The following is a 129,744-nucleotide window of genomic DNA, read 5'->3' on the forward strand; positions in this document are numbered from 1 at the left end:
AACGTCATTACGTCTGCAGTTATTGCTTAGTTAGGATATATACCCTTGGGATATTTAGCGAGATTGCCGCACCAAAATCTCGAAGACTCTTGTACGTATTCAAGAAAGACAATCAGCATTTCTAGAAAATCTTTAGGGGAATTCGGCATAAATAGCACTGAAGAACAATATACACAAAAAAATAGTTAAATATTTTTTCACTAACTCGTCTCTCGCCTTGCAATGTTTTTGATTAAGAAAGAAATACTGAAAATAAAATTAAGCCATAACTGCATATTTGGAAATAAATATCAGGTTTACCAATTTAATTTCCAACATTTTTAAATAAATATGTACTCTTGTCAGTATGTACATCTGTCAGTATTTTCCAACACTATGAAGATATATGTGTGTGTGTGTATGATTTGGATTTTCGGATTTTTAACGTAGTTTTAAAATGTACACAACACAACTTTGAAGGTTCTGTCGTGTCGATACTAGTAGAGTAAACATCCATATTCAGTGAAGTAACACGATTGTTATCAGAGTTATGCGGTAGTGGGAATTGAACACTATAATCCTTTAGACACCGACACTCTAAATAACTTTAGAATAAATAACTAAACCTTTAAACCATCAAAACAAACAAAAATATTGAACATATAACGAACGGACAAAGTCTGAAACGCCTATAAATGTAATTAAATATAATATTTAGCATTCTCTCGCGATTTTCAGTGTACATTAGCTCATTTAGATATTATTTCTGAGATAGATAATATAGCTTATGACCGTTTATATTGCATTATGAAGTAATTTAATACTGGTAAAAGTCAGAAGTAAAAAGAATACTTAAGGTAAAACTTTGATCCTGAATTTTAGAACCAAGCAAGGGGTGGGGGTGGGGATTCATTGAATGTGTTTACACTAATGTTTCAATGAAGATCATTTTCATGCATTCTGCATATAAAGAAACACCTTGTCACTTAAATTGCAAGATCAACATAATTATCGATTCAAACTGGCAGTGAAATTTTGCGTATCGACAAATAGTGAAATCAAAAACTGATTAACAGACTCATCCAGCGGCTTTTTGTTCGAGGTCTCTTATACCACACTTCAATAATGCTTCACGAAGAATGTGGAAACTATACAAACATTTTACACTATACTAAACCGCATGACAGGACTTCACAGCCATTTTCCCACTATTCTTTTTTTTTTCCTGATTGGTAAAAGCAATCAACAACGTGCCTTAACAAATGTAGCAAGTAGTATAGAAACCCGACCTATATAAAACTTTCGTTGGTTTTGCGACAGTATGAATTCACCGTTCTTTTCAATAAAAAAGGCTCGGATTTTAGGTACAAATGAATATACTGAATACTTTCTTTCGAAAGTGTTGACTGAATAAAATTTTAAACAAAGATCAAAGGTTCAAAGCTACTTTAGATTTTAATTTTTACTAATGAAGATTACAGAAGGGTTAAATCATTGCTAATCATTTTAGGTGTAGTTTTATTATAAACCTTCACTTCTGAGTTTTAAGACATTTTCTGAGACTCATTAAACATTTTGTATAAAGTTTGTTTGTAATCTAACTTCTGCCAAAACATTATATAATTGAATCGTAGGATTACTTGCATGACAATAATCTTATTTAAAAATATCTTCGTCTAAGTTGCTCAATCGTGTAACATCTGATAGATATGTATCACGGTATTCGTGATGCTCTCGATCGTGGTGAATACGTGTGTAATATTTTATTATTTATATAAAGCATTTGAATATGTTTCATATAAAGGTCTTATTCATAAATTTTAAAAATTCTATGGAATATAATTGTATCTAATTGATTGTTTTACAAATTGTATCTTCGATAGATCACAACTGCTGTTGTGAAATAAACATACATGAATCAATAAGTCTGTTTCAGCTGCGTTGCCTCAGGGTTCTGTTCTTCGATTCTTATTGTCTCCAAAAATATGCAAGATATCTAATACATATTTAATGCTGACGCAGAAACTTTAAATAACTGGATAACTCAATGATTTATAATCTTTAATCCAGCAAAAGCCGAAATCATGTTTTTAGCAAAGAAATATAACCCACTCTTTATCAAATTCAAATTTCAAAAGGAATCATTAACTATTATGTCGATCGCAAACGTTAAAGCGTTAAATTGAATGTGTGTGTGTGTGTGAGAGAGAGAGAGAGAGAGAGAGAGAGATTTGGATTTTTAACGTAGCTTTAACAATTTTTCATTCACTAACCTTTTAATGCTGCTGCTAGTACGATTTTTATAAGACTTTGGTATAACTCGGCCGGGGATCGACCCCGCGACCTCCCGCATCCGAGGTGGACGCTCTAACCACTTAGCTACCGGAGCGGTCCTTAACTTTAGTAATACGTGCAGTTGAAGTATGCATACTGAAAATATACTTTAAAAATCATATAAATTGACAAATATTTTAAGATTCCTCAAATACAAGCTAAGAAGAAAATCCTGAGATATAATTTTCTTCTCATATATTAGGCTTATAATAGGATGTACAAATGTCGTTTGGGATAGATGTTCAAATGTTGGATTAGATAGACTATTTGATTTATCTGAACTCGAAAATGAACAGTTTTAAAATATTTAAGCTTTCTCAAACCTACCTTAAGGATACAAATTGTCTTAGCTAGTATTTCTGTCTAAGATTCTAGATATGAAAGAATAAGTTATTTCCGATAACTTAACGACCGATGGGTATTTGGTGTTGGTGCATTACGTAGTCAATTAAACTCTTTCCAAGGTTTGGTAACGTTATTGATTACTTTCTTTGGATATGGTGCTTCATTTTCTAACAGTATTTTATATTTTTCAGCACAACAATGATTTTTTAAAACGTTTATATCGCAGTTGCTCTCTGCGACAGACATAATACATTTATTTTATCCATCTGGTTTCATGAATTCAGCAAAATTGAAAGTAGAGTTTTACATTTACATTTATCGTTGAAAACTTTAGCTACATCAACAATAATGTTCAATGGGCCTTATCGGAAATTTGCAAAGCATCATGGAAAAAATAGTTGGAAGGCAAAGTATTGCTTTTTTGCCTACTTCAACATAGACATAGTCTTATTGTTACATGTTTAGGCTCTAATAAACAGTAACAAAGAAAGAGTGAAAACAACAAGCTTTGAAAAATTTAACATTTTATTTCCTAGGAAAAACAATAAAAAAATAAGAACTTACGGTTTTAAGAACCAAATCCAAAAATAATCCAAGACTAAACCACGAATTAAATGTTAGAAGTCCTAGTAATGAAATTTTCTAATGAACTGAAGTTCAAGTCCCGACGAAAAATCCAAAATGGAAGGCGATGACGTATGCTATAGCCTTTATAGAACAGATGTGTCTAAAGTTCTTTGCTGATTCACAAACAGTATTCCAGTGTTTGAATTTCCGAATAAAATTTAAAGAAATGTCCTTGTCCAATAATTCTGTATGAGCACTCAAATATTTCAAGGGGGAAGAATTAATCTTTAAAAATCCAAATAATTTGAATAAAAATTAAAATGTTACTCTAAGCTGGTCACAAACAAACACTTTACAGAGTCCAAGGTAAAAGCCCAAACCATTTCTCTATAGACAAAAGTTATACAGACAAATAATGCGCAAAACAGATACCTGTATGAGGGTCACGTGATCACATTCTAGAACAATTTAGAAAACTATTTACAAGTCTAAGGTCACGTATTCCAGTACAGTCTCGATCTCACTATTATCATTCACACATTAAGAATGAATTTTAAAACAAACAAGTTGTTTACTTGATTCTCAATCAAGGCCAGGAACTAGGTCAGCAAAAGATACAAAGTTCGGTGTTTACGACTAAACAAACAGGTCAAACTATTTTTTGTGGAAAGTATCAAATTCCTAGAAAACAAAATTACATTACTTTGACATGTTTTGAAATTAAAGATAAAAAGATTTTAAAACTTACAGTCAATTAAATTAAATCAGGTATAAATTAAATCGAATATATATAACAATAGATATAAATAGATATAAGTTTCCTGGTTGTATCCTCAGTTGCTATACCGATATTACCTTTATAAGGGCATATATGAGGTACTGTTTTGTTGTTTAAAAATACAAATTAAAAGATTTCAAACTTTGACTAGAGGAATTTTAAACAAGTAGAAATTATGTATGTCAACAACAGCACCTGCAATTTGTACCTGGAGGGAAGACATTCAGGCTCAGGTCAGTTTGTTTAATTTTTTGGCGTGCATGCGTGCGTGCATGAGAGAGAGAGAGAGAGAGAGAGAGAGAGAGAGAGAGAGAGAGAAATTTAATGAATTAGCAAAGAAGAGGCTTCATTTGGATCTGTCAAGCTTAATTTAATATTTTCCTAAATCTGCATAAGTATTCGTCGCTAGTCTTACAACCTGCACAATTCTTAATTTAAAATAACAATGGCCACGAAAAAAAAGTTGAATCTGTTGAATCTCATCTTCGATTTATCTTTTTCTCATTTCAAATCAAAGACATCAATGATGCCATCGCAAGTCGAAAAAGTATATGCACGACTGTATGTTTTAAATAAGTTGTTATTTTTCAAGCATAAATAGTTTTAAGCTACGCCATCTGCAAGGAGGAAAGTTACATATAATTACAGACAATTCTTACAAACATATCGTCTCAAACTAAGTAACAGAATAGAGCGAAAACCAAAAGGTTTTGTTAAATTAAAAAAATATTTATTTATTTTCACCTAATACAAAGCAAACATTTAAAAGAACGCACAGTTTCGTGAATTAAATTAGAAATAGTTCTAAAAGTTATATCACACGTCCAAAAGTATAGAGTATTCTGAATTAATTCCAGTGGCATTCCAAATGAATTCCAATCTTAGATGTGCTGATGTACCAATAGCCTGGAACAGTTTTGCTGTATCTCAATGATATAATCCAAAATGTCTTTAAATGAATTCACTATAATCCCAAAATAGCGATTTAGTCTGAAAGTAATAATGAACACTTTGTAATTCCAATGAATAATTTCAAAAACATGAATCCTCTCAAGTTAAGAGAGAATAAGAGGACTTACAAAAATTAAGTTGGGTGACTTTGCACATTTGTTGGGAAAGTCATATGTGCTGACTACTTCAGAAGAATTTATTTGCATGATATACCTGAAGAAGGCTAGGTATGCACCAATTACCAGGTCATGTAAGTCAAGCGACTGTATTGTCATTACATTGTTTTGGATTTGCAATTCCCTGCGCAGTCGTAACAATAAGAAAGCGTCGCTTCAGAACTCGCTTCCAGTTGTATAGTAAGCTTCTTTATGCTCTGAAACCTAATCTCGCTGAACTAATTACAGGTACTCCTTTGACCTTGAAACAAATTGATGTATTTCGTACAAAATGTTGGTGAGAAGATGCTCCGCCCCACCCACTCCCCTCACTTTCTTTCTCCCCGTGTGTTCGATTAAGCATGGTGTGAACTTTTATATCCGTTAATTTGGGGGTAAACATATTACAGTATTTTCGTGTCATTTTAGTAATTAAATGATATTTTATAATACTAATGAATAACGGATGTACTGGCTGCAAGGGCTGCCCATAGGAGTCGATAAAATAAAATGAAGTTAAAGCGCTTCCAGATTATTCTTCCCATCATCCTTTGTGAATATCAGAGAAGGTCTCTGCATTTCAGGAATAAAATTTAGGAAATTTGCTTCAAACTCGTTTAATTTATTATCTCACTTACCATTTAGCAGTCTAATATAACAATGCCAACAAATGTTGGTCTATTGCTACTTTTCTTTTTCTTGTAAACTCGCCTTTCTAACAGAAGCTTCATGGTAAAACAAACGCACGATGTGAAGAAAATTTTTGATGGCAGTGTAATAACATCTAACTTGAACTAAACATATCGAACATCGTGGCATAGTTTATTTCTTGCTTTAGTACCCAATGAAAATGTATGCCACAATTAGATTATTCGGTTTTGAAAATCTCGACGATTTAGTTCAAGCAGTGTAGGTAGAAACTTGTTTCGGTCTTTATTAGATTTTAATCCTTCAGTAAAGTATTAAAGGAGTAAACGCCTGGATTTGTGTGCAACTTCTTTTCGCCATATCTGTTTATGTCTTATCTTCAGTTCAAAAAACTCCCATGCAATAAACACATTTTATTCTTTAAAATACATTAAATAATAAATAGCTGTACTTGGTATTCACATCAAATAACTGCAAGTGCGATGACATGACAATCGGAAAAGGTGCACTTGGAAACTTAGGTTATGACCAGATTCTTATGTTCGAATCAGACATAGTCTGTTAGTAATAATTGAGGGACTGGAAACAAACTGACCCCTCTTTAAAAGCCGGCATATTTACTTTGTTTATGCATAATAAATCATGAACGACTGAAAACGTGAAAATCCTACGAACTTCCTGATGCAAATGTAAACCAGGGGTCGGTTTCACGAAAGTATGTGAGCAAAGAAGTCGTACATTATGTATGTATTATATAAATACTTCACGAAGGGTTTTTTAGCTAATAACCTTGTAACATTTTGTGGACGTTTACGACAAATAAATCCGTGTTTTAAGATAGTAATATCCATGTCCACAGACCAAATAATTTAAACAAACGGCTTCAAAGGATGAACAAATAAAATCGAACAAAAATGGGTGGCGACGTGTGCTTGTGATCGTAGTGGTGATTGTGGTTTATAAATATAACGTCCCCGTATTCACGATAAATTATGTCTAAGCTTACAGACGGTTTCAGTCAACCATGACAATTAATGTCATTAGATCTAGAACGGTTCATAAGACATCTCTCGGCAGATGCATCCACAACTTTCTCAAACAAACGTACAACGTATATTTGCAGAGACATTCCTAACACAGCTTTCTCAAACAAACTTAAAATGTATCTTTGCAGAGATATTAACACAGCTATTTGCAGCTTACAATATATCTTTGCAGAGAAATTCCTAAAATGGCTTTTTGCCAACTAACTTAAGAATTATCTTTGCAGAGGCTTTCCTAACACAGCTTTCTCAAATTTACAATTTATTTTTGTTAGACATTCCGCACACAACTTTCTCAAACAAACTTGCAATGTATATTTGCAAAGCACTTAAAATAACTTACGATTTATCTTTTCAGATATATCCTTAACACAGCTTTTTTTTAAAAACAAACCTACGATTTGTCTTTGCAGAGACATTCCCAACATAGCTTTTTGAAGCAACGCATAGTGTATCTTTGCAGAGACATTCCCAACATAGCTTTTTGAAGCAACGCATAGTGTATCTTTGCAGAGACATTCCCAACATTGCTTTCTGAAGCAACGAATAGTGTATCTTTGCAGAGACATTCCCAACATAGCTTTCTGAAGCAACGCATAGTGTATCTTTGCAGAGACATTCCCAACATTGCTTTCTGAAGCAATGCATAGTGTATCTTTGCAGAGACATTCCCAACATAGCTTTTTGAAGCAACGCATAGTGTATCTTTGCAGAGACATTCCCAACATAGCTTTTTGAAGCAACGCATAGTGTATCTTTGCAGAGACATTCCCAACATTGCTTTCTGAAGCAACGAATAGTGTATCTTTGCAGAGACATTCCCAACATAGCTTTCTGAAGCAACGCATAGTGTATCTTTGCAGAGACATTCCCAACATTGCTTTCTGAAGCAATGCATAGTGTATCTTTGCAGAGACATTCCCAACATAGCTTTTTGAAGCAACGCATAGTGTATCTTTGCAGAGACATTCCCAACATTGCTTTCTGAAGCAACGCATAGTGTATCTTTGCAGAGACATTCCCAACATTGCTTTTTGAAACAATGCATAGTGTATCTTTGCAGAGACATTCCCAACATAGCTTTTTGAAGCAATGCATAGTGTATCTTTGCAGAGACATTCCCAACATAGCTTTTTGAAGCAATGCATAGTGTATCTTTGCAGAGACATTCCCAACATAGCTTTTTGAAGCAATGCATAGTGTATCTTTGCAGAGACATTCCCAACATAGCTTTCTGAAGCAACGCATAGTGTATCTTTGCAGAGACATTCCCAACATAGCTTTCTGAAGCAACGCATAGTGTATCTTTGCAGAGACATTCCCAACATAGCTTTTTGAAGCAACGCATAGTGTATCTTTGCAGAGACGTTCCCAACATAGCTTTTTGAAGCAATGCATAGTGTATCTTTGCAGAGACATTCCCAACATAGCTTTTTTGAGCCAACTTAAGATTTTTCTTTGCAAAGACAACTCAGTAGTCTAGCGAGTTGACGTAGCCTCAGATGAACTCAGACCTCAGACAGGCATGCACTGAAGACGACATTGTTTTGTTGGGGATCCTTAATAGACATCGTATGACAACTGAAGTGCTGGCACATTATATTCTTTCAATAGCCACGGTGAAAATTTCAAACACAAAAGGAACTGATGTAAAATATATTTTTATTGTCTGCAAGACAGCCCTTTTTTGTATGTAAAAATAATCCATTCTTAGTGATAATCTATTTTTATTTAATTTCTGGTAATTGAGCAAGTAGTATAATAGTATAGGAACATTTCCTGACAAAGTAGTGCTTCTTATGTGTGAAGAAATGAAGAATATACACTTGACGTACACTTTGCCATCCTGTTCGCTATCGTATATGTTCAAGAAAGTGTCTGATTCCCAAATGACCATGAATTGTTGATGAAATATAATTAAATTATTTCTGATTATACCTGTTGTATAATAGTTGCCAAGAAGATGATACAGCTTATTATAGATAATAGAGTTACCTGATGTAGCTGAAAACATTGAATTTTTGGAAGTTATAGATTAGTCCATAAACTAGCATCTACAGATGACAATCATAGAGGAATATAATGTTAAGACATGTACCAATTGAAAACCTTTAAGACAGAATTTGCATCACCAGATGTTACCAATATATCCATTCTTAGGTCATGGCTCATGGCCTGTATCTGCTTAGATACAGTTCACAACTTGAAGATTTAAAAATTAAATCAGTTTTAAGGGCGATGAGGCGCCGCTTATACATAAATAAATTACTAAAACATCAGATTAATATCAATGAACTTATATGGTCTATTCATTAGACATAACTATTTATACTAGTACATTCATGGGCCCCTATATAGGAAAATTAACTTACCCAGTCTATTCCACAGACTTATAGCTATTTATACTAGTACGTCCATCGGTCCCTAAATAGGAAGACTATTCCTATGTTCTTATGCACGTATAATTTCCCTCACATAACCACACCATTTATGCATACATACATACACACATACATACCTACATACATACATACATACATACATACTCCCAAAGAATGCTTTTCGGCAACTAAGTTAAACAAACATATTTCCAGTGTAATGTTGATTTTGAAAGGAATTGTTTATTTAACAGAGGACAATGGAGAGTTCATCAAAAATTGGGGCCAAGTATTAACTCATGAATCTTGTGATGCAAAAATATTAAAACTATGGGAGATTCGCACTGCTAATTTATCGAAATTGTTTAATTTTCCTCCTATCATTCGTACAGAAATCAGAAAGTATGTTCGGTGAAAAGCAATCTTAACTGGTTTAGATACATGAGAAATTGTGTTCCCTGTCTTCTTAGATACATGAGCAAGTATGTTCCCTGTCTTAGATACATGAGAAAGTATGTTCCCTGTTTTAGATACACGAGAAAGTATGTTCCCTGCCTTAGATACACGAGAAAGTACGTTCATTGTCATTGATACACTAGAACATGTATTCCCTTTCTTCGATACATGAGACATTATGTTCCCTGTCTTAGATATACGAAAAGGTATGTTCCCTGTTTAGTTACTTGAAAAAGTATGTTCCCTGCCATAGCTACCCGAGACAGTATATTCCCTTCCTTAGATACATGAGAAAGTATGTTCCCAGTTAATAGTTACATGAAAACGTGCGTTCCATAGATACACGAGACAGAATATTCTGTCTTAGATAAATGAGAAAGTATGTTTCCTGTCTTAAATACACGATAAAGTATGTTGCCTGTTTTAGTTACATGAGAAATTATTCCCGTGTCTTAGATATATGAGAAAGTATTTCCGTGGCTTAGATACACGAGAAAGTATGTTCAGTGTCTTAGATACACGAGAAAGTATGTTCTTTGTTTTAGATACAGGAGAAAGCATGTTCCGTGAATAGTCCTAATCCAAGTTCATAATTTAAAAAAGTGTTTGATCTAATGGATGTGGATGGGAAAGAAAATTGCATTTATCTTTGTACGGTGCAAATTTGAAAAGGTTATACTTTGTGTCTGCCTGATACACAAATCATGCCAAGAAGAGTTTAATCTGAACGTGCCCATTATCTGTGTTTTGACAGAATATCCCTATCTTAGAGACATGAGAAAGTGGATGAGAAAGTATGTTCCGTGGATAGTCCTAATCTCAATTTCCAAATCTGTTAGATCAAATGGATGCAGATGGGAAAGAAAATTTGAAGAGGTTATACTTTGTGACTGCATGATACATAAATCGTGCCAGAAAGAATTTAGTCCTAAATGTGGGCATTATCTGTGTTTTGACAGAATATTCTTGACCTAGATAGCGTGTGTGTGTAATTAGGATTTTTAACGTAGCTTTAAAACAAAATTTCAGTCATATCTCTACAATGTCTGCATTGTGGCAGTTTATAGTGATGTTAGCACTAGGGCATAATGCCGCAGACATAAAACATGATGTCCCACCCAGTCACGTTATCCTGACACCAGGCCCACCAGCCTTAACATTAACCTCGTAATGTTGAATGCCTAGCGAGGCAGCTGTTAGTACCATTTTTGTAAGTCTTTGGTATGACTCGGGCGGGGTTTGAACCCACGACCTACCGCTTCCGAGGCGGACGCTCTAACCACTAAGCCACCGGAGCGGTCCCGTGTGTGTGTGTGTGTGTGTGTGTGTGTTCCATATTAACAAGTGCTCGCTGCCAGTCTAATGTAACCGTCGAGTCCTAGGAAGAGTAGAACGCTGCCTAAATTGAATATATGAACAAATTTAATACAGCGTTCAGACATTTGCACAATTTTGACAATTTGATTATCGCAGACATATCACGAAATGAGATGAGAAATATTAATTTACAGTTTCATCAGTCTTTGCATGACCCCAAAACATTTGCACAGACATTTTGCAGTTAAATTTGCATCGTATAAAGCCTCGATTGTCTCACCATTCTGTTGATCATCATTTTCCAACAAGAACTAATTTAATTAGATTTATGGAACGTGCAATGAATCATTAATCCTCTTCTTTCAAGTGAAAATTAAGGAAGAAATACGAAATAACAGCTCTATAACAGCTCCTTTGGATAGCAAAATGTCTGAGCAAATAAGATTTCTTTGATATTATAAAAAATTAAGTCATCATCAATTCGAATGAAGAAGACAACATTATATATATATATATATATATATATATATATATATATATATATATATATATATATATATATATATATATATGCTCATTTTTTTTTCTCCGTTAACTTTACATTATCAGAATCGTTCAATATTTTACGATATTGCACACCTTCATATTGCACCCACGCGCAGGACACATGTGCCCAATAGTGTATTAGGAACTACTTTGTAAACAAATCATGTACATTCGTATAGTAGGCGCATACATTTTGGTTGATTAAATTTGTTTCTGAATGAACTAAAGCAGATGTTTCGTGGACTTCAACATACCAACTGCTTCATTCCACGTTAACTTTTTGATACATTGTTTCAGAATTTGCGATAGACACCAGATTTCATAAAATTGCTTGGTACCAAAAAAATAACATGCAAGCTATAAAGGCGTAAACTGTCTCCTTTAGCTGGTGATAAGAATGGCAAAAAATATACTTACAGTTTTACATCCGGAATTTCCTCAAAATGTAATTTCTTAGTTATGCAAATCCGAATTACATGAGCCATGTCATTTCTCAAGCTTGATTACAAAATTTCGAAATGGTACTGTAATTTCGACTATATTCCAAGTGCAATTACATCTTCCTTACTGTACTCAAAATGAAATACACATTAAATTCCATAGCGTCTTTTTGATAGTTGCAATTGAAAGACTTCATATTTTCCCCACATTATGATTTCAAACGTTCAATGACAGAAACAGAAATACATTTGCAGAGGTAAACACGCTTCTCCCGCGCCACTTCAATACGATGTATTTCATGTATAATTTGCACAGATGAATATAGCTCAAAATCACAAACTTTCGTCGAATCGAAACAAAATACCAAAAATATATTCATTCCAGATCAAAATGGAACAGTTGTTGCAATGCGCATTCATTCACAATATGACTGCAAATTTCAACTTTAACTAGACACGCCATTTTCTTTCGAAAGTTATGTCGAGCGCGCGACTAAGTTCAAATTTATCTGGGCGGAGTTATGTGCGCATTAATAATGATTTCATTGTGTAATGACAAATCTGCGCTTGTGTATTTAGTTTGGAATACGACATTCATTCATTTACGTTGTTTCTTGTAGTGTATTTTGTTTATATAATTAAACCTTAGGTCGAATAAAAAAATGAGCATATAATAAAAAGGTTTCTGCATTTGTATGGGAAAATATGAACTCGTTTTGTCGGAAGGATACACTGCACTCCCAAGGTCGTGCAGTATTCCATCCCAAAACTCGTTCATATTTTCCCATACAAATGCAGCAACCTATAAATACGTAATACTTTTGTTTCACATTGATCTTTTTTCTAAACTTTTTTAATGCCCTAACTTGCATTAGTTATGGAATTATACAGTATTTAATCTGCCATTTTGTAATATCCACAATCTATCGTCTAGCATTCCTGCAAAACAATCTGTCAAAAACATTCAAAACGGGAATGAATACAAATTATCGGAAGTTTGATTAGCATGTCTCCGTTCTCTCAGTCTGGGAGTTTACACTAGGCCGACCGAATCGATGAAAATTTAGCCGCATAACTCTTACAAGTATCTGAATTAGAAAATAGAAAACAATAAGCGCATTATCGAAACTTGTTTTAATCATGATTTCCCAGACAGCAAATGTATTTTGAAATGACTCAATTTATAGGAATTCTATCTGTTACGAATGTGTCCATTTTTCTCTCTGGGATCGTTGACTCTATGTGCTTTACACATTTCGTGGCAATTAGTCTTGATATTGTGCAAATTCATAACGGTTAAACTTTGACACTGCATGATGTAAAAATTGTCTCAGGAGGGGTTTTAATTAGCGCTTTACCTGTTTTTGACAGATTATCCTTGATCCAGACAGCGTGCGAAAAATATGTTCCATGCACGTAAACAGGTGCACGCAGCCATTCTAATTTAACATCGAGTCCTAAGAAGAATCAAAAGCAGCACAAATCACATTTGAATGAAATTTAAATAGTTTTCAAAGATTTTCACAATTTCGGGCAATGTGATTACCACTGTGAAACGCGATTTGAAAAGTTGTCCAATTCACAATTGTTTTCAGTCGTTGTACACTCAATAAATAGCATTTGCCATGGCATTTTTTAAATAGCTTAATATGGCTAAAAGGACTCGATTGTTAATCTGTAATCCACTGGCTTATATCTACGAAAAATAGACAACATCTTTGGCAGCCAGTGATGGCATCGCCCGTGGTAGTCTGGTGCCTGGACCTTTGTTCTTTTCAACTCTTTTTTCATGGATGAAGAATGAATTAAATGTCGGTAACCAGATTTCATTGATAGCAATCAGTGCCGATATTGTGTAAACTCATCATCACAGTGACACTTAAATAAACAAAAACTTCGGAGATTTCAAAAGGTATAGTAGCTACAAATTGTGCTTTTCTGGCAAAACATTGTTGACCACAAATGTAATAAATAACATTCTCACGAAAAGGAATGGGATTTGTCATTTAGAAACTATTGGGAAGAATTAAGATACACTGAAAACAGAAGAATCTAAAGAAGAAAATATATCAGATGTTTGCTCGCTTTGAGTATCTGTTTACATGTATCATTTGAGAGAGAGAGAGAGAGAGAGTTCTTTTCTTGTTGTTGTTGTTAAATTGTGTTAAGTTCAGAAAAGATGTTTGTGAAACGTTGTTTGAGCGATTTTCTGCTTTCTTTAACGTGACTATATTGGAAAGCATGATTTGTATAAACTCAGAAGATTTTCAAGCCATAATACTTTCTGTCAACATCGGTCAATCTCTTCAGCGATGTTTGAAAAGAGCAGCAGAGGGGGCAAACAGACCTTTTGCTGAAACGTCATTTTGAAAACTAAGACCTTATACGGAAAGAAAAAAGTCACTAACGCTAAACCGAAGCCTCTAACTTTACTGAGAGTTTCTCTAATTGGGTAAGGTTTTTATTTGTTACTTTATCGTTGTCGTTAGAGTTTTTCTACGTTTGTATGTGTGTTGTCGTTTACCCAACAGAAGTTTCATTGAAGTCACGCTCTCTCTGCTGCTATAATTAGATCAACCAAATATTTTATCAAGACCTACACGATATCTTGTTCCATGATCGTGCAAATTTATCGTTATAAATCCGTGTGGAGTAGATTGTGCTTTGAAAAGAAGTTTTTGAACTTAATCATGTCCATATCCCCAATACACCAAGTCTGATGAATATTTCGTAGAGTATGTGTATCAACTCCATTAAACACAACTAAAGTATTACAGTTATCTCTGATCACTTTAGGTATTTGTTTATATCATTGAGTACCATAAATCACATCAGTATTTTTTATGCCTACCTCGAGAAAATATTCTTGTTTGTTTGTCCAGCATTACATCGTCATATACTAACAGACGGTGCTTCATCAATATCGGTTATAAAATTAATAATGTCATCACCATCTTCATTTAACAATTTTGCATTTTCATTAAAATCTTTAAGTACATCGTAGCATCTCTGATCATCAACTGATGGTGCAACTAAATATAACTTGTCCCACTTGAGCCACATCATTATCAAATTAAGTAATAATTGCGTTTTACTGGGCCCAGATGGTCCTATTATAATCATTCTGAAAGAATTCGGTAATGCAGAAATATGTTTTACTGGCTCTTGTTTTCGTGTCGCTGAGAAATCAATGACATCTATGTTGTAGAAATAGTATAAATATACATGAATCTATATTGCTTACGTTGTAGAGTCAAAACTCCAATCACTGATAAAAACAAATGGAAAAATAGCATATGGTGGAAAATGTGCAATATGTAACAGAATTTTGTTTTCGTTTTTACCTAAAATTCAACATAAGGATGGTGGTGATATTGCTACATTAATGTCAAAATTTCCAGGAACTCCTTGGGCTAAATACCCAGAACAAAAATATCTTCCTGGGTATAATTATTGCGGTCCTGGAACTCGACTTGATAACCAAAATCAACCAAGACCTGGAGAGTATCCTATAATTGATATTGATAAAGCGTGTCACGTTCATGATGATGCTTATAAAAGCAATGATTTACAAAAAAGACATTGCAGATGTGGAATTCATGCATTAAATTCCATAATAGATTTATCAACCAATTATTGAAATAATGGAATCGATTTATTATAACCCAAGAGGATATTGGAAAGGTAGAGCAGCAATTAGTAAACTCGCTGATGCTGCTGCACATGTTACACGTCCTGCCGCTGAAAAATGGCTAGCACGACAAGTAATATGGCAAATTTATCTTTAAAAAAAATCAGCATGAACATTTTGATGTCAGCACTCCTATTAAAGTTCATCAGACTGATATTTTATTTTTACCACCCGATACTATCAAAATTGGTAGACGTCAATTAACATACAAATACGCGTTCACTGTCGTTGACGTTGCAACTAGGTATAAGAAAGTATAGCCACTATCAACTAAAGCATCTGCTGAAGATGTATCTCCTTTTGAACGAATTTATCAACGAGGACCCTTGCGATCACCGCAACTATTACAGGTTGATCCTGGCATAGAATTTCTTGGTGTAGTATCATCTCTGCTGAAAAATTGTAATGTCGAAATCGGACGAGGACATGCCGCAATTCATCGTGATCAGGCAATTGTTGAACGATTCAATCGAACACTTGCTGAACGGTTATTTGGATATTAATATGCAAAGGCAATAATTCAGAAAGATACGAGATCTCGTGAATGGGTTGCAAGATTATCAAGTGTCATACCTGCATTAAATAATGAAATTACTTGTGCAACTTCTATGAAACCCGTTAATGCGATTACAAAAAAACATATACCAATACAACGACATGAATTTTCAAAACAACCAGTATTATGGAATGTTACGCGGTACAAAAGAGCGGCTGATCCTATTTGGAATGTAACGACACATAAAATATCTAGCGTGGTAAGATCCACGGGCAGACCTGCAATCTACAGACTTGATTCAACTGCTCCTCAACGTGGATTTGTACGTGAACAATTACAAGCAATTCCTGAAGACACACAATTACCACCTCATTCACATTTGTAAACTAGCACCTCAACGTCGTTTACATTCAAGACAGGTCAGCATCACATTTTCGCGTGTATGACCAAACTTACTATTAATTATGTCTACAGTAAATTGTCTTGGATCATTATTTGAATACTGCCACAACATTACTGTATTACAGCTCGCACAATAATTATTCTGTTGTGTTTCAGCGTCATGATAAATTCAGCATCAAGATCAAAGTAGTGCTTATTTTTTGTCACACTGTTTATAACTAATTTTTTCTCTTAATATATCATTGTCAATAACATCGCCAACAACAACTTTGTTGTTGTCGCCAGTGGTTTCTGTAAAGTCTATGACAATTCTCCGCAGCTGGGATATTCTTCTGACTCGAGACACTGCGAGATAAACCAAATTTGACCATTCGATACGATCATTGACGATCCAAACATTTGTATCAGAGATAGTTAATCCTTATGATGAACGAATCGTTATTGCGCATCCCAAGGTCCATGGAGTTTTGTCCATAGATAACGCGCTCTCAACAACACTGACATCAACTAAAACAATATCATTTAACACAAAATTTTGTTTTTCTGTCGATCCTTGTACATCAACGTCGATACTTTGTCGTCGCGTATCTGCTGGTCGATAACACAATGGTACGGGTAGATTTGAAAACTTTTCTTTATGTAACATGAATAATTGTTGTTGAAGTGTATCACGAACTATCTTTCTACTTGAACTATCAACTCATTTGGTCTCCATAAATTCCAAAAAATATTGATAGGAGTTTCTGAAATTATTTCACGCATAATTTCGCACTGAACTTTACTCGGTTGTAGTCTGATTAATTTCTTAAGCTCTCTTACTTCTGAATCAAGCGCTGTGGTTATTTCTTCATAATAATCCACAAAATTCCTCAGCCATTCGTGTGGAGACAATCCAACAAAAGGTGGCGGTTGACCATGATTGCCGCACATTATTACAACAGTATTTTTTGTCAATAACCAATCACGAAATGTTTGTAATGTTTCTAATGATACTGTATATATTTCATCCCAAACGATAATCTTTGGAATGTATTTTTCGCTCATGCGATCAGGAGTCCATTTATGTCCTTTCCATCGAAAGAATTTATGATAAGTACATGATTTAATATTTCTTTCTCTCATTTCTCTTGCGAGTCTCTGTTTGGGGGTTAAACGATCATATCAAAATTCCGAAATAGTTCAATCACACGTGTTGTTTTACCTGAAACTCCTGGTCCATTAAGAAAAATAATTTTATTTCTGGTCAGAGGATCATACACTGACGGTGCACAGACGATAGCTTTAATGTCTGATGTTTTCTGCAGTAAATATCTTTAATCGAAACATTAGCTGATTCAGAATAATCGAGTATATTTTCTTGTTTTATTTTCCATTCGCCCCATGATGCATAAGTGCCGATATTCAATTTTTCCAACAATGCTGAATATTATTTATTGATATGAAACGAATCTGTAGTGACTCTGACAGCAAACTTAGAAACTATATTTATCATTGATAATAGATTTATCGAAACGTACGCGAGTATTGAAGATCTTAAATGAGTAAACTGTGGTGACTTACCATCAATATAACCCACAATTGTACCTAATTTAGTTCCGCCAATAAGTTAGCATTACTTCGACTTATAAATGCATTATTTTTTTATTTTTTTTGTATCAGCAATTATAAAATCTAACTCAGCATCGTCTATAATCAATCTTGTACAATGTCGTTTATGATCATATGAAACTCATTGGGTAAATTTGCCAATTATTGTTCTGCCGAGATCTTTTGCGATTTTAATATCAAAATCAGTTATATCAGGATTTTCATCATCAGAATATTTCTTTTGTTGTGGTAACCAAACTTCTTTCTGCGGAACATATAATATTATTTCTTCATTTACTGTCAGAAATATCAGTATTTTAAACATCCAGCATAAACCGTAATAATACTGTTGTTACCCACATTTTTTCTGAAAAATGTTTTCCAAACCGGACATAACAAATTGGATGAAGATTTTCAGCAAACGTAAATAACTCGATACAAGCGAATCCAGTCAGGTGAAAATCCGGTAATGGTCCATTTATCGATACTTTGGTCATCTCGTGTGTGGGATGTCCAAATCGCTCAAAGTACTTAGAACACTCTCTCATTCCAAGAAAACTTCCGGGATAGCATACAACCATATCATCCGAGATAACATCTTTATGATCGTATTTACTATTCCATAATCCACCATGACCATATTCGACACAACTCGATATTATATCATTGAGAAAATGAAACAGTGTTGGTTTCCACGAATTTTTCTCTGTAGCAAAATGAGCCTCAACTGAAGGAATCGTAAAACAATTACTGAGTAATTGTTCAGCATCGACGGTGTATTTCAACGCAAGATTTTTCATTTCTTCGTGGAGAGATTCTGTGCAATAAATAACGCCATTAGGTCGTACAAACTGATCATAGTTTCCATCATCAGAACTCTGAAATAACCATACTGATACAGGATCGTTTTTACTTATTTTGTTAATAAAATCGAAAATTAAAAATAAAATCCTTGGTAAAATTTAACATTTCGATTTCGTGGAAATATTGTTACTGCATTAGTCCACGCATGCGCATTATGATCAATGATTTCAATCGAAGCTCCTTTTGATTTTTATTTTGATTCATACAAAATCTCTTCGGTTATCGTTTTTACTATTATTGGGAATTTTAGTTTCTTTCCTAGCTCAGCGACATCTTTGACAGACGCTCTAGTATCCATAACTATTTCTCCCCACTCATTTATTATTTTACGTCTTTTATCCGTTAGACGGTTTCCACGAGTCGAAACGGTAAAATGTTCCGTTACTCGTTCGGCTACATAATTTAGCCTTGAAAATTTAATTGGTTTTAAATTATTAATGCTGGGTTTATCATTTATCGGATATAACGCCTATGTAACTGCTGCTACAGGATAATACGGTTTGTCAATACCAGTCAACATTCCTGGTTTGGAATTTTCACTCATATGGCAGTTTGTTTCATTATGAAGGACATGCTTATATTTGTCACGGATGATCCAACTATTATTGTCTGTTTCTGCTAATACAGTAAATTTTACTTTTCAAAATATTTTCGATTGTCGAGATAATTAGTGATCATTACCGCTCGTTTTGTCATTCATGGTAGCATTGACACCGTTGGTGTTGAGCATGATTTTAAATGTTGACCACACATGAGATGCGCTATGTTTGCGAAATTCTTTCTTGACGTCATGAATTTTATTAATCAAGGTTTTATTTGTCGGATCAACCAGGGCTTTTATCGAACTCAGTGGATATTCTGTCAAGATTAGATTTATCTTTAGAAGGCTTAATGTTAGATAATCTCTCGAATTAATCCATTTATAATTAAGACAAATATTTAAACTGAAATATATATATATATATATATATATATATATATATATATATATATATATATATATATATATATATATATATATATATATATATTGATTCAAACAAAGGACAAACGCAAGTGGTTAACGATAGGTTCTGCGACTCCTTGTAACAAAGCTTCCGTAAACGAATTCTGCAGATATCATTTGCAAAGTGTGCGCAATGGAAGTCTAGGACCAAAGCCGTGTCTGAAATGCGGTGTTGTAGTTAGAGGAGAAACGTGGTTGTGCATGCAATGTTGTGGTAAAAAATACAGAGAGCTGAAAAGATAATATGACAAAAAATTAATGACAGTGATAAAGTTATAAAAGTGTTGAAGATTATATAGCAAGATTTTCAAAGTAATGGTTTAGACAAATAAACAATTAAACAAATGATATTTTATATAAATGGACCAAAAACGATCTGTAAAGTATCCAACCATTAAAAATGTCGAAGCATCTCGTGATGGTGTAATCAGGCACTGTCGACTACAAAAACCAGTCGGTCGTGTCACTAATACTGGTTATCTCATATTCAGTACCGGGAAAAATAAAACATATCTTTGTCATTGGTTCATATTCGAATGCTTCAGTTGAATAATCGAAGACGGTCTTGTGATCGATCATATCAACGTATGAAAATCGATAATAATTTATCTAATATGAGAGCTATCACACAAAGTCAGAGCAACAGATTTGAAAATACTGGCAAATATGCAAAAATTGCACTATCATCTGTATCTACAAATGTAGAGACTGGCGAAGAAATAATATTTCAATCAATGAGTGCAGTTGGTAAATATTTTAATATTGCACCGCGTTATATATATTTAGTCACAAACAATATTACAGAAAAAGTATTAACAAAAAAAAGCTTTTCGTTATTGTTTAAGGGCGATAACTGTCAGGCTAAGATATCTCGGGTAGAGTCAATTAAATAGTTATCTCGATTATATTATTAACTATTTAATTTCTTTTTCTTTTTGTACAATCACAGTCATTGTTAAAATAATTGATACAAGTTATTTCATCTTTCTGAGACTTCCATTGTTGGTGGCGAAACTTCGTTAATTACTATATATATATATATATATATATATATATATATATATATATATATATATATATATATATATATATATATATATATATATATATATATTTCCGTAAAATTTCCCATCGAGATAAATAATTATTTATTTATTCTGACACCTCTATAATATATGAATATTATTCAAGGGAGAAAACTCTCCTCTCCTTGACAGTAATTTAGCAGTTACCTCCCTTTCTTGATGTCACTGACCTGGGAAAAAAGATAACTCTGCAGGATATGTTTCTCCGTACATTGTAATTCATTTTTGTTATCGAAATTAATTAATTAACGATCTATGTCAAATTAATATCAGTGAAGTAACATAATTGTACAATAGTTCAAATTAGTAGAAGGATAAGTTATGGTTTCTAACTTACAAACAAAATCCAGGTAGAAAAACGCGGCTATATGTACAATATAGCAGATCTGTTACACAGAAATACATATCTTTTTTGACTTTGTCAAAGCAAATATATATATATATATATATATATATATATATATATATATATATATATATATATATATATATATATATATACACACACACACACACACACAAATATTTTATACTGTGTTCTGGAAAATAGAAAACAAATCCATGCTGTAATTTTACTCAGTAATGTATGTAGCAATCCAGCATAGGTAACTTTATATAATTTCTGAAACGTATATATGGAAGATGTCTCAGTGGCTCATTGCTAAAGCATAGAACTCTGATGGCGATCAAATCCCGTGACTCAATTGTCGACGATTGCGATGTTTCGCGATTTTTCTATATACGTTGGGGGTCCAAAAACCCAAGCTCAAACTTCAACAGACGAAAAACCCCACCCTCCCCACCATATCACCACGTGGTGGGTATTCTTTTGCTCTCTCCCGGGGTTGATTGTGGGGATGTGTGTGCAAAAATATGTTGAACCTAGAGAAGGCTCCTGTATATTTATTGTGCCGTCCTTAAACCAAAAATTATATGTATTTGTGCCGTCCTTAGAATTAAGTTATAGAATTAAGATTATATATTGTGCTGTCCTTAGAATCAAGATTTTATATATCTAAAAAGCTTACTAGACAAATCTCAATTTGGCTATTCTCACTAAAGTAAACGTCACTTTGACTATTCTTATTAGACAAACCTCACGTTGGCCATTCTCCTTGCCAGATCTTAAGTTGGTTATTCCTACTAGACAAACGTCAATTTGGCAAACTAGAAAAATATCAATTTGGCTATTCTCACAAGAAAAAGATTAATTTGGCAAACTAGAAAAATATCAATTTGGCTATTCTCACAAGACAAACGTCAATTTGACGTCCTTATAAATAAGTATATATCCACTATAAATATGCTTATACAATGCTGTAAATATATGTTTATATGCAATGCTGTAAATATGCTTCTACATGTATTTGTGCCGTCCTCAAAACAAAAATTATATGTTGCGCTGTCCTCATAACAAACATTATATGTTGTGCTGTCCTCAAAAACGGTCAATGATGGTCTAATATATTTTATTTTAGATATATATTTTATAATATATATATACAATAAAATGAACTTTGAAAATAATAATGCCATTATTTCTGCAATTAAAAACTTAAAACATTTCGGTATAAAAATTCAACTTGATCCAGAGAAAATTATTTCTGATTTTGAATCATTACAAAATCGTAAATTTGAAGGTGGATATGCACTATCAGCCGAATGTCAATTCATTGAAACCATTCATCAAATTATGTCACAATCTTTATCAAAAGTGAAAGATATAAAAGTGGAAAAATTCGTCCCACTTTCCATTGCAATTGAGAACATTAGATCAAAATTATCTAACGAATACGAAACAAAAAAGATTATAAATACACGCGTAAGACAACTGAAAAAGATTGTATCAGATCGTGAAAGCGAAAACGCCGTCACTTTATAAAAGAGCTTGTAGTAACGTCACTAGTGAGAGTGATTAGCGAGAATCAATAAAAAATATATATTCTGTTATAATATATTTTGTAATTTTTTATTTTTTTAGAATATACCAATCAATTTAATGGAATCAGATTTTTTATTCAGAAGTAGACAATATTTTTTAAGCTGATCAAATTTAATACAGGAATGTGCATAATTCAGAATCTGATCTCTATCAAACGTGATCATAATAATATGTTCTAGCCGCAGTTCGACTAATTGTGTTTGCTTCAACAAAAAGTCTTCACTGCCATATTCATCAATAAAATATATTAACACTAAATTGTTCTGTGTTGACTGGAGACTGTGTCATTATTGTTCTGATGGTGTTTTCAAGTACATCCTCGTTGTCGTGTATGAAAACTCTCACATGTTGGTACATTATATAATATACCTCCCGATTTTAATTAATTGTAAATCACTCTGCAAAAATATATTCATGATCAAATAATCTACGGACATAATTTTTATTTTGATAATTTTTTATTTTTTCTGAAATATTTTATTTTTTCTGAATTTTGTTAAAATTTCTTATTTTGTCATGAAAATTAGTCAAAATTCGTCTTTTTTCACCTATTTTAGTCATTTTTTGTCAAGGAAAATCTATCAGATTTTGTAACTCTTGAGGGTGAAAACCCGTTATTCTTTAATTGGTTTTGACCATTTTTCGATTAAAAAAAATTTTAACTTGAAAATCAGTCCCAAGCAAATGACAAAAAACACAAGAAAAACATCATTTTTGGGTGTGTTATACAAGAATTTATCAAAAAATATCGATTTATCGATAAATCAATTCGAGAATCGCTGGGGTTTTCACCCTCAAGAATTAAGAAATCTGAGATTTTTTCTTGACAATTTTATAGAAAAAATAATTTTGTCATCAGAATAAAAAAAATCAGATTTCATGCTGAGGTTGAAAATGGTTAAGATCTTACGTATACATTTATATTAAGAACTTCTACATGCAGGTCAATTAAGTGTCCAGGCTGGTAAGTAAGTTTGAAATGTATTCTTGATAATAAATTATTATGACAATGTAGATAAACAGGATTAATAGGTTCTTGTACGATTAAATATTCATGAAGTACTTGCGGAGTAAATGTAAACAGAATAGATCCTTGTTGAGCTTGATTTGAATTTTCAAGATCTATTTGATAACTGCCTTCAATTACATCGCATACAAGAATGACTGCAATCGTTGAAGTTATATTTACAGTTCCTAGTGAAATATGGCTGCCACCACCTTACAGATCATTGTTATGTCTTAGAATAGTTGTAGGAGGGGTTATTTTTCTCTATGACTCGAGTATTTCGGGAAAGTTTTCGTTGATAATATCATTAAGACTTCTTTTCAGATCATCGGTTTCAAATCCTGGTAGTGTAAAATTGGATAAGTGTTCTTCTCTGATCGATAGTGTCTTAGAAACAGCTGTTTAAGGGTTATCGTACCAGGTTTTCCATGGTAGTCAACAAGTTCAATGCCGAGGCGATTCATATTCCAAATGACAGCCTTATTAGATAAATTGTTCACGGACAATCGGATTTAATTTATCCTCGTGGGGATATAAATCACCTATCATTGTAGGAAACTTATCTCCCCAAAGACGATAAAAATTCCACGGATATTTTCTATGATATTCTGGTTCCGCTATGTATTTCTCCTGGTCGATGGAAAAATCAGCCCGCGGTGGTTCTGGCAGTCCATGATATTTAGGTGCAATTTCAGACCATCCTAACACAGACCTGATCGAACTCGAATAAATGTCAACGGCATAATCTGGCGAATATATTTAAATTGCAGCTGATAAAGTTGGTTCATGAAATGTTATAGCTATTTTTGCTTCTTTTCTGGTTATATATTTTATTCTGCACTGAAATTCGTCTTCTCCCCTAAACGCAATAACCAGATAATTTACCCCAACTTCTATATTCAAAACCAGTTAATCAAATATGCTAAGGCAGTACAATTCCTAGGTATGTTCTTCGATAATCATCTAACTTGGAAACACCAGACTGAACAACTAATTCAAAATTGCAATAAAGATATTAATCTCTTAAGAAATCTTAAAAGGACCACCTGGGGATCCAGTCAAGAAACCTTATTAAGCATCTATAGATCACTTATAAGGTTGAAGCTAGATTATGGATGCCAAGTTTACAACTCAGTGAAACAAACATTACTGAACAAACTGGATACCATCCAAAGGAAAGCATTATCTGTTTTCAATGGCACTCTACCTTCGATGTCAATGGACGAACTTCAAGTCCTCACCAGTGAAATGCCATTAAAAATAAGACAGGAAATGTTAATCTGATACTCTAATCAATTAACAAATCACCCCAACTCATATCCTACAAAAGTAACCATTAGCAAATGCAACAAACCATTTAGCTGCAAACTAGTTCCTAACCCACCAGGTGGCAAACAAATCCTTGAACTCAGGGACAAGCTGCCAACACTTGCTCTACAAGAAGAGTACGCTCACTCTCCTGCCCCTGCCCCTTGGACCAACCCTATCCCTAGGATCAACACTAGAGTCACCAATTATGGAAACAAATTAGAACAAGAATCTAAACTCAAAACCATTGCAGCAATGGAAATACAAGACACCTACTCTGGCTTTGTAAAAAATTTCACTGATGGGTCCAAAACAACCAAACCCTCCAGAACAGCAGCTGCAGTGGTTATTCCTGAATTCAACACATAATTGGATCCAGATTACCAGACCACTGCTCTACTTTCATCACAGAGTTCTGGGCAGTAATAGAATCATTAAAATGGATTAAAGACCAAAAAGTTCCAAAAGCGGTTATCATCAGCGACTCAGTGTAAAAAATCCGTCAAATCTCACAGCACCAAAATCAAGAGAGCAATTCTTGGCTAGAGCTTTCTATATGTTTAAGGAATTATCCACAGCAGATCAGATAGTTGAATTCATGTGGATACCCTCACATATAGGAATCCCCAGTAATGAGCTAACAGACAAAGTCGCAAAAAACATATTAGGAAACCCTAACCCTGCCCCACTCAGATATAGCATAACAGAAGCCCAAAGCATAACAAGAAACTATATTAACCAGAAATGGCAGGAGCACTGAAACTCTACTAGCAAAGGCAGAATACTCTACTCCATTATAAAAGAAACCAATAGGTCCATCAAACTACCCAAAGTGAACAGCCTGGACCAAAAAATTATCAATCGCATCATAACCGAAAAAACAAAATTAGCAGGAAGTTTTGGCAAACATCTAGGACCCAAGCCTGCTAATATCAATTGCTATCACTGCAAAACCACTGAAGACCTGCCACATATATTCAATAGCTGCACAAAATATCAGGTAGCTAGAATGGAATTTCAAAAAGCCCCCCCCCCCGAAAAAAAATTGGATCCCCTACCACTTACCCAGGTTTTCTTAAAAATAACAACCCCAACAAAAATCTGACCTACCAAAACATACTTAAATTCCTAGACACATCCAAGCTACAAGAAAAAATATAAAACACCCTAAAAACACAAAATAAACAACCCCACCTCTCTTAAAAATAAATTTCCACTAGCTACACACCTACCATTTCCCCAAAATTACCTGAGAGGAAAAAGGACTGCGGAGAAATGTAAAGAAGCAGAAGAAAAACTGGGAACTTTTGCTTAAAAAGCCCTTCTAAGGACTACCAATACTGTCTCTTATCCAGGGAACCATTTTGACTTGGTATCCCATTTTGATAAAACTATGATATACACTAACTTGATCCTTCAATCCACCGTTTCACAATTTTACAACTTGTTTTGATTTGACCCAATTGCACAGGTGGCTAACACATTATAGGCATTTTTATTGTCCATTAGTACAACTAAATCTAAGTACGGGCTGGCGTTCTTGAGAGTGCATGACAACCATGGCTGGCTTGCCAAGTTCCTTGCCATTTTGCCTCTCTCGGACATCGCATAACAGTGGAGATGTGGAACAATTTCCACCTGCCTAAAGCTAGGTGTCTCGATGTGACATCATCGTTGCGACCAATCACAAAGAGTGTTACATACTGCTTGGGTCAACACCTAGTACAGTCAATAACGGACTGAAATCAACTCTCTGTTAACATGAGTGCGTGTTGAGCCCATTCCCACTCATGAAAGTCTTTTATTCAGGTCATTAGGGACATATAGTCCTACGATCTGACAGCTAAATTAGCAGTGCTCCTTGAGCACATAAATGCCTGGGGGATGTGGCATTAATTCCTTCCCCCACAAACATTTAGCATCCCGCTCTGCAGGAATAAACCCATCGCACAAGCCCTTTTGAGCGCATGCAACATAAATTAAAGTAATCAATCAACCATTCAGCCCCTCTCTACAGCCAATTACAATTGATACGTCATCAATCAGTTGTCACGCTTGACCTGTCGATTAGATATTAACTAGAGACTTAGACCAGTTAGGGACAAGTTGTCTCTACATATGCCAAATTTTGGACTGAAGCATACCTGGTGCAAAACTATCCATGTCTGCCCACATTAGATAGATCTAATTTATATAAAAGTCAGTTAAATGGGATTTTATTTGATTGGGGATTTCTTAGAGTGTCCTTTATTGGCAGGTCTTTTTCATAGGGCTTTACCATATTTTACTGTCCCACTTAAGCCAAACATTGAATTTTTGTTATAATGATCGTATCCTTCAACTTCACTCCACAAACCCAGATTAAAAAACCCCAAAACACTGTTGAACACGATGATGATAGGTAGGGGTTGATACTTTTGCAGCGCTGTCTCATAAATTGGTGCAATCGGGAGGGGGGGAGGGAGATAGAGAGAGACAGCACAAAAACCCATTCAATTTCTAATAAGAAAGGCAAGGTATTCACATTAAATTATAATTAGAGTGTGATGCCTATAAAACAGATTTAGCTTCCTAGCGAATGAGTTCTTGTGTACATTGAGCCCTTATCTTCTTGCATGAGAGCTAGGCCATTACTCACTGCATGCATCAAATAAAAATGTAATCATGGCTCAAAAATCTAAGTTGTATACCCAATTAAATTAATCACATATATTACCATAAATAAAAAAATTGTCAACTTTATTGCAAACACAGATTTGTGTGTGTGTGTGTGTGATAAGAGTGACATGTTGAGTAAATGTCTTAAAGCACTTGTACAAATAAAACTGTGATGATTATACAATACATATATGTACTGATAAGACAATATGCATATTGGCAATTATAACTTGCTTGTTTCCCTTCAAATTAGTTGCCATTTCTAATAGCAAACATTTTAATGACAGATCTCATTTCTGTCACACTATTTATAAGTAAAATTAAATTCGCAATACACTTATTCTTATTGCAGAATGGAAGAGAATGTGCCATGTGGAATGATCCTGAGGGTCAATTATGAAATGTTTCAGGGATGACTTGAGATCATGTTCCCTATTTCAGCTTGCTGTAGACATTCTTTGGCAGTTACTTGTCTGCCAACCTGGTGACATGGCCTGCCCATCTCATTTATGATTTCATCAGACTGGATGCTTGGAACACCTACTCATGTGAGAACCTCAGCATCTGTGACTTTGTCCTGCCATCTTATTCTCATCAGTTTCCTCAGGCAGTCTATGTGATAATGATTCAGCTTCTTGACATGGAGTCTGCACACCATTCAGGTTTTTGATGAAGGGTGCATGCGCTATTGAAGTCACTGCTAAAGGACAGCTTTGGAGAACCAAACAAATGCTCAATTCTTATTGTGGCAGCAACATCAAATAATTGTACTGCATGATTGAGACTGGTATGTTTTCCATTTGCTGAGTATGTTTTCATAACAATCGGTGCTTCATAGGTAATCCGTTTCCTTTGAAATTTCAGCAAACTATTGTATCTGGGTACATTTTTAAAAAGGAATAGGCCATCGTTTGGACTATTCTAGTTACTGTCCCTCCATGCCTAATGAATAAACCAATAAGTAAGATGTATTTTTATTTTATTTAATTCTTTATACATTTGTGGTAGCAGCATGATGCTGCCTTCCACACATGCATCTGAAAATTAACAAAGGGTCAACGGACGATAGAGACGCAGGTGTTCTGATGACAGGGATTATTACAGAAAATGTGAGTGTTCTGAAGGATTTAATTCTGAGTGAAAAGAAGAGGAATTTTACTTACCATCCACATATAAATGTCAGTCTTTGTAAATACATTAATTACTAGCAAGCAGCCGAAAATCCAATAAAAGATAGATTACGAGACAATGCCTTGTCCGGTTGATATCCGTTACCAGAAATGTCAACAACAAAAAAGCGGATACTTCACAACAAACAGAACTCCTATTAGATGTCAAGATAGGTGGATTATGATATAACAATGCACTGTTTAGATGGTTTGCCAATATGGACAAAGAATTCGTTTATGTAACAACAGATAAATTTCAGTGCAATCCAACATTGGCAAAGACCTACACGATCCCAGAATAAACTTTTTATACATTATTTTTCGTACTTTTAAGAAGAAAAAAATACTTTTTCGTGTACGAGAAGAATACATATACAATTTCAGGAGCCAAGCCATGATTGTCTTGTATTATTCATACGTGATCTCTTCCCAAAATGATAATAAACTTTTGTTTTTTTTCTCAAACTTTTTTAAGAAAGATTTTTTTGGGTGCACAATAAAAATACATGTATATGAAATTTCAGGAGCCACACCACGACTGTGTTATATCTGAATTCGTGTTATAACGGAGCATGCTATAGCGGGGTCACACTGTGTATGTATATATATATATATATATATATATATATATATATATATATATATATATATACACACACACACACACTAAAAATTCATATAAAATTTGCATGTTAAGTCATTTCAATTTACAGAACATAAACATTAACTTTACTTGCTGAACTGCATTTTGATAGTATAGAATGAACTGAAATTAGTTTTGCTTTCAAATTTTTAATTTTAAAGAACTCAGAATAATCAGTTGAAAATCATGATAGCAATGTCCCAAGTAGAATATCTACTGACTGACATAGCATTCTCAAGTAGAATATCTACTGACTGACATAGCATTCTCAAGTAGAAAATCTACTGACTGACATAGCAATGTCCCAAGTATAATATCTACTGACTGACATAGCAATGTCCCAAGTATAATATCTACTGACTGACATAGCAATGTCCCAAGTATAATATCTACTGACTGACATAGCAATGTCCCAAGTATAATATCTACTGACTGACATAGCAATGTCCCAAGTATAATATCTACTGACTGACATAGCATTCCCAAGTAGAATATCTACTGACTGACATAGCATTCCCAAGTAGAATATCTACTGACTGACATAGCAATGTCCCAAGTAGAATATCTACTGACTGACATAGCCTTATGTAAAATACATGTTATTAATGTCAGCAAATTCAAAACTATATACAATGGTTTGAAGTTGTTCATCTTGAAATCTACAAGCACAATATACAATGTAACTAATCATTTCCTATCAAAGTTTTAACAAAAATGCATAGTATTAGAACACACTTCTCTTTTCCCCAGTGACCTATTTAAGTGACACCGAAATTTCAAGCTACATGTTACATAGCATATTACTTTAGCACCAATGTTTTGCTCTAGGAATCAACAGTTTAGACTACATCAAATTTGACTTATTACTCTGTATTAGGAATGGCAGATCTTTGTTAATCCCAGTTTCCTCAGACCCTTTCCATCCCAGTTTTTTATATTTGGTTATTTTTGTTAGTCTGTGGGGTCCGAGTCAAAGCCACCACTGTGCCGTGGTCACATAGGGTAGCCCCTTATAAGCAGGCCTAGAACATTTAAACGATGCTACACCTGCATGAAATTGATAGAAAACTGATTTTCTGAACAATTTTGAGTATTATAATCATTAGGTTTTTAATCAACTGACAGGTGTATAAAAAAAAAACAGCGTTGAAGAAATTCGACCTGGCACTTACCATCTGCATTTCTAGTCACTTGACTACACAACTCTTACAACCTACTTCACAGCTCTAATAGTCAGATGATAACAATGATCAACTCCATAAGAATTTAAAAATATTAAATGAAAGTCACATACCGTTTGTAACATTTACAAAGGACAATTCATTCTCAACACATTTTTTCTAAGAACAATGACCAGAAACCTGTCGCTGCAACCTGGACATTGTCTGATTTATAAATCAGAGTGCACATGTTCATGCAGTATTCACATGATACACAAAAACTATCATTAATATGTGCTCTGTTCTTGTTGAATCTTTCTCCAAGTTGTTACAACAGCAGAAGATTTCAAGTAGTTGTTCTCTGAATAAATATGAAAAAAAATGTCTCCTTCATTCTTTTACAAATAGTATGTGACTATCATTTAATATATTCAAATTCTTATAAAACGAAGTTAGGAAGTTTTTTGTGTTCATGTGATGTGACTACTGGACATCTGATGTCATGGGTATGTAGGTTGCATAGTCATGTGACTAGCAATGGAAATGGCAAGTACCAGGCCAAATATTATCAATGATGTAACTTCATCAGGTCGGTCAGTGGATTAAAGACTTGGCAGTTATAATACTCACAATTTCCTAAAAAATACACCATTTTCCTTTCAATTTCATGCAGGTGTGACTCGATGTAATATCATTTATGTTTGCTAGGCCCACTGGTAAGTGGCTACTTTATGCTGCTTCTGCACAGTGGTGGTGAATTCCAACTTTCCGATATGTGATTGACATGGACCCCACACCCCAATATAAATGTACAGATATCAAAAGTAGGGTGGGAAGAGTCAGAGGAAACTCAGATTACCTGCCTTCCTATGTTACCACTTGACTTGATCATGATCAAGCTAACACAAATCTACTTGACTGAGTGTTTAGACTGACTATACAAAAATGTTAATGGCAAGCACCTATATGATCTATACCATAATCTCAAAATAGTTTGGTCAGAACTCAATAAATTTAAGTTATGATTAGTTCAGTTATGACTCAATTACTTAACTGTTTCTGTCATCAAGTGGTGGCCAAACATTCCCAAGTTTTTCCCAACTTTCATCAATATTTGCAAAATTCAAAGACTTTTCACAGTTTGAAAAAATATACTAATTCTCCTGACTTTTTCCCATTTTCCTGGTAGTGGGAACCCTGGTAAATTAATTGGAAATTCTAGTACCAACTCCATGGTATAAAGATTCTGAATCGTCCTCATTGTGCTCAGCTTTACTGTTTTCTACATCTCTGTGTAATTACTGTTCATCAATAACACTTTAGCATTATTAACTTTTTATGCATTTAAAAAAATGCAGCATAACTATGAAATGCTTTTTGCAAATTCATGGATGACCAGAAGTATCTATACTGTACTTCATAGTTTATCATGAAAAATATTTCCCGAAATATCTGTTCATTTTACAAACATAAATTTTATTTAACTCATTCAATTATTGTTATTTACTGTTCATATTTATAAACATTTCATGGACAGATTATCTTTATCAAGTGGTGGACATACAATCGACTTTAAATGCTAGAACAAAGGCACTATTACAAGAAACACTGTATATAAAAAACCACAACATATGTAAGTTTATTTTTTAATGTTTTTAAGCTTTTATGACTTTCACAACTTGGTCAAAAAAACTGGAAAAGTTTTGTTAAAGAATATACGAGGATAAGTGCAAAAAATGAAATTTGCTAAAATTTGAGAGGGAGGTTTTTAGAACGGGGTAGTTATGGAACATGTGACAACTAAATAATATCTAAGATTATATTAAATTCCTTTACCCTTCATAAAGCCAATAAAAACTTACAAGTCCTATACACAGAACCCTTTAGAAAAGGGAACTAACTCCCTCCAGAACATAAATGAAAGACTGCCACCACCAAGTTAAAGATATGTAATAAACTATTTATCTCTACTTTTACTTTTCTCTTCCATGTGACTTGACATAGTTAAAACAAGCTGACCAGCACCATCAATGAATCCCACACACTTCCAAATTTTTGTAATTTACATACTAATGAAGAACAGTTATCTCCCTTGATTTCAAAATCTACAGGTGATATGGTATAGTTGATAAATTCAGCATTGATGTAATTCTGTCTAAATTGACCAGCAAATCTGTCTCTGAAAACCGAAGTAAAAAAAAATAAGTTACTTATCAAAAGATCTTTTTCAAGGACATAAGTTAATGATGCACAAATGTAATTTCTGCTAATCATTTCATATTATAAACTGTCATATTTTGTCACCCAGAGATATAAAATCCAATATCCATTCCATTAAACTTCTGCATTTTGCTTTTTGGGATGAACTAAACAATCAAAAATAAAATAGCAATAACACTACTACTGCATTAGGTACAGCAAAGATGGACGATTCTGAACTTAAATCCCAAGATCCAAAATTAGTTTTAGAAAAATTTATTCTGCACTTCAAGGGATGTAATTTCCTCTAACTCCATGTAAGAAGATGAGGCTGATTACCCAAACTTCACAACAGGTACATTTTAGTTAAAAGCTATGAACAAAATATAACACTCATAGCCAAGTGTATTTCATGGGAAACTAGTAAGGAAATTTCTTGAATATTATCAGAAAATAAAATAATTTGTTTTCTTTAGCTACAAAATGGACTGTTTCAACATTTTGAGGAAAGATGAAAACTTTGCACCATCCCCCTGTCCAAAACACATACCAGACCACCAGCCTGTCTTGATAATAAAAGTAATATTGCTTTGAACTTGTCTCTTTCTATCCAGTCCCTAATCACACTGCCAAAGAAGGCAGTAAAATTCATACACATTACTTTGCATCATACATGAACAAGGGAGCAAGTGTCTTTCAATCACCATCTGCTGCATGGACCTGAATATAATCCAAGCTTAACTGTGAACAATGAACACCCACAGACACACACACACAGACACACACACACACATCCAGGTCTGCTGATACACAAAGAGCTTTGAATTATCAGTAAAATAAACAGACTGTACCAAGATCTTCTGGTGCATTATTCAACAGAAGATCATGGTCTCACACTGTCTACAGTTAGGCTGGCAATACCTGTTCTTGTCAGTGATAAACCTACCCCAATTTTCACAATTTTTGGGCAAATATTTACTAAGGATATCTTTGTCTGCCCACTTCCAACTTTATGACAAATTTATTTGCCTAGCCATCTGGTCTTATCAAGGGAGAAATAATTTTGATACAAGCAAATACAGTATCCAAGAAAAAGGCATTCTATTAACTTCATCCAAGCTGGATTTGTGGTTTCATTGCCGACAATTTGGTCATTTTCAAAGCAGATCTCGTCACAACTGTTTATTTTGAAAGCCTATTCCCGTACACTCAATGATATGCTGACTGGCTGAAATTTGCTTGATTTCAAATTTGGCCTGAAAAGACAAAATAAAATAATGAGTATACTTCAATACATAAAAATTACAATGTCAGCTCTAGATCTCTCTCTCTCTCTCTTGCACTGTCTGAGACAACACATATTTTCTGGAAAAAATGTTTTCTTTTTACAGATTTCTAATAACAAAATATAAGCACATAAGCACATCTTACTGAATGTACATATTAAAGCAAACAAGAAATTAAATGTTAAAGAAATAAAATCTATCAAAGTATATTCTTTCTGAAACCTTTCTAATTTTCACAACTACAGTATTGAAAGTAATGCCTACACTGTTGATCTTTGAAACTAATGCATTCAATATAATGCTACACTGTTAATCACTGAAACTACTGTAATCAGTGTAATGCCTACACTTCTAATCAGTGCAACTACTGAACTCAATATAATGCCTACACTATCAGTGCATCTACTGTATTTGATATAATGCATATTCTGTTAATTAGTGCAACTAATGAAATTCAATATAATGCCTACACTGTCAATCAGTATGTGCAACTACTGAATTCAATATAATGCCTACACTGTCAATCAGTGCAGCTATTGTATTCAATATAATGCCTACACTGTCAATAAGTGCAACTACTGTATTCAATATAATGCCTACTCTGCTGATCTTTGCAACTACTGTTTTCAATATAATGCCTATACTGCTGATCTTTGTAACTACTGTATTCAATATAATGCCTACACTGTCAATCAGTGCAGCTACTGTATTCAATATAATGCCTACACTGTCAATCAGTGCAGCTACTGTATTCAATATAATGCCTACTCTGTTGATCTTTGCAACTACTGTTTTCAATATAATGCCTACACTGCTGATCTTTGTAACTACTGTATTCAATATAATGCCTACACTGTCAATCAGTGCAGCTACTGTATTCAATATAATGCCTACTCTGTTGATCTTTGCAACTGCTGTTTTCAATATAATGCCTACACTGTCAATCAGTGCATCTACTGTACTCAGTATAATACATACACTGTTGATCTGTGTAAGTACTGTATTCAATATAATGCCTGCACTGTTGATCTTTGTAAGTAATGTATTCAATGCAATGCCAACACTGTTGATTTTTGTAACTACTGTATTCAATATAATGCCTACAATGTCAATCAGTGCATCTACTGTATTCAATATAATGCCTACACTGTTGATCTTTGTAACTATTGTATTCAATAAAATGCCTACACTGTTGATCTTTGTAACTACTGTATTCAATACAATGCCTATACTGTTAGATTTTTGTAACTACTGTATTCAATACAATGCCTATACTGTTAGATTTTTGTAACTACTGTATTCAATACAATGCCTATACTGTTAGATTTTTGTAACTACTGTATTCAATATAATGCTAACATTGCCAATCACTGCATCTACTTTATTCAATGTAATGCTCACATTGTGCACTTACAAAATTCTTTGGTTAAATTTCATGAGGTAAAAGCTCATTATAATAAGTACAATGTCATAAAAATATCCCCATCTTGATACTAAAAAAGTTAGCTCCCTTTGTTCATGTTGGTGCTAACTGTGCATTCTCTTTCCCAATATGATCATGTTTTATACAACATATATGAGATCCATTTCTGAGACTTTGTCAGGTTCCTCTCCAGTTTCATAATTTGCCAAGGGGTGAATTTCTAAATAAAGTAAATCCAAATATCTGAACTAAAGGGTTATATGTTACTTAAAGCAGAATCCAGGAATTCTTATGTTGATATAAATAAATCATTAAAACATTTAATATTTATTAAATGCTGCAGATATCAAGCATGTTAAAATTACCATAGGATCTGAATGCAAAATACGTTCTCATTGTCACTGCCCAGTGTTAAACAGCAAACGTTTGTATCAAATGTCTGAGATGAACTGAAAAAGGTTTGGCTCATCAGATTTTTAAAATTGTTACACAGAAAGTCAGATTCAGGTACTTAAATTTCATTATGAGTGTGGTTGATAGTAACATATCTATTCAAACAGTGACAGGCAAAAATCCCGATTTCTGACAAATTTTGCTTACAAGCTTGACTTAGATGGGAGCAGAATATTTCTACTTAATACAAAACAAAATCATAAACTAGATGAACTGAGAAATATAGTTTCAACTGTAATCTGTGAAAAATATTCCAATATTTGGTGATTTTCAATGCAAAAACTGAACAGCAAGCAGACAACATATATGTGAGGAAATTTAAATTTTGTGAAAACCATGGAGAATAAACTAAGTCATAAAACCAATTGGAAATGAGACAAAAAGCATAGGCGGTAGTAATTTAAATGAAAATGAGACACCAGGCATGCATGGCGGTAAGTTAAGTGGTAATTAGACAAGAAGCATATATCATGGTAAGTTAAGTGGTAATGAGACACCAGGCAAGCAAGGTAGTAAGTAACAGTGGCAATGTAACACCAGGTATGCATAGTGGTAAATTAAGTGGTAATGAGACATCAGGCATGCATTGTGGTAAGTAAAGTTGTAATTAGACACCAAACATATACAGTGGTAAATTAAGTGGTAATGAGACACCAGGCATGAATGGTGTAAGTAACAGTGGCAACATAACAACAGGCATACATGGTTGTAAGTAGCAGGGTAATGAGACAAGGCATGCATGGTAGTAAATTATGTGATAATGGGACACCAGGCATGGATGGTGGTAAGTAACAGTGGCAATGTAACACCAGGCATGCATGTAATAAGTTAAGTGGTAATGAGACACCAGGCATGCACGGTGGTTAGTAACATGGGTAAATAGACACCAAGCATGTATGGTCATAAGCAATAGTGGTAATGAGACACCAGGCATGCATAGTGGTAAGTAACAGGGATAATGAAACACCAGGCATGCATGGTGGTAAGTGAGACACCAGGGATGCATGTGGGTAAGTTAAGTGGTAATTTGACACCAAGCATATATAGTGATGATAAGTGGTAATGAGACACCAAGCATATATGGTGGTAAGTTATGTGGTAATGAGACACAAGACAGGCATATTAAGAAGTTAAGTGGTAATGAGACACCAAGCATATATGGTGGTAAATTAAGTGGCAATGAGACACTAAGCATATATAGTGGTACATTAAGTGGTAATGAAACACCAGGCATGCATGGTTGGTAAATTCCATGAAAATCATGATGTTCTAGACAGATTCTAGCAGCCTCTGTCCTCCATCTAGATAAGCCGGGATTGAGTCAAATGTAGTTAGCAATGGATTTTGTAAGTCAGTTTGACTGAAAGGAGGAGCATGTTCTTACATAGGAATGTAGGATATAATGTTGAATATGGCACACAGAATTTACCTTAGTAAGAATCCTGGCCACATGAATGACTGTTTCTGTGTGCAAGGATATAGGTCCACATCGGATCTGAGATGTGCCACTGGCCAAGGCCATTAGAATTATCACCTGGAAAAACAATTTTATCATCATCACATAAAAAAATAATAATGTTTATATCAAATTCTTACCGATGACAATTATATCACATATAAAATCCATATTGTGATATATGTCTTTCAAGCATTTTAAAGGATTACTGCTCTAGACCAAATATCTTATAGCCCAATATTTGTTTGTTCTTACAAATGTTTACTAAACTTCAGGTAAAATAAAACAAAATTTAGCTGCAATATTTAGGGGTTATGAATAACATTTTGGACAATGGACAGCACCTCACTGGGACCTTGAGAGAAAAGGTTCACAAAATTTTGTCTCTAAGCTAAGACCACATATTATCCTGCTAATTTTATCTTGAAGAACTAGCCCCAAAGTGTGGTATGCAACACTCCTTATACTGCCAATATCCAACTATGCTAAGTTTTATCCATTTTCTCTTAAATGGCTTTAATATTATGGGATATCTGATTGTAATCCAAAGCTTGTGGACTTATGCTATCCTTTGGAAAAGCACTTAGCTTCAGATTCCTTGGCGTGATATAGCCAGTAATGTTTTAAAAGTTCCTTTGTGAAACAAACAGAAACAAAATTAAAAAATGCCAACTTTGATGAAATGGAAAATGTAGTGTGACAGATAGATGGGGACATTAATGAACAGATGGATAACATGACAAATGCATGAAAATGTAAATTACCTGTCGTACATCTTTCCTGGCTTGTGCAAAATGGGCTTGAAACAATAAACAAAATAAATGAAGCTAGAAAAACCTCAAAAATGTTTATCAAACCAGGTTTATACTTATGGGTCTTCCCTCGTTTCCTTCATTACACTTTTACACTCCGTAAGTTAAGCTTGACCTTAAACAGAAAACTGATTACAAAATACACTATAATCAAGGTAAATTTATTCCATAAAATTTTTATTTTACAAGACCAATACATACCTGATCTTGAATAAAGTCATCAATACAACCACCATGACACAGCTGGTTCAATAACATCTCACCAGCCTCCCTTCCCACCTTTTCAGCTGGGATCCCTGGTAAAGAAACACACCTTAGGTTTAAATACCAAAGTACAATGGTTACTCACTATAAATCACCTCATTATGGAATGGTCCCTCATATACCGTATATACTTGCTTATAAGACAAGTCAAACTGCAAACTGGTCAGACCAGTTCTGCTGTCCCATAATGTGCCAGCAGCAGATCTGGGTCTGTGCAGTTGGTAGGAGTAACCTGTAAAACAAACAGCATAGATCCTGATCTGCAGGTGCATTATGCTATGGCAGATTAGGATCTTTGTTGTTTGCAGTTTGACTTGACTTGAAAGGGACTATGTATGGTACCACAAGAACGATCATGGATCCCATTTTAGGGTTAAATAATTTACATATTCAACCCACCTCACTAAATGGCAACCTCACTCATAAGGAAATACACTTATTTTGAGTCCCCTGAACAGTGTTATGATGACGAACCACTGCAGTAGCACACTTGGTTTGTGTTTCTTTTGTGTCTGGCTTGATCCCTGGTTCAAACTGAGATAAGGGTAGTTGCTCTTCAATCTAAGGTTGATTAGCCCCACCTCAAAACTGTGATAAACCTGTGCAGCACCCAAATGTGAAAAACTAGACCAAAACTGACGTGTGTGTGCATGTGTACACGTGTGCGTACGCATGTGTGTGTGAGAAATTTGGATTTTTAATTTAACAATTTTTCAGTCATATCGCTACAATGTCTGCAGTGTGACAGTTTATAGTGATGTCTAGCACAGGGCATCATGCCACAGACATGTAGCATCATGTCCCACACAGTCACATTATCCTGACACCAGGCTGACCAATCCTAACACTAACCTGTTAATGCTGAGTGCCAAGTGAGGCAGCTGCTAGTCCCATTTTTACAAGTGTTTGGCATGACTCTTCCAGGGTTCAAACCTGCAACCTCCTGCATGCGAGGTGAATGCTCTAATAACTTAGGTTACCAGGGCAGTGAAGAAAATGAAGTTTACATTTTCTTAAAGCAAATTACATCACTCCCTCACTATAACGCCCTTCCTTAAAGCATGGTATAGTCATGGACCCTTCATTATAACATGGTTCCTTTCATAACAATACAAGTAGTTAACAGAATTATCAGAATGCTCTCCAGTATAATAAATTCTTACCTTTATTCTTGTCCTAGTTTTATCTGTAGTAATCAAATTTTTTATAACCATCAATGGACTAAAAGAGGAAAACATTCCAAATTTCCAATCAGAAACTGATATCGAGGTCAAAGGTTGAGTTTATGAAGTATGCACAGTGTACAATTATTTCATTGCCATTAATAGGAATAGAAACATCTATAACATAGAGATTTTAACTGACCACTTGATAAAAAATATTTTGGTAACATCATGTGGTGTGTGATTAAATGAGAGAACAATGGGAGCAGCAATGTTACTATGTTCTTGTTGTTGTTGTAGGGTTTAACGCCATTTTTCAGCACACGATAGGCTATACATGGTGGCCAGTATTAATGGCGGAGGAAGAACCCGGGAAAACCACAGAAAGAACCACTGACTCATGAAAAGTTACTCGCAAGCTTTCTCACAAACCCACATTAGCTGAATCAGAGACTCGAACCCATGCAGACAGAGGTGAGATGGCAGTGATCCATAATGGAAAGCGCTTTAGACCACTCGGCCACTTGGGGCCCCTACTGTGTATGATTAAATGAGAGAACAATGGAAGCAGCAATATTACAAATTTGCAACAGGAACATAGACCTTCATGTCACATATTAAAACTGCTGTTTGATCTTGTTATCCTCTAATATCTCTCTTATATATCACTAATATAGAAATAAAAATTCATCACCTGCATGTCATCTTTGAAATATGAAGATAACAGAATTTAATCCTACAAGTAATGAATACAAGAGATGGGTGTGAGATGAATAAAAAGGGGTAAAATCTCATTACCTCTATTTGAAAATATGGCATACAATTTTATCTTTAAAATAACTTCAACCACTTTTTTGTTACAACTGTCAAATCTACAACAATTGCTGTTTTATGAATTTCTTTATGTTAAATTAAAATAACTCATATTTGGTACCATTTTAAAGCTAAATATGAAATTTAAGAATATCACTTTTCTGCTGACAGCTCAGATTCATTAGCCACTTGTCTGGACACTCACATTATTGCCACACCCTTATGAAAAGACTCCCACACAACTGTATAAAGGATGTGACAGTTTTGTGAATCTCTGTATAAAAGATGTCTCTGATACATAGGTGTCAACCCTTTGAGATGAAAACCTGTACACCAGACCAATAAAAACCTTACAAAGACACAAAAAAAACTTACACGAAAATATGTATTCATACGTTAAGTAAGATCAACAGTTTTAAAACACAAATGCTATACACAAATTATTATGACACATATTTACATAACTATTTACATTTCTGAAACTTTATTTCATTCTTTTTACTTATAACATTATCATCTCCCTGCTTTGGCTAAGCAAAGAAGCTTTTGATGGATGCTCCCTTCTTCATTTCAAAATTTCTTTCATGCAGTTTTGTCCTGAAGTATTCCTCCAGATCATATATGTTCGACACCACCAGTTTAATGTCTTTACTGCATATTTTACAAAAAGCATGTGAAGATCCTAACTTGGATACATCTACAATGCCAGGGAAGACTTTAATCAAAAATAGCCTGAAACTTGTCACGACCTTAGTCAGTGTCTTCAAGCTTGCGTTTCTTTTGAGTTAGGCTCAGCCATTTGATGGATGGAATATTTCAACTAGATGAGAGAAATAAAAAAATAAAAATTTAAAAGTTTAGATTTGACATGTGATAGAGGAATATCTCCTGATTACAAATATGTTACGAATTTATATTTGTCCTCATAAACCCAAGATATTATGCCAGGAGCTATCCAAAAATTGAAATCTAGAAATAATTTTTTTACAAAGTAGCAGTCCAGAAGTTTATACCTTGTAAGCTGTTGATCATTTCTATTAAAATTGTGTATCTGGTATTTGAAAAATTATGAATTTGCTATATGGTGTGCCAATTTTGGTCACAAACTTGATATAAATTGGCAGTGTTACATATTTTCAAGTCACTCAGTATCTGTACTACAGCCATCAATATGGCAATGCATTTTCCTGTTTGCATTACCTATCTGATAAACTCAAAACTATAACAGCATGATAAAATGCCAGCGCTAAAATCAGTAGAGTATTTATTTTTAATTAGTAGATTGTTAAATTTTTTTAATAAATCGACTTTGTCTCCACACAGACAAATCGGACGAATTACAGTTAAACCAACATGATTGCCACACTATGTAAAGTATGCAAACTTTATGTATTTGATAGCAATAAGAATAAATAATAAAATAATAATGTATAAAATAAGAAAACATACCTACTACACAGGTAGTTAGTCAATATTAGAAATTCGAGTGTGCGTCTAATCTCTGCATGATAAACGACAAGATCACAAACAGGAGTTAAACCATGAATGAAACTCATTTCATTATCAAAGGAAAAGTGCGTTTTTTTAGTATGATTTGATTGGTTGTTTCAGGTCACCATAGTCTCACTGAATTCTCATGTTAAAAAAACATTATGCCAAGAGTCCTGGATGCGCACAAAACGAAAAAACAAAAATGTTTTTAAATTTAAACATTTTATGAAAAAATGTACAAAACGATTGTATGGCCATACACTGACAAAAAAGGAAAAAACCGTACAAATTACAGGTAAACCATACAAGTTGACACCTATGCTGATAGAACAGATCAAATTATTTGGCCTGGTATACTGTGTATAACCAAGCATTTCATTTTGGTCAAGCAAGGGCAAGCTCCTTCTGCATGACCTTGTGGATTTCCAGCTTGGTTAGGTTGTTGTTCACTCATCATTCCAACTACTGACTGCTTAACCTCAGCACCCTCAGCCAGTGGTACAGAGACTCAGTTGAGACAGGTACTCCATGTAGGACACAGCCAAATAAGTGAGCTCGACCAAAAATCCGTACCTTGGACAGGTTTTTGACTAAGTCCCTGGATGCTATGCACAGTAACTACATAGCCAAAATGCCAGACTATGCTCTATCTTGCAATAGGCACAATAACAGTAATGTTCAGCAAAAGCTAGCACTGCTCATTCATAAACGGAATCATCACAAGAACATCTTAGAACCAGCTGTCCTGTGGGTGGTATAAAAGAGGGACCAGTGTGTCTGAAAAGTGCCTTTTGTGTCACTTAAATAAGAGCTGCTGTGCCCTATCACTGTATGGGTATCACTGTGCCCTATCACTGTATGTATATCACTGTGCCCTGTCACTATATGGGTATCACTGTGCCCTATCAGTGTATGGGTATCACTGTGCCCTATCGCTGTATAGGTATCACTGTGCCCTATCACTATATGGGTATCATTGTGCCCTATCACTGTATGGGTATCACTGTGCCCTATCGCTGTATAGGTATCACTGTGCCCTATCACTATATGGGTATCATTGTGCCCTATCAGTGTATGGGTATCACTGTGCCCTATCGCTGTATAGGTATCACTGTGCCCTATCACTATATGGGTATCATTGTGCCCTATCACTGTATGGGTATCACTGTGCCCCATCACTATATGGGTATCACTGTGCCCTATCATGTATGAATGCATGGGATAACATAAGCATATCAGCTAGCTTCCACTGCTACAGAAATCAACTCTATCCATGACAGAATGCAAGGGCCTTGTGCATCTCCTGGCACTAGCCACTGTCATATCCTTTTCTAGGTTTCATTATATATAAATTCTAATAGTTTGAAATACATTTTCTATATCTAAACATATAGAACAAGTCCATACAATTATGAGATGTTTTATTTCCACAGACCTGGAAACTACATTTTTTATTCTTTAAAATCATATTCATCCATATGTGAAGTGGCATTTATAGTACATACAAGATGACTGATTGTACCAGTTCAATTTGTTTTATTATTACTGCTACAATACAGTACCAAACTTGCTTGATACATAGGGATATGAAATTAATGTAGTAGTTAAAAAGATTAATACATCCTTTTGTATACCACATATTCGTAAATTATGCTTCAGGTTGTATTCCATAGTGACTGTTTTAAGAATTAATTCCAACAAAAAAGCATTCCATTACTGGATCTGTATTTAATATATACATTGTACAAAAATGCACACTTTTTGGAGATCTTTTTTTGCAGGCAATAAAATAAGTTGCTTGCACTTACTATGAGCAAAACACCATGTAAAAGATTTAATTATATGCTGATTTTTCCCCCGTTAACTTTACATTGTCAGAATCGTGCAGTATTACCCGATACTGAACCCACGCACCAATACACATAAAGCATTCACGTGCATAAAGGAACTACTTTCTACTGTAAACAAACAATGGACGCAGACTCCAGCACTTTTGATTTGTAAACAAATCATGTACACTTGCAAGAAAAGTTCCTTACAAATAAAATACAAGTGACAAGTCATATACTGTCTTCTTTAGCTGGTGATAAGAATGGCAAAAAAATATACTTACAGTTTTACATCCTGAATTTCCTCAAAATGTACTTTCTTAGTTCTGCAAATCCGAATTACATGAGCCATGTCATAGGTTCTCAATCTTGATTACATATTTTGAAACTGTACTGTAATTTCGATGATAAGTGCAAGTACATCCTCCTTACTGCACTCAATAAGCATTAAATTCCATAGCATCTTTTTGATAATTGCAATTGAAAGACTTCATATTTTTGTCTCACATTAGAATTTCAAACATTCAGTGACAGAAACAGAAACACATTTGCAAACGTCAACATGCTTCTCCCTTGATTCTTCAATCCCATGTATTTCATGTGGAATTGTCACATAGAAATCCAGTCCAAATCACGAAATTTCATAGGATCAAAAAAAATACCAAAATCTATTCATTCCAGATCAAATGGAAAAGTTGTTGCAATGCACATTCATTCACAACATGACTCCAAATTTCAATTTTAACTAGACGTGCCATTTTCTTTCGAAAGTTATGTCGAGCACATGACTAAGTTCAAATTTATCTGGGCGGAGTAATGTGTGCAGTAATAATGTTGTTGTTGTGTAATGATGAATATGCACTTGTGTATACAGTTTGGAATATGGCATACTATTCCTCAGAGAATACACAAGACTGGGTATCAGAAATTGAAGCCACACGAGTACCAGTTTGTTATTTTGTGAAAAATGGGTCATTATAAGAAAATGGAGATCATCTGATGTACATGTTTGTAATGAGTGATCAGTGAGCAACCACATTGTTCTTCCTAAGTTGTATCAACAATAAATTCATAGTCTAGCCCAGTGGTTCCCAATTGTTTTGGGACCACCGCCCCCTTAGTTATCCTCAATGCCCCCTACCTTACCCTGTAAAAAGTATTATTCAGCATTAGCGCCCACCTCGGTAATCCCACTGCTCCCCAGGGATTAGTACTGCCCACTTTGGGAACCACTGGCCTAGCCACTAAAACTCCTTACGCTGGTCATTTTGGTGTCAATAAAACTTGTCCCAAGGTCCTGGGTCATTTTTATTTGCCCCCAAAAAATGTGATGTTTGTAAGTACCATAGATCTTGTCACACTTGTCAAATGATAGGAAGTCCCAATCAGAAGATATCTAAGGCACATCTGCAACCTATTCCTGCATTTGACCATTTCACAAGCCATTTAGCAGAAAAATGGTAGACTGTCGGTTTCTTACATAATACCAAGTCAAGCAACCAATAAATGTGGGCATCCTCAAGATTTCCACAGGCTATTCCTTTGAAGAATAATAAAGCAAAAACTGTTCTAGAAGATTAGGCAGTGTTTTTTTAAGACTTGTGTACCCCCCCCCAATCTTTCCAGCAATTTTATGTTTGATTATTTCCAAACAACTTATTCATGGATTAGACATCCAACAGTTTCATTTTTCTGCCTATCACCCTGAAAGTCATGGGGCTAGCACAAGTCCAAAATAACTCTCTCCTACCCAGAATATATGTATACAATTATATTGTATCAAACCTTAAAAAAGATGATGATCAGTACAATCCTGCATTGTATAGTTATTCTGTAAGATCAGGAAAGTTTTTTCCCATGTTGGTAATTATCACAAACTGAAAAACTCCATGACTACCCTAAAACAGCAATATACTATCCCAAAACACCCTCAACTACCCAGGATACATGTAGGCAATTAAATAAAATCAAACCAAATAAAACGACAGTAATCAGTAAAATTCTACCCTGTATAATTATCGAGTACGATCAGTAGAGTTTTTCTCTTGCTGATACTTGCTGAAGGAAAGACCCTAAGACTGTCCCAAAACATGCTAATCAACCCAGGATACATTTATACAATTACAATACGTTAAGGAAATATGCTGTTTTGGTGCATTCTCTCTCTCTCTTTGATTACAGATAATTCGCTAAACTACTTTTATGTTGCAAAGGGCAGCACACTTAATAAGTCTGAATCATGGGTCACTACATTCATATTAAAAAAAATTCTTTAGCTTTTTTTTGTAATCTTTCATGTGACAATGAGCTGCTGAATAATTAGGTTTTAACACCATTTTTCAGCACAAGATAGGCTATACATGGCGGCCAGTATAATTGGTGGAGGAAGAACCCTGGAAAACCCCGGGAAGAACCACCGACCCATGAGAAGCTATTGGCAGGCTTTCTCACGTACCAACGTTAGCCGAGGCTGAGACTCAACTCACGCAGACAGAGGTGAGATGGCAGTGATCCATAATGGTGATCGCTTTAAACCACTCGGCCACTCGGGGCCCCAGGGACTGAAAGAGTTATAATGTTGATCAACACAAAATGAATGCCGTAAAGCTCCGTGGGTAGCATTAATTATTTCTGGTAAAGGAAAAACATTAGAAATTTAGAGTGCCATCTGTTGTCATAATGGGGTGCTAATCTATAGTATGCAATTATGACGACAGATGGCGACACAAGTAGGACAACAAAGACAATGATGATAAAACTTAGTATTTAAATTGTTGCAAGCCCAAATCTGTATGAAAACAGCAGTTGAAATGATGTAACTGTAATATGGCAAGTTTATAAACAGAATATCCAAAACTTGAAATAACTGACATAGCATTTGCCATGCAACTAACTACAGAATCAATTCAGTAGTTAGCAAGGTACAATGATGCAGAAGGAAAGTAGATCTAAGCACTTGCAAGCAGCCATTTGCAGCTTGCATCAATGAAAGATAGAAAATTCATTACTAGATTTATGAATGTATTACTTGCAAGCAGCCATTCACAATAATGCAGAAGGAAAGAAGAACTTGCAAACTATGTACAATTTACATCAATGAAGAATAAAATATACATGGATACAATTATGAATGCAGCACTTGCAAGCAGCCATTCACAATAATGCAGAAGGAAAGAAGAACTTGCAAACTATGTACAATTTACATCATGAAGAATAAAATATACATGGATACAATTATGAATGCAGCACTTGCAAGCAGCCATTCACAATAATGCAGAAGGAAAGAAGAACTTGCAAACTATGTACAATTTACATCAATGAAGAATAAAATATACATGGATACAATTATGAATGTAGCACTTGCAAGCAGCCATTCACAATAATGCAGAAGGAAAGAAGAACTTGCAAACTATGTACAATTTACATCAATGAAGAATAAAATATACATGGATACAATTATGAATGCAGCACTTGCAAGCAGCCATTTACAATACTGTATCAAGGATGATTAGAAAATACATGCATAGAATTATGGTGGTAATCCGCCTCCATAACAGTGTGATGGACAGCCTTGTTCTCTTCAGGCTTGATAAAGTGACAGCCAACCATGCCGGGATAACTGGGTTGCAGTCAAAAGCAATGGGCCAGCTATGCAAATCCGATGAAGTCTTGAGTTAGTAGTCCATTAATAGCCACCCAGGTTGACAAGCTGCATTGGTAGTCCAACCAATCAAAGTATGGGGCATACTCTCCCATGAAACTGCCCAAGTGACTATGTCAAGGCTCACAACTTCAGATGCCTTATAGCCATTAAGGTGCTGTTCCCATAGTTCCCACGCTTTTCTAAATATAAATGCCCAGGTCTTATCCAGGTTTTTTCCATGATGAAATTAATTTTTTCAAGGTTAACATATGACCATTACTGAATGGAATTAAAGAAATTTTGGATTATAAAACAGGCATTTTCCAAATCTGAAGATGTTTCTCTTTCAAGACTCTCCAAAACATATGTCAGAAAAGAATTGATCATGTACAAAACCACAAAATGAGCCACACAAAACAAATCTGACTATATTCCTATTAATTGGCATTTAAAGTCATTTAAATGTACAGAATACAAATCCTAACTTTACTCTGCTGACCTGCATTATGTTGCTACATGGAAACAACATAATGAGCATAAATTGTTTTGTTTCCTTTCAAACCTTTAACTCTGAATAATTCTAGAGCAATATATGTGCATGTTATACGAAGTAAACATTTCCTATCACAGTATGAAAAAAAAACAATAAAATACCAAGTATTAGAATCTTACCTTGTAAAGAAAAAAGTTTAACCCTGAATTTGTGTGTGCCAATAAAATCTCAAACAAGATTTTTCAAAAAACCTAAACTAATTATGATGATTTGGTTAAAAATTCCATCATTTAAAGACATTTACAAAAGGGTTGATTTAAATTTTGACAAAAAACCTTCAAAATTATATATTGCTGTATAAACAAGGACTGAATTTTCTGTAAAATCAACTTGTCTTCTTGTAGTTCAATAAACCAGTCCCCAAACCTGTACTGATACATGGACACTTATCATTTCTTAATACATAAGAAAAGGGACGACAATTTCCCAATTCTCCTGTGGTCCATTTAAGATCTGAAACCAATGCTTCAAGTTACAAGTCACTGTGTAATAATTTTGCACCAAACATCAGCTCAGAGATTTGACATTTTTCTAATCTGGGTTTCCTCCGAATATTCCAACCCCATTTTTCACATATGGACATTTAGGATGGAGTGTGGGTTCAGAGCAATTCAATATAAAAAATTTGGAATCTGCTGCCACAGTAAGATAGCTTACCAGCAGGCCTAGCAAATTTAACCTATGTTATATTGACTTATACCTGCATGAAATCGATAGGAAAATTATTTATTTTCTCAAAAATGGCAAGTATTATAATTGTTATGTATTTAATCTGCTGAGAGACTAGACGAAACTCAGCATAGATGAAACCTGACCCAGTACTCGCCATTTGCGTTAATGGTCACATGACTTCACAAATCTCAAACAACAACATCGGAAGTCCAATAGTCACATGATATCAACAACAAACTCCTTTTCAATGTTGTTGTACAAAATTTCAATTATATTAAATAAAAGTCTGATACCTTTTGTAAAAACCAGAAAGAACATATAATTCTCAACATTTTTATTTCGAGAACAACTACAAGAAACTTGGCTAGTCTGATTCATCAAGCAGAGTAGTCTGGTTCCCTGCTTCATATGCTCCCTACGTGAGAGAGCACATGTCAATGAAGTCGTCATGTGATACAACAAAACTCTGGAAGCTGGTCTCAGAATAAATATAAAGAATTTTGTGCCCTTTTGTTTTTGTATTTTATTTCAACGACTTTCATTTTAAAAAAATTCTATAATATTTGAAAATGATGGTTGTGAGATTGTGTCTTCTTATGCGACTAGTAATCGAAATCGCTAATACCAGATCAAATTTCACCAACGCATTAGTTTTATTGTTGTTCAGCGTTGTTCAGCAGATTAAAGGAATAACGATTTTAATACTCACAATTTCTGAGAAAAGAAATAATTTTTATATCAATTTTATGCAGCTATAAATTGACTTAACAATGTATAAGTTTGCTAGCCATCTGCTAAGCAGCTATGCTTTAACACCACCATGTTGGCCTCTTGTGATGCTAAACTTGTTTTCATACATTCCATAAAAAAAAAAAAAATACGGATATTGAGCTGTGAAACAAAAAGTCTACCAGATGAATCTAATCCAATGCGCATTTGGATTGTCTCAACAAATATATTTATGGCAAGCACCAAAATGATCCATACTGCAACCTCCTAATATTCTGGTTAGAACTCAATAAATTTAACTCACAATCAGTTCAGTACGACTCAATTACATAATTGTTTTGGGTGTCAAGTTGTGAAGAAAAATTCCAAGGTTTTTCCAGACTTTCGTCAATATATGCAAAATTCAAGGACTTTTCACGGTCAGGAAAAAAGTTATCATTTCTCCTGACTTTTTCCCGATTTCCCGGTAGCATGGGAACCCTGTGTTCCAGAGACCACCATGCCAAAAATCTTTTTGCATGCATGGTGGATGTCTTCCAACATAGCAATGAAGTTGGTTTCCTTCATTTTATTCTTTGACAACACTAGCAGCAGTGGAGGCCTCACTAGAGACTTCAGCAGCCAAATCATCTGCTGCAGAGCATGAATCTAGCTGCAGGCCTTGATAATCTGCAGGTCCAGTTTTATTGCCAAGAACCCAAATTGCCTTTGACTCCCTATCTGTAATCTAATGAATTCCAGGCATCATCATCATAGACTATCTTTCCAGGCCTGGCCATTGTGGATGACGAGCTCCATTGCTGATTCATTGAGCTGTACTTGCTATTATAAATGTCATCACTAGTTATATCCATCAGAATAACTGCATGCCAATGGAACCTTTCCAAATCAGCTACATTATTGAATATTGCACCTGTCTCATGTACTCACCTTTCCCATTCCATTAGCTTCTGTAAGACCCTGACCTCTGAGGGCATTTTAGAAATGTTGTAATGCACATTGAGCAATGCAGTTCAGGTTGAATTCCTTCCAAAGGGTCAGGTTATTGGTATCGAGTACTTGGATAGAATACAGACTGAGCATTACTGTCATCACCAGGTAATATTTTAGTAAAGTAAATACCAGTTAGGTCTAGGCTTCTGTTTAAGGTGTGATATTACCTAGTCAAGGTCAAAGGGTGCATGAAGTTACTCAATCTCACCCAAGTGGGCAATTTTCTGTGACTGAGCCTTTTGCCACGCCTAAGTTGATCAAGCAATACATTGGCCACACATCAGCAATCATGTTTCTCCCAAATTTGTCAAACCTCCACCAGTTTTGTAAACTAATCACATATTACACATGATAACTGTACATATACCATAGTACATATCAACAAATCTCTACTAAGGGGTGTGATGATGGCTCTAGTAACGTAAGGGCAAACTTTTTCTCTGTGCCCTCTTTTCAGTGTACCGTATTTACCGCATATGTTGGGACAAGATAAAATAATTATTTTTTTCCTGTCCCAGAACTTATGGTGAAACATTTTTTTCACTTTGGTCATATGTCAAAAGACTTAAGAAATGAAATAAATTTGCATTGCATTTGTGCTCCCCCACCCCCAACTGCATGTCGCAATGAAATAGATAAATAAAACGCTTAATTGATAATAAAAAGAAAGAAACTAACCTTGTGCTGTTATCATTTATTCCTTTTTTCAACATGAGCATTAAAGAATAAAATATTTCCACGAAATCCATATAAGTAGTGTAGGCTTCCATACTGTAGCGTGTATCAATTATGTCCGATACCACACACCATGTTGTTCACTGACATGAACACCGAGAAACAATTGTGTGTGGTTGTGCTCAAAGGTTTGAACATGTTATCTGACTGAAAACTGGAGCCAACAAAATTGCATACAAGAGGGAAATAGTCAACTGATATCTTGAAGACGCTATTCACACATGACACGGTGTTGGGTGCAAAATAATCAAGATTGAATTATATCCAGGTCTACTGTATGACAATATCTCGCAAAAAAAAATCATCATTTGAAAACACATTCACATGAGTGCAAGTGACAGTCTTTTCACCAGCTAGGGTAACATAATTATCCTTACTATACCAAGCACTTATAATCCCAGGTGGTGAATAAACACGACTGGCAGCAAGCAGTTAACTCCTTCTTTGAACCTACCAACAGGACATCAAAGACAAAAGGTTATTTTTATTACAAAGCAGGCGATCTCAGAAGCCGACCCCAGTTACTTTATTTTGTAAAGGATATCAATACAAAGGTTATTTTATTGCAAAGCAAGCCGACATCGGAAGTTGACTATGGATTCTGTGAAGTAAGCCGATTTTTTTTTTTTTTTTTTTGAATATACAAAGACGGACAAGATATGGAAGCATACTTGGGTTCCTTTTCAACTGTATTCATGGGAATTTTGAAAATAAATTGAAACAATGGAACAAATTTTAAAGTGACACAATATAGTGCTTTGTGCACAGATGTCGATGACCCAGCGTCACCCAGAATATTTGAAGAAAATAAAATCACGTGATGAATTCGTTAAGGCCAGAAGAGAACTTTACTGTATGCCAGTATCTTGCAAATAAAAATCATTATTTTAAAGCACTTTCACTTGAGTGCAAGTGACAATCTTTTTGCCAGCGCGGGTTACATAACTATCATTAATATTTACCCGCAGACATCAGTGCACCTTTGTATTAATTATTACTAAAGATGCCAAGCACATATAAGACTGGTGGTAAATAAACACAACTGGCAGCCAGCAGTAAACTTCTTTGAACTTGCCGACAGGACATCAAAGACAAAGGTTATTTTTATTACAAAGCAAGCAGACGTTGGAAGCCGACTTTGGACTCGGAAGCCGATTTTTTTTTTAAAAGGATAACAATACAAAGGTTATTTTATTGCAAAGCAAGCTGACCTCAGATGCCGACTACTGGATTCTTTTAAGTGTGCCAATTTATCTTTTTAGCTTTGAATATACAAAGACAGCCGAGATATGGAAGCTAACTTTGGTTCCATTCCAACAGTATTCACAAAATGTTTGACAATAAAGTAAAACAATGGAACAGTTTTTAAAGTTGCACAATATAGTGTTTCGTGCGCGAACATCGATGACCCAGCATCATCCAGAAGATGTGGAGAAAATAAAATCACATGATGAATTCGTGATAGCCAGAAGAGAAACAGATCATTTCGCCGATAATATGATCATTAACATGGATGAAACTCTAGTGTACTTTGATCGCATTCCTGGATGGACTGACGATAAGATGGGCATCAAAAGTGTGAGAATTAGCAAGACTAGTGCAGATTTGAAAAAAATCTTCCTTTTGTTCTTGCAGTTTCCACATCAGGTGGTGTGACACATGCCTCCAACAATTTTTCATGGTATGAGAAAGTTAAAAAAGTATTCATGTACCAAAATAATAGACCGTATGTGTGCAGGAGAAGGGTTGTGTTGATGAGATGCTGCTGCAGTGGATTAAAGAGTTTTATCTCAAGTACAGTTTTATATTTAAAAATTAAAATTTCAGTTGGATTGCAATTTCTGACATGTAATTTTCGAATGATTTAAAAGGTGTCCCACAACTTACGACTCAAAAAAACCGATGTGTCCCAGAAGATACAGTGCACAAAAAAATTACTTTTAAAATTAATTTATGGTGTTCCAACAAATACGGTGTCCCAACATATGCGGTAAATACGGTAGATATGGTTTCAGGAGGCTTTTTGACAGGCACAGTTTCTGCATATATTAAATAGTTTTGTGACTGCTTCTGTACCCCACACTGATGACAAGAAACAGGAGGGCTATGGCCTTGTCTTTGTTTTTGCAAATGGAGTCCATAAAACCTGTATATGCTGCCATATATTTTACATGTGATAAACAGGAAACACTGCCCCTTATTGTGTCCCCTCATAATTGATGCTTGTCAATACACTGTCTTTTCTCTGTTAAATGATTATCAAGACTGCTAAACTTGGTATCATGAATCTTGCACAGCTTTTCATGGCACTGGGCATCCTGGTGGCCACAAAAGAGTTGGCCTCAAGCATGCTCACTTTTGCAAGGGGTTCTGTGGCATTCTGTTTGATCTTTTGCAAGGGGTTCTGTGGCATTCTGTTTGATCTCAACCACAGTACACTGGGCAGCTTTTAGTTTAGCTTCCAAGTATTCCACATGCACTTTATGCCCAAAAACCTCTTTTGGGGTTTTGTTTTGAGTTCATTAAGACCACCGATAGACCATAAGCTCTATGTCATTCAATCAGTGTAATAAAAAAACGCATTAAGCCTACTCTCCAGCCAGATAGATGTTATTTTCTCAAGGTAGCGAGTCCACTTAAAATCATGTTTTTTCCTCATCAAATGGCAGTCTGCATGGCCTGTGTATTTTTGGTGAGTGGTCAGATGATGAGCCTAACACCAGTAGTCATTTGTCTCTTTCAGCTGTACACTCTTACTGCTTGAGTTGTTTCCCAGGTTTCACCAAAGCCACTCTAAGGGGAGAAGGGGTGATGAGGGTAGAAGGAGTGAGCATCCATCAAAGACCTTTACTCATCCCAGAGTATTGTACTTGTTGTGAATGCATCATTTCATCCTTATCTCAACAGCAGACAATTCCCTAATGGGTATTTTGAGTCAGCAGCATCTTGAAACTTGAGCAGTGAGAAGGTGGGTGGGGATGGGAAAGGCCTCTGTGGGAGCTGGAGGGTGGAACAGCCTTTTGTGAGACCTGGGGGATGAGGGGAGTGAGCCAGCCCTCTGTGTTGTAAAGGCTTTCCCAGTTGGGTTCAGATGGGTGCTTTTATGCAGTCATGTCTGTTTTTGTGTTATTAGTGAGGGTATTTTAAAAGTGGTATCACATACATTTTTAGTAGTCTTGGGGGTGGTAAATGGTGGGGCTCAATAGTTCACTGTTTGCTACCCCTGTTGCTAATACACTAGATTTATTTATTCATTTATATAACAGATACTGTGAATCAATCAAAGAAAATATTTTGGTTTAGAAGATTACAAAACTATAACTACAATGATTTTACATAAACCTGGCATTTGCAATTCTGAAATCAATTACATATATTATTCCATTTAAATAATGATGTTAGTCTTATAACTGAAAGTTATTTCTTCTTCAACATTCTATCCAGAGAGAGACAGAAAGCACAGTTCTTACCATGATGCTTAAATATGATTAATGCTCACCAACTCTTTAACATATCAGCATGGAAATTTGAACTGTAATAATAGCATACAGCAATATTACTCACACCCCATGTTCACATCGCTTGCCACTTGATCAACGGCCCATAAGAGTGCAAAGTGTTGACTGGCTATATGTTCCATCTACATGGAAATGGTGGTGCATTATCAGTGGATCATACAAAGAACTATAAGGAAATGTGAATAAAGGAAGCAATATTTCTCAGATTTTTGTGCATAAAGGCTTAAATAGTCTTTGTTCAAACTACCTAACAGTTTCATCTTATAATGTAGACCACTCTGGTGGCCTGGTGGTTAGAGCATCTGCCAAAGATGCGGTAGGTTGCAAGTTCAAACCCAAGTCGAGTCATACTGAAGACTTATAAAAATGGTACTAACAGCTGCCTCGCTAGGCACTCAGCATTAAGAGGTTAGTGTTAGGACTGGTCGGCCTGGTGTCAGTATAATGTGACTTGGTAGGACATGATGCTATATGTCTGCGGCATGATGTCTCAGTGCTAGACATTGCTATAAACTGCCACACTGCAAACATCATAGTGATATAACTGAATTTTTTTTAAAGCAATGTTAAAAATCCAAATCTCTCATACAGTGACATGATCATGTGTGGCAGTTCTGATATCTCCACGTAATTGGTCTTTTTTGGAAACACTATCTTTGCATAAAAGATGCCAAGAACAACTGATAAATAAACTGCAAATATTTTGATTTTGTCATATCTACAATGCAACACTACTGCTAACTGGTCAACTCCAAAAGAAGAAAAAAAATGTAAATCTTGAAAAACCCTATATTTCTGGACAATTTTGTTGAGAAATATTTTACATGTCCTTAACTTTTGAGTCATTGAAAATGATATTTATATTTAGCATGCAAACAGATAGGGTAAAATTTACTATTCTTCTTTATGGCTTCTGACCTTCCTAATATTTTAGGATCAAATAATCCAGCATGTGGATGATGAAAATAATAACTTGCCTTTCTTGCCGAGAACAGCCCAGGAAAGTAGACAACCAGTATCAGTCTCTGCCACGCAACTGTTACAAAAAGTAATAAAAAATAGTATGAATAAATTATATTAAAAAATGTGATTAACATCTTCAAGACAGATCCAAAACAGGATTATAATTTTCTTCCTCTGCAACCAACCTTGCCTGAAGAGTCTTCTTCTCAATGTATTGTTCTCATCAATCTTTGATTCACATATCAAAAGTTTTTAAAGTGTCTAGTCTGTATAAATGACAAAAAGTGCAACAGGGCCATGTAACCGAAGCTGTTGTATCATGCACAGCACTCCTGTCACACAATATATCGAATGATGACCCTTTCTATATGATACCCTCTCATTCCTGGATACTATCTTACTGAGAACACTACTACAGGCACTGGCATCTGGGCATTTTTCTATTCTCTGTACAATACAAAGCCCTTTTATGATCTGTAACAATAACACTTGCCTCACTTTCAGATTGATCTAACATGTTGCCCATGGTTGGCACATTTAGTTTTTCTTTTATGTTTATTTACATAATACGCCCAATTTGTGAAGATTTGCACATTTCTACCTGAAATTTCTATGGCTACTGATTTGTCTCATCATTAAATTCTATTAAGAGCAGAAATTAAAAAATAAATGCTATGCATACATTATTAATTATACCCCATTAAATGAATAGTCACCTTATTCCTGCCATAACCACAGCTTGACTTGTCTGGTTTTTCTCCCTCTAGAGTGAAGAAACTGAAGTGTTAGCCACCATAGTCCCCACATGGTAAATGCACTGTGTGCCCCACATCATATCTTTAAAATGTGATGTACTGTTGTGTTCATTTGTTGAAGGGATACAATAGAGCTGAACCCTACATATTAATGATATATTAAGCAAAAATTTCATGGAGGCATTCCTCAATGATATGAATGTGGCAAGGGTATCATATGTGAAATGGGTGTATAATAATGTTCATATCTTTATGACTACATTTCTTGTCTTTTCCATTTGTTTAAAGATTAAAAAAGAAATGTACCCCTGCATAACACTATACCAAACAAGAAAATCTAAGCTGGCATTATTAAATTATACCCTACTAAATTAACCCTAACCTACTCCTCCTATAACTGCAACTTGACACGTTTGGGTTTTGTCCCTCTAGAGGTCAGAAACCGAATGTGAAGCCACCATAGTCCCCAAAGGGTAAATGCAGTGTGTGCCAAATATCATATCTTTAAATCTATATTAACCCATTTGGCCCTGGAGGTTTTTCTTGTTTTTGCCTGAAATGCGAATAGGAAGACATTTTGGGGGCTTTTTCTGAATACATCCTAATACATGAACTTTCAACAGATTTTCCATTAGACTAATGCCTAGTTGTATTAGAAACATCGTTTTCCATTGGTTATTGTGCTTGTGCATGAGCAATGGACCCATCATTTTCATACGGAGACCACTCTTTATTCCAAATGCCCACTGTATCCTAGTTTTTGCAAAGGTTCACCTGTCTGTGTGCAGTTTAGCCTGGTCTGCCTTAGATCTGAAGCAAAAAGATCTAACATCTGGACACAAAATTGGATTCCGACAACGAGCAATTTTGGGTGAAAAAAACAGATCCAAAAAATAAAAAATTAGGTTTTTCCCTCTGTATTTTGTAGTGCAACCAGAACGTCTGGATTATCTGGTATCATTGTAGAGCTATATCTGTATGCTTTTTTTGTAATACCACCCATTTTGGTGCATCTTAAATGACCTTCATGCTGCACAGCTCGGAAGTAGGGTACAGCCTCATCACGCCTACAGGCGAGATTGGGGCTGAATGATACAATATTATGATCTGAATGCAGCGAGGGAATGCTAGGTGACCTGGGTGTATTGGATTGCTCATATATTTAATACTACAGTTATTGTCTTATCATTTTCTTTCACAGATTAAAATAGAGATGTAACCCAACAAACATTATATGGACTGATTGGATGCTCCTTTGATCTGTGCTCCCAAAAACTGGTTCAAATAACTTTTGAAAAAGAATTTTTTTGGAAAATGCTATTTGAAATCAGATAGGGACTTGAACCTATGAGTCAGATTGTTGATGACTGCTGAGAGCTGACAGTATTATCCATAACAGTAAGGCTTCTGATCACTGCTCAATGTGGATTATAATATCATAACAGTAAGGCTTCTGATCACTGCTCAATGTGGATTATAATATCATAACAGTAAGGCTTCTGATCACTGCTCAATGTGGATTATAATATCATAACAGTAAGGCTTCTGATCACTGCTCAATGTGGATTATAATATCATAACAGTAAGGCTTCTGATCACTGCTCAATGTGGATTATAATATCATAACAGTAAGGCTTCTGATCACTGCTCAATGCTCAATGTGGATTATAATATCCATAACCAGTAAAGCTTTTCATGACTGTTCAAAGTGGACTGGAATATCCATAACTGTCAAACTTTTGCTCAAAGTACCTAAAACCAATTTATGTTCTAAATGCTTCTACATAATCAGAGCAGGAATTTTCTACGCTTACTGGGGACTGGGGGCATTAATTTGGAAAGAAAATTGGTCAACTGAGATTTTAATTTTTAGTGCTAAAAGTGAAGAAAAACAAATGCATGATTGTGAAGTCTTGTATTTATCGACTTGTGGTCGTTGACCATTACTAACTTGTGGCCTCTGATCTTTGCTGACCTGTGGCCTTTGATATGGGGATTAGGGTACATTTACATTAAAAAAATTCTGACTGGAGTGATTCTCCCCTTACATTATCCCTGTTCCATTTCCAACGGCCTTATCTTCAGGTTCCTTCACAACTTCTATTCTGATTGGAACATCAGGAAAACTCTCTTTTATCACTGCTTCAGCACTTCGAGCCATCTCATAGGACACCTGATTACACAGGACAGAACTGTTTTAGTGGAAAGAATGATACAATCGATTACTTTCAATGGCAAAAGACAGGAAAATGCTGATGAGGCTATTATATAATTACTATTTCATACTGCCTCAGTACTTCAAGCCATCTCATGGGACACCTGATTACACAAGATATGTTTTCATGGGAAGAATGTCTAAGAATCAATCAGATGCACCAATACAGGATAGAAGAATCTAACCCACCCATGAGGCTATTCTATAATTACAATTTTAACCCAACCTCAGCAATTCTAGCTATTTCATGGTAGAACAGATTACACATGACAGAATTGTTTTAGTGGCAGGAATGATAGAATAATCACAGAATCAATCATATGTACCAGTATAGGATAGGAAAATCCATCCCATGGGTGAGAACTTGTAAACATAAATAAGAATTTGCCAGGTTCCTGTCCACATATTTTTTTGTCTCAAAGGGGGATATTTTTCTATCCCATACTGAAAAGGATCACATAGTATCTTTTTCTCTTTTCTAATAATAGTGGTTCAGTAGGAAATGTTAAGTAATCAGTATGAATGTAGCAATAGAAAATTTTAAGTAATCAGTATGAATGTAGCAATAGAAATGGTAAGTAATCAGTATTAATGTAGCAATAGAAATGGTAAGTAATCAGTATGAATGTAGCAATAGGAAATGGTAAGTAATCAGTATGAATGTAGCAATAGGAAATGGTAAGTAATCAGTATGAATGTAGCAACAGAAATGGTAAGTAATCAATATGAATGTAGCAATAGGAAATGGTAAGTAATCAGTATGAATGTAGCAATAGGAAATGGTAAGTAATCAGTATGAATGTAGCAACAGAAATGGTAAGTAATCAGTATGAATGTAGCAATAGAAATACAGTTTTCAAAATATTCAAATTCATTTGAAACAGCATAAAAAGGTAAGTCTGTAACAAACTTGAAATGTGCAAATACAACAGAGATGTCCTTGCCAATAATATGCAACTAAAGGGCAAAGTTTCAAGTCCATAACAGGAGCCATAACTCTATATAATTTTGTCATTAAATTGTGACAATCAAGCTTGCCTTGGGTCTTCTCAATGTAAGGCCTCATATGCTTCAGTACATATAGTAATTAAAAAATTATTGAGTGGAAATATAAATTCTGATGCAGTTAAAGTGCTAAATCCTAAGTCAAACTGGGGCATAACTCAATATAGTGACAATAAAACTTGACTGAGATAGTTGAAGGATAACTGTAAATAGTGTGACAATCAAACTTGACCAAGAGCTTCCAAACACCAAGCTTCATACTAAGCTTGCTTTGAAATCCTTCTCAAGTTATTGGCTGGAAATGAAAATACTATAAATGTAATCTGACAGGATGGGACAGAATAACAGCTTAACATTGTATTCTCCCTCCACAGATATGATGGGAGCATAAAAAGCATTTAGAACAAATTATAAAACTACATTCACATGGGACATGTAACCCATCAACTACACTCATATGGGACTTGTAACCAATCAACTACACTCACATGGGACATGTAACCAATCAACTAAACTCACATGGGACATGTAACCCATCAACTACACTCACATGGGACATGTGACCCATGTGATTCTCTCCTGTGCATACAGAGCAAATGACAAATGAAAGAATGAAATATCCATCATCACATAATAGCAGACCATAACAGTCACAATCTGAAAGTCCTTGCATCCAGGAATAACAAGTCTGTCTGCACATTATGTGATGGCAGATCTGGGTCTGTTTAGTTTGCAGCTGGACTCAACTTATAAGCTAGTATATATGGTAGTCTGTAACTTTACCCTGATTGGAATAACTCCTGCAACAAATGCTCGTCCATATATCCGTGTGACATTCCCTCTGTCTAGCATTGTCACTGGTTTTATGATCTTCAGTGGATAGGTCTTGATGATAACCTCACCACCACCTTTGGGGTAATAACCTCTAAAATTAAATTTAGGATTATATCTCAGTATTTAAATTTATGTTATGAAAGAAATTACTTACATTATATGCTTCAACAGTTTTATATACAATAATGAACTGCAAATAAATAATACCATCACTTATTGCCATACTGTTGCAATAGTGTTGAAAGAGTACTTCGATGAGACATTGTTAAAAAGGTTGCATCCATAAGACACTATTGTAAGAGTACGTTCATAATTCTATTTTAAGAGTATATCCATAACACAGTTGTAAGGCTGAATCCATAACACAGCTGTAAGACTACATCCCATACAACACTGTAGTTGTAAAAGTATACCCATACAACACTGTTGTAAAAGTACATCTATACAATACTGTTGCAAGACTACATCCATAACATAGTTGTAAGACAACATCCATGCAACACTGTTGTAAAAGTACATACATACAAGACTGTTGTAAAACTACATCTATAACACAGTTGTAAGACTACATCCATAACACAGTTGTAAGACTACATCCATAACACAGTTGTAAGACTTCATCCATAACACAGTTGTAAAACTACATCTATAACACAGTTGTAAGAGTACATCCATAACACAGTTGTAAGAGTACATCCATAACACAAATGTAAGAATACATCCATAACACAGTTGTAAGACTACATCCATAACACAGTTGTAAGACTACATCCATAACACAGTTGTAAGACTTCATCCATAACACAGTTGTAAAACTACATCTATAACACAGTTGTAAGAGTACATCCATAACACAGTTGTAAGAGTACATTCATAACAAGTTGTAAGACTACATCTATAACACAAATGTAAGACTACATCCATAACACTGTTGTAAAACTACATCTATAACACAGCTGTAAGACTACATCTATAACACAGTTGTAAGACCATCCATAACACAGCTGTAAGAGTACATCCATAACACAGCTGTAAGATTACATCCATAACACAACTGTGAGAGTACATTCATAACACAGTTGTAAGATTACATCCATAACACAGCTGTGAGAGTACATTCATAACACAGTTGTGAGAGTACATTCATAACACAGTTGTGAGAGTACATCCATAATACAGTTGTAAGATTACATCCATAACACAGCTGTGAGAGTACATTCATAACACAGTTGTGAGAGTACATTCATAACACAGTTGTGAGAGTACATTCATAACACAGTTATGAGAGTACATTCATATCACAGTTGTAAGATTACATCCATAACACAGCTGTGAGAGTACATTCATAACACAGTTGTAAGATTACATCCATAACACAGCTGTGAGAGTACATTCATAACACAGTTGTGAGAGTACATTCATAACACAGTTGTGAGAGTACATTCATAATACAGTTGTGAGAGTACATTCATAACACAGTTGTAAGATTACATCCATAACACAGCTGTGAGAGTACATTCATAACACAGTTGTGAGAGTACATTCATAACACAGTTGTGAGAGTACATTCATAACACAGTTGTGAGAGTACATTCATAACACAGTTGTAAGATTACATCAATAACACAGCTGTGAGAGTACATTCATAACACAGTTGTGAGAGTACATTCATAACACAGTTGTGAGAGTACATTCATAACACAGCTGTGAGAGTACATCCATAATACAGTTGTGAGAGTACATTCATAACACAGTTGTGAGAGTACATCCATAATACAGTTGTGAGAGTACATTCATAACACAGTTGTGAGAGTACATTGATAACACAGTTGTGAGAGTACATCCATAACACAGTTGTGAGAGTACATCCATAATACAGTTGTGAGAGTACATCCAGTGTAGGCTTGCCCCATGCTTAAGCTGCAACATAAAGCACTTCAACCATATCATTATAATACAACTCTTTTTATTGAAAGTTAGAAAGTCTACAAAATACTTGTCCTAGTAACATCATAGAACATGCTGAGTTTATGAGGTTTCCTTTTCACAGTAACTTAATATGTAATTCGACAAAAACTCTGCACAAGAATTTCAAGCTTCTACAAGTGACTTTTGTGAAGCAAAACTTCTTTTGCAATACTGTTTTACTTTATGTCAATTTTGAGACTGATATAACTCGGGCTATGATGTTGATAAATTTATAAAATAATAAAATAAAATGGAGACAAACAGTCATACATATAATTATATTGCTATAAAGGATATACAATTTATCAATTTTAAAAAAAGTTATACAATTTTCAATTTTATATAGTGCATTGGTATTAAGGCCATTAGGATACAAACTATCTAACTTATGAATCCAATAAGTTTCTTTTATGAGTCTATTCATGTCACCATGCACAATATTTATTGGCATGAAAGAAAAATCAAACAGAGAGTGATTATTGGTGTTAAAGTGTGTTGAAATATTAGAGGAAAACTGAGGAGTCATATAATTTTTTTTATATGAAAGCAATGATTATTCATTCTCTTAGAAACTTGTTGAAGTGTTTGTCCAACACATTGCATGCTACATTTTTTACAGGTTATCAAATAAATTACATCAGATGATATGCATTTAGTGTTATATAACGTAGAGAAAATACCTCTTTTGTAGTAGTGCTACTGAAAGAAGTACTTTCTCTTATGTTTGCACATTGAGAGCACCGGTGTCTGTTACAATTAGATGACAAAAAATTTGTTTATTTTTTATTTTCTGTCTGTTTAGTTCTAATTAGAAAATCTTGCAAATTCTTGGGTCTTCTATAAGCAAGAATTAATTTATTTTTGTAAAGTGACTGTACACTGGTTTTATTTGATAAATTTAGGAGACTCCAGTATTTATCAATTATAAGGCTTATATTAGGCAATGAAGGATTATATTGTATTGTGAAAGGAATTATATTTTTCTTTATTTTACATTTTGTTGTGTTTAAAGCCTCATGTTGAGTAAGATTACGGGCTTTGTTCAGCGCAGAATCAATTATATGTGCAGGATAATTTCTATTTTGGAAATATGTTTGTAATTTATTCAATGAATATTGTAATTGACAATCATCTGAAATAATGCATTGGTATCTTTTGGCCTGGCTATATGGTATACCGTTTTTACATGACAGGGGATGACATGAAGAATATTCTACGTATTGGTGGATATTAGTTTCCTTGATATGAATATTTGTAGAGATAGGGTGAAAAAAAAATTGTGCCTGAAGAAGCATACATTAAATGCAAAACTAGTTGCACAGAATTTTCAGTATTTGTGTTATTTTTTTATCCCAATTCTAATAAATTTATAAAACTTCTTGAAGTAAATCACAACCCTGAGACATCTATGTAAAACATTCAATTTGACACTGTGAAGATAAAGCAGAACCCTGTTATAATGTGCTTTGTTGTAACATGGTCTCATCACTGCTACTCATGATCTGTTTTAGCTGTCCCTTATTTCCCAACACTGCTGAAAACTTCAGCCAAGTTGACAAACACATAAACGTATTTACTTGAGTTTCAGAATCCTATAGCTTACATAACTAAAGAGTCTTACACTGCAATGATGAATTTTCATTAGGCATGGTGTAATCATAATCCCAAATGTTATGTAATAAATGGAATTTTGTTTATTATCCTCCTGTGTGCTTGTATGCACAAATGCACCCACCCACCCTCATTAGGTACATAATTAGGCAATAATGGATCCCATCTACCATATAATAGGTACTCTTCAGTTTTGAAATACAGTTTAGTCTGTACAGGTATCACAAGGCAGGACTAAAGAAGTCCTGTCATACTGCATATAAATCTAATAAAATGTGTAAATGCTAACCAGTCATGAGAAGCAGTAACTTCGTTTTTAGAGATGACCCAATAAGGCACTGTATTTAATACTGAAGTCACTTCATTCCATTTAATTCCTTTTAAAATAAATTTTCTTAATCTGAAGAAAAGAATCACAAATTCCCTCTTTTTGAACATGAAATCCCTCCACACAGTGATAATTTTAATAAACATTAAACAAAGAAATTACAGTCAAGCATAAACATACACTCACATGAAGGCTAGCTAGATTATCATTATAATGCATCACAAGACCAAATTACATGCAGTCAAGTTCTATTTTAGACAAGGAAACCCTTACATATATCAAAGCTTGACCTTCTTTCATCTCATTTTCAGCATTTTGCACTGAACATACACTTAACTGGAACAAAATTTTGTCAACATTTTGAATCAAAACAAAAAAGAACCAAATGTAAAGTACATTTAAGAAACTTTACAAACTAGCAAACTACTGCTTCAATGAAGTATAAATTTGTTTATATTTCCATAAAGTAACTTAGAGCAATAAAACACCAGCTGTTGATGAAGTCACTTCTCCTATATGACCATCAATCCACAAAATGTATGTATGTATGCATGTATGTATGTATGTATGTATGTATGTATGTATGTATGTATATGCAGCATGAAGACTCTTCACTTTTGTTCAAAATGATACTGACACATCTTCAAATATGGCCACCACTGCTAAAAAAAGAAAACCCCATCCATTTCATGTCATTTATTGCTATTTTCAGCTTTTTTTCAAAACCACATAACCAATGGCAACAGTGCATGCTGGCAAAAAAACCACTTTCAAATCTGTTCAAATGATGCTGATTTGCCCTCCACTATGAATACTGCGAAATAGAGACAAACTCTTCTCCAAAATACCATTAGGGCTGTTCCAGTAAAACATATATCCCCCCCGGGGATGGCAATTCAAAAAGACTTCTGTAGGAGGTTGTGTTTCAAACTATTTTGATTCTGACAGTGGAAGGTTGGTTAGGAAAATCACTTCTGTTGTGGGTTGTGCTAATAAAATGAGAAATCGCTGGTGAGGTTGTCAGAAGAAAAAAACAAAACGAATATATATTTAAAATCACATCTAACCCCCTCCTAGCGGTCTAACATGAATAAAACATTGGGTCAGAAAATGATGCCAGTACACGCGAGTGCACGTAATTTGTACGAATTCGCCTACTTTTAAAGCAGTGATAAGCGTTCAGCAAATTACGTCAACGTCGTGGATATTAAAAAAATGTGCTTTGCCAGGTATGCAATTTTTCTTAAACTTTTAACTTTAAAAGTGCATTTTGCGACGTAATTCGCACTGCTGCAGCTGTCTCACAGCACTTGATGTGACATCCAGATATCTGGATACTTCAATTCGACATGAATGGCTGTTAAACTAAATCTGATTGGTTCACTGGGCCCTCGAACAAGCATTTTATGGTAGTTTTAGCCTTATTTTCATCATGGAAGTTTTACAAATATGTGTTTCGAATAGAGGCCATACAGGAAACCAAAATGGCTGAATCACAACACGGTTTGTCTTCAGACGACATTTTCAGTTGGCAAATACTGGCTGGTGATAGCTAAAATGACAATGAATTTCATATATATCGGTTTGTTGGACATTGAGAAAATGTCACTGGAAATACCAGTGTGTGATTTTGAGCCCAAAATTGATGTTGAGTGCGAGTCCGATGTACATGTTGGATGGACAGTATGCCGGTTATATTTATTCAAGATACCCATGTCTGAACAGGCAGACTATGGGAATGTTGGACTTAAAACCCTAATACAGCCCTATGGAAGAGAAAAATCTGGCATAAGAGGTAGCAAAGCACTGATTCAAGGAAGTAAATCTTTGGCTGAGTGCATGTTAGTGAAAACTGACAGAGGTCTCGAAAACACTTATAATCACGCATATTTGGACGCCAATGTTTTTTTTATTCAGGTGGGCAGTAAAATTCAAAGACTTGCCAGTCCTGCTTCAGTCACTTGCATAGTGGAAATATGTGTTGATCAGTTAGCTGTGCTGATATTTACAATGACAGAGTTAAGTGGCTGAAAGCCCCACCCCCAACAAGTCATCACCATTATAAGAGTACATCAAAAGAACATGCTGTAATGCTGAGTGGCAAGATCAAAGGCTTTGACTGGCAGCTGGTTGGGAAAATCTACTGATATTTACAGTGCTTGAATTCAGAGGCAGAAAGACCCAGAGATGTACACGTGGTCATTTATAACAGTACATCAAATAAACAACTTTAGCTTTCATTCAAATAAACAACTTTAGCTTTCATTATTGTGTTCATTTCCGAGTGTAACAGAATAAGCAGTGCACGTAACCTCGGAATCATGACATGTTGAGACTTAGACTTGAATGAGTATTTTGGGGTTCAACGGCAAACTGACAAAGATTGTAATGAGATTCAGGAGAGTGCTAAAGTTGCTAGAGCTGATAGTTTGGAAGGGTCAGTACCAAGTGTAAGAAAGTGTGTGATGCCTAGCTTGGTGCTTTGAAAAAATCACTCCTTGGATCAAACAAATTCAGACTCACTCTGAATGACAAACAAGAGCTATGTCACTGTTATAAAGAAAATAGAAATTAAACTCTATGGCAACCAATAGTTTCTTATAATTTGCATTGTTTTCTGGGACGGGACTGCAACTTTTGCCGATGGGAATCATATTTTTACCAAAATGGCAGCCATGTACTCTTAGTTTTAAAATCCTAACGAGACCTCTGGTTCAAAACTGTTCTTTTTGGAACAGAGATATTCAAGAGAGAATACCCATAGGGCCATACCTGTGAGATGTTGAAAATTGCACAACCATAAAGAACAGTAACTTGTTCAAGCTAGTTATGCATATGCATTTCAGACAGCAGGCAATGAAAGGAGTTCACAGGACAGAATAATATTCATACACAGAGGAGGACGATCATATTAAATTCGGAAACAATTAACAGTTTAATGCTCATAGGGAACATCAGAGAATCCCCATACAACATAATTAAGTGTGTGTAGATCTCTAGTTGGCAGAACCACTATGGCAACAAAAGAATAAAGAGACAAACTTTGATATCATGCAGATGTATGACCAAATGAAGTACATGCTCTCTATGTGCAAAAATTAAATGACATTGAACATAGGAGACTGACTGATCTGTGTAAAATTTGTCCTGTTTGTGTTCGGTTCTTCAAATGTATATTTTGATCATGGTGGTATTTTCTGCAGACGTTTTGGCACTTGATTCCATGCCGTCATTTGGTATTTGTATTACAAATTGGATAACTAAAAAAGTCTATTATCTAATACACTACATTTTTAAGCAGTGTCATCAACTAATGATGAAATTGATGAAAAAATACTTGATGTCATTCTGATAGCTGGATTCTTTACTACACTACTAATCTATTCATCCTGATTCTTTTTTTTACCATCTCCTTTAGCCTTACTGGTGCCAGTGCTTTTAATAAAATTGTAACTTCTATTTTCTTGCAATCTAAATATTTGTAATGATGTCTTGTTGTCAAAAGGTAAAATATGCTTAGTGTTGTAAAATCTAAAACTATAATTAGCAAGAGACTAGAGTAAAATGTGGGCAGAAATTATTGCCCTATTACAGTGTTGTTAGAAACAACCGAATAGTTGTACAAGATGTATTTTGCAAAGTTGTAGAACTAGCGCTCGTATTGTCACCATATATTCTACTTAAATAATAATATCATTTCTGTATATTCCTGTCAGTAATTTCCCAGTGGTAGTAGTTTTCTGATCTGATGTTGTTCATTTCTTGTGCAATTTTTTACACATCAAGAATTCTCACAGTATCATTAAAAAACAATGTAATCTGCACCAAATTGAGTTGTTTTGAGAAGAAATTAATTTTTTTAACCCCAAAATCACTGAAGCTATGAGTAACTGCATTAAAGTTTCACATTAAATAAAATTTGAAGTAGCCACGATAGTAGTTTAGGATGCACCTGTACTAATTTCACCTTTGGTATATCCAAATTTTGAATATGATGGAGGAACAAAGCTCAAAAATAAACACATCAATTTTAGAACCTGTTCATTGTCTATGAATCAAGGATCTGAGTCCAACTGGATTGTTAGAATTTTTTAAAATTCTTTTGACAAAATCGTAATTAGATGTCAAATATGGAGTAAGCCTATGGTCTTTCTGCCATCCCAACCAAGACCCCACCACAACCACGTGACCATGCCCAATGACATCACAGTAGTAATCGCTATACAACTAGAGATGACATCTCTTCGAGAATTTTGATTTCAGTAGAACCTTAACAGAGTGGAACATTAAGAAAGAGTGACAGATATTTAGGTGTTAGGGAGATATTTAACAATGGCTATTCCTCCCACCACCACTTCCTCATTGGAGATCACACACACAAAACTTAGAATAAATCCTGAAAACATGGCAGCATCCCTGCAGGGGAGATAACTTGACTATTTGATTTTATTGGTCTCTGGTTATCCCATGGTATTTTTGTTACTTGAACATTATCTTACAGTGTGTCCAGTCAGCATGGTCAAAAAAGGCTTACAACCATTGAGAGTTGTTAAAGGACTCACATTACTACAGATGTGAAAGAACGAGAACCATACTATAAATGAGTGAAGATAAAATAGAGTATATATGGGTTTGACTGTCCCTGATTGGTTGATAATGAAAGTAAGATTTTAGTAAAAACAATCTTTTGAGAGCTTGTCCTACTTGTAACTGAAAAAAATGTGGGACATTGTTTTATTAACATAATTTCCGTCCCTTTACAGACCTGAATTTGGACGACTCATTACTGAAATCAGCAGCTGACTTTTTGGTGCAGTATTGAAAGCACACATTTCAAATTTGTACAGATCCAGAAAATGGGGTGGCTGTTATGGTTTTCTTTTCACAAAAGCTGTCGTCATAGATGTGTCTATACTGATACAAATTTGATCATGAGCACTCAAAATTTTAAATTATTGAATTTTAATATCATGGTGTTTGCACAGGTTTACAGTGTCAACTGAATTAGTACAGAGAGTCCTGAACTCTTCAGTTTTGTGCAGAAATATGGAATCCAAGCAGAATACATCCAGAAATGTAGAGGTTTTCAATTTTGGATTTAGTCTCCTTGCTGCATTTCACACTGATATGCATATTCACAGAACATTTGTATAGTAGTAGGAAAAGTAAGTGAGAAATTTTGATACATATCATAAACAAGACAAACAGTATGTGGGGGGTCAAGATTAAAAAATATGCTTCTGTAGGGGGCAGTGTTTTTCGATTAAAACACATCTGACAGTGGATCATACATTTTTTAAATTGCTTCTGTTGTGGGTTGGTTGAATTTGAAAGTGCCTTCCCCACCCACCGGGGTATATGTTTTACTGGAACAGCCCTTACAGAATTTGATCATATTTTGATGCATGCAACTATGTACATACATATATATGTCAATCTGCCAATTAAAAAGTAAGTTACAAAGTTTTAAAAAAACCCACAAAATTATAAGTCACTTCACCTGAAATTCTGCATCAAGTGTGAAACCTAAGATGCTTACCTTCTGCATATATCACAGTCAAATTTCATACCAAATTTCTCAACAATTGGCTTAAAAACCTGAAAGAAATCACAATTGTATAAATTTATCTGTGAGCAAAAATAATTAAAAATTACCATCCATAAATTAGATTTTATCTTCATATTTATTCAAAATAAACCAACTGCAAAAGGGTGAGGTGGGGTTTAGAAATATTTGCATTCTACCCAGACTGATACCTGCAACTTTTTACATGGATAGACTGGCAGGCTGAGTCTACATTTAATTTAAACTTTAATTGCTCAATATACAATTAATCAGACTGACCCATCAATCAGAGCTAAACAACACTAGAATGAAACATATCAAGGATATTCAACAGACTTTAAAATGTACATAAAGGTGAAACTCAGTAAATATGGGCATGAGAAATGTCCTGTATGAATAGATGTCCTTTAAATGGAGATGCATCCTGAAGAAGTAATATCTTTTTCTTTATATTCACATTAATTCTCTACAACTTTGTCATTCGTTCATACTAGCTAAAAGTCTCATTAAAAGATATTTCTTTAACCAAAGCATATGAAGCCAAGGTATCTCAGTTGGTTGTGGGTTTGATACCCACCCTGGCTTGCCGAGGAAAAAAGTTTGGCGTGTCCTTGAAAAAAGGCATTTAGTTCCCTTTTCCTCAGTATGATATAGATATTAACAAGTTGGAAGTGCTGTTAAAAACCAGTAAAACCAAAATTACCATAGTGTAAAAGTCGATTTGTGGTGCCATTTCTGCATTGGTCCCTCCCCTAAGCTGAAGAGTGGCAGGACCATTTGCTCCCAGTAAACATGGCATAGCAGCCTGCATCAGTAGGCAAATGCTCCTGTAATACAGTGAAATGTATAGCACTAGATGTCAAGGTAATCTTGATATATATTTATCTGGAACCAAGTCATTCAAGCAGAATAACCTAACTGAAATTCAATCTACATGACAAGTTTTGTTTCCATGTAGATTTTGACAACAGTACTGCTGAATGAAAAAGGATACAAAATTCAGCAATCCTTTTTGTTAAAATCCATGTGGAAATAAGAAATATATCCAGAGGGAAAGGAATTCTTGACCTATGGCAAAAATCAAGGACATTTCACTGACACATTATATATGGGTCACAGTAAAATACTTTTAAAATGAAAGAATAAAATTAGAAAATGCATCTTTTCAAGAAATTCTTGATGCTTTGCTTTTACAGACCAATCAACATCAAGAAGACTTTTTTAGTAAGGCAAAATATGTTAGACCAATTTCAAGTAAGGTGTAATGAAAAATCATGTACTGCTAGTGTGACAAGCATCTGAATGTTCAGGAATGTGATACAACAAAATCAACATTATGTTCAACTACAAACTTCTTAACACTTGTTACTTACCAATTGATGACCTCCAGTTCATTCTCAGAATCTGCACTTCCAAATCCCATGAAGGCTAAAGGGATCTTGTCACATCTAATATCTCTCAACCTGATGTAAATTTTGCTTTAATTTCATGTGTTGGTGCCATTTATCTCTACAGCCATAAGCAATAAGAAACCAACACAGGATGATATCTAATAAATGCAACTGTTGCCTTTTCTTTTTTCCGTGCATGGTCAAAATCTATATAATTCTGTGCTAATTGTTTGAACATTGTAAGAAGCTAATTGTTTGTTTTCACCTTCACAGTGTTTCACTTGTTGAATAATATTTCTAGATATTGATGCAACATGAATGCAAAAACTTAATGAAGCTTGCATTTTGCATACAAAACAAAACATGGGCAGATTAAAGCATCTGAGGTACTCCTGTAAATGTAGTCTGGTTCTCTAACTCCATTAAATCTAATATGAAATCCTGGATCCAGACCAAACCAAATAAGCCAATATCCTGATTTGACCACAATAATCATAAAAATTCATATTAGTTGCCATCATTCCCCAAGTCTGTAATTTAAGGTTCACTTAAGTAAACTTGCAATCAAAATCATAAGGGTTGGCCTGTCAGCTGCTATTAAACCTTGAAATAATATCAAGTTTAAAAAGGTCAATATAAGCCATTAAAGCATATACTATCAGTACCAGCTGAATTAATCTGAACATAGAGGGACTCATTGAGATGCATCTCTTGACAAAGTAGTCTGACTCTTGTACTGACAACGTAGAAGACAAAGAGGAAAGGTCTAAAGAAAGCTTCTTAAGCCTGGAATATGGGTCACACTGATCTGGGGTGGAGATAATGGCAAGATCATCAAATAGTGTAAGAGAAGTAGGGCAAGCAAAGTTGTGAAGAACATATGTATTGAGTAATGAGTGGATATGCAGACAAAAGTTAGAATAATGTAACACCTGATTTGAAATATAATGATTTGAAAAACAATGTGTCATAAAAAATGAAATATTTCCCAAACAGATCAAAGTGTCAATATAATGACCTTTAATGAGAGACCATTTATTTTGAGAGGACAACTGATTTTTGATAGGGATTGGTCTCAAAGAGGGTTTACTGTGTAACTTTATAGACTGTTTACATTTCAACTTTACCCTGCAGTCCCTGTATCTGCCACATAACTGCCAGACATGATCTTCCTGGGAGAGAAACTTATTTCTGTAGAACCTGTTTTATCACCAATTAATGTTCCCTGGCATACATCACGGATCAGTTGTATTCCTGTCAGATGCTGAGGTCTGGAACATGATAATGGCATAGTTAAAATAATTGAAAAAACCTGCCTTGGTGGACTTGTTCATTTAAAGAACACATGCTCATAAAATACATTTTTGAATGTACTGCTGCTGTGTTTTCTGATATATTTCAACTCTATGTGTAGGACAACTGTTTACAATGGACAGACTTTTGTGATACATCATTTAAGTGGCATATAATATACTGTAAACTAAAATACTATAGTGCCCTTCCTTTTAAATTCAGTAAGTCGAAACTGTTCTGCATAGCTCTGACATACAAGTTTTCCACTTTGATCATGGCAAGCTGTACATAGTATAACTTTGTTGTTATTAATGTTTAAAAAGGTTCATAAATTATCATGTACCCCTAAATACTTACATAACATTTACAAACACTGATATCTGCTGTATCATCAAAAAATTATATTGTGTATGAGTTGACCTGCCAAACCAAACAAAGTTAATGCCACATCTGAAGGTGAACAGTTTCAGAGAATATGTTACTGGTGTATGCTAGTTTTTACCATAACAACTTATGCCTGCTCCAGAAAAAATGAGACTGTTGGTAGTCATGTACCAACAAACTGTACAATGTGTTGAAGTCTTGAAAGTTCACTGTCTCAACATCAAAGTCTGTCCAAAGCTGACATTATTTTCATTCACCTGTAGTCCCATATAAATGCCAACTGTTATCAGTGATTGACAACAACAGCACCAGAAGAAAAGTCAGCTTAATTTAGGTGGTGTAATGGTATATACATAATTCTGCCTCCCTAATCTTTTAAAATGGACAACTTGCAGTAAGGGATGGAGTTCCCATGGTTATCAAATTACCAAAACATAGTACTGGACTGCTGCTTCAGCTTAACAAGGAAGCCTAGAAGTCAGTCTCATCATGTGTTGTAGCTGTCTAAATAAAGCCTGAAAACATAAAATTATTAAGCTGACTCTCCTTCCGGTGCTATAGTGTTTGACCAATTGCTGCTGTGTGAAGCAAGACAAATTAATGAATCCCTATCTCCGCTTCATAGATGTTAATCAAAGGAATAATTTCTTTTTGTCCAAAACAAAACAGCCACAAATTGTTTGCAGAGGGACCAGCATGGTTTGGATTTTGCCACTTTCTATTTACAATGACAGTTAAGTCGTGTGATCTATAAGTTTGGCATGACGGGTTGTTATACTGTCACTGTGATAGGTGTGTTATGGTTGGGGTGGGGTGCTCCCAGTATTTTATTTAAATTATTATAGAAGTCCCACCCAGGCTCAATTTTTGTTGGAAGTTAAATTAGTCAAAGATAAATGTAAAGCTCAGAGCCCCCAGTCAGCAATGCCGACGGATAAATGATTGAATATAAAAAAAGTGAAATTCAACGAATAACAATTTAATAGTAATTCAATAGTCAAGTGGTTCAAATTTCCCAAGTATTCTCCTTCCGCTCGACCCTGTGATAGCCTATTGCATCATTTGATTAGTAGTGTGAGATAGCTTTCCACCTGTCCTTGTATTCTACTCATCTGTGTATTCTTCTCTCCTATTCATCCAATTCCTTCTCCTCTTCCTCCCGACTTCCTCCAAATTCCTTCTCCTTGATTTCTCTATACTCCTCCTCCTCCACTTTCTCCTCCTCCTTTTCGACTCTCTCCACTGACTAGACTTGTCGACTTGACTGTTCTGCTAGTCTCACTTCCGGCTCCCCTCTTAGAGACTCTGGACTTAACTGAACCGAAGTTATTTCCACGAAAAAGCTTCCTTTATGAAGCTTTGTCTTTCCTTTGAATCTCCTCTCTAAGTTTTACTGCCAAATTACGAGTGGCTTCCTCAGGAGTAACCCTATTTTGCTCAGCAATCTTCCTAGGCGTGACTAAATTTTCGCTTGCTAGTTGGAATGTATAATTCAGATCGAAATTGTTATCACAATTCCATTTGGGTGTCGCTTTGACCCCATCTAATCAAACTAAGCGGACAATGTCCTTCTCGCTATCTGTAAATGTGGGGACGGATTTAGTGCACACCCATTTCCCTTGTGGGTTCCTCTTATCTTAGGACAAAGCTGTAACATATAGGTGGGAAGTCGCTCCATCTAATGCCAATGCCAATCCAAGATGCCAGTTCTTCTCTCTGGTCATGGTAACCGTGCGTAAGAGATTAACTCTAGCCTGCAGCAATGTTTAGACATCAAAACATGGCTTGTAATAATACCTTAGGTTATACACGACTTACGAACTGGGGCTGAGCGAACGTGACAATAAGCCATGCTGAAGTTAAAGGCTTTCACTAGAACCAAGTCACTAAAACTAAACATTTTAAGCAGTGCATGTAAACACTAATTAGTTTGCAAGTGAACTCTGAAGCAAAGTTGCTAATTCTGTGTGGATTGAGCTGGGGCCTGGAATGGATTACATGGTCCAAACTTCCTCTGACCCTACCCACCCTATATCAAATATTTTGACATTAATGTTGGGGTGTGGGGTTTGAGTCAATTGGCTATTGAAAAGTTGCAATTTGCTGCCACCTGGAGAAAGCAATGAAGCATAGAGCATGTGTCAATGATGTTTTTCCTTGTATCGCGTGACTACTGCATTGACATGTGTCTCTGCCTGATGACTCTGGTTTTTCTCCAGGATGCTTCAACAGGATTCTGGTAGTTCCCAGAATAAATATGTTGAGAATTAAGCATGCTTAAGTGCTTTTTTACAAACGTAATGTCATTTTCACTTAATATTTTCTAAACATTTTTGCACAACAACATTGAATAGGGGTTTATTGTTGATAAAACTTTACTCTTGGATGCCATGGATATGTAGGTTGTTATATTTGTTATGTTACTAGTCATGCAAATGGCAAGTACCTGGCTAAATTTCATAAAAACTGTAGTTTCATCTCATCTGTCACAGGTGGAAAGACATCATGAATGTTTATTCACAATTTCTGAGGAGAAAAAAAATCATTTTCCTATCGATTTCATGCAGGTATGGCCTGATGTAAGGTCATTTAAATTTGCCAAGCCCACTAGTAAGTGGCTACAACATGCTGCAACTAAGCTGTGGTGACAAATTCAAACTTTTTTATATGCAATTGCCACAACTGGCTCTGATCCCACACCCTGACATTAATGTCAAAATATCTAAAATTGGGTGGGAAGGCTCAGAGGAAACTCTGACTGGGGATTACACTACTGCTGTGGTGTTGATTTGTGACATTGTCTATTATCAATGCAGCTCCTGTAAAGGTCAAAAATGTATTCATTTAATTTCCTTTCAATATAATTTTCCCTGAATTTATGCAAGTGATTAACCATGTATTGATGATATTGGCTGATTAGCATTTGTACTGGTAAAATTTGGCCTTGTAACGATTTTTCCATCCTTGCCAGTACTTGCACAACACTAGCAGAATCTCTGAGTTTGCTGAGGTTCACAGTACAATTATCTGATATTAAAATGAATATTGTTATTTAACTCCTTTAGGTGCCACTCTACATATTCATACTATGTATAGGTTTTGATTCTTCAAGAAAATAAATTTCCCATGTTCTCCTCACTGGTCATCCTTGCTATTTAAAAAAGACCTTGAATATCTTAGGTACTTTTAAAAGAACTTTTAATTCCCTTTATTTTGGTGTATGATTGGTGTGTTTGGGGTTATACAGTATACAGCCTGGCGATAGTTTAGATGAATACCTCTGAAATGATTGTTAGCCTGCTTGGTCATTTACACTTCCTGGACTTCAAAGATAAATTGGAAAACAAATGATCCAGTAACACATATTCTTTAATAACTATATATTTTATAATTCATATACTGTACTTTCAAAAGCTCGTACTATCTGTTCTGGCAAAATTCTTTTTTGTTTCCTATTTTAAAAAATATTAAAATTAGTGGACTTTTTACTAGTTAAGGGTCATTTTTTGAGCACATGTGAGGAGCCATTTTGGTCAACTGTCTGCTTTAGATAGTACAGTTTCCATAATTACCGCAGGTAAAGACATTTCAGCCAAAGAAATGAAAGTTGCACAGAGGTATGCCAGAACAGTCAACCCTAACAAGACCTTCTCAGTAAGGCAGTCAAATTTCTTCCATAAGCTGGAGCAGTTTTCAGTAAGGTCTAACAAAATATCATGTAGTGCTATTGTGAACTATAAAACATGCATTCAAAAGTCCAGAAGTGTGATTCAAGACTGATGCAGCAAAGGTAAACATTGTCTTCAACTCCAAAGTTTGTTAAGTTTATTTGAACCATAATTACCTCCCGTACAGTTTTACAAACTGCAATTGCAAATCTACAGAGCTCAATGACTTCTTGATATTATCTCTCAACTTAACATCGTCCTGAAAAAAATATTCATGTTGACCGTGGTAACAGCAATCATCTTTGCTGACATGTGACATACTCAAATCAACACATGATGTCCACTAAACTTAACTGCTGCACTTTCTGCCTTTTCCCCATGAATCTGAATTTTTCTTTGTATTCTTCTGAACTATTAAAACTTATCAAAAAGGTTTATTGTCCCTTTTGTCCTGACATGTTGCTTGCTGGATATTAAAAAAAAAGTAACAGCTTTATCTGCAAATGTTTTGCATCACAAAATACATGCAGTTTAAAGCATCTAAGATGCTCTAGTAAAGTTAGTCTGGTTCCATGACCAATTCCAATGAATCTAATATGAAACCCAGATCTGAATCAAACAAGGACAAGCCAGTATCTGGATACTACCACAAACAATTGTATTTTCACACTGTGTACTTTTATTCTGAAAGTCTGTATTTTAAGGGTCAAATCCATAAGACTTAAGGCAAAATTGTATGGGCTGGCAGGTCTGGTATGCAAACACTGTCTTCACTGCCATTGCAAACAACTTCACCTTATACCAGTTCCTCTCTCAGAAGTACATAATAACTGCAGAGTGGAAAATACTTTCCATTATTAGTTTCAACAGAATGTTTTTAAATGTAACAGAATTTGAAAGAAGAGTCAATTGCATAAACCTTATCACCCTCTAAGAAAATGAGAATGTTCCAAAGTCTTAGCAAGCCATGAACCATTTATGCAAGACCACTCACATTACAGTGCACTGACATGCAGACAGTAACTGAGGAACAAATACAATGTATGTTTACTTATAAGTTGATTCCAATTGCAAACTATACAAACCAAGATCTGCTCTTTCCTTCATTATTACCTGAGGCCTGGGCTACTGCGTCCAGCTCTGACCTTGTTCACTTTGATTGGTTGCCCCAATAAACAGCTGAGTGCAACTGCATTTCGTAGTATCTGGCCTCCCTTTTTAAGTTGGAAAGAAAACTTTTTGTGAGAAATTGTTTTAAAACTGATATAAACAATGATTTATATATTACTAAATTTTTGTGCTTCTTGCTTTTCAAATGGAAACAATGACAAAAAGAAAATGAATCCCACTAAAACAGAGTCAGACAAAAGGTATGTAACATTTTGCACCTTCAAAGAATACAGTCACAGAAATATCCTACCATGTGACACATGTAAATTATGTCTTGTATTTATTCATGTATAAATCAAGCCCAGCTGCAAACAACATGGACCCTGATCTGCTATCACAAACTGTGCTGGCAGATCAGGGTCTTTTGTTTGTTTTACTGTTTACTCCTAAGAAATTGCAAAGACCTAGATCTTCTGGCGCATTATGTAGCATATCTGAGCATTGCAGTCTTCTGCTGAACTCCACTTATAAGCAAGTGTATATGGTATTTCATATTAGTAAGAAAAGTTCAAGTGAAGCTTATGGCCATGTTCACACAGCAAGCTCTTTATATAACATGTATATGTAAACTATAACCCTGATAGTTTGAAAACCGTGGCACTGGAAGTATATATTGTCACCACAACTATCTTCTGGTTTTTTGTGTATGGACAAGCAATAAAGGTAAGCCAGTGTTTATAATATTGATCTGACTCTTTCTTTGTAATGGGCCTAATTCAAACCTCTAAGATTTATAATTAATTATTTATTAATCTAGCACCTTATTTTCAATTCACCATCAAATGATTATTCTTCCAATTCATAAACATTACTTTACAAAGACAAGCACATGTACATTAGCTTTGATAAAGAAATATTGTTGGGGCAAATTATAACCACTAGGATGCAACAATACATCTATCCTAGCAGCAGAGAGGGTGAACAGACCATAGAATTCCGACAAAACAAATAAAACAAACAAATAAATCATCTCGTAGAAAGGTCCAGATTTTACAAATGAACTTTCCTTGAGATGTTTATTTTTGCAATGACCGATTGTGCTAATAAAACCTCAGTTCGAAATAGTAGCTGAAAAAATAAAGTACTCTACGTGTTTATTTATTTCTTGTTTATTTTTTTGACGACCAACGTTGGTAGGTACCCTCTCTGCTGCTCCTCTTCTGCTGATATTAATTAAATTATTATGTTATAATAAAAATGGTACATCCAGAATCTCATACTGCAAGAACAGCACGAGAACGATTAGAAACAATTAAAAAATTTCTTCCTGTCAGAGACTCATTTAGAAAAAGTCTGCAAGCGCAGCAAGAATCAAAAGTTGAGTACGAAGAAGACACTAAAAAACTATTTAAAGCCGTCACTGCAGCTACTGAACAAGTTGCAACTGTCATCAAAGAAGATCTTCTTCCGGTATCAAAACAAACTGCGGCGCAGGCTGAAAAAATAGCAAGAAGAACTAAACAGGCAAAGAAGATTTTACGAGACCTTCCAACTGACATAGCCGCAGCTCAGCCTCCACCTGTTGGTGAGGAAATACTTGAAGGTATTGGAGAACTTCGTGCTGAAGTCGCCGATGTGAGAAAAAAACTTGCATCTGAACCCAAAACAGCAGAAGAAAGCTTAAGATTAATTGCAAGATTTAACGAAGGAGTTGTTGAGGAAATTAGAAATATTGAAAGAGAGAGATTACCTGAGATGATATCAAAAAATATATCTAATAAATCTAGTATTTTAAAACCCGGTCATGAAAAAACAAGTGATGATAATTTCATTAAATGGATATATCGCGTATATTACAACAGAAAACAAGCTAGAGGTTCAGAATTTAAAAGACTTAAAGAAGAAGTAGAAAGACTTAGAGGGGGACGGGAACAACCAAAACAAGGAGAGTCCTTCCAGTATCAGCTTCCTCCACCTCTGCAACAAATAGAACAACAACAACAATCTTCTTCGCCACAGCAAGGGTTGATGTCGAAAATTAAGAAGGCTAAAAAGTCACTTAAATCACCCTTCTCGAAGAAAATTTCTGCACCGAAAATGACATTTACACCGACAGGTTCACCACATGGATTTCGAGAAGGTGACTCACCCCCGGACACCGCTGAAGTACTTACTCCGGTAATGCAACCACCAGTATTTAAAACACCTCAAGATGAACCTAAAACAGGATCTGGTTTATGTCCTGATAATATCATCAATGACGTGTCACGGTTAGAAGTTCTCATAGGAGGAAAACGAGCTGGAAATAATTCACCAGAAATAACCAATGAAGCAGCTGATATTTGTCGGCGACTATTTCAAGGTGGTATCATGGATATTGGCGTTTACCGAGAACTTATTGATGAGCTCGTTGATGACTAGTTGTTAGATAAATGGTAAATAAAATAAGATGATTGTGCATGATAATCATCGTAAACCCACACAGGTTAGAGCGGTAAACTCACGATTACCAATCTCTAGTGTTATTTACGGAGATGGACTTGGTGATGTCATTCGGGGATTATTCACGAGGATAGCTCCAAAAGTAGCACCTGTTGCAAAACAATTATCGATGAAGGCTATTGATATTGTTCGTGATAAAGCTCCTGGTGCAATTGTCAATGTTGCTGGTAAGGCGTTCTCGGCGATCAAGGAAAGACTAGCACGATTATTGCGACGAAAACAACAACCACCGGTGAAACTGGCAAGTACTGAGGTGATGCCCGCAGATGTTAGCAAAATAATAAATCAGGCTGCAAATCAAAAACTAGCGGCGATATCTGAAGAAGCAGAAAAAAATATAACAGCAAATTTAATAGCAGGAAGTGGTCTTCGTCGACGATGATCATCATTTGGAAAAATGGTAACTATAATAAAAATGTTCAGGCGCGAATCAGACCCAGCATTTGATATGGAGGCACCTGTCCTTAAGTACGAATCTGTACGTGATTATCAATTTTATTCCTATGACGCAAGACAACCAAATCATCAGGGGAGAATCGAATTACAGGTTCATGATACAAGTAGATATTTCTTGCCCGCTGAAGCGTTTATTGAAGTAGAAGGTAGACTTGTAAAGGGGGATGATACGCCATATGCTGCTAATTTGCGTGTTGGTTTTGTCAACAACGGGATCATGGCGTTGTTTGATAGCGCCACATACATGATTGATGGAAAAAATATTGAATCAGTTCAGAAGGATGTTGATGTTGCTACAACAATAATTGGTCTGGCGAGATATTCTGACGACTTTACAAGATCAGCTGGTCCAACAATGATGTTCGCTAAAGATATCACCGACTACGCTAACCATAATCAGTATATCAAGTTATACACGCCAAGGGCTACTGCAGTTGATAATCAGGCAGAAGCTGCCAACCCCGATCGTGAAACTAGACCAGCTGCTGAATTTGAAATCATAAAAGATATTGCCCCGACTTACAACTTAGGGTTTGCAGCACGCCGAGCAGCGCTGTCAGGAGATAATAGAAATTTTTCGTGTGCAATTCCATTATCTCACATCTTTGGGTTTTGCAGAAATGTTAGAAAAGTCATCTTTGGAGCTAAACACACAATTGTGCTCGTAAGAAAAGGTAATGATAATGATGCAATCTGGCGAGGTGCTGGTGTTGCTGATGCTGGTAAAGTAGATATAACAAAACTTTCATTGTGGATGCCAGTAATGACTCCATCTATTACTGAGGAACAAAAATTACTATCTTTTATGGATCAAGGTGGTAAATCATTGCTATCATGGTTAACAGTAACCACAGATGCTGCTCAAAGCAATATTAATGGTTTATTTACATGGCATATAGCATCACAACAGGGTGTTTCTGCACCACGACATATTTTTATTGCACTACAAAATAATGCTAGGATAAATAATCAACAACAATCACATATGATATTTGATAACCTTGGAGTTAGTGAAGTTTCTTTACGGATAAATGGACATCAAGAACCAGCTGAGGATATACAACTAAATTATGCACAAAATCATGTAGCGCGCGCATATCATCGTTTAATGTCATTCATGGGACGTGATCAAAATATAGATACCGGGTTGCAAATATCACAACTAGATTTTACAGGTCTATATCCGATTTATTATTTTTCACTAGAACATCTTGATTTATCCAAACAATCTGTTGTTGATATACACTTTCGAGCTCATGTTACTAACCCACCAGCTGGTGGTGCCTTTTACAGAGCGATCGCGGTCATACTTAGCGACAAGGCCATTTTACTTGAAGGTGGTAGTGGTCGAATGAGGGTCGTTGATGCACCGGTGGAAAATCTTTAATCGTGTTATTTAGAAAAATATATTTTATATAAAAATGTCGTATAGTCATGTTAATGTTACTCTGACCCCGGGTCAGGTAAAAAAGCTTCAATCAAAAACCGCCAACAAATGCGGAACTAAAATATCACTAAAACGAGATCAAATTGGTGGTGGTCCAAACAAATTATCGTTGACAAATAATCAGATTAAACATTTCAATAAAGCCCTGGAATCAAAAACTGGAGTTCAATTTCATCTCTCCCCGAGCGCCATCAAAGACATGGTTAAAACAGGTGGTATATTCCCATTTCTTGCGGCCATTCCGGCATTACTAGCTGCAGCTGCTCCAGCCTTAAAAGCGGCCGCGTTAGGTGCTGTTGGAACAGCTGCTGGAATGGCACTAAAGAAAGCAACAGGGCGAGGGTACAAAAAAAGGGGCGCGGTCTAAGATTACCGGGATCTCGTTGGGGGAGAGGCCTAAGGCTTCCAGGGTCATTTCGTTAGACGTTCCATCATCAAATTTTGATTTACTTGATGCTGCTAAAAAATTAAAAATATCCGCCTTTAGAGGTGTTTTTATGCGAGATCAATTACCGAAACAACCAAACAAACTAGAAACAGGGATTATTAATCTTGACAAACGTTCCGGACCCGGTACTCATTGGGTATCATACGCGGTTGACCCGCGTGGAATTGTTTATTTTGACTCGTACGGGTTAGCTCCACCTGTTGAATTTATCAAGTATGTCGCACCACTCCACGCAACAACTAGCGGTTATAAAGTTTGGTATTCAACGCTACCCACACAAACAATGACAGATCCGCCAATATGCGGCCGTGAAGTAATTAATGTACTCGACGCAATATCAAAATCATCCAAGCCGCCACATAAAGTCGTGCACGATTATACAAGCAACCGATATGTTGCGCGTAAAGCATTTTAAACAACGGATCTTATTATAATGGTTGACATTTACGGAAGATCTTCTACTGGTAAGAAAATAAAATCCGACGTTGATCTGTCAAAGTATGCGACTAAAGATGACCTCGCTGATATTATGAACCTTGCTGGAGTTGACCCAGATGAAGTTGTTATTTTTCAAGATCGATATGGTAAACTAAAAACCAGCAATATCAGATGGAATGATATAGTCCGGCGAGTACTCGGTGCAGTTACGGATAATATTCCCGTGTTTACTGACGGTGGTAGAATCAGAGATTCAAGTATGTCACTTAAAACCATCAGAGATGAAATTGCAAAAAGTGTTGCTAATCGCGTGAGAAACACCGGTGACACGATGACAGGTGAACTTAGCATGAACGGGAACAAAATAGTAGCTGTAACAGCTCCAAAATCTGACAACGACGTCGCAAACAAACAATACGTCGATGACGTGGATGGAAAACTATCCACGCTACGGGCCGAGTATGACGTTCACACGGGCGCGTTTACAAGGCTTCGAAGAAATTTTCAGAAAACCGATGATTCCATAAATAAGTTCTTTGGAACTCCTTCCGTCATCGATATAAAACTTTCTGATATCAAAAGTAACCTAGACACGATCAAACGAACACAACTAGACATCGTAGCGGGAATTCCTGAGATTATCAATAAAACCAATCTGATTAAAATTCCAGCTGAAATAACTCCCGGGCATATCACAAACATCGTATGCACAGTATCATCGGGATTTGCAACATGGTCGCAGCAGAATAATTCTTTCAAATATACCGCAACAGTCACTGGCGTGTACAGGCTGTCTGTGTTTAGTGCTGCAAAATTTTACATATTTACAACGTATCCATGGCGTCATTCCACCGACAGGTTTTCCGGGGTTGTATCTGTTGTATTAAATAGCGGAACCGAAGAAGTATTTATGCTGGAAGCAGCTGATAAGGAATTAACCGCAACATCTTACTGGTGGTGTTTGGAATTTGTAGCTGAAACACCTCAATTGTTTACTGTATAAAAATATATATGGACGGTGCACAATACAGATACAATCAAGCGCGTGAATGGCAGGCGACGCTAAAAGATCAAGTCGATCAATATACAGTAAAAGTAAAAAAATATCGACGACGATTGGTTATCGTTGATGTGATTGTTTATTCAGTATCCGCTGTTGTTGCTGGAACCGGTGTAATATTATCAGCGTTGACAACGATGGCACCAGTAGCTGTAACTATCTGTATTTCAGCAGCAACAACTATTGCAGGTGTGCTTGGTATCATCACAAAAAAAATATGTACTTGTACGAACGAAAAAATATCCGATTACAAAATAAAATTACATACAGCGACGGTAGCATACTCAAAATTATCCTCGTTGTTATCAGCGAGTCTCAGTGATGGAATTATATCTGATTTCGAATTTTCAATGATGACCAAAATATACGACGAAGGTATTAAAGATACAAGTATCAATAATGACAGAATTACTCCAGCAGATCATGACCAACACAACTCCGCCAAAGATAACGATGATCTCGGTAAGTTCAACTAATCCTGAATTTAGTGTTAATTTTCCTACTGCAATTCCAGTAAAAGAAATAGCACTAGCACAATTACGGGTATATTACAGCTGGCCAAATATCAGATCAAAATCATTTAATGGTACACCAGCAAATAATTCGCTTGTATTTACTAACAAGAACAAATCCGATGGAACACCTGACTGGGTTGTTGTTGGAATACCAACCGGCAGTTACCAGATTGAAGAGATCGGTGAGGAATTTGTGCGTAGAATAAAATCAATAACGGGAAAGGAATCAAAAATATCAATAAACGTTCATGAGCCGACGTTGTCCTCGACGGTTGAAATAAACTCGCCTGATTATGCCATTGATATTTATCAATCTTCAATCAGATCCGTGCTAGGATGGCCTGAAATTCCCCCGGTGCATAAAGGACCACCAGAACCAACTCGGGATGATTTTACGTCAAAGACCAGTCTTCGTCATGATATTAAAATGAATTCAGAATGGCTAGATTACATAGAAGTAAAACCAGGATGGAGGGGGGGGGAACACCTGTATATGATCCTAGAGCTCTTTTGTATAATCTTAATGAACGTGTTATTGCTTTGAATATTGATTCTATATTTGCTTCAATAAACTTAGACCATGAAATACAGGTAAATAATTTACGTGATAGTTTTCAAGAGTATTTATTTGATTCAACATCCGCGCGCGATAATATTATTAGGTACATAGAAGTTTTAAATTATATAGTTAATTCTTCTGAAGTTATCTATAACAGAATTAGAGATATGGTTCTTAAGTCATCAAGCGATTATAAAAAATCCTTCGCAGCCAAGTACAAAATACCCGAAGCTGACATTGTAACGTTTAAGTTTCCTGATTATAATCCGGATAAATTAAGAAAATCTGTCAATGATGTCATTGATGAGTTTTTTCCTAAAATACTCGATGCGTGGAAAAAACTAGCACCATTAGCAGTTGTTCTCAGATATGATAATGATCCACACGACGGCGGAAGACACGTATCTCCGCGGATCGTTAATATAACACCGACGGTCGCGGTCAATCTGGTTTGTGACGTAATCGATGGCAGCTATCAAATAGATCTCGGAAGATCACATCAAGCTCAACAAGGATACATCCTGTACACGTTCACACCACAAGTTCCCCCTGGAAATTTAATCGTGCAAGAACCAACTAATCCCGTGTATTTGCGGTGTCACAATAATATGTTAACACGAATCAATTTTAAACTCACAGACCACCTTAATCGCTTAATTGACATACGTGAAGAAGAGCTTGTAATAAATCTGTATGTAAAGTCGTAAAGACTTGCGTCGTAAGGATTTCTGTCCTAAGACTTCCGTCGTAGATCTTCATGTGGAGGAGGGTTTTACACGCGAGGATTTCTTAACAGTTAGAAGAACATTTGTAACAGAGATCAGACTCAAATTCGATCAACTTAAAAAAATATTTTATTATTACTGGCACAAATTTGTGTTTGGTACAAATTAATCGGCCTAGGCAACTAAGGCCTAGGCAACTAAAAAAGCTAGTCGATGAAAGTAAAATTAAAATTTCTATCACAAAAAAAAATAATATTTATTAATTTTCCTGATTTTACAAATTACTTGATTTTGACTACCAACTACCCCCTCAGAAACATAAAAATGCACGAACTACTTGATTTTGACTACCAACTACCCCGTCAGAAACATAAAAATGCACGAACTACTTGATTTTGACTACCAACTACCCCATCAAAATCAAGAAAGTTCTAACCTTGTTAAATTGTTCCTAACAAATTTTATTTATTATAAATTAATTTTATTTATTAATAATATTATTTTTACTGAGATTTTTATTTTTTTTTTACTAAAATACAACGAAATTGCTCAATTTTCCTGATTTTGACTACCAACTACCCCGTCAGAAATCAAGTAGTTCGTGCATTTTTCTTTGATTTTGACTACCAACTACCCTGTCAGAATCAAGTAATTTGTGCATTTTTCTTGATTTTAGTAAAAAAAAATAAATTAATTCAGTAAATAAATAAATTAATTCAGAAATAAATAATTTGTAAAATTAAGAAATTGTACAAATTTGTTAAATTTCAGTAAAAAAAACAAATTACTAACCCATCAAATTCAGAAATATTATTTCTGATCAAAGATCCCAGTCATCTTCAAAATTACTACTTTGGATCGTTTCATCAGTAACGAAGTTACTCTGGATCGTTTCACCAGTAACGAAGTTACTCGCTGACATTATTTTTCTTAATAGTCTTATGCGAGTACTAATCGTTTTCTTTGCCTCATACTCGTGGGATAATAACGACTTAATTCTTTCTACGGCGGTAGAAAGAGGAACGAACTCCTTCACATGATCATCTTCTACGGTAGCTAGCGACTGAAACATTGCCGATTGAATCCGTTTCATGAGACTGTATTCAGATGATAGTGTGTGTGTCCCCATGGTTTTACGTTCTTGTAAAATCTCAAAGTCAGAAACTATTTTTTCAGGATTAAGTTCATCAGATATATTAATTCCATCTTTTTTTAATTTTTTAATAGCGACAATTACATCATTGATATTTTCATGGTTCATTATATAATATATAAATCTTTAAAATAAAAAAAATATCCCAGAACCCCTATCGAGTGTATTAGCGAGTTCGTCGGGATGTTTCAGGGACAGCACAACCAAGAACTCGTAGCTTGCCACCGCAATCTACCAAGTTCATTAGGCAAATATTCCCTCTACGAGAGCCCCTAACCCGCCAAACAACGGTCTAGAGGCCCAAGAGGGAGGACAGCACAACCCTCATTAAACTCGTAGCTTGCCACCGCAATCTACCAAGTTTAGAGGATATACACATAACATATAACTAACTAAGGACAGCACAGTCCTCATTAAACTCGTAGCTTGCCACCGCAATCTACCAAGCTTAGAGGATATACATATAACATATATACAATGAATGAAGAGCCCCTATTGAGTGTATTAGCGAGCTCAGATTATGAATGAAACGGCACTAACTAAGGACAGCACAGTCCTCATTAAACTCGTAGCTTGCCACCGCAATCTACCAAGTTTATCGGACATACATATAACATATATACAATGAATGAAGAGCCCCTATCGAGTGTATTAGCAAGCTCAGATTATGAATGAAACGGCACTAACTAAGGACAGTACAAACATGTACGCTCAGCAAAATCACACCCACAATAATTAATCCAGTGGGTGATACGAAAATATGTATCAACCACAAGTCAATATTGTGGTTGTGAATTTGCTGAGCGGAGGGGTTCTTGCGGTTCCCCCCACTATTATAAAAATCGCAATTATGCGCACCACCGACAAATTGTCAGCCATGGGGGTTTGATCCTGGACTGCGAGCGCCACAGTCCAATACCATACTGATCGAGCTATCAAACATTGTTACGAACATATGTTTCGGAAGTTAATATATAGCTAGCTATATAGCTAAGGAACCAATATTTACACTAAACAGCGGTTTCTGAATAATAACGGTTTCTGTATTTAACAGTTTCTGTATTTGTAGCGGTTTCTGGATAATAACAGTTTCTGTATTTATAACAGTTTCTGAATAATAGTTTCTGTATTTATAACAGTTTCTGAATAATAGTTTCTGTATTTGTAGCTGGTTTCCTAAGCAGACCGAAAATCAATAATAATAGTGGCATTAATGCACCAGTCAAAGAACTTTCCAGAGTGTAAGTTCAGTGAACACACAACTGCAGGTTGATTACAATGAGTAACGGTTTCTGTTTCACACACAGCTTCCTACGGATCAATAATATTATCTTTTGTATGATGGGAAAATATTTAAAAACCATAAATAATACTTATGAGTCTAATGAGTTAGGTTCGTCGGCACTATACGATGTAATTAGTTAAACTGACTAATTACGATCATAAAAAACCAACCATCTACGAAGAAAACTATATATTACAAAGTAATCTCCCCTTAAATCAAAAATTCAGTAGTGTATGGAGGACCTACTGTGACATAAATTAAAAAAATTAATTCAATGTGGTGATGATAGTTAATAATGTGGTGATGATAGTTAATAATGTGGTGATGATAGTTAATAATGTGGTGATGATAGTTATTGATACTGAAAGATGATTTTCTGTTTATATTTTTTCGAGAAAGTAGATCTGGTTATATTATCTGCGACGTATTTTACCACACGCGAGTCAATATCAAAATATGTCGCAGCAGCGTTCATAGACTGAAACATAATTTCTTCACCGGTTTCTATGTTTGTAGAAATTACCGCCCTCTTTCCGATTGTCTTACATCTTCCTGTATTACCACATGCAGAGTTCACGCTTCGAGTGACAACACGAAGGTTGTGTAGGGAGTTATTTTGAGTGTCCCCGTCAATATGATCAATAACAAGACCGTCTTTGATCAAACCCCTGTGACACTCGTATGTGAAACGATGACAATGATAATTTTTCTTTCCAACTACAAATCTAAGATAGCCAGTATTAGAAACATAACCAACTGGTCTCTTCAACTTGCAGTGTCTGATGATACCATTAATATTTGATTCATAGTTTGTTATGACAGGATGTGGGACAAATATATTTTGCTCCATTATAATAATATTATATGTTTAAATCATTGTTTGTCTGAAATCTTGATATATAATCCTTCACGGATTTTATAGCGTTTTCACCGCTATTATTTTTTTTGTCATAATATCTTTTAAGTTCTCTGAACCGTTTCCCGCCGCACTTTCCACATAATTCTGTCTTTCCTCGCACTCCAATACCACACCGTAGACATGGTATTGGTCCTAGACTTCCTCGTCGTATGTTTTGTGAGTGCATCCAACAAAATTCCTTTCTACAGGATTTGTTGCATCGATTTACTGAGCCGATCATCAACCATCTACATTGGGACATTGTATATATATATATATAATTTTCTTTATTTAAATATTTGTTTTAATTATATGAACGAGTTTGAGAGATTATCCCAAACTAGGCCTGTTAAGTATAAATTCAACCTTGACAGATTATCTTCTGACTTGCCAGTACGAGATCTGGTTGATCCGAAAAATAAAAGTTTGATCTCGAAAATTCATGACGCTAAGAAAGAATTTTACACGGATGGTGCATCTCATACATGGTCAACGTTCAAGATTATACGCACTGACTTTGTCACGGACGCCACAATGAACGACAAGCGAGCGGCAACTATCATTAACTACATCGCTGAATACGAGGGCAATCAAAAATATTTCTTCAGAGTAAAATTTATTGTATTAACAGAAACAGGTAGTTGGATTATCCGTGACAAATATGATCCTGTCCTTGGTAATAATAAAACTATCATATTAAGTAAAAATTCCAGACCGGGTCTATTGACTGGTATTGATAAACCGTATTATGAGCGAGCGTATCCTGTAACAGCAGTTATTTATGGAATTTATGAGATAAATAAAAAACCCAACGTTGATAAACTAGCGCCGATGAAATTTTCAAGGTTAAATTGTGTAGCTGAACGAGTAATAGAACACTTTACAAACGCGACGCGTGGAAATGGAGTAACTGATTTAAGGCGTGAAAAAATAAACTCGTGGGCTGATTCAGTTAGGGATACCGGTGCTACAATAAAAGATGTTGCTGAGTTAGGAAAAATATTAAAATTTCCAATAACCGTGGCGACAATAACGGGAGAAGTACTGTACCAGTCGAAATATAAATCGAAAGGAGCTCCAATAAATATTATCGATCATAACGCGCACGCATGGACTAACGCAGTAACAATATTTCCACGTGATCGAACTGTTAGATTTTACCCCACAGAATTATCTGTGGAAGATAGTATGTTTGATTTTATCAACGAAATAAGTAAAACCGATCCTGTATCGGTATGGTTATTCAAAAGTAATGAGGAGGGTGAATTTGATCAGTTTGTCAAACCGAACGGTGAAATATATCGCACAGAATCCCTCCATGACGAGATGAAAAATCTTGCGACGTTTTTACAGTGCAAGCACGCGGAAAATACTGACAAATTACTAACTAATTGTTTTACCGTTCCATCTGTTGCGGCTCATTTCGCCAGAGAACGAAATTCATGGAAACCAACACGATTTGATTTACTCGAGGACGTACGCGCAAGTTGCGTCGAATATGGACATGGCGGATTATGGAATACCAAATACAATTACAATGATGTTATTTCGGTTGATATGGTTGCATGTTATCCAGGAAGTTTTCTGGGATACGGAGATTGTTCTACGTACTTTGAAAGATTTGGTCACCCTACAAACGAGATGACGCGAGTGGCAATTAATGGACCATTACCTGATTTTGATCTGACTGGATTCGCCTGTATTGAGTCGTTCGAGTTTAACGAAAATCTTCACAAGATTTGTTATGTTTGGTTTGGCAGACATTTTTGTGAAAAACGTTGGGCACCTATAGTTTTGTTGCGATATATGCTAGATTGTGCGATACTGACATCGTTGGTGGTCAGTGAGGCGATTATATCATATCATGCACAGACCAAAGTTTGGTTGCCCATGTCAGATTCTGAAGTTATCAGCGAGTTTAAGGATGATATTCCTAATAAACTCAAAACCGCAAAAGATCTCGGTAGAAAAATTATAGGTAAATTTACTCAAGGTGGTGCATATGATTATAAAAGACATCACGCACGATTAATTTTAGATGATGCCGAGTACGATTTTATAATCGCTGATACAACGGCGAAAAATACATTTGTAAATCGAGAGAGTGTTTATTTATCCGACGGAACAAAATTAGGTACGATCGTTAGTTACATAAATGACGTCTCCCCGCAATATACTCATCTAAGATCTTCCATGTTGGCTTATGTTTCTATAAATTTATTATCGATGATTAATAGATTTCCTGAGACCGCAGTCAGAGTCGCAAAAGATTCATTTTATATTTCAAGTAAATATTTAGAACCTGTTATGAAATTTACAAGTAATGATGAACGATGGGGTTCGTGGAGAATAAAAAAGGAACTATTACACAATTACACAGAATCAGCAGATGTTCCAATGAGAGATTTTTATCGTGAGGGTAATAAAATATCAGAAATGTCGAAAGCACCATCGTTGAGTGATCCAATAACCAGATATAAGACAGTATATCTCAATAGACCTGGTGGATGCGGCAAAACAACTCGAACGATTAATGTTTTTAGAAATTCAGATATAATCGTGCTGACACCCACACATAGACTCGCACGTGAGATGAAACAGCGGCAAGTACAATCGTGCACGTATCATAGTTTCTTCCGATGGCGCGGGGATACATGGACTCCTCAACGGATGGGGGAAAAATATATACCTAAAATAATTATTTGGGATGAGATATGCACGGTCTCATTGGATACATTAAAAATGTTTCTTGATTGGTTGTTGACGAAAAATACCGCCATAATAATGTGTGGCGATCATGGTCAACCTCCGCCTTTTGTTGGACCATCTCCACATGATTGGTTAAAAAATTTCGTTGATTATTACGAAGAAATAGATGATGATCATAGAGCTCTTGATGCAAATTTGAAGGAGTTTAAAAAATTAATCAGATTACAATCAAACAAAATTCAGTGTGAAATATTACGTGGAGTGATCTCAGAGACATCAATGAGTGATTTTTTGAACTCATGGAGACCCACCGATTTGATCGTAGCAAGTAGAAAAATAATCAGAGACGCTTTACAACAACAGTTATTTCAGCTACATAAAGAACAATATTCAGAACTACCCGTACCGTTGTGTTATAGACCATCAGATACACGAAAACAGAATATTAATGTTGATATTCCAGGACAGACAGAGTCAAGGAAACAGAATCTCGTATTAAATGATATTGTCGCCGTTGATATCAGTGTAGTCGAAGATGCATTACACGCTGACAAATCTCCATGGGTGTTAGGATACGCTATGACGATCCACTCGTCTCAGGGATTAACTATTTCTGATACACGAGTCTGGATTGTAGACGATCGAATCGAGTGGTCAAATTTAGTTTATTTAGCGGTATCGAGGGTCAGAAATATATCTCAATTACGTAGAATCATAATTCCTGAAATCGTTGATAAATTTAACATCATCGATGATGATATAATAAGAAAAAAATTAATCGGATACAAACAATCTGACAAAAAAAATAAGCGCGACTTTGATCTTGATGTTGAATTTATTATTGAGTTAAAACAGCAGCAGAACAATCATTGCGCAAGTTGTAATTGTATAATGTTATGGCGGTATTCGAGTAATGATTCAAGACAATTTACCGTAGATAGAAAAGATAATAGTCGCGGTCATACACGAGAAAATACCATGTTAACCTGTCTTGAGTGTAATCGACGTCGGGGTGCAGGCACCCTTGGCGCTAGTTAAGTGATCGAAATCACCGGAGTGATCGCGGTGGTAGTTGTGTATCCGCGGGAATTATTTGTAGTTGTTCACGTGTAAATCCACGTTGAGGAGCAGCAGAATCTAATCTGTAGATTGCAGGTCTGGAAACGCCTACATTTCTTCCAGTGGATCTTGTCACGGTAGATATTTTGTGTGTGGTAACACTCCAAATAGGATCAGTTGCTCTCACGCTACCACCTTCAAGTTCACCAGGCTCATATAAATATCTGACTGTGACATCACCTAATATTTTTTGTTTTCCAGCATCTTTTCGTTGTGTTGGTATATTTTTTTTTGTGACCGCGCTAATGGGTTTCATGTTGGTTGTTCGTGTGATCTCATTATTTAATGCAGCTATCACGATTGGTAATCTTGCAACCCATTCACGAGATCTCTTATCCTGAATAAATTCCCTCGCGTATTGATATCCAAATAACCGTTCAGCAAGTGTTCGATTAAATCGCTCAACAATTGCTTGATCACGGTGAATTGCAGTATGACCTCGTCGTATTTTGGTATTATGTCGTTTCATCAGCGATGATACTGGACCAAGAAATTCCTTACCAGGATCAACCTGTAGTAGCTTGTGGCCATCGCAGACCACCTTGTGGACCGAGTCCTCGTTGATAAATTCGTTCAAACGAATCAGCTACTTCAGATGATGTTTTCGCCGATAGCGGCTCTGCTTCTTTATATCTACTTGCAACATCAACTACGGTTAGCGCGTATTTGTACGTTTTTCCACGTACAGTATCATGCGGTAAAAACAGAATATCAGCTTGATGAACTTCATTAGGAACACTGACATCGAAATACGAGTACTGAATTTGTTTAGGACGTGGTAGATAAATTTGCCATATTGCCTGCCTGGACAACCACGTTTTAGCAGTAGAATGTTTAACCGATGCTGCATCAGCGAGTTTACCAATTGCTGCTTTGCCTCTCCAGTATCCTCTCGGTGAATAATAAATTGATTCCATTATTAATTACCAGCCCCAATCGCTAATTTACCTTTCATCGAGGATCTTACTAACCAATTAGCTAATGATTCTCTAATATTTTTATTTTTTATAGAATTTAATGAATGAATTAATTTTACATCTGCAATATGCCTATCTTGTAGATTTTGACTTTTATAAGCTACATCATGAGCATGACAAGCTCGATCAATAGCATTTATTGGTTCCTCGCCTGGTTTTGGTTGATCTTGATTATCGAGCCTGATATCAAGTCTGGTACCAGGACCGCAATAATTATATCCTGGTAGATGTTTTTCTCCGCTGTATTTAGCCCATGGAGCACCTGGAAACTTTGACATCAAATTAGCAATATCACCACCGCGCTTATTAGGTAAAAACGAAAATTTCTTTCTACAGCATACAGAACATTTTCCACCGTACGCTATTTTTTTATTTTTTGTTGTAACCGTAGCTAAATCAATAGTTGGAGTTTTAACTTTACAGCGTAAACAATATAAATTCATGTTATAATATATATGGATATAATTGATTTCTCAGCAACTCGGCAACGAGAGCCAGTTAAGCATCATCCTGCGCTACCGAACTCCATCAGAATGATTATCATAGGACCATCTGGATCGGGTAAGACGCAATTATTACTTAATCTGATAATGAGATGGTTGAAATGGGATAAGTTGTATTTAGTAGCACCATCCGTTGATGATCAACGATGTTATGATGTACTTAAAGATTTCAATGAAAACGCGCGATTACTGGATGAAGATAATGATATTATAGAGTTTATAACCGATATTGATGAAGCACCATCCGTAGATTCCATAGACGGATTTATTAATAATTTAGTTGTATACGACGATGTGATGCTAGATAAACAATCAAATCCAGCCAGAATATTTTCCCGAGGGAGACATAAAAATACAGACGTGATCTATGTTACTCAACGATATACACAAATACCAAAAGTGATCAGAGACAACTGCAACATTTTAGTTGTGTTTAATGGCGTAGACACACACACGTTGCGAAATATTCATCAAACTTGGTGTGGTGGTGACATGGATATAATTAAATTCAAAAATTTCTTCTCATGAGCGCAAGCTACCCCGCATGGATTTATAACAATAAATTTACATGATCCAAGAACAAGATATCGTGTGGGTATTGATAAAATATTTGGGTAACAGGGGTGATGATAAAATTAAATTTAATTAAACAGATATCATTAATATAATGAACAACTGTGCGTGGCTGCGTCAAGGAACAACAGATAAATGCAACAAAAGGTGCCGTGGAGAATATTGCAAGAAACATAATTATCTTATAAAGAAAAATCCTCATGCTGGTCCACGAGGTTGTGTTGGATGTAACAACGGCGTTAGAGGATTATATCAGATTTGCAAAAATTGCGGTGGAGATCGATATCGAAGTTTGATGATATATTATAAACACAGAAAGAACATAAATCCCAAAATAGAAAAACCACCATCAGAACTTGAATATTACTTGAAACATAGAACAAATTCCGAAGATTCAGATGAAGATGAAACAGATGAGGAAAAACGACAGCGAGAACGCGTTGAAAAATATTCATCAAACTTGGTATGGTGGTAAATTAATAGCAGCAGAGAGGGTACCTACCAACGTTGGTCGTCAAAAAAATAAACAAGAAATAAATAAACACGTAGAGTACTTTATTTTTTCAGCTACTATTTCAAACTGAGGTTTTATTAGCACAATCGGTCATTGCAAAAATAAACATCTCAAGGAAAGTTCATTTGTAAAATCTGGACCTTTCTACGAGATGATTTATTTGTTTGTTTTATTTGTTTTGTCGGAATTCTATGGTCTGTTCACCCTCTCTGCTGCTATCCTACATATCAATATGATTCATGATACACAGCTTAAGATATGATACATTATTAATATCCAGATAAACTTGATGGTGTTTTATCTTTAGGTCTCTCATTGGTTAGAAAAATGTCAATACAGTGATACACCACTTAATCATTTCACCCCTAATAAACATTACATTGGACAGTGGTTTGTTGTGAGAAAAATTAGTTCTGAAACCATCAAATCCCACCAAAGTGACATTTTCAGATATTTGATTTCTTTCCAAAAACTGAAGAAAAAAAGATTTTTTGAAGAAAATAAAAAAACACTTTCCAAAAATAGTGTGTCATACAGTTCTACTACATTTTGGTAATGATGATCTTTTGATATGAAACATTAAGCAATCTTATTAGAGAACGACAATTTCCTAGGTCTTAAAATAAGACCAGAAAGAAAGTGAAACAAACAATTTAAGTAAAATTCAACAAAAAAATTATTTCCCAAGAATACAAAGTGAAATTCAAAAGACACTTACAGTATTGTGAGTTAAATCCCAAATAATCATATACATGCTATTAGAAGTCCCACTGTACCACAATTATATAATCCAGAATGTCTTTGAATGAGTTCTCAACAATCCCAAAGTATTGTTTTTGTCCAAAATTTCAATGAAGACTTTGTAATTAAAATGACTGTTGCTGATTTGAGTTTAATGCCATTTCTCAGCAAAAGGTAGACTATACATGGTGGCCAGTATAACTGGTGTAGGAAGAACCTGGGAAAACCCCAGTAAGAACCACTGATTCATGGGAAGCTACTGGCAGCTTTCTCACATATCCACATTGGTTAAGCCTGAGACTTAAACCCACTTGGACAGAGGTGAGAATGTCCATGACCAGTAAAGGCCATTGCTTTGGGCCAATCTGCCACCCAAGGCCCCTAATTCCAATAAATAATTTAAATAAATAATTTCTCTCAAATTATATCTGAACACAACTGAAAATGATTACCGACACTGATCATAAATCAGGAATGTGTTGCTGATGTTGTTGTTGTAGGGTTTAATACCATTTTTCAGCACGAGATAGGCTATACAAAGCAGGAATAAAAAATTTGCTTATCAAACCTCGATCTCTCTACACTATATATTTCACTTGACCAGCAATGCAATAGTATTTTTTGGAAAACTAATGGAAAATTATATTAATTCTTAAGCATGGGTAGGCTTTGAACTTAAATTTTAGTATACATCTTACTTAACCACTTACAATCATAACAAAAGTCAGGACGGCAAAACTCCACAACTCTCAATCATGAACATGACAAAGACACGTACACAATATAAATTAAATATACATAACACCCCAAAACATTTTTTTACTAACATTTTCTTTTAAGAGCAGGCAGCTTCAGAGTGTCCTCAGAAAAGGCACTAACCTCCAGGTTTCAAGATTTAACCAGTATAAGAAGTGAACTACTATCAATTCATTAAATGGCACTTAGATAGTCTAATAGATATCTGCTGCATGCAATGACCTTATTGACCTTATCCCCCCCCATCAACTACTGTATATACTCACTGATAACTTTAGTCCAAATGCAAACAACATGAAAGCATGGATCTTTTAAATAAAAATTCATAAATTGGAAAGCCAAATAGTAGAACCTGTAGCTTCAACTTTCCTCATTAGTTGATGTTATAGTACTTTAGATGTGTCACAATTTCAGAAACACCACTCCATAGACCAAATGAACTAACAGCTACCAACTCCTTGAACTAAATAGATTCAAATACAGTGTAATTATCACTGTTCTTTTCTGATGAACAAACATTGTAACAGTTTTGGATACTTTTATTAAATTAATCCCCAAACTTAGATAAACTAATTCCATAGGGATCACTCAATATATTTCCAGCCAGTGATGCATTACCCATTAAGTCTGAGTTAGGAACAGCATGGTGTGAGTGCTATTTATTGGTAACCAATGAAATATATGCAGAACTTGTATGCTCCCTATCCATAGTCATGTGCTTCACTTTGTACAAAATGTTTATAACTTTCAACAAAAGCAGAAAAGCCATCTGATTAAAATGGAAATCTCTGACATAAGTATAATATAATTTTAATCAGGTTTGAAGATGATCTTACCAAGTGTGGGGAGCCTATGAATGGAACCTCAGCTGGGGGCTAAATATTAATAATTTCACACTGTCTTTCAAGAACTTCAAAAGGAAAATGTTCAATTAATGATGGCATGTTCAATGTTTTGCCTGGCTAATTTGATGGCTTTTTTCTTCTTCAGAACAGCAATGGGCAACTCACTGCAGTATCTGAGTATGGGATGTACCTGATATAAATTTCAAGGCACCCTTGGCATAGGGCTTTCACATTTTTAGCACTGCCCTCATTACTTAATGTTATGCTGAGACACGCAGACAAACAGATCTAAGGACAGATAGATATACAGGTAAATAAGGGTTTTGATAACCCTTGAGGCTATCATCCTTTTTCTGCCCGACATACATTTGCTCCAAAGCTTAACTGTTCCACTTTCACTACAATCATCATAAATTTCCCAAAGTAATATTTTATCTCATCTTTCTTACATTTCTTAGAATATTAGGATCTTTGGAAGGAATTCCTAAAATCTTTGGGGGTTTTTAATGGCACTGCAACACATTTCATGCCAAGGCAATTAGGGTAAAAAGCCTTGCCCAAAGATATACCACAGTTGGTGGGCTGGGGCGATATCATGGTAGGATTCAAAGACAAAATTATTGATTCTAGTATGGAAATGAAAATAAAATAGTTCTTTTGTTAAGACTCCCAATGTCCATTCCAACTATTTTTCATAAATTTCCAGCTGCAATCAGAACAAAATAGAGCTGAGCAATCACATTTAGTTTTTTCTTTTAACCAAAATAACTCTTCAATATTTAAAATAAAGAAATCATAAACTTGTTCTTTAATTAATATCTATGAAAAACATTTTGAAACTTTTCATAAATCCAGCCAGTATGGCAAACTTTCAACACTATCAATAGTAATATATTCAAAATTACTCAAGGTTTTTATTGATTTCCCATGCAAATCATATTTATTCCCACTATATTTACAAAATCAAATCTCAAACGAATAAACCAACTTATTTCAATTTCATCCTAACCAGTGAAAAAATTTGCAAATATTAATGAATATTTCAGTTGCTGATTGATATATTATATAAAAGAATAATGGCCAGTATTACAGTTTTTTCTCTTTGCACTTGTACAGTTAACACTTTCAGAATTAACTGGCTGAAAATTAACAGGTACATTTTGAATTCAGAGAATTAAATAACATATGGCTATTTAAACACAGATTGGTAAAAATATATTTAATCTTTCAAATGAGATAACAGAACCACATTGATATATAATTTCTTTCCATAACTGTAAGTTCTAAATAGCATGCTGACATAATTCCATGCTTCAGAACATTCTAGAAACAGATATTTTCACAGCAAAAGTTCAAGGACAATCTTGTTGACAGCTTGACTAGGTTCTTCTATTATACTGTGTATTATGTCAAGTGAAAATGTGTATAAATAGGTATCTGATAACAAATAATTCATTACTGTTTGTGAGAATCCTTAACAGTTGTGTCCAGATATAATTCAAGTGGAATTATTTAAAGTGTTCATTGGAATTACTAAGTGCTTATTGACTTTTGGATTATCACATTAGTTTGGAATTTATGTGAACTTATTCAAAGACAATTTTGGACTGCATTGTTGTGGTACACGAGGACATTCAAAACTGTTGGAATTCATTTTAAACATACTACTTGTGGTAGGACATTAAGGATTATCTGGGATTTAATTCTAAATATTCTTAAGTTTTCATTTTGTATTGTAAGGAAATAAATCATTTGTTGATGTTACTTAAATTGTTGTCTACACCTTTCTGTTACATAATTTAAGAAAGTTGTAACAATCAATATATATATATATATATATATATATATATATATATATATATATATATATATATATATATATATAATGAAAATGTTATTATCTGGGCCCTTTTTCACAATTTTATTTCAGTGTTAGTAAAGGTATTAATTCTAAATAAAATCAAGTCAACTATTTTAATTTTACACAAAAATTAATGAGCTGTTTTGAAAATATTATGCAAGATTGTTTCATCTGATTTGTACTCAGAACTACCTCATTATCTCACATGAAATATGGGTTTTGTTTACATAAATGCAGTTTTGTTTTTAACTGTAAATAATTCAATAAATTTGAAAGAATTGTAAATGTTACATTTAAATCCACAACGAAACCCAAGAATATTTTATATGGTCCGAAATAGCCCCATAAATCAACCCCAAAACGTATACCCTCCATCTTTACAGGTTTGGGGACGTTTTCGTATCAGCCCGTAATATGCTCCGTATCAGCGATAGTCCGTATCGGACTGCGCACCCACTTTCACTTGTGCTCATTCTCTTTTATTTTTTTGTATGATTAGATTTATGTTAATAGTTACTCAAATGTTACCCCTTCTAATGCACTCCCATCAATCTCTATAACGTTTCCATCTCCTCCATGTGCCATTTTCCTTGAGTGTCTTTCTTCTATCGTGTCCCGATTCTTTCACAACCACATGTAAATGTTTGTAATTCGGAATACTTCTAGTTTTTCCGTTAAAATCTATTTTGGATAGTACTTAACAATAACCAAAATTTCAGCTCAAATTGTACCATTCAGGAACCTCAATTGTGAATATAAAACGTTGAAAATGAGAAACACATACATACATACATACATACATACATACATACATACATACATACTAATAATAATAATAATAATAATGAGGACTTTGTATAGCGCCTAATCTTTAGAAGCTCTAAGCGCTTTACAATATTAGACAACACCTATAAGATAATATATATATATATATATATATATATATATATATATATATATATATATATATATATATATATATATATATATATATATATATATATATATATATATATATATATATAATGATATGGTTACAAAAACAAACACCATGACATTAGAAAACATAAAAAACATGCTGAGAATATTTACGGTAGGAAACATTATTAGGTCTTTAAGTTTGTTCTTGCAGTCGAAATAAGTGAGATTTGAGAGCAATATTGAATTGGATTACTGTGTCTTTGCGTCTAAGTTCAGTGGGCAATTCATTCCACGTTGCTGGGCCCAAGTATGCAAAAGAACGTTGTCCATATGACTTTGTTTTCATAGTGGGAATAATGAGTATACGATTGTCAGAAGAGGAGCGTAAGTATCTTGCTGGCGTCTACACATGGGTGAGGTCGGATAGGTATGTTGGACTAGAGTCCGACAGTAAAACGTAGCACAGAGAACAAATGTTGTGTTTGATTCTGGATCGAATGGGTAGCCAGTGTAGGGTACAGAGCAGCGGGGAGGTGTGCTCTGATCGTGATACTCTAAGTATGATCTGAGCAGCTGTGTTTTGAACTTTTTGAAGTTTCAGGAGTAGATATTGAGATGATCCAGACAGAACTGATTTACAATAGTCCAGTCTTGAAAGTACTAATGAACACACAAGTGTTTTAGTGGCATCAACTGAAAGATATTTGCGAATTGAGCTGATGCGTCTCAGCTCAAGATATGCAGCCTTGCATATGTTCATGACATGTTGATGCAATGTGAGAGTACTGTCGAGAGTAACACCTAGGTTTCGTACTGATTGTGTGAATTTAATGTTGGTGTTGCTGATATTTATTGTTTGAGGTGAAGGATGTGAATGAGAAAGTCTTAGTGTTGTGATCAGAATGGCCTCAGTTTATCATCATTCATCTGCAGCTTGTTACATGTCATCCATGATTTCACGTCAGAAATGCAACTCTCTACACCTTGGATGAACTTCAGTTGGGTGGCTAGATTTGTATATTTGGGTGTCATCAGCGTAGAATTGGTGAGACACTGGATGATGATCTATGACACTTGAAAGCGAATGAGTGTATAGAATGAAGAGAACAGGTCCAAGAACAGACCCCTGTGGAACGCCACAACATAGATCAACTGGGCTGGAGTGTATTCCATTTGCAGATACAATTTGTGTCCTGTTGACCAAGTAGGACTTGAACTGTAGTAAGGCTGTATCATGAATGCCAAATACATGCTGGAGACGGTGAAGTAATATACCATGGTCTATTGTGTCAAATGCTGCAGACAAATCAAGGAGGGTGAGGACTGTAATCTTTCCGCTATCCACCGCAGAGAGAATGTCGTTAACTACTTTTAGAAGAGTAGTTTCAGTGCTGTGGTAAGGGCGATATGCAGATTGTACATTGCTAAAAAGACTGTTTGAATTCAGATGAGATACAAGCTGGGATAGAACAACCGTTTCTAATATTTTTTATATGAATGGGAGATTAGAAACTGGACGGTAGTTCTTTAAATCGTTATGGTCTAGTGCTGGTTTCTTCAGCAGAGGCTTAACACACACACACACACACACACACACGCCATCATGTCATTATATTTGGCGGATGCAAAACCCGATAAATCAGTATTAAAAATAATAATAATAAATGGAATAATTTAGACTTTGGTCCTATAGTAGATTGGAAAGCTTTACATATGTATAAATGCTATGAATATGTCAGTTACAAGTGTTGGAATAAATATTAGAGGAGAGAAATGAATATCTCTCTCTCTCTCTCTCTCTCTCATGGGGGGATGGGGAGGGGCAGGGGCATGCCCCCTCCCCCAATTTGCATGTGCTGTAAACTTGATGTAGCCTATAACAAAAATTAACAAACCCATCAAGCCCCCCCCCCCGCGAAAAAAAATTGAAATGACGTCCCTACTATTACTGTCTCTCTAATCTGTTATTCAGCCTGAGCCAGCGCGTTGATATTTGCATGAACCAAGTTTTGAACCCACCCCCCCAAAAAAAAAAAGTTGAAATGACGTCCCTGCAATTAAGGGAGCTAGAAAAAGTCAGTACCTCTTGCTTCTCGTTGTAAATTGCCATAAATTATTTCGTGTAAAAGTATTCGTATAGCAGACAACAACAATGGCTTCGCGTGTCGTTGGGGCCACTGTTCGAGCAGTGTATCGGAAAAAGCCACTGATTCCTACAAAAGTACCACTTATATTGGTAAGTTTTTGACTTAATTTCGAAATCATATCTTTCGCGTTAAAACTGTAAAATATTGGTAAGATCTGTGTAAATCAAGGTTATGTGACAGGTCACTTTCAGCATGATGCCATAAGCACTGAACTTCGAAGGTTCAGTTCAACCTTGTGTGTCCTTCGAACTATATTTTACTAAACCATGTTGGATATTTAATTTTTGTGTTGAACGAGTAGTTTCTTGCAAAATGTATATAACTTTTTTTTTGTTTAAAAAAGACAACGACAAGGTAATAAAGGGAGGCAACTGTCATTGTTTCTCACAGTACCCTTATTTGAATTAATTAAAGTGCCCATATTTAGGGGTCAGGGGCTAGTTATTAAGTACAAATTTAATGCCGCAATGAGCGATCTAATATAGAAATATCATAAAAGAATCAAATACACACAAGTGAGGTCAAAAAGGTCCATATGTTTAGATACCTGTATTAAAACAAAGCATAAGAATATTACCCACTTGACCAGAGAAGTCAGTGGCAGTTCATAGCAGAAGAAGTTTATGTACCCCAACCCCAAATTTCTACCGGCAATTTTCATGTCCGAAGGTCATTTTTGACACCATGTGATGCTCACAGTGCAAACACAAGCCTTTTTCCTAGATGACAATTCTGCAAAGCAGTGTGTAACTAAACAGGCTGATGCAATTGAAAATAGTTGTCATCCAAGCCGTTTTTGAGATATTCTACTTGCCCCGAACCCTCGTGTTTACTGCTAAGGGAGGCTAGCTCTTCTACCTAGCTGACTATTGGTATTTCACTATCAACATACTGCAGAGTAGCTGTGGAAGGTGTACATGACTGACATCAATTTCAAGAACACAAACCTGAAACATCTAGTTCACAAATATATCCATATCATTAAATATTAAACAATAATACCTGAAAAAGTCACAACATAACCTTGAGTTAAGAAATTTGTCAGGGGTGAATTACGAAACTGGACCCTTCCACCTTAAGCCCAACCAATTAGCGCTTTGTCAAGACAAAAGTAACAATGTAAGGGGTTTAACAGCACATCAGAACAAGTTGTGGTTTATATAGTGCTGAATAAATGCAGGTATCACCAAATTGCACAGAAAACAAAGATAAAGGGACCCAAAATTCAAAAGGCTTATGATGGATTATGTTCTGAAAATTAATGAGGCAAGCTGATATTTGTGAAATTTAATATAAAAAATCAGAGGAGGATAAAAGGTTCCAATAAATAGGAAAACACTGGATATACTATATAGTAAAAGTCTCACATGTCACGTATGCATTCAGCACAATTTCAGTAATGGATGTCATTTTTTAGAATTTGATTCTACATACCTTTATGTGGCAAGTATTCTCTTCATTCTGATTCTTATATATCCACATTCCTTTGGAAGGCCTTTTATTAGATGCCCTAAAAAGTGCATATGGCAAAACTCAATGTTAAAGTACATAGACATTTTTGGACGAAATGAACTTAAAGCTATGATCCAGTACAATCCAGATTGAATGTCATGTGCTGTGATGTCACAATGAAAGCTACACATATTGATAAATTCATACTACCCTGTATTGTGACGATTCCACTTGACATGCTCTTTTCTTGACCCAAGTTTAGTACATGGCTACCATTGTAAAAGACCTTAGAGATTGATAATTTTCATCTGGAAGTCTGTTGATGACAGATAGGGTGCAGAGCATTCAATAATCAGGATTGAATAGACTCTGGTTAAAGAAAAGTTGTTTTAAATTTTAAAAGAACAATTTATATTTAATTTAAAATTAGTAAATTTGCATACATGACCAGTGTGACTTTTCCCATAGTTTAAGCTTAATCATCCCACTTTAGTTAAAGTTTTTAGACTACAGCTTACATAAAAATTAACATACAAATAGCAAACTTGTCTTCTTTAAGGAACTGACCATTTCATGGGGGGGAGCTGCGATTTTGTTTTGAACTGAGATATTTGTTTTATCTCAAGATAAATAAGTTTTTCAAATAATATAATAGATATAATATAGTTTTATTTTGCTATAAATCAGAGCAAGATATTTCTCCAGCTATTGACATGAAATTAAAAAGCAGCAGGCCCCAGTTCCAGAGCCTTAAATTGGTCACTAATATAACTACATTATACAGTACCATGGTACATATCACTGTAATTGTTTGTGGTACCCAGCATATGGATGTATGTTTATATGCATGAATAGATGGATGGATGCAGGCAGGTATGTATGTATGTATAGTTGCTCATGACAGGTTTGGATGATCTATGGCTGAGAGGGATTTCATGCCTGTTATATATCGTTCATTCTTTTTTACCAAATATAGTGAAGTATTGCTAATACGTGGAACAGTAACAGACTTAACAATGATTTTACTAAAATTAGTAACAGAGTATAGAATCTGTGAAATATCAAGTCAGTTTTATATTTCGCCGGAGGCAACTTAAATTTAGGTAATTGACTTGAGCTGATATACGTAGTAATCTCACTTGCATATATTTACACTGATCTCAGAAAATGTTTATGAAAGAAAACCTCCACAATAACTCCTAATCTGATATTGTTTCTGATGTTAATCTAAATTTTTCTTGTGACATATAGATAAGAAATGTTTACAAAGAAAGTGGTATCTTTAACATCGTCAAAAGACTACAAATAGTAGTATCTCTGAAGTTATTTTCATCCATTGTAAGTCAGTATTACATTAATTCTTGAAGCTCTCAGTATTCCTAATACATTGATACAATATTGGTCTACCCCTTGTTAAAATGAAGTATACTAGATGGAAGTTTACTTAGGATTTAGTTTCTGAAACTCTTATCATTTAGTGTCAGTATTTATAAAGTATTGTGTGTGTGTGTATGTATGTATGTGTGTGTGTGTGTGTGTGTGTGTGTGTGTGTGTGTGTGTGTGTGTGTGTGTGTGTGTGTGTGTGTGTGTGTGTGTGTGTGTGTATGTATGCATGCATGCATGTATGTACAGTGTTATCCTGCTTTAGCATACTCTGTTATAACATAAATTTGGATATGACATGATTATGGTGTGGCTCCTGAATTCTCATATAAATATATCTTTCTTGTACATAAAAGAAATTCTCTTTCTTTAAAGGACAAGAAGTAATAAAATAAAGTTTATTATCATTTTGGGGAAGAGTTTGTGTATGAATTCTAATACAAGACGATCATGGTGTGACTCCTGAAATTTCATATACACATTCTTTTCTCTTTTTCTTTTTAATTTGTTCACTTGTTTTCTTTTCCTTATGAATAGCCTCGTCCCCATTGCATGCTTCAGCAAGATGATGTCTGTCTTCAGCTGACCAAAATCTAGGCTAATTTAAGTACATGTACATGTAGCATATAGACAACTATAGCCATGTGCTACTGGCGACAATAGTGAATTGTTTAGTGTCAGTTGAATATAGATTAAACGAAGATTATCATTATTTAATATGGTTTATTTTTGTGTTTTCTAATGCGATGTGATTAATACATGAATTTTATTACATGAACTGTACGTAATGGAACTCCATAACTGAACATTGTGTTCAAATCATTTGATGTTCATATTAAGCCCATTCTCTTCAATTCATCATAAGTAGATTTGGGAATACAATAATAGAAAATCTTTTGAGAAATTCCATCAACAGTTCGGTAAATTTTATTTGTCTCATGGAAGACAATCTTCAAACATGTGAGCTCTTGGTGAGTGTGGAAGTTATAATATCTACATTGACTGTTATGTTAGATGTATAAAATATTGGTATAAGTTGTTTTCATACTGTATGCCTAGCTAAAGATGTCCCTACGTATCAGTATATGCTACATAATGTTAAAGGCATGGGATGATAGCAAGAGAATAACTTATATTAGGCTTCTTTATAAATATGGGTATGGTTTTGTGTGGATATAACAGGATCTTGGTATTTTTTATTTATTTATTGTGCAATTTAGACAATAGTTGATTGAGTGTGTGTGTGTGTGTGTGTGATTAGGATTTTTAACATAGCTTTAAAAAAAGTTAAGTCATATAGGTACCATGTCTGCAGTGTGGCAGTTTATAGTGATGTCTAGCACTGGGGAAGCATGCTGCAGACATTAAACATGATGTCCCACCCAGTCACATTATCCTGACATCAGGCCAACCAGTCTAACACTAAACTCTTAATGCTGAATGCCAAGTGAGGCAGCTATTAGTATCATTTTTGTAAGTGTTTGGTATGACTCGGCTGGGGTTCGAACCCATGACCTCCCATTTCTGAGGTGGACACTTTAACCACTAGGCAGGCCACTTGAGCAGTCTAATTGATTGTAACTTGCAAGGATGACACAAAGAAGTAAATGGATCAACCCCTTTAAAGATTGATAAGAATTTAAAAAGTCTTATAATGTGAAAGGTACTTGAATGTTCATTGTCAGGGACAGAACATTTAAAAGTAATTTTTCAGTGCTTAACTCATAACATCTCTTTACCAAACACCTTAGCAAATACAGGGCTTAATTTGGATCATTTTGGCAGGGCCCCCTGTGAGCACAGCATTTGGAAATAAACTTTTAAACAAGTCTTTATTTGACATTGAACTTAAAATTTTCTTACATCAATTTAAAATTACTTTCTCTCTATATATATATTTTTAACAGTTACTGACTCTGTGTCCAATATGGTCCAATAGGCCTAAGGCTGGCCCTGCCCAAAATAATTCAGGCAAAACTTTATGTTTGGAAGAATTAACACATTATATTGTATTGGCTGCTACAATTTCTTTAGAAGTCAGAGAGGAGTGTCACAAAAAATGAGTGTTTTTGCTAAGTTTCACTTAATTTAAAATCCATATGAAATCGATACACAAGTAAAACCTCCAAAAAATAAAGAAAACTATATTTTAAAAAGTTCTGTCATCTGTTTGAACAAAACAGTAGTGTTCCTGTGGTGACCGTTTTGTCATGGATGGGATAATAAAACATTACAGATGGAACAAATGAAATATCATTTTTGAATTCTCAATTTAAAGACATCTTAAGACCATAGAAGTTAAGTGTGACATTGATTCTGAACAGGAGAGAGAATAATCATCCTGTAACTAATAAAATACTTGATTATTGATTTAAACAATTAAGAAGGTATGCAATGTAACAGTGATACATAATAGATACAACCTATCTTACCACCAAAATCATATTGTACTCCATTGCTTTGTGTTCAGTACATAACAGGAAGTTGTAAAGCACATTATGAGTATAAGAACATGATAATCTTACAACAAGCTGGTTCTGATATTATATCAACATTAGAGACAAAAATTGTGTAGTAAAAGGGTTTGCATAAAGACTCAGGAAAATGTACTTTACACACTCCATGTATTAGGGAAATTATAATATCCATGTCATGAAATGAAAACATGAAAGTAGTGAAATAAAAAAATAAAGAATCTCTCTGAGAAAGGTGTTAAATAAATAAATTATATCTCAGAGGGATACAATTTGACTTGCATCTAAATAGCGAACAAATATTGATTCCTCACTGAGATCTTAAGGATTTGCATCAAATTCAGTAAAATGATATAGACTTTAACTCAAGAAATACATGTATGTGATTTTGAAATACAGAGATTTACTGTCAAGCATTCTGTTCAGTTGGCATCAGAATCACCAAAGAAAATATATTTTCTTCGATTGCTTAAGGAGGGACCTGGCAGCACTTATAACATATGATTGCGAAATTCACACTATATTTTCATTGCCTAGGCAGTGTAAATAAAGACTGATTTCAATACAGCAGCTGACCACCCTAAAAACATTCACTAAGTTCTCCCAAACTAACATCATATTTGATGACACAACCAATAACCTGTTGACTGTTTTCTTTGTGGCAAATTTGACCACTACATATGCACCAATCATATTATTATTAATAACATCACAGTCTGAGTTGGAGGTTCATACATGAGTGATTTCATTGATGTCTGCTGTTAACAGGTTAAAACAGGTGCTTTTAGTTCAACATTATAACTTACACAACATTTAGTTTCTGCATCTTGATATGATGGATAGTTGGGTTCCCAGAATTGTTTTACATTGAGCCCACCTCCTGTCAAGACTGTCCCTTTTGGAGATCCTGTGGGTTAGCAAGTACTGGTAAAATGATTAATCAATATGGCAATGTATCAGTATTTCTTTATCAATACACAGATTGATACAAGAAGTGAAGAATTGATAGAGAACAATATTTACCCTATTAATGTAACTTTAGTCTTCAGCAGCTGAGAATAATTATTAGTTGTTTGCATTTTTATTCTTCTAATTGAGAAGTAATATGAGACAGCAGCAGCAGGCACATGCACTCATTTTTGTCAGTAATAAAAAAAACATATACACTTGACTCCTACAGATTAACACAAGGTGACTCTAACTTGCGTTTGATTCAAAATCTGCTCCCCTCCCCTGCCAATTACATGCTAATTATTTTATGATGTCAGCAACTTATAGCATATACTGTATCAGCATAAAGAAGACTTTACAGATCTGTATGATTTAAGTACTGTACTGATCATTTAATGACCTTTCTTTATGCAAAGTTTTACTATTGCTTTGCATCTTGTTTTCTTGGATTGAATTTGAAGGCTACACATCTGGAATCACACAGTGAAATATGTTATATTCAGTTCTGATTGGTAATTATTGTTTGCTCAAGTCCACTGACAGAAACAAGTGCTCATGGCTGAGGTTGTTGTTTTGTATCTGCAAGATGTCCAGTTCCTTCTTGGATTTGTTCTAGACATGAAGAAATTGCACTATTTCTTTTGTTTTGAACAAAACACCATAAAGTAATTTAAATTTAACGAAGCATCAAATTGTTAATAAGATATTTATAAAGCATTTATACAGTGCAAAAGAAAGGATATGGTGACCAAGATAACTCTTGCATCTGATCAAATGAAGCCTGAAATGGTGTAAATGGAACTAAAATACTGACAACTCACAGGAAGTCTGTTTGAAAGTTCTCTTTTATCTGGTCAAGAATGAGCATGGCATTTGTTATGAACAGATAAAAAGTCTGTATCTATCTGTTGTTGTTGTAGATTTTGACGCCATTTTTCAGCACAAGATAGGCTATACATGGCGGCCAGTATAATTGGTGGAGGAAGAACCCTGGAAAACCCCGGGAAGAACCACCGACCCACAAGAAGCTACTGGCAGGCTTTCTCACATACCCACGTTAGCCAAGCCTGAGACTCGAACTCATGCAGACAGAGGTGAGATGGCAGCGATCCGTAACGGTGAGTGCTTTAGACCACTCAGCCACTCGGGGCCCCGTATCTATCAGTAATCTACACACTAGAAATACGACCAATATGTCAACACATGAAATGGCAACACCTTACCACTGACAGACCTTCCAGAGATGAAAAGACCATAAAGTTGATATGTATATCGATAGTGTAGGCTGTGTATCATTAATTGTATCAATACATGGCAGATGTGTATCATTTCAGCCCTGTTGATAACAAAAACAATCCTAAATTTGAGCCCTGAGAGTAGCATGTGTATATATATATATATATATATATATATATATATATATATATATATATATATATATATATATATATATATATATATATATAAATGACATAATAATAACCAATTTTGTACTTGCTAGATGACTTACCCATTTTAAAATAATGAGTCACTACTTAGTAAATTACATGCACTAATTATTTTGTTTTCTTTCCTTTTATTGTAGACCTCACAAGCAGTTAGTAAGATTAAAGAATTGATGAAGGAAAAACCAGATATGGTATGTTCACCTAAAGTTGTGAATGGGCAGGAATATAGGGGAAATATATGGATAGTTACGTGCCAGTGTTGCCAGAATATGAGGGAAGAGTGGACCCCAGAGTTCACACTCTTTTTCAGGTGCAAATGTTTACACACAGTGATCCATATATTAACATTGTTAGCTCTACTGGTCAACTAGAAGAACTTGTGGGATGGCCTGTCATCCTAAACTACTTGCAGGATAGCCATTCACCACTCCCTCGTTAACTTGCACCCTGATAACTTGCGAACTCAGTTATAACGCAGGGTCAGGTGTGGATCCCATTTTTAAAACCATAAAATACCCCCAAAAATTGATCTCTATTTGTTGAACTTGAAGAAAATCAAAAAATTGGTAACTTTAACTTTGATGTATCGCTCAAAAACAGTAGATAGGACCTGGAAATTTTAATTAACACTATGAAATAATATCAAATTTAAAAATAGGTCATACAATTTTTTACATTTTCTTTCCAAACGACATTCCCAGTACACTGCAATTAACGATATATAAGGAAATTTCGATCAATGAAAATGGCACTTACGCTGAGTGGAGGCAGTACTTTAATAAATAAATACAAATTAAATAATTTTTTTATCAATTGAAATTTGAGTTCTAGTTCTATCTTTTAGTTCCTTTTAAGTGTAATCTTCATAAATGCAATGTGTCCTCTTGAAATTAAACATAAAATGCATCAATCTACCGTAACAGCTATATCCATGAGCGTTTCTCTGAGAACCTTATTAAGTGCCGACCGTGTTTTGATAACTGACTTCCGGAAGTATTTGTTGTATTGTTGCACTGAATTAAAAGCTGGTCTCCTTTGTATTGTTACATTAATTATGTCTTTTTAATCAAATAAAGGAGGTGGAATAAAAAAAAAAGTTCAAAGGCACGAAAATCCAAGAAACTTAAAATCTGCTGGCCCTGATCATGTGTCAGGTGAACTCACTTCATTTGATCAATCAAACACATAAATGTTATTATGTACATAACATAAACTACCTTAAATTAACAGACTCTTTCATAACTGTGACCAAAGATAACAAGTCAGCCAAGCAAAATGAATACTTCGTAAAAATAAAGAGCTTGATTTCACAGATACGGGCCATTGTGGGCAAGCAAGTTTCAGAGAATTCTTGAACTGGCACTTAGAGATGTCCTCAAGGATGATAAGAAGTTTTATTTTTACTTCCAATGAAATCACAGCATCAGTATCGTACTAACTGAACAATACAAAAATTGAGTTTTGACTTAGACGATTGTCTCACGAAATAAATGACGCATGTTTTTGGAAAAAAGGAATCTTGTTTAGTGGTGTACCAACAGTTAGTCTAGTTCCCTGCTCTGTGTACTCCTGATTTGGCAGGATAATATTAAACACCACTACGGGAACCAGACTCATCAAGAAAACAAAAAGCAGTGACGTACTACACAGATTTTTTTTGCATACACATGATTGTTGTTGAAACCAGTTGGAACGATCTGTCATCTGTTGGACATTTTAAAAACAATGTTATTTAAACAGAATAACAAACAACTTCATTAGCAAAAGCACGTTATTAAAAATTGTTATCGACGTGATTGTAAAATGAGGATTCAGTCAATCAACAGCCCAGTTCCCTAATGCCGCTTTCCCCTCACCTCCAAGGTTTTCTCAATGTCAAAGCGATTTTTTTCCAATTTTCGGAGGTCACTCAGTAACTTATACCTCACTTATAGTGTGGTCTAAGTTCATGGACCCCATTGTGTGTGAGTTATCGAGGCAGAGGTGTACATTCATGCTGTGATCTAGTTTGTCCGAAATGAAAATGGTGCTGCTTATGAATCCATTATGGCTGCCACAGTGGCCATCTTGAAAATCTTGTTATGGCTACACTTTCCTAATCGATGGTCATATCAGTATGGGATTTTCACTAAAAGACTTTATGATGTCTGCTTGGTCATACATAAAAATGGTGCCAGTCTGATAGCCAATATTACCATTATGACTGCAATCTTGAAAATCTTACTGCAACTCTTAAACAGAAAGTCATCTTGATGTGGGTTTTCACCAAAAGACTCCTTATGATGTCCAGTTGATCTTAAATGGTGCCTGTCTGACATCCATTTATGGCCACCACACAGCAGCATCATGAAAATCTTGTTATTGCAACTCATGCTGAATGGGTAGTGCTATTGACATGATGTTTTCACAGAAAGACTTCTTATGATGCCTACATGGTCCTAAATTAAATTAGTGCTGATGTGTGGTGCCTAATATGGCAACCATTTCACCAGTCTTGAAAATCTTGTTATCATTACTCTTACTGAATGAAATGTTGTATCAGCGTGAGGTTTCTACAAAATGACTTCTTATAATGTCTGGTTGGTCTTAGTAGAAGATTGGGCCAATCAGATGTTCAATATGGACACAGTAGCCATTTTGAAGATCTTGTTTTTGCTTCTTTTAAATGGAAAGTCATTTTGACATGGGTTTTCAAGAAAGGAGTTCTTATGGTGTCTGGTTTGTCATAAATAAAAATGACTTAACCTTCAGTATGGCCACTATGGTGGCTAACTTGAAAGTATTGTTACGTCTGCTCCTCCCGAATGGACAGCTATATCTACATGGTTTTTTCACCATTAGACTTTTTTTTATTATCTAGATGGTCCTAAAAGAAGATGGTGCCAATCATTTATCCAGTATGGATGCGATGATGGCTGTCTTGTAATTTTTTTGTCACTACTTCCCCCATTAATATGATAGTGTTTGCACCAAAAGACTCCAAGTGATATCTGATTTGTCCTGAAAATGGTGCCAATTTGACATCCAGTATGTCCACCACAGCTGCTAATTTGAAAATCTTGTTGTTGCTGAAGAATATCAGAGCAGTTAAAGGAAGAAATGATATTAATTTGAATTCTTATAATACTTAAAGCCCAGTTGAGCATCAGTCCCTTTGAATGACTCTTGTTTTTTAGCACTATTACTCAGTGCAAATATCTACAAAAAATGAAATTTAAAATCCTAAATAAGATGGTCCTACATGTTGAGTACATGAAATTTGTGACCTTGACCCCAAGGTCAAAAGGTTGAGCAAGCATGTCACAGAATGAATTGTCTTACCTTCATCCAAAGTATGAAGAAAATCCATCAAGGGCTTTTGGAATATAAGTAAATGAAAAAGCATTGGCTAAAACCTTCATGCAACTTTCTGTGACTGTGTCCTGGACCCCAAAATCAAATTGGTGAGAGCAAATATCACTGATTGAATTGTCTTAACTTTCTATTGATTCATCACAAGTGTTAAGACAGTCCACAAAGGTCTAGAAAATAGTAGTAAATGACAAGTCATTAACCAGACCCTTAATACAAATTTTCTGTGATTGTAATACAAATCCTAATGTATTTGATGATCCAATGCTGAGTGTTTAGATACAACTCCTAATGTAATCACTGATGAGAAAGTTCAAATTGTTTAGATACAATTCCTAATGTAATCACCCTTCTTTTGATGAGAAAGTGCTGATAGTTTAGATACAAATTCTAATGTAATCACCCTTCTTTTGATGAGAAAGTTCTGATTGTTTAGATACAACTCCTAATGTAATCACCCTTCATTTGATGAGAAAGTGCTGATAGTTTAGATACAAATTCTAATGTAATCACCCTGTATTTGATTAGACAATGCTGATTGTTTAGATACAAATCCTAATGTAATCATCTGTATTTGTTATCAGTTCTGATTGTTTAGATACAAATCCTAATGTAATCATCTGTATTTGTTATCAGTTCTGATTGTTTAGATACAAATTCTAATGTAATCACCCTGTATTTGATTAGACAATGCTGATTGTTTAGATACAAATCCTAATGTAATCATCTGTATTTGATATCAGTTCTGATTGTTTAGATACAAATTCTAATGTAATCATTTGATGAGAAAGTGCTAATTGTTTAGATACAAATTCTAATGTAATCATCCTGTAGTTGACCAGACAATGCTGATTGTTTAGATACAAACCCTAATGTAATCACCCTGTATCTGATGAGAGTGCTGATTGCTTAGCTTCAGATCATGCTGTAGTCACTCTGTATTTGATGAGACAGTGCAGATTGTTTACATACAAATCTAATGTAATCACTGATGAGAGAGTGGTGATTGTAAACATACAAATCTAATGTAACCACGGATGAGACAGTGCTGATTGTAAACATACAAATCTAATGTAATCACTGATGAGACAGTGCTGATTGAAAACATACAAATCTAATGTAATCACTGATGAGACAGTGCTGATTGTAAACATACAAATCTAATGTAATCACTGATGAGACAGTGCTGATTGTAAACATACAAATCTAATTTAATCACTGATGAGACAGTGCTGATTGCTTTGATGAACTCATGGATTTTTCTTAGGATAAGGGCAATGAGAAATGTGGATTGGACCAGCGAACGCTATGGATAATTGGGATAGTAAATTGCACAATTTGCATATTTTGCAAATATTTTAAATAGTTTACTTTATAAATAAAAATGACAAGAAGTGTGATTGTATAAGATATGGTCTTTTTATGGCATTCCATATTTACTGAAGATCTTGCCTGTGTCATTATTGCTGTATTTTAATTACCATCATATTGTTTTTTAATTTTGTTTGATTTTTTGATTACAGTTAAAAGTTTGATTGTGTATAGTTAGTGAAGTCATTACGTCATCCTATCTTTATCAAAGAAACTGGTACTGATCTTGATTTTCATTACCATTGTCATCAATAACATCTTTAGTTGAATAAATTCCTCAAAATGTCTCAACCATGTTCCTAAATGTGTAATGAAACTCAAATAATGAGGTTTAGTTCACTGAATATTGAGTTCAGAATTTACCTGACTGTATTCTTAAATCAAATTGAGGAGAATTCTGTCTTAGACTTTTTAAGTTCCAGTCAAGGAGATGGTATGTACTGGAGCCATGACATAACAAATAGCAAAGAATAAGATAAGCATGTTTCCAGTGCACATTTATTTTAAGTTATTTAGGTTTAAACTTCCATATCATATATTGCTTTGGAAGAAAAGGTCAAAGTTGTTTTAACACAAATGGTGCTGTTTTCTTTTGTATTGAAACAGTTCCAAAAATTTAATCAAATGTTTAAGGAATCCCATATCTCACTTGCTTTGAGCTCACAGAAACAAAGTTCCATAACTGCAGAACAAAGCTGTCCATTTTGTCCTGGGAGTTTGGTCAAATTTAGATTGTATTTTTCATGAAAACAACAACTACAGTAATAACAACAGTTTATGTATAGTTTTCTGAATTGTTTTCAGTTGGGACTAAAAATTGGTGTTAAGACAAGAGGCTGCAATGGGTTGACATATACCTTGGATTATGCAAAAGAAAAAGGAAAGTTTGATGAAGTTGTGGAACAAGATGGTAAGAGATATTTGAATGTTGTAAAGTTGGACAGTTGTTAGATCATTTGAAAACAGGGTTAATTGCTGCATAGTAGAAAATTTTCAGTTTCAATCATTAATGTTGGCAGTCTTTTTCTAAAATAAAATCACCAGTGTATGCTCACTCACAATTCAAGTCAAACTGCAAAAATTAAAGATCTTAATCTGCTGTAGCATAATGCACCTGCAGATAAGGGTCTATGCTGTTTGTTCTACTGATTACTCCTAACAAACTGCACAGACCCAGATCTTCCAGTGCATTATGTGCTGGCAGTCTATGTTTTGTTTGCAGTTGGGCTTATCTTATAAGTGAGTGTATATGGTATACATTTTTTAGGCTACCTCTCCCAGCCACTTACCCCACCAGGAAATTACACATAAAAACCCCAATTAAGTCAGAAATTGTGAGTTCCCTAGAAAGTCAGGCATTATCACATGTTTTATTGTATTCATGAAATCTTGTGATATCACTGGGGATGGTTTGTAGATGTGCACAATAATTTTATAATTTTGATTCACTCACAGAGAGTGGAGTTTGGGTGAGGGGGGCGGGTAGGAACACTTTTGCATCTGTATAATGTTACTGTATGTGGGGACATCGTTATTATGAAATAAAGTTGAATAATTATTTCTACAGTATCAACTTACATTTTATATTGTTCATTCAAACTAGATTGAACATGGTATGCCTACTGAAGCCATGTGGTATGTGTCAAGAATGGTTATGTTTCAATTTCCATCATCAAATTGGCACACTTTTCCACTTTGCTTTTTATTCATTAATATATATTTATGATGTATTAGAAGTAACTTATGAGTCCACTTCAGGGGATGGCTATGCATATTTTTTCATAAATCTTGATGATTATTTGCTGCATGTTGCATGTTTGCCATGTTTTTTTGCATCTCTGATCATTTCTGAAGAGGTAATTTAGCTGCCTTCTGATTGGTCACATGACATGTCTTTGGCAGTGACGAGCTCTTAGGCCAGACATCATGGTTGTTGAGTCACATGTTTGACTGATGTGAAAAGCATTGTGCTTGGCAGGTCATGGAGAGTTTCCAAATGAATGTGACCTATTAACACATATTTCCACTTCTAATCTCTCCACCTGGGTAAAGTTTGGTCAACTCACATCATCATGAGGCACAGAAAAACCGAATGCAACAGTTTGGTATGCATAAAATGTTGATGGACTATGAAATATTCCATTTTACTTAAGCCAGATTTCCCTTTGGTAACCTTACCAAGATCACAGAGAACTCAACTCATTGTTATTGTGCTTTTTTTATTTTAAGGCTGCCTTTATTACTATTATTATTATTATTATTATTATTAGTTTATATTATTATAATTATTCCAATATATATTTGTTGCAATATAATTAGTTTTGGTCATTTTAACTTATTTGGGTTCTGTGTGTTTTGCAGTGTTAGGGACCTAGTCTTACTGAGCTCCAGCTACATGTATATTAGTGCTAGACCAGTGTGTCCCAGTGATGTAGGTGGAATCTCCATTCTATCTCTAGAACCTGCACATACTTTTACATAGATTTTATGTGGATTCATAGTGATTTTCCTTATAATAAAACCTGTTCCTTGCTATTTTATCTTCCACACATTGAAAATCTATAGAGGACATTTTCTTTTTCTATGCTAATACGGGATATATTTCATTGTGTGGTACCAAAAACATGGTATTGTAATGAGTGATGAAACTGTGGTTTCAAATGATCAGTTTTGGCTAACATAAGAAAAGAAAATTTTCTTTTTATTATATACCACACTTTCTCAAGAATTGAAGTTTACAAGATTAAACTCACTCTCCAGCACAAAACGCTCACCTTCTTTTCGTAAATTCATCTCACTTTCATTGGCTTATCATATAAAGCATTAGTAATGGGTTTACCTAACCTGGTGCAGTAAATTAAACTTTTTTCATTTTGTAAACTTTTGACCCTATCTGAAAACATTGCAAGTCCAATTCAGCATTCTGTCACAGTGGGTTTATCATTGTTGTCAGGGAAGTAAGAGGGAAATAACTTCAGAGAGATACAAGTGGTATCTGGTCAGATTTCTTTATCATTGATTGATATCCATGTCTGTAATATAAGGCAGTTTCTGTTTATTTGTTCTATCTCACAAAGTGCTCATTTTTGCTGCTACAGGTACAACTTTTGTAGACACACACAATCAAACATCACATGGCATGTTGGGAAATCTTATATTTTCATATATGAAAAGATAAAGATATATATTAAGTCTCCACATTTCACACATAAATATATAAATAAAAAATGATGTAAATCAGAGCAATCTGATGTGAATGAAATCCATGAATAAAGAAGTCATTGAACCTTATTTCACTTTCTCTTTAATAATATCCCTTGGGCCCTGTTTTTTAGCTTGTGTTATTGACTATTGACCTCCTGAAAGGGTTCTTATGCTTTGTGTATTCCATTTTTTGGCAACAGCGTCCCATAATTTAAAGATTATATTGCCTTATTCTCTGCAACAATTCTGTGTAACATTTATGGTAATGTTCAATTTTCAGTCCATAATTTTAACATACTGGCTACACTACACCTTGCTAGATCCTCATTTACTATAGGCACAAACTATGGTTTACTTGGGTCTTAACATTCTTAGCAATAAGTATTTTGTTTGAAAACAAAAAAGGCGTCACAGCTAGAAGAATTTGTTCAATATCAGAATTAAAGACCTCAAAGTTTTAAATGTCAGTCACCTTCTATAATGAATCAAATAGTTGTTTTTGATCAATTAAATCCCATTGATGAGGTAGTAAAAGTATATATTGTTATGCAGCTCCTCTGGGAATGGAGCCTGGTTGGGGACACTTGCACATATTTACAATTCTGTAGAAAATGTGTACTAATTTCATACATTTCATTTATTGCATAACTCTTTTGCTTTTCAAGATAGAGACTCCAGACCCTGGAATGTGATGTAGGGTAGTGAATAGATGTGCACCACAGTTTTAACAATTTTAAACAGACCCTGGGGATGAGGCTTGAAGGGTTGGAGTTATTTTCAATAATTTTTAAATTAGTCCCAAATCATGAGACTAATGTGTCAGTGAACTGGTGGATGTGGAGATTTTGTATGTAACTCCATGGTCATGTCCTGGGGACAGAGAGTTTTAGCCTCTGGGTCACAACTTAGAACTATTAAGATTCTGACCCTATACCTATACATGTATATACACTTAATGGGCATGAAAAAATTAATCAGTTATGTGTTTGACCTTGACTTCAGTGTCTGTGTTTAGTACCAGAGACTTGGTGTCTAGTTCATAACTTGAAAGTGTTGAGATCCTCACCCTGTAACCACATATATGCTTGCTGGGGATTAAAATGGTGACCTCATATATGCATCTACAGGAGCAAAGTTTGAAATTAACATGCATGTTTAGACTTAGCTTATTTAATGGATGATGCTCAAAGGTCCATGTTGATGTAAGTTAAAAATGACCACCTTGGAAAGACACTAATGTAGCATAATTTTGTGAGGTCTCGATATTTATTTTGTATTCCCATTTTCTGTTTCAGACGTGAAGGTCTTTATAGATTCAAAAGCACAGTTGACTTTGCTAGGAACCGAAATGGACTATATTGAGACCAAGCTTTCAGCAGAATTTATATTCAATAATCCAAATATAAAAGGGACATGTGGCTGTGGAGAAAGTTTTAATGTATAGCAGTTTGTGATGCTGTTTTTTTCTTCGTTTTCTTTTATTTCTGTGGCTGGTTCATTCAGAGGGGACAGTAACATTAAGGAATGAAGATTTTCTGTGGATGATTTATGCAGTATTGAAGCAATTCTGTGTTTCATTTGCATTAACATGTTTGTTATAATAAGCACACATGCTTTAACAAATGCACAGACCTCTTTGTGGTCAAAACTTGCAACAACAAAAGAAAACATTCCTTACTTAGCACACATTTCTCTATCTTGGCATGCATTGTGAGAGGGAAGCAGCTACTAAAAAACCATTAAAACATTACACCTTATATACTTGCCCCTAAGTTGAGTCAGACTGCAAACAACATAGATCCTGCATATTGTGACTGCAGATCAGGGTCTATGTTGATTGTTATTCAGATTACTCCTAACAAACTGCACAGACCCAGATCTGCTGGTACATTATGCAGTGGCAGATCTGGGTCTGTGTGATTTGCAGTTGGACTTAAAAGTGAGTATATACTATAATTGTCTTGAAACTTACAACTGTGCATGTTTGATGTCTCGTTACCAATTGATTTTATAGATTACATATTAAGAATATAAAAAAAACCAAATCTAACGTTTTTTTCAGCTGGACCATATTGGGTGAGACATTGCACCCAAAAATAGAGCTAAAACATAGGCAAATAGAGCTCAGTTTTGTAGTGTGTAAATACATGATAAGGACATTATGATTAACATTGTTGTGTGGTTATTATGAGTTTCAGCCTTACCCAGTTAATCATTTTCTTAGTGCACAGTGTGAACATTACATCAAATGTGTATATTTTTCCTTAATTTTTTTTGAAGTTGCACAAAAGATAACTTCTATTACAGCTACTATTATTTGTTTTTGATAGTGTTTTGCCTTGATGTAAATGCATACTGCAAGATATTGGAATTCAGATATTACATGGATTTATGATTAATATTTACATCTTTGAAAGTTATAACTGTATTAAAGTTATTTTAAGATTATGCACACTGCATCTAGTTATCTGTCAGCATAAATAACCATGGGTAGGGACAATGTTTCTTGCATTGCTTTGAGTCATTGTGAAAAGTAACAATAATCATTACTTTAGTAACAGTCTATTATTCAATATTACAGAAAGAAATAAATCCTTCAGATATTGCATTATTCATTATTCTTTTTTGTGAAATCAGCAAACAAGGTAGTTCAGGTCATTCTAAATTCATAAGATGGCTTATGGTCATGGCTAATTCATGCCTTTCTGAATATATCAAATGCTTTAGTGGCCGTGGCTAGATCATGCCTTTCTGAATATATCAAATGCTTTAGTGGCCGTGGCTAGATCATGCCTTTCTGAGTGCTTCAAATAGCTTGATGTTCATGACTAGCTCAGGTCTTTCTGAATTCATCAATGGCTTAGTAACCATGACTAGTTCAGGTCTTTCTGAATTCATCAATGGCTTAGTAACCATGACTAGTTCTGGTCTTTCTGAATTCATCAATGGTTTAGTGACCATGACTAGTTCAGGTCTTTCGGAATTCATCAATGGCTTAGTGGCCATGACTAGTTCAGGTCTTTCTGAATTCATCAATGGCTTAGTTACCATGACTTGTTATGGTCTTTCTGAATTCATCAATGGCTTAGTGACCATGACTAGTTCAGGTCTTTCTGAATTCATCAATGGCTTAGTTACCTTGACTAGTTCAGGTCTTTCTGAATTTATCAAATGGCTTAGTTACCATGACTAGTTCAGGTCTTTATGAATTCATCAATGGCTTAGTTACCATGACTTGTTCAGGTCTTTGTGAATTCATCAGTGGCTTAGTTACCATGACTAGTTCAGGTCTTCCTGAATTCATCTTATGTCTTAGTGACCATGACTGGTTCAGGTCATTCTGAATCCATCAATGGCTTAGTTACCATAACTAGTTCAGGGTGCATTTGATCATATGGGTCTGAGTGAATGTTTGTACACTGATCAGGTACTGTCATTTCAAATACGGTTTGAACATCTGAACTTGAATGTTTGTACACTGATCAGGTACTGTCATTTCAAATATGGTTGGAATATCTGAACTTGAATTGATAGCATATTTTATATTGATGGAGTGTACCATCATATAATCGATTTAACATAATGGCAGGAGTAAATTCATTGAAAAATTTGGAGTAAACACTTACAATTTCATAACATTGTTTTGCACAATTTAAATGCATTAAAATTGTTTTTATTTTTTTTTTTTGAATTATCTGAATTAAAAACATTTAAAGACAAGTTGTAGAATCAGCCACCATTCTATTAATTTTACTGTACATTGTCAATTAAGTTAAAAAATTTCAGGTTAGCTTTGTGGAAGCATGCTACAAAGGGCTACCCTCCTTCAACACTGATCAGAATCTTGGTTTTAATATGACATACATTATCCTTCTCCAGAGAATAAATTCTGCATTCATAAGTTTGTGTGTTCTATAAGACTGAATTTTGCTGTTATGCAAGATAAATCAACTTCTGTTTTATCAATGGTCAGGGTATCCATTGTCAGGATCTTGCTAGATCAAACCTGGATGAATTTTGACAGAAATGAAATTAATTTAAACAAATGACACAGATATTTATTTAAAAAATGGCACTGTTATTCATGTGTTGATAATTGGAAATCATGTGATGGTAGCATAATTCGATTGTGTAAATTTTGCAAATTCGGCATATTAATGATGTAAATATGGTGTGACTCTGTCACTGGTAAAAGGCATTGTACGACTATATTGCTATTCATTTTAAACAGAATTTTACCAAATTTCGTTTGATAAACAAAATTTATGAAAGTTTCATTAAGTTTTTTTTTTAGGTATTAGTATGTGTCAGCAAAAAAAATGTGAATAAGATACATTTCTTTAAACCATATGTCTAATTTTACTTGGGAGTTAAATATACCAATACAATGAACTACTGCTACCCAGATGCTGGATCCATTTGCGCTGTTTTGCTGTTTGTAACAATAAACAAGATTTAGTAAAGGAATATCCATTACCAAATTTTACTTGAATGTGTGACATTGCTTTGGATGTGATTGAAAAATATTGCTTCAGGTATGATGGTATCTTTATTACTTACAACCAGAGTGTAATCAAGGATTACATAACTCACCTTTACTGATGTTGAGTAGCCATTTTAACATTATCATGCAGAAAATAAAAATTCAGACTAAAGTGATCTTGACCCTTTTTCCAACTTGAATTTTTTAGCAATATAATTTTTTCTATGCATTTGAACATTTAATCTGTTTAAAATTTGAATTTTTAACTTTAAATCAGCACAGTTAGGTGAGTTTTGTGCAAATATATTGTGTAACTTATTACATTCTTTGACTTGGCATTACAGAAACAAAAGAATAAAAAAAAATGTACTTTTCTAACCTAACAAAGTAGAAAACATTGACAATAAACAGATTAATGTTATTTTAAATTAATTGTTTAAATCACTGAATTTAAAATCTTTAAAACAAAAACAAAACAAACCTATTATCTAGAAGATGGATATTACCTCATGAAAATCATAGTCTTTGGTACCCTCATAGTGACATAGTTCATGCATCAATAATTACCTTGATAAACCACAGGTGAGGCCACACATGAAAAGCATGCAGTTAATTCCTATACTCATTTACATGTAACCTGCAATGGTTAACATATCACGAAATATATTGTATAGTCCAGGGGTCGGCAGCCTTTTGATAATAGTGTGCCAAAGTAGGATTTCTAATTCATTCAGCGTGCCAACAACCTATATTCCTATAAGTCTACCTGCTCTACGATATTTTTATATATTTTATAAGTACTCGTATATATGAAACTACTATTAAAACAAATAAATTTGATCTTGAATTTATTATATTAATGTTTAATTAAAGAAATAGAACATAAAAACTTCAATTGAATGTAATTAATCTGTATCCCAATTAATGTGAGCCTTGTCCGTGCATGCTCTTGGTTAATTGTTCAATATCAGGTACATATTTGGTCACTTTCAGCTTCACACAGGCTTCTGAGTGTTCAGGTGTTAGGCGACTTCGTTGTGGACTTAAAACAGCTTTCATGTGAGAGAAAATCTGTTCACAAGTATAAGTTGAACCAAAAGCTGAAAGTAGAGCAAATGCAACCTTCTTCAAACAGATGAATGCTTCAGGGAGGGATGTCCAGCAATTGAGAATAGCAGCTGACTTTTCTAAGCAGTTTCCTTCCAGAGATTTTCGCAGTTTGGCAAATTTTGATGTCTATAATTCTGATGTCTTAAATTCAACATACTGCATTTCAAAATTGTCAATATCCATCCACCTAAAATGATCCAGATCTAATTGGGTAGTAGTCAGATCAAGCAAGTCAGGCTTGATGAGGTATGAAAATATGGGTCCACGAATTTGAAAGTCTTGACTTCGTTTAGCAAACTCCACTTTGAGTGCTTCAGTGTACTTCTGAAGCTCATCTATATTCACTGTAAATCGATCTGAATGAGCCTTCACATTTGGGAAGTACTTGAATGTTTTGGCGTTGATGTCACAGCAAAATATGTCCAGTTTCAACGCAAATCCTTTCCAGTAGCCAAAAAGTTCAAGTACTGTTTGACCCTGTCCTTGTAAATGCAAGTTCAACTCATTTAAATGTGTCGTTATGTCTGTCAGAAACATCAGCTTCAACAGCCAGTCCTCTTTCAATTCCGGAAAATGTTGTTCCTTTTCATCAAGAAACACCTTAATTGCTTCCTGACAACAGGAGATGTGCATATTCACTCTCAATTTCTTGTAGAAGAGACTTGAATTGCCTGTAATTAATGAAGAGCGGGAAACTATAAAGTTGACTATCTTAACAACAGTTGCCATCACAGAGTGCAAGTCCAGTGATGAGACTTTGCACACAAACTCTCCTGGTGTATAATGTAGTGAAAGTTTAATAGTCGACGTCCAGCGTGATTCTCAAGAAGTTTGACAAATCCTTTCTTTTTGCCAACCATTGCAGCAGTACCATCAGTTGTTACACAGAATAATTTATTCAACTCGATGTTCTGATTTTTGAAATAGCTTACAAATGCAGTCAGAATGTCCGCTGCTTTGGTTGCATCATGAAGAGCTAACAAGCAACACAACTCTTCATAAATATGATTATTTTCACAATATCATGGGACTACAGCTAGGCGTGACAAGTCATTCAAGTCAACGCTTTCATCAACAGTGACACTAAATACAATAGCTTGATTTAATCCAGTCATTTGTTTAACTGTAAAATTTTCAGCCAAATCAGTTATGCGCCTCTCAATTGATCTTGCAGAAGCTGGTATTTCTCGAATCTGAGACAGTATAGTTTCTTTATTTGGTAAATCACTGAACAGAATTTCAGCACTGCTTAAAAAAGTTTCTTTGATGTACTCTCCATCTGTAAAAGGTTTGCCTTTTGAAGCCACACACTGAGCAGTTTTGTAACTACATTCAGTACCTTTATTCTTCATTCCAACTGCTTGACTCAAAATACCAGTTTGTTTCTTGAAACCAGAAATAGCCCTTTTGATGGCTTCACTTTTCTCTTAAGAGGTTTTAAACTTGGATTGATGTTTGGTTTCATAGTGTTTTGTACATGTAGACATACGACACAAAACAGAAAGTACAAACAGCACGATCCTTTTGTTGTATAAATCCATATTGTTTTGTCCAATTTTCTTGAAATGGGCGTTGATCAAGTTTTTGCCTTTTTTCTGCCATTTTAGGGGTACTGTATTTAATACAAGAACATAAGAAATAGCAATAAAACTATAAACGTTTAACACGTTGGCCGCGTCCCACAATAGTGGCAGCATGCAGTGGCTGGTGTAGCACCTTCGGCGCCACACTAATATAGCCTGATGCTGGCCAGCGAAAGCGGACATGTGGTGACACCTAGCTAATGCAAGAAATATTAAGCAAATGATATGGCGCCGTCCAGTGCACGCAGCAGCCATTATGCTGACATATGTTGTTTTGACTTGCATTGAAAGAAATCTTTTTTTCCACTTATCACCTTTTGGGGGGGTCTTCTGTGTGCCATTGAAAATCGCTCTGCATGCCAAGTGTGGCACGCGTGCCGTAGGTTGCCAACCCCTATAGTCACTAATGTGAAAGTTTACCATTGAATAAACATTTATTCCTTCTTCTACCTGCCTTGGTCACAAAGGGACATCTACATAGGGTAGAATATTTAATGGTCTAACGAGGATAAATAAGTCGGATCATAAAATAATTACTTACTTTAGTAAAGCATAAAATACAGGTAACTGATCTTTGGTTTTAAGCAGTCATAGTTACAGAGATGCATCCAATTATCAAGTTTACTGACTGAAACATGTTGCGTTTATGTATATTGTGCTTTTTACTTTTGGTGCATGCATGTGGATTGCATAAGATTTATAAATAGGTGTTTACAATCCATAATATTAAAGGTTAGAGTCATTAAAAAAGGATGAGCTGCTTCAGCTTGCCAACCAATATTCTATTTCAGAAGTAAAAGCATCTTTAGCAAAAACATGAAATGAAAAATATTTTGGTACAGTAATTGTTGGAAAAGGAGGTTTTTGGTACAAGTGCTTTGAGTTTAATTAGTAAGTCTCTATCTGGCTCAGAAATGAAAGTAATGTAATTAAATTAAATTAAAAAACCAGATGGAAAGAAAACTAGAAAAGCTTCAACTTCAAAAAGAAATGGAAATGAATAAGAAGGGAGAAAGGAAGAAAGAGAACTGATGAGAGGCAAATACATGTACCAGTGCAACAAGAGAAATGAAAATGCAGAAGGAAGAAATAGAAATGCAATTGAAATTAAAAGAATTAGAACTGTGATGCAGAAAGTACACCCCTCACAAAAGTTCAGATTTTGATGTTACCAGAATTATCAGGTTAGTACCCTCTTTTTAAAAAAAAGAAGTAGATCAATATTTTCCTCATGTTGAGAAAATTGCTGAGAATTTGAAATGAGAGTAATGGACTGTATTATTTCAGAGTGTACTTACTGGCAAAGCTTGTGAAGTTTACACTTCACCATTGGTAGAAGCAGTTGCAAATTATGATGTAGTTAAGGAATGTATCTAGAAGGGTTATGAATTGGTAGCTGAGGCATATAGACAGAGGTTTAAGAATTTTGAAATAAAACCCAAAATTATCCAGACCTATGTCAAGTTTGCTAGGGAAAAAGAACAACTAATTGATTTGTGGTGTACATCTAAGAAGGTTGATAAAGATTATGACAACATTAAACAACTCATATTAGTTAAAATGTTCAAGAATCCATAGTGATCTTGATGAGTATGATGAGTAAAAAGTAGGAACTTTGGAAGATGCTGTTCATACAGCTGATGATTGTTCCTTGACTCACCAAGTTTCATTTTTCAATACGTTTTCCTCTCAGCAGATTTTAGTAAGGAACCAAATCAGTCTCATACAAGAATATAAAGCATGTTATTTCTGATTGCTACGAACTGAAACATAAGCAACAGAATAAAGACAGAGCTATTCCAAATGCTCGTATTTTTAAGAGGTCAAAGTCACAGTCATTTATTGGAAATAATTCATTTGTTGGGTCAAGGAAATCCCAGTCCAATTTTATTCAGGATAATTATGAACCATTCTTGTCAAAAGGTCCTGAATCACTTTTTGGTGATTATGCGAATCATATCCCTATTAAAATTTTCAGGGATGCAATCTCTTAGATTCTTTTATTATCAGATATTTTGCCTTTATATGAGAAGTCTTCTGATGACAAAAGTGTTTTTATTCAGGGAGTACAGTGTGGCTTTATTCTGATTCCACTCCATAATGTAAGTTTGTTATCAGACTTAGTCTCAGGACCCATGACTATCAGTGCAGTGGGTTTTTTTCCATTGGAGGTGTTCATTTATTGCTAGGCAGTGACTTGGCTGGAGATAAGGTTGTGGTTAATCCACTTGTAAATAACAATCCTTATTTGGATCAAAAGTTGATCCTATTGAAATTGTAATCCATGATTTATACCCAGCTTGTTTAGTTACTAGAGCTAGGGCAAAATGAGAATGAAGTTCATAAGGAATTATTCCTTTATCCAACACATTTGTTGTTCAGGCTCATTTTTGTTCTAGTATTGATCAGTCAAAAGGTATTGATCATATATATCATGTTTTACTTCTCATTCTCTCAATAACTATCAGGGTGACAAAAGACAATCATTTATTGTCGAAAAGTAGCAAAATCCCGAGAACTGTTTGTTTCAGAGGGCTGTTAGTGAAACTGAAGCCACACAAGTCCAGTTTGTTATTCTATGAAAAATGGGGGAGGGGCTCCTTATGAGAAAATGGAGACTTTGTGACGAGGTCAGTGAGCTATCAAATTGTTGTTCTAAATCTTATAAACGGGAAGTTCATTGTCTGACGTAACTACATTGGCTGGTCATTTAGGAGTAAATAAGACTTATCACAAAATCATAAATCATTTTTATTGGCAGAAATTTAAAAGTGATGTTTCTAAATACTGTTGATATTGTCACACTTGTCAATGGCAGGAACAAAATCAGAAAATACCTAAGGCTCATCTGCAGCCTATTCCTGCATGTGATGAACCATAAATAGTATATAAGAAATTAATTTGAAGTTCATGATTTGAATAAAAGCACTGAATATGAAATATAGGTTACAACAGACTTTGGCAAAAAGGATATAGAACATATGAAGATATACCAACTCACTAATTTTCGTGATCCTAGGTAGGATAGTATGCATTTAACATTTCAAAAGCTAGTGTGGTTATGAGGAAAATGAAAGAACTGAACCAAAGGCAGTAAAAGATGAAATATAGGTCACAATAAGCTTTCTTTTCTTGCATGAGTGAGGCAGTAAGAGAGGTATTTCTTCATGAATTTCATGATTAAAGCATGAACAGACCTGATAAATGAAAATGAGACAAATTATAAGCCAAGTCAGTGAAGTATAAAATATTGTCCATATTTCCCTATCACTAAAATCAGGGAATAATGCTCATAAAGATACATATTGTTACAACTCTAGGCCTTAAATTCTGTAACAAAAAGAGCAAAACCAAAATTCAACAAATAATTTATATCTTTAAGTTACAAAGTTAAAATTTAAGAGACACAGTATTGTGAATTAAATCCTAAATGTGCTATCACTAGCCCGAACTACAGAACATTCTGAATGTATTCCATTAGTCTTGAATGTCCTGATGTGCCACAATGACACAATCCAGAATGTACCTGAATGAGTTCTCCGTAAAGTAGTGTTTTAGTCCAAAGAGTCAATGAACACTTTGAAATTTCACTGAATAATTTACCAAGTTCCCTTTATATACAGTTTTCTCTTGACCTATGACATAATAGATTTCAACTGGGGAAAAAACCTAGTTTAACTGTAAACAAGACTGACCTAGCACTC

At 34.9% G+C, this 129,744-nt stretch overlaps 2 protein-coding genes and 1 non-coding gene across 4 annotated transcripts; 1 reads left to right on the plus strand and 2 right to left on the minus strand.

Annotated features, from left to right (window-relative positions):
* Window positions 1-10,858: 10,858 nt before the first annotated feature.
* On the minus strand, window positions 10,859-10,935 carry Trnap-cgg (transfer RNA proline (anticodon CGG)). The gene has a single exon. It is a non-coding gene; the product is annotated as a tRNA-Pro (tRNA).
* Window positions 10,936-32,409: 21,474 nt separating this feature from the next.
* Window positions 32,410-100,826, minus strand: LOC149807340 (RNA 3'-terminal phosphate cyclase-like). The gene is made up of 11 exons (XM_089965532.1): window positions 100,690-100,826; window positions 78,081-78,181; window positions 72,750-72,893; window positions 70,935-71,058; window positions 70,205-70,263; window positions 60,708-60,849; window positions 58,753-58,877; window positions 55,964-56,022; window positions 38,785-38,879; window positions 37,745-37,849; window positions 32,410-34,409 (listed from the first exon to the last, which is right to left on the minus strand). Exons 1-11 carry the CDS (start codon window positions 100,744-100,746, stop codon window positions 34,326-34,328), a joined length of 1,095 nt encoding a protein of 364 aa, XP_089821658.1. The 5' UTR covers window positions 100,747-100,826; the 3' UTR covers window positions 32,410-34,325.
* Window positions 100,827-103,177: 2,351 nt separating this feature from the next.
* LOC149807341 (iron-sulfur cluster assembly 1 homolog, mitochondrial-like) lies at window positions 103,178-121,472 on the plus strand. 2 transcript variants are annotated; one of them, XM_089965546.1, is made up of 4 exons: window positions 103,178-103,318; window positions 111,076-111,129; window positions 116,465-116,570; window positions 120,160-121,472. In XM_089965546.1, exons 1-4 carry the CDS (start codon window positions 103,235-103,237, stop codon window positions 120,306-120,308), a joined length of 393 nt encoding a protein of 130 aa, XP_089821672.1. In that variant the 5' UTR covers window positions 103,178-103,234; the 3' UTR covers window positions 120,309-121,472. The 2 variants fall into 2 exon arrangements, with proteins under 2 accessions (XP_089821672.1, XP_089821681.1); XM_089965555.1 differs by lacking the exon at window positions 103,178-103,318 and having other exon boundaries at window positions 111,108-111,248.
* Window positions 121,473-129,744: the final 8,272 nt, after the last annotated feature.

This window comes from Sinohyriopsis cumingii, chromosome 1 (assembly GCF_028554795.1).
Source record: "Sinohyriopsis cumingii isolate HCF-2022 chromosome 1, ASM2855479v2, whole genome shotgun sequence".
Taxonomy (NCBI): Eukaryota; Metazoa; Mollusca; class Bivalvia; order Unionida; family Unionidae; genus Sinohyriopsis; species Sinohyriopsis cumingii.

What these genes read in the sequence shown, in the direction of transcription:
- LOC149807340 (XM_089965532.1), bottom strand. Translation starts at nt 100,746, where the DNA reads ATGGCACATGGAGGAGATGGAAACGTTATAGAGATTGATGGGAGTGCA. An exon ending in GACTGTGATATATGCAGAAG is followed by an intron (nt 60,850 to 70,204) that starts GTAAGCATCTTA and finishes ATTTAATTTTAG; the next exon opens with AGGTTATTACCCCAAAGGTG. An exon ending in CAGGAGTTATTCCAATCAGG is followed by an intron (nt 58,878 to 60,707) that starts GTAAAGTTACAG and finishes CTGTGTAATCAG; the next exon opens with GTGTCCTATGAGATGGCTCG.
- LOC149807341 (XM_089965546.1), top strand. Translation starts at nt 103,235, where the DNA reads ATGGCTTCGCGTGTCGTTGGGGCCACTGTTCGAGCAGTGTATCGGAAA. An exon ending in CAAAAGTACCACTTATATTG is followed by an intron (nt 103,319 to 111,075) that starts GTAAGTTTTTGA and finishes CTTTTATTGTAG; the next exon opens with ACCTCACAAGCAGTTAGTAA. An exon ending in TGAAGGAAAAACCAGATATG is followed by an intron (nt 111,130 to 116,464) that starts GTATGTTCACCT and finishes AATTGTTTTCAG; the next exon opens with TTGGGACTAAAAATTGGTGT.